At 40.8% G+C, this 144179-nt stretch overlaps 2 protein-coding genes and 1 pseudogene across 10 annotated transcripts; 1 reads left to right on the plus strand and 2 right to left on the minus strand.

The window, feature by feature from the left end:
* Window positions 1-14942: 14942 nt before the first annotated feature.
* Window positions 14943-91802, minus strand: LOC129558017 (adhesion G protein-coupled receptor E2). Of its 9 annotated transcripts, none has more exons than XM_055428762.2 (18): window positions 91621-91802; window positions 81048-81101; window positions 80613-80732; window positions 79925-80080; window positions 64739-64885; window positions 64606-64652; window positions 64415-64492; window positions 63822-63999; window positions 55800-55907; window positions 55398-55618; window positions 55029-55208; window positions 53222-53419; window positions 52703-52938; window positions 33156-33222; window positions 32791-32882; window positions 31736-31904; window positions 31545-31655; window positions 14943-21992 (listed from the first exon to the last, which is right to left on the minus strand). In XM_055428762.2, the coding sequence occupies exons 2-18, from the start codon at window positions 81073-81075 to the stop codon at window positions 21750-21752; spliced, it is 2379 nt and encodes a 792-aa protein (XP_055284737.2). In that variant the 5' UTR covers window positions 81076-81101; window positions 91621-91802; the 3' UTR covers window positions 14943-21749. The 9 variants fall into 9 exon arrangements, with proteins under 9 accessions (XP_055284737.2, XP_055284738.2, XP_055284735.2 ...); XM_055428763.2 differs by lacking the exon at window positions 91621-91802 and adding an exon at window positions 91455-91518 and having other exon boundaries at window positions 14943-19454; XM_055428760.2 differs by lacking the exon at window positions 91621-91802 and adding an exon at window positions 91455-91518.
* Window positions 91803-93083: 1281 nt separating this feature from the next.
* Window positions 93084-93930, minus strand: LOC129558175 (protein SET-like; annotated as a pseudogene).
* Window positions 93931-120732: 26802 nt separating this feature from the next.
* Window positions 120733-121671, plus strand: LOC129558174 (olfactory receptor 7A17-like). The gene has a single exon (XM_055429040.2). It carries the CDS (start codon window positions 120733-120735, stop codon window positions 121669-121671), a length of 939 nt encoding a protein of 312 aa, XP_055285015.1.
* Window positions 121672-144179: the final 22508 nt, after the last annotated feature.

Genomic DNA, 144179 nt, shown 5'->3' on the forward strand with positions numbered 1-144179 from the left:
TATTGTAGTGGTTTTTGCCATACATTGACATGAATCTGCCCCGGGTGTATGTACATGTGTTCCCCATCTTGAATCCCCCTCCCACTTCCCTCCTCATGCCATCGCTCTGGGTCATCCCAGTGCACCAGCCTCGAGCACCCTGTCTCATTCATGGAACCTGGACTGGCGATCTATTTCATATATGATAATATACATGTTTCAATGCCATTCTCCCAAATCATCCCACCCTCGCCCTCTCCCACAGAGTCCGAAAGACTGTTCGATACATCTGTGTCTGTTTTGCTCTCTTGCATACAGGGTTATTGTTACCATCTTTCTAAATTTCATATATATGCGTTAGTATACTGTATTGGTGTTTTTCTCTCTGGCTTACTTCACTCTGTATAATAGGCTCCAGTTTCATCCACCTCATTAGAACTGATTCAAATGCATTCTTTTTAATGGCTGAGTAATACTCCATTGTGTATATGTACCACAGCTTTCTTATCCATTCATCTGCTGATGGACATCTAGGTTGCTTCCATGTCCTGGCTATTATAAACAGTGCTGTGATGAACATTGGAGTACATGTGTCTCTTTCAATTCTGGTTTTCTTGGTGTGTATGCCCAGGAGTGGGATTGCTGGGTCATATGACAGTTCTATTTCCAGGTTTTTAAGGAATCTCCACACTGTTCTCCATAGTGGCTGTACTAGTTTGCATTCCCACCAACAGTATAAGAAGGTTCCCTTTTCTCCACACCCGCTCCAGCATTTATTGCTTGTAGACTTTTGGATAGCAGCCATTCTGACTGGTGTGAAATGGTGTCTCATTGTGGTTTTGATTTGCATTTCTCTGATAATGAGTTATGTTGAGCATCTTTTCATGTGTTTGTTAGCCATCTTAATGTCTTCTTTGGAGAAATGTCTCTTTAGTTCTTTGGCTCATGTTTTGATTGGGTCGTTTATTTTTCTAGAATTGAGCTGCAGGAGTTGCTTGTATATTTTTGAGATTAATCCTTTGTCAGTTGCTTCATTTGCTATTATTTTCTCCCATTCTGAAGGCTGTCTTTTCACCCGTGGTCATGTATGGATGTGAGAGTTGGACTGTGAAGAAAGCTGATCGCCGAAGAATTGATGCTTTTGAACTGTGGTGTTGGAGAAGACTCTTGAGAGTCCCTTGGACTGCAGGGAGATCCAACTAGTCCATTCTGAGGGAGATCGATCCTGGGTGTTCATTGGAAGGACTGATGCTAAAGCTGAAACTGCAATACTTTGGCCACCTCATGCGACGAGTTGACTCACTGGAAAAGACTCTGATGCTGGGAAAGGTTGGGGGCGGGAGGAGAAGGGGACGACCGAGAATGAGATGGCTGGATGGCATCACCGACTCTGTGGACATGAGTTTGAGTGAACTCCGGGATTTGGTGATGGACAGGAAGGCCTGGCGTGCTGTGATTCATGGGGTGGCGGAGAGTCGGACACGACTGAGCGACTGAACTGAACTGAACTGATAGTTTCCTTTGCTGTGCAGAAGCTTTCAATTTTAATTAAGTCCCATTTGTTTATTTTTACTTTTATTTCCAATATTCTGGGAGGTGGGTCATGGAGGATCCTGCTGTGATATATGTCAGAGAGTGTTTTGCCTACGTTCTCCTCTAGGAGTTTTATAGTTTCTGGTCTTAGGTTTAGATCTTTAATCCATTTTGAGTTTATTTTTGTGTATGGTGTTAGGGAGTGTTCTAGTTTCATTCTTTTGCAAATGGTTGACCAGTTTCCCCAGCACTACTTGTTAAAGAGATTGTCTTTTCTCCATTGAATATTCTTGCCTCCTTTGTCAAAGATAAGTTGTCCATAGGTGTGAGGATTTATCTCTGGGCTTTCTATTTTGGTCCACTGATGTATAATTCTGTCTTTGTGCCACTGCCATACTGTGTTGATGACTGTAGCTTTGTAATAGAGCCTGAAGTCAGGCAGGTTGATTCCACCAGTTCCATTCTTTTTTCTCAAGATTGCTTTGGTTATTCGAGGTTTTTTGTATTTCCATACAAATTGTGAAATTATTTGTTCTAGCTCTGTGAAAAATACTGTTGGTAGCTTGATAGGGATTGCATTGAACCTATAAATTACTTTGGGTAGTATACTCATTTTCACAATTTTATTCTTCCAATCCATGAACCCGGTATATTTCTCCATCTATTAGTGTCCTCTCTGATTTCTTTCACCAGTGTTTTATAGTTTTCTTTATATAGGTCTTTTGTTTCTTTAGGTAGATATATTCCTAAGTATTTTATTCTTTTCGTTGCAACGGTGAATGGAATTGTTTCCTTAATTTCTCTTTCTATTTTCTCATTATTAGTGTATAGGAATGCAAGGGATTTCTGTGTGTTGATTTTATATCCTGCAACTTTACTATATTCATTGATTAACTCTAGTAATTTTCTGGTAGAGTCTTTAAGATTTTCTGTGTAGAGGATCATGTCATTGCAAACAGTGAGAGTTTTACTTCTTCTTTTCCAATTTGGATTCCTTTTATGTCTTTTTCTGCTCTGATTGCTGTGGTCAAAACTTCCAAAACTATGTTGAATAGTAGTGGTGAGAGTGGGCACCCTTGTCTTGTTCCTGACTTTAGGGGAAATTCTTTCAATTTTTCACCACTGAGGATAATGTTTGCTGTGGGTTTGTTATATATAACTTTTATTATGTTGAGGAATGTTCCTTCTATTCCTCCTTCTGGAGGGTTTTGTGTCATAAATTGAGGTTGAATTTTGTCAAAGGCTTTCTCTGCATCTATTGAGATAATCATATGGTTTTTATTTTTCATTTTGTTAATGTGGTGTATTACATTGTTTGATTTGCAGATATTGAAGAATCCTTGCATCCGTGGGATAAAGCCCACTTGGTCATGATATATGATCTTTTTAATGTGCTGTTGGATTCTTATTGCTAGAATTTTGTCAAGGATTTTTGCATCTATGTTCATCAGTGATATTGGCCTGTAGTTCTCTTTTTTTTGTGGCATCTTTGTCAGGTTTTGGTGTTAGGGTGATGGTGGCCTCATAGAATGAGTTTGGAAGTTTACCTTCCTCTTCAATTTTCTGGAAGAGTTTGAGTAGGATAGGTGTTAGCTCTTCTCTAAATTTTTGGTAGAGTTCAGCTGTGAAGCCGTCTGGAAGATTGTTTGCTGGAAGATTTCTGATTACAGCTTCAATTTCCATGCTTGTGATGGGTCTATGAAGATTTTCTATTTCTTCCTGGTTCAGTTTTGAAAAGTTGTACTTTTCTAAGAATTCGTCCATTTCTTCCAAGTTGTCCATTTTATTGCCATATAATTGCTGATAGTATTCTCTAGTGATCCTTTGTATTTCTGTGTTGCCTGTTGTGATCTCTCCATTTTCATTTCTAATTTTATTGATTTGTTTTTTTCTCCCTTTGTTTCTTGATGAATCTGGTTAGTGGTTTGTCAGTTTTATTTACCCTCTCAAAGAACCAGCTTTTGGTTTTGCTGATTTTTGCTATGGTCTCTTTTGTTTCTTTTACATTTATTTCCGCCCTAATTTTTATGATTTCTTTCCTTCTACTAACCCCGGGGTTCTTTATTTCTTCCTTTTCTAGTTGCTTTAGGTGTAGAGTTAGGTTATTTAGTTGACTTTTTTCTTGTTTCTTGAGGTATGCCTGTATTACTATGAACCTTCCCCTTAGCACTGCTTTTACAGTGTCCCACAGGTTTTGGGTTGTTGTGTTTGCATTTTCATTCGTTTCTATGACTATTTTGATTTCTTTTTTGATGTCTTCTATGATTTGTTGGTTATTCAGCAGCGGTTGTTCAGCCTCCATATACTGTACTTTTTAATAGTTTTTCTCCTGTAATTGAGATCTAATCTTACTGCATTGTGGTCAGAAAAGATGCTTGGAATGATTTCAATTTTTTTGAATTTACTAAGGCTAGATATATGGCCCAGGATGTGATCTATCCTGGAGAAGGTTCCGTGTGCGCTTGAGAAGAAGGTGAAATTCATTGTTTTGGGGTGAAATGTCCTATAGATATCTATTAGGTCTAACTGGTCTATTGTATCGTTTAACGTTTGTGTTTCCTTGTTAATTTTCTGTTTAGTTGATCAATCCATAGGTGTGAGTGGGCAATTAAAGTCTCCCACTATTATTGTATTATTGTTAATTTCCCCTTTCATACTTGTTAGCATTTGTCTTACATATTGCTGTGCTCCTATGTTGTGTGCATATGTATTTATAATTGTTATATCTTCTTGGATTGATCCTTTGACCATTATGTAGTTTCCTTGTCTCTTTTCACAGCCTTTGTTTTAAAGTCTATTTTATCTGATATGAGTATTGCTAATCCTGCTTTCTTTTGGTCTCTATTTGCATGGAATATCTTTTTCCAGCCCTTTACTTTCAATCTGTATGTGTCCCTTGTTTTGAGGTGGGTCTCTTGTAGACAACATATATAGGGGTCTTGTTTTTGTATCCATTCAAGCCAATCTTTATCTTTTGGTTGGGGCATTCAACCCATTTACATTTAAGGTAATTATTGATAAGTATGATCCCGTTGCCATTTACTTTGTTGTTTTGGGTTCGAGTTTATACACCCTTTCTGTGTTTCCTGTCTAGAGAAGGTCCTTTAGCATTTGTTGGAGAGCTGGTTTGGTGATGCTGAATTCTCTCAGCTTTTGCTTATCTGTAACACTTTTGATTTCTCCTTCATATTTGAATGAGATCCTTGCTGGGTACAGTAATCTGGGCTGTAGGTTATTTTCTTTCATCACTTTAAGTATACCCTGCCATTCCCTCCTGGCCTGAAAAGTTTCTATTGAAAGATCAGCTGTTATCCTTATGGGAATCCCCTTGTGTGCTGTTTGTTTTTTTTTCCCTTTCTGCTTTTCATATTTGTTTTTTGTGTTTGATCTTTGTTAATTTGATTAATATGTGTCTTGGAGTATTTTGCCTTGGGTTTATCCTGTTTGGGACTCTCTGGGTTTCTTGGACTTGGGCGATTATTTCCTTCCCCATTTTAGGGAAGTTTTCAACTATTATCTCCTCAAGTATTTTCTCATGGTCTTTCCTTTTGTCTTCTTCTTCTGGGACTCCTATGATTCGGATGTTGGGGCGTTTAACATTTTCCCAGAGGTCTCTGAGATTGTCCTCATTTCTTTTAATTCATTTTTCTTTTTTCCTCTCTGTTTAATTTATTTCTACCATTCTATCTTCTAACTCACTTATCCTATCTTCTGCCTCCATTATTATACTCTTGGTTCCCTCCAGAATGCTTTGGACCTCATTTATTGCATTATTCATCATATATTGACTCTTTTTTATTTCTTCTAAGTCCTTGTTAAACCTTTCTTGCATCTTCTCAATCCTTGTATCCAGGCTATTTATTTGTAACTCCATTTTGTTTTCAAGATTTTGGATCATTTTCACTATCATTATTCAAAATTCTTTATCAGGTAGATTCCCTATCTCTTCCTCTTTTGGTTGGGTTGGTGAATATTTATCCTGTTCCTTTACCTGCTGGGTATTTCTCTGCCTCTTCATCTTGCGTATATTGCTGTGTTTGGGTTTGCCTTTCCTTCTTCTGGCAATTTGTGGAGTTCTCTTTATTGTGGAGTTTCCTCACTGTGGGTGGGGTAGGATGGATGTCTTGTCAAGTTTTCCTGGTTAGGGAAGCTTGTGTCGGTGTTTTGGTGGGTGGAACTGGATTTTTTTCTCTCTGGAGTACAATGAAGTGTCCAGTAATGAGTTATGAGATGTCAGTGGGTTAGGAGTGATTTTGGGTAGCCTGTATATTGAAGTTCAGGGTTATTTTCTTATGTTGCTGGAGAATTTCTGTGGTATGTCTTGCTCTGGAACTTGTTGGCCCTTGGGTGGTGCTTGGTTTTAGTGTAGGTATGGAGGTGTTTGATGAACTCCTATCGATTAATGTTCCCTGGAATCAGGAGTTCTCTGGTGTTCTCAGGATTTGGACTTAAGTCTCCTGCTCTGGTTTTCGGTCTTATTCATGAAATAGCCTCAAGACTTCTCCATCTGTCACTTCCAAGGTGGTTCCCTCTGTTTTAGCTTCTTCCGTTTGCTGGTCTCTTCAGGGTCTAATTTCCGCCCTGACACTAGGGGGCGGTGATGGACACTTTTTTAGGCTCACTTGTTCAGTCGTGCTGTGGGGAGGGAGGAACACTGCAAACAGATATCACTGGTGTCTGTGGGGAGTGCTCACAGTGTCTCAGCCACACCGGATTTGTCCCCGCTCACATCGTGTGTGCTTTTCCTGTCTACACTGCTCATGCTCTAGGTTACTCTGCTGGGAACTGTCTGAGGTGGGCCCTGGGTTGTATGCACATCCCAGATCAAAGGCGCCTACGTTCAGGTTCTCGGGTACTGCACAAACGTGCAGACTTTGTTGGGCCTGCATTTTGTTCCCGTCCCAGGTCTGAGCAGCTCAGGTATCCAGGTGTTTGGCAAGCGCGGAAGCTGCGACTTATTGCCTCCCCTGTCCCTGCTGCTCGGTTTTCTGGGTGTACAACCGGCGCACCTTCTCAGGCAGATGTTGACTGTCCATAAACCCAAGATGTCTTGGTTAGAAACGAAGCCTGCTTGCAGTTTGGTAGATGATGCCTCTCTGGGGCCGTGATTGCCCCCTTCTGGTTCTGGCTGCCCTCCCCTGCCTGTCTCGGCAGGAAATGTGCCATTCGCAGCTGGCTAGCTCTGCTCAGTCCTTTGTTATATGAACGGGCCTGGTGGTGTCTAAGATTAGGGCTTTTCGCGTAGCTCTAGTCAGTCCTTTGTTTTGTGAGAAGGCCTGGCAGTGTCTTATGTTAGGGCTTTTCGCCTTTTTGCGGGGTAGCTATCCCACAGTCTGGTTTGCTATCTCAAGTTAGCTCCCTCAGATTGCTCTGGGGCATTCAGACCCTGTCCTTACTCTAAGCAATGCAGCCCGTGCCTACCTGCCCAGCCCCTGCTTGCTAGTGGTGGATGCGGGCGTCTGCGCTGCTTCTCCACTGGGAGTTACCGTTGGGCACGTAATCTGTGGGTTTAAATTATTTATCCTCCCAGTTATGTTGCCCTCTGAGGTTCCAAGGCCTGCCACAGACTCGCCAGTGAGAGTGCTTTTTGGTGTTTGGAAACTTATCTCTTTTTTAAGACTCCCTTCTTGGGACGGATCTCTGTCCTTACCTCTTTTGTCTCTCTTTTTATCTTCTATATTTTTTCCTACCTACTTTTGAAGACAATGGCCTGCTTTTCTGTGTGCCTCATGTCCTCTGCCAGTATTCAGAAGTTGTTTTGTGGAGTTTACTCAGCGTTCCAATGTTCTTTTGATGAATTTGTGGGGGAGAAAGTGGTCTCCCTGTCCTATTCCTCCACCATCTTAGCCCAGTCTCCCCTCGAGAAAGATAGGTTTTAACTCTTCTCCAAATATTTGATAGAATTTTCCTGTGAAGTCATCTGGTCCTGGACTTTTGTTTGCTGGAATATTTTAAATCACAGTTTAAAGTTCAATACTTGTGATTAGTCTACTCATATTTTTTATTTCTTCCTGGCTCAGTCTTAGAAGGTTATTCCTTTCTAAGTATTTGTTAATTTCTCCTAGGTAGTCCATTTTATTGGTGTCTAGTTGCTTCAACTAGTCTCTTTTTAATTTTATTTTTTAATTGGAGGATAATTGCCTTACAGTATTGTGTTAGATTCTGCCGTACATCAACATGAATCAGCCATAGGTATACATACAGCTCCTCCATCTTGAACCTTTCTCCCACCTCGCACCCCATGCAACATCCCTAGGTTGTCACAGAGCACTGGGTTCCATTTCCCTGCATTACACAGCAAGTTCCCACGGGCTATCTATTTTACATATTGTAAAGTATATGTTTTGGGGCTTCACAGGTGGCACTAATGGTAAAGAACCTACCCACCAACACAGGAGACAAAAGAGATGTGGTTTCGATTCCTGGGTTGGGAAGGTCCCCTGTAGGAGGGCATCATAACCTACTCCAGTATTCTTGCCTGGAGAATCCCCATGGACAGAGGAGCCTGGGGGGTCTACAGTCCATATGGTCACACAGAGTCAAACGTAACTGAAGCGACTTAGTATGCACACATGCAAAGTTTACGTTTCAATGCTACCCTCCCAATTTGCCCCACCCTCTCCTTCTCCAACTGTATCCACACAGTTGGTTTTTATTCTTTTTTTATATTGAGTTCTATGAACTGTTTTTTATTTTGAAAATTAACTCCTTGTTTGTTGCATCATTTGCAAATATCTTCTCCCACTCTGTATGTTGTCTTCGTTTCATTTATAGTTTCCTTTGCTGTGCAAAAACTTTTGATTTTAATTAGGTCTCATTTGTTTATTTTTATTTCCATTACTCTAGGAGATGAACCCCAAAGGATACCGCTGTGATTTCTGTCAAAGGGTGTTGTGCCTTTGTTTTCCTGTAAGAGTTTTATAGTATCTAGTCTTACATTTAGGTCTTTAATCCATTTTGATTTTCTTTTTTTCGTATGGTGTTTAAAAGTGTTCTAATGTCAGTCTTTTATACGTAGCTGTCCAGCTCTCCTAGCACCACTTATTGAAGACAGTGTCTTTTCTCCATTGTATATTTTTCCTTCTTTTGTCATAGATTAGGTGACCATAGGTGCATGAATTTATCTCTGGAATTTCTATCCTATTCCATTGTTCGTATATCTGTTTTTTTTTTGTGTGTGTCAGTACCATGCAGTTTTGATAATTATAGTTTGTAGTGTAGTCTGAAATTAGAGAGCTTGATTCCTTTAGCTCTGTTTTTCTTTTTCAAGGTTGCTTTTGGAATGCCATACACATTTAAATTTTTTTGTTCTAGTTTTGTGGAAAAGACCATATAAAAAAACCCTACAATTAACATCACACTGAAAAGTGAAAAGCTGAAAGCATTTTCTCCGATTAAAAATTTAAATGAATTCCTCCTAATCATCTGTGACAGCTAGATCATTGTTTTTTGGGCTTTGCATATGTGTATCAGTGTTCCTTCCTGATGGTCTCTCCATGGATGATACTGTCTTTTCTTAGAGTTTAGGTTACTTTGCTGTATGTCAGCTCTCTTTGAGTTCAAGAAAATGAATGACTTTGTAGTTTATCTGGATATTTCTTATGAGTTTGCTGTTACTGGTTGCCATTTTCTATTTCCTAAGCAGAAGTGGAAATACCCTCTATTCCTTCTGTATTATAGTAATGTTATTTTTAATTTTTAGATTTTATATCATCACCATATAGCAATAAAAATCCATATATTTATAAGATATCTATTTACAAAGTTAGCTCTGTAAACCTAGAAATTCATTAGTATGCCCTGAAACCAGAACCGACTAAACTCCACCATAGAAACGGAGAGGGCGAGAGACGCCCGGCTCCCGGCGGCGCAGACGCGAGAGACGCCCGGCTCCCGGCGGCGCAGACGCGAGAGACGCCCGGCTCCCGGCGGCGCAGACGCGAGAGACGCCCGGCTCCCGGCGGCGCAGACGCGAGAGACGCCCGGCTCCCGGCGGCGCAGACGCGAGAGACGCCCAGCTCCCGGCGCAACCGACCACGTGCAGAATCGTGGCTGAGAGGAGCTGCCCCGCACCCAGGGTTAGGGCGGTGGCCGAGAGGAGCTGTACCACGTCCAGGAGGCGGTGGCTGCTTGGGCACCGGAGGGCCGAGAGGAGCTGATCCACATTCAAAGCAGGAGGGGCAGCCTTGAGGAGATACCCCTCGTCCGAGGTAAGGTACAGCGGCTGCGCCTTGCTGGAGCAGCTGGGAAGAGGTACTCCACGATCAAGTGGAATATAAGAATCCAGTGTTCTGGGGAGGAAGGAACAAGATGGCGGAGGGATAAGACGGCGAGACCACTTTCTTCCCTACAAATTCATCAAAAGAACATTTGAATGCGGAGTAAAGTCCACAAAACAACTTCTGAATACTGGCAGAGGACATCAGGCTCCCAGAAAAGCAGCCATTGTCTTCTAAAGGAAAGAGAAGAAATCAAGCTCCACCCACCAGAACACTGACACATGCCTCCCTAACCAGGGAACCCGGACAAGTCACCCCTCCAACCCCACACACAGCGAAGAAACTACATAATAAAGAGAACTCCACAAACTGCAAGAAGAGGGAAAGGCCACCCCAAGCAAAGCAATATAAGCAAGATGAAGAGGCAGAGAAATACCCAGCAAGTAAAGGAACAAGATAATTGCCCACCAACACAAACAAAAGAAGAAGATATAGGGAATCTACCTGATAAAGAATTTCAAATTTTGATGGTGAAAATGATTCAAAATCTTGAAAGCAAAATGGAGTTACAGATAAATAACCTGGAGAAAAGGATTGAGAAGATGGAAGAAAGATTTAATAAGGACTTAGAAGAAATAAAAAAGAGTCAATATACAATGAATAATGCAATAGATGAGATCAGAAACACTCTGGAGGGAACAAACAATAGAATAACAGAGGCAGAAGACAGGATTAGCGAACTAGAAGATAAAATTGTAGAAATAAATGAAACAGAGAGGAAAAAAGAAAAACGAATTAAAAGAAATGAGGACAATATTAGAGACCTCTGGGACAATGTTAAACGCTCTAACATTCGAATCATAGGAGTCCCAGAAGAAGAAGACAAAAAGAAAGACCATGAGAGAATACTTGAGGAGATAATAGTTGAAAACTTCCCTAAAATAGGGAAAGAAATAATCACCCAAGTCCAAGAAACCCAGAGAGTCCCCAACAGGATAAACCCAAGACGAAATACTCCAAGACACATATTAATCAAATTAACAAAGATCAAACACAAAGAACAAATATTAAAAGCAGCAAGGGAAAAGCAGCTAATAACACATAAGGGGATTCCCATAAGGATGACAGCTGATCTTTCAACAGAAACTCTTCAGGCCAGAAGGGAGTGGCAAGACATACTTAAAGTGATGAAAGAAAATACCCTACAGCCCAGATTACTATACCCAGCAAGGATCTCATTCAAATATGAAGGAGAAATCAAAAGCTTTACAGACAAGCAAAAGCTGAGGGAATTCAGCATCACCAAACCAGCTCTCCAACAAATACTAAAGGATCTTCTCTAGACAGGATACACAGAAAGAGTGTATAAACTTGAACCCAAAGTAATAAAGAAAATGGCTACGGGATCGTACTTATCAATAATTACCTTAAACGTAAATGGGTTGAAATTTTCAAAAAGGCTAGGAAACAATTCTCATAGCCATCAATAGTTCAGTGTTGAGTTCATGAATAGTTTTTAAAGTTTGGGACAAACTGTAGTATTTGCTATTTGAAGTGCTATTTGTAATTGGCATATTACGATGTAACATTGGTCTTCATTTCCAACTTAAAACGCCTAAAAATGCCTAACAGATTTTTAGATTTGTGAATTTTAGTTGAAATGTATTTTACGATGTTACTAAACCTGCAGAAATATTGAAATATTTCAGAGAACTTATTCACTGTACATTTAATTTATTTTATTTATAAAAGTTATGAACTGTAGAAAGTTTTACTTGTTGGGTCAAATGCTTGTTGCTTCAAATGCTTGTTGCATTTGAAGTGCTAGTTACAAGAAAATCAAATACCTTCAATGTATAAATGCTATTAAGTTTTTAAAGGACTCTGGAGTATAAGTCAGTTTGTTTAAAGAAATTTAGTCTATTCATCCTGAATCAGCTCTGTCAAACATTAATTAAAAGCCTCATTTTAAAAAATAAATAAATAAATCCGCAAATCAATCAACGTAATACACCACATTAACAAACTGAAAAATAAAAATCATATGATTATCTCAATAGATGCAGAGAAAGCCTTTGACAAAATACAACATCCATTTATGATAAAAACTCTCCAGAAAGTGGGAATAGAAGGGACATATCTCAACATAATAAAAGCTATATACGACAAACCCATAGCAAACATTATCCTCAATGGTGAAAAACTGAAAGCATTTCCCCTAAAGTCAGGAACAAGACAAGGGTGCCCACTCTCACCACTACTATTCAACATAGTTCTGGAAGTTTTGGCTACAGCAATCAGAGCAGAAAAAGACATAAAAGGAATACAAATTGGAAAAGAAGAAGTAAAACTTTCACTGTTCGCTGATGACATGATCCTCTACACAGAAAACCCTAAAGACTCTACCAGAAAACTACTAGAGCTAATCAATGAATACAGTAAAGTTGCAGGATATAAAATCAACACACAGAAATCCCTGCATTCCTATACACTAATAATGAGAAAATAGAAAGAGACATTAAAGAAACTATTCCATTCACTGTTGCAACGAAAAGAATTAAATACTTAGGAATATATCTACCTAAGGAAACAAAAGACTTGTACATAGAAAACTACAAAACACTAGTGAAAGTAATCAAAGAGGACACTAATAGATGGAGAAATATACCGTGTTCGTGGATTGGAAGAATAAATATTGTGAAAATGAGTATACTACCCAAAGTAATTTATACATTCAATGCAATCCCTATCAAGCTACCAACGATATTTTTCACAGAATTAGAACAAATAATCTCACAGTTTGTATGGAAATACAAAAAACCTCGAATAGCCAAAGCAATCTTGAAGAAGAAAAATGGAACTGGAGGAATTAACCTGCCAGACTTCAGGCTCTACTACAAAGCCACAGTCATCAAGACAGTATGGTACTGGCATAAAGACAGAAATATAGATCAATGGAACAAAATAGAAAGCCCAGAGATAAACCCACGCACCTATGGACACCTTATCTTTGACAAAGGAGGCAAGAATATAAAATGGACAAAAGACAGTCTCTTTAACAAGTGGTGCTGGGAAAACTGGTCAGCCACTTGTAAAAGAATGAAATTAGAACACTTCCTAACACCATACACAAAAATAAACTCAAAATGGATTAGAGAGCTAAATGTAAGGCCAGATACTATAAAACTCCTAGAGGAGAACGTAGGCAAAACACTCTCTGACATAAATCACAGCAGGATCCTCCAAGACCCACCTCCCAGAATATTGGAAATAAAAGCAAAAATAAACAAATGGGACCTAATTAAAATCAAAAGCTTCTGCACAGCAAAAGAAACTCTAAGCAAGGTGAAAAGACAGCCTTCAGAATGGGAGAAAATAATAGCAAATGAAGCAACTGATAAAGGATTAATCTCCAAAATATACAAGCAGCTCCTGCAGCTCAATTCCAGAAAACTAAGTGACCCAATCAAAAAATGGGCCAAAGAAATAAACAGACATTTCTCCAAAGAAGACATTAAGATGGCTAACAAACACATGAAAAAATGCTCAACATCCCTCATCATCAGAGAAATGCAAATCAAAACCACAATGAGATACCATTTCACACCAGTCAGAATGGCTGCTATCCAAAAGTCTACATGCAATAAATGCTGGAGAGGGTGTGGAGAGAAAGGAACCCTCTTACACTGTTGGTGGGAATGCAAACTAGTACAGCCACTTTGGAGAACAGTGTGGAGATTCCTCAAAAAACTGGAAATAGAACTGCCATATGATCCAGCAATTGCACTCCTGGGCATACACACCGAGGAAACCAGAATTGAAAGAGACACATGTACGCCAATGTTCATTGCAGCACTGTTTATAATAGCCAGGGCATGGAAGCAACCTAGATGTCCATCTGCAGATGAATGGATAAGAAAGCTTTGGTACATATACACAATGGAGTATTTTTCAGCCATCAAGAAAAATGCATTTGAATCAGTTTTAATGAGGTGGATGAAATTGGAGCCAATTATACAGAGTGAAGTAAGCCAGAAAGAAAAACATCAATATAGTATACTGACGCATATATATGGAATTTAGAAAGATGGAAACCTGAAACCTGTGTACGAGACTGCAAAAGAGACATAGACATATAGAACAGTCTTTGGGACTCTGTGGGAGAGGGTGAAGGTGGGATGATTGGGGAGAATGGCATTGTAGCATGTATATTGGCATATGTGACCAGTCCAGGTTCGACGCATGATGCAGGATGCCTGGGGCTGGTGCAGGGGAATGACATGGGGGGAGGATATGGGGAGGAGGGAGGTGGGAGGGGGGTTCGGGAGGGAGAGCACATGTACACCCGGGGCGGATTCATGTCAATGAATCGCAAAACCAACCAATATATTAATGAAGGGTAATTTGCCTCCAATAAAATAAATTAAAATTATAAAAAAAAAAATCAAAAAAAAAAATCATGACTTAACAAGAAAAAAAAAAAGCTAGATGCAGAAGGTGTTTAATAAAATCCTATTTTTTCCTAAAAAAAAAAAAAAAAAAAAATAAATAAATAAATAAATAATGGTGGTGGGAGGGAGGGTTGGGAAGCTGGCTGGAGGTGGAGGTGGTGAAGTTTATAAATCTAATTAAAAATGAAGTTGCATTTCCATTTTCCAAATCCACCCATCCATCAGCATACTGTGTCACTAGACATTATGTACGATTTTACTTTGCGACAGAAACCATTACATTTAAAAATTCATTACAGCAAGGTGAGTTAGACACATGATGGATGCAGCTTTAATTCTGCCATATATTATTACAGTTAAAATGTAAATGATGAAAAATATTTTGTGCTTATCAGCATTTATGTGAAAATGTGTTTTACAGTGATATATGATGTTATATTTCTATTATTGTGATGAAAAAAAAAAGCAATACAAAAAGACGAAGTGTTTATTAAAACATGAAAAAAAAAAAGAAATAAATGGTTTTGCAGCACTGAAGAGATTATAGAAAGTAAATAAGCTAGATCAGACCTGTTTTATGTAGTAATTTTATAGTTTATTTTAATTATTTCAGTTGTAAAATATTGTTATACTGTTAATTAGTTCTGATTGTTCATATTAAACTATTGTAATGCAAAAAAATAAATAAATAAAATTAAAAAAAAAAGAAATTCATTAGTATATATATTTTAGGAATTAATAATCAAGCATTTATTTTTATGATGATTTTATTTATAAGTTTAAACAGAATTTTGTGTAATGACACAATAAAATCTTATATATACTCTACTTTGAGACCACAGTTATTCACATAATGCCATATTAAAAATCTTTCACAATGTATTTACACATACATATATTTTCCTGCTAATACATGATTTTCAGGGAACATACTGTAACACTTTTTTCTTTAATATATGTTCATCAAATATTGAAGGATTTATAGAATATGCTCTACATAATTATAATACTATTATATCCAAGAAAGTAATTTCATGATAACTTTGAATATCTCATGCATATTCAATTTATCCCAATTGTTTCCAAAATATTTTTATAGCATATATCCAAATCAGAATCCTACTGAAAGGCTGTTGCTGAGCCATGAAAGACGCCATGATTCTTGGCCTCCAGAGGAGAGGAATTCAACTGGGGCCAGTGACAAGGCTTGATCGCTCAGAGCTATTGTGCAATGAAGTTTTATTAAAGTATAAAAGAGATAGAGAAAGTTTCTGGCATAGACATCAGAAGGGGGCAGAAAGAGTGCCCCCTGCTAGCCTTTAGCTGTATGCTACATACCTATCAGCAAGCTGTTAATTAGAGAAAGGACGTGTCTCAAAACTCAGAGTGGCACCAGGCCCCTCACCCACAGCATGCATTTTGAGATAACATTAGCACCAGATGAATCATCCCAGGCCATAAAACGATTGACATGAATCGTGAAGAAAGGCAGGTTTTCAAGCAAATATATAGATTCATTAATATAGATTAGGAGAACAATGTATGAGTAAAACATACAGGTTTGTTGAGCCCTCATTGGTTCTGAGTCTTAAGTGAACCAACTTGAAGAAAGACAGAGTCTAGGGTAAAAACATAGTTCATTAACATAGCTTAAGACAAACATTTCCATAAGAAAAATGCATTGGTTAACTCAAGGTTTGAGAAAAGTTAGGTTCAGGTGGAGCCAGGTGTCATCATGGCAACACAGAATTTTAAGAAAAAGCTCTTTTTAAAATTTGTATAGAGAAGGGGAAAAAAATCTAGCACTTGTTTCCAGAGCACTTTTATCTCTTGAAAGAGATAAAAAATGTCTGACACTTGCAATCTATTTCCTCCATTTGGAGACACCTGGCCTTCTTGCAGTTACCCTCTCACTACTAGAGTTGACAGTGAATATGATTGCCATGTCACTTTTGTCACTTTTATCTAGATGGCCTTATGCACCTTTTACAATGATACTGACATTAGAAAAATTTCCTATGTTCTGTATTTGCCTGACTGCTTCATCACGGTTATTTAACTTGTGTGCCTTTCCCCTGTGTTTCATGTGTACTGAAAGTCTGGTTGCAAAGAACAGGCACCAGAAGGATTTTTCTAGAAAGGGGCAGATGGTAAAAGTTTTTGGTTTTGTGGTCTTGCAGACTGTTTCACAAGCACTCAACTTCACATTGTAGCCTGAAAGCAACTATGGTCAATAAACCAGTGAATAGTGTGGTTATGAACAAGTAAGAGTTCATTTGCAAAAACAGGCAGCTTCCTGGATTTGCCTGCAGGTTATACTTTGCTAAGCTTTGGCCTAAAAGTTAGATTAGATTTAGGTTAAATTGATTGGGCTTCCCCGATGGCTTAGTGGGTAAAGACTCTGCCTGCAATGCAGGAGACACAGGCAGATGAAGGTTTGACCTGTCAATCAGAAATATGCCCTGTAAGAGATCAATACTAGAGGCAACCCACTCTTGTATTCTTGCCTGGAGAATGCCATGGGCAGAGGAGCCTGGAGGGCTGGACATAACTGAAGCGACAGCACACACACATGCATGCACACACTTATGATATGGACACAAACCTTTATTTAGCACAAATGGGATGTTTTCAGTTCATGTCTTATCAGGAAATATATAACATCAGACTGATATTATTGATGTTAAGATTGATCATCAAGTCCATTTGGTGCCTATCTGATCTAACATTATAAAAATACACTTTGGTCCTTGTAATAAATCAATAATCACTTAAGAGAATTCTTTAGCATTGTGAGAATGGCCAGTCTTTCAACAAGATTTCCCCCTGTGCTTTTAGTGGTGATTTACTGGATACTAAAAAATTGTCATTATCTACTTCTGTCATATCTTCTACACTTATTTTCAAATATGTTAAGTATCATTATGTACTCATGGATATTTTACATTTAACAGGTTATGATCATTTGAAGCCATTTTCCATTTGGTTTAAATTGATACAAATCTAGTCAGTGGATGTTCATGGGACATTTCTATATCCCTCTGGACTTGGATCTTGCCAAGATCACATTCTGAGAATGAAATAGTTTGTTATACATGTAAGTAAAAGATTAAAAATGTGCAGTAGCAATATACTCTTTCTAACCCAGCACATCTTACAATTGTAAGGATGTAGAGATTTTATTTATTTACAGGGTTCTGATTTTACTCTCAACAAAGCCTTTTCTTTAACATGTAAGCTCTGTGAAATTAGAAACTAGATCTCTTAATTTAGTGCAGTATATGGTGTGTACTGAGCTTCCATGCTGGCTCAGATGGTAAAGAATTTGCCTGCAATGAAGGACACATGACTTCAACCCGTGGGTCAGGAAGATCCCTTGAAGAAAGGAATAGCTATCCACTCCAGTATTCTTGCCTGAAGAATTCCATGGACAGAAATGACTGGTGGGTTATGTACTATGGGGTCACAAAGAGTCGGACACTACTGAGTGACTTACAAACACCTACACATTTGGTGAGTAAAGCCATGAAATTAAAAGATGCTTACTCCTTGGAAGGAAAGTTATGACCAACATTGATAGTATATTAAAAAGCAGAGACATTAGTTTGCCAACAAAGGTCCGTCTAGTCAGTTCAGTTCAGTCGCTCAGTCGTGTCTGACTCTTTGCGACCCCATGAATCACAGCACACCAGGCCTCCCTGTCCATCTGTCCATCACCAACTCCCGGAGTTCACTCAAACTCATGTCCACAGAGTGCCGTCTAGTCAAGGCTATGGTTTTTCCCGTGGTCATGTATGGATGTGAGAGTTGGACTGTGAAGAAAGCTGATTCCCGAAGAATTGATGCTTTTGAACTGTGGTGTTGGAGAAGACTCTTGAGAGTCCCTTGTACTGCAAGAAGATCCAACCAGTCCATTCTAAAGGAGATCAATCCTGGGTGTTCATTGGAAGGACTGATGCTAAAGCTGAAACTGCAATACTTTGGCCACCTCATGCGACGAGTTGACTCACTGGAAAAGACTCTGATGCTAGGAAAGGTTGGGGGCGGGAGGAGAAGGGGACGACAGAGAATGAGATGGCTGGATGGCATCACCGACTCTGTGGACATGAGTTTGAGTGAACTCCGGGAGTTGGTGATGGACAGGGAGGCCTGGCGTGCTGTGATTCATGGGGTCGCAGAGAGTCAGACACGACTGAGCGACTGAACTGAAAATATATTTTTCTAATGCATAAGTTAGTAATCTTTAGATGGAGGGTGAAGAAGTTGAAGCATGTATGTATTGAAACCAACTGTCCTGGTTGCTTGTAACTCAAGTGTTTTTATGACATAATCCAGGAAAAATTTGGGATATCATAGCAATTGTTTACCCTCTATGTAGGTATTTGAACCTTACTTTCCTGTCTTATGGTATTTTAAGACAGTTTTCTGAAGCTCATTTTCCCTATCATATACCTTCAAATATCTTCATATACCTACAGACTTCAGGAACTTTGTAGAAAAAGGTTGAAGCAGGTGGTTTAATCTAAGGCAACTGAGGAATTGCATCAGAGCCCTTTGACTATGCCCAGAGTGAGGTGAGCATACCATATGGAGTAGAAAAGTAAAATTCTCCCAGTAATCTAAATATCAAGAATTCCCATCATACTTCCTTACACAATAGTTCTGTGAAGAGTTCCTGTAACAAACATGAAAACATATTTTAAAAGTTTTGCCCAAAGATGACAGTTCAGAATTTTCCTTGCCAACCAGGATACAAGATCATCTGATTTAGTGGTTAATTTAAGTCTCCTGAGAAGAAATATGTAGAAATGACACTTTGTTAGAAGGTGCAAAACTTTTACACTGAAAACTAAAAACGATTGTCAAAAAAGTCACAGAAGACCCAAAGAAATGGATAAACATCCCACATTCATGAATCGGAAGACAATATTGTTAATATGGTAGCATTCCACAAAATTGACCTATGGATTCAATGCAATCCTTATCAACTCTCAGTAACCTTATGATGTTGAATAAATATCCCTAGTTTCAATCAGTTGATATTACTGTGGATGTTTTGTGCACATGGCTTTGTGCTGACCCTGTGCATTAAAAATAACACAGGCAAGATTTCTGATTTCACAAACCTTACCATCTCCTGGGAAAATAAATACAAATGGTCAATTATATTTGTGAAATTGGAGGTCCCTTTGCCTTGGTCCCTCCAATGATGTCCTTATCTTTTTCCTGTCCATGAAATGACCTAGAGCATTCTCTGTCCAGATGATTCTCTCTGTGAAAATGAAAAGAAAGCAATGAACCTCCCTGGCCTCTTAGAAGATGTGATAAGTGGATAATGAACCTGATTTCACCAGGTACAGTAGTGTGGATGAGGGTAGCGGGAAGTGCATGAATAAAGATATGGGCATGAATTGGTATGCTGGGTCCTGGGTCAGGTATGACATTTATCAGTAAAATGTCAAATAAATAACAAGCCCTCCAGATGATTTTTGATGCACTGTAAAACTTGAGAGTCTTTAGTTTCACCAATAGAATATCTAAAGAGTGTCCCCTAATCCATAAGAAAAGTACTACAAGCTAATAGAAAAATATACCAAGGATATGAACAAATTGTTTCCTGAGATTGAAATATTACTGACTCATAAAGAAAGATGTTCCCTTCCACTAATAGTAAAAAGGATACAAAGATACAAATCTTTCCCTAGATATGCTATTTACCTCTCAGATGGGTAAAAGTACAAAACTTGATAAGAACCTTTGTGGTGAGGCTGTAGGGAAATATGTGGCTCAGGATAAAAAAATCTTCCTGCCAATGCAAGAAATGCAAGAGATGTGAGTTTGACCCCTAGGTTGGCAAGATCCTGGAAGAGGAAATGGCAACCCACTCTAGTATTCTTGCCCAGAAAATCCCATGGATAGAGGAGCTTGCAGCCTACAGTACATGGAGTTGCAACAGAGTTCACCAAAACTGAGCACACACAACCACACATACCCTGGTGGCAGGGTCGATGGAGTAACCTCAAGATGCTGAAATATGGAAGTATCTACAAACATGCAGTTGTGAATTTGACGCAGCATCTAACCTTACTGCATAATCAAAAATGAGATCAATGAAGTAAGTGTAAACAGTTGCAACATTATTTGTATTAGCAAATGATCTAACAAAAACACTCACTATAAGAGCCTTGATATGTATTTATCCAACAGAAGGCCACATGGTCAAAAAATAATGGAGAATATCTTTGTAGACTCAAGAGGATAATCTATCAGATGTGTGAAAAAAGAAGGAACAAATAAGAAATACATAGATTATATTTACTGTGTAAAATATCTATTGACACATGCAGGAGAAACCAGCTTTGTTTTTTGGACCAAGAGGAACTCAGTGTCTGGGGTTCAAAGTGAGATGGAGATGGTTCCTTTCTTATTCTCTTGGCATTCAAAGCCCAAATATTTTAACTCTTCAATAAATGTAAAATGGTGTATAAAGTATGGACATTTTGACATCTAGTCACATGGCTGTAGGAAACATGGCCTTGAATTGTTCAAACTTCTGGGGGCTCCTGTGATTCTTAAGCATTTTATGCTACAGTCATTTCATGCTTACTTTCATGTGAGTGCCACTTTTATTTCAGTAAATTCCCCATTGCTTCAGGTTGCCAGAGAGTCTTGGTTTTGATGAACCAGAGAAAGTAAGCAGCTCACTTGATCAGGTGAAGAGGCAAAGATTTCTCCCACTCACCTGTACTCACTGGTTCCTCTGGTTCCCTCTGACCTCTGCCATTATTAAATCTTTCTTTCTACAGCCCATGTGCCCTCCATTCCAGAAGGCTCTCATGGTATTGAGAATTCTATTGACAACCATATCACTGTCCCCTGCAGTATACATAACCACTTCCAGGTTTGAAGACAAATGCAAATCTCGGTGGGCTTCCCAGGTGGCGATAAAGGATGCAGGAGACATAAGAGACACAGGTTTCATCCCTGGGTTGGGAAGATCCCATGGAGAAGAGAATGGCTACCCACTCCAGTATTCTTGCCTGGGAAAGTCCATGGAAAAGGAATCTGGGGGGCTACAACCTATTGGGTTGCAAGAGTTGGAGATAACTTAGAGACTAAACCACCTTGGCTAATTCACATTGTTTTATCACTGAAACCAACACAACATTGTAAAGCAATTATCCTCCAGTTTGAGAAACAAACAAACAAACAAACAAAAAAAACTTCTATAAAAAAAAAGCAAAAACACAAACTGAGCTTTTTTTTTTTTTTGGAGAAAAGTTTCAAAGTTTAGAGAGTTTTCATGTAAGGGAGCTTCTCCTGGTGGCCTCCAGGTAGAGACACTGTGAGAGAGTCCAGGAGAGGCCACCTGAGAAGGGACACATATAGGCCCTGAGAGCTATACCAGCTCCCTTGCTGACAGATAGGAAGACAACGAGACCTGTCAGACAACCACAAGGTACTGAACTTTGTCAGAAGTCAGAGGGTTGGATGAGGACTCCAAGCCTCAGAATGATTTCAGCATTGTAAAAATCTGAGCAGCCATTCCAGCTATATCATGCAAGATTTAATTTTTTCTGGTTTTGCATGGGTGGGAATTTGTTACCCGGAAGCACACATTGACTGTAGCCACTCTGAGGGTTCTCCTCTGCACATCATAGTGGGCCACGAGGACAGCAAAGCTCCTGAGGTGGTGCTGATGTCTGTGGTTCCCACCATCTTGCAGCCTCTGGTGGCCCGGTGGCCACTTACATTCTGGCCACGCTCCCAGAAGATGCAATACATTCTTCGTTGGCCCAAGAATCACTGACTATAGGCACAGGAAGTAAGTGTGAACTGGTGGGTCTATTGCTCAGAAAGGCTGACCCAAAGCTAGCTTATGCTGGGTTTTCCTGGGGATATGATGCACTCGTGGGGGAGCCCTCTGAAGCCTAAGGCTCTGCCCAGGACTCAGGACCCTTCCACATCCACAGCTCCATCCCAGAAAGACTCACATGTTGGAAGACCAAGGTGACAGGGGAGCTGAGGTTCTGGGTGTTATTGTCGCTGATAAAGGTGACTATGCCATCTGACATCAGGATGGGGGAGACTTCCCACAGCAACCCCCCGTGTGTCTCATGTGCAATTGCCTGTTCCTCAGTATCCAGGACCAGGGGGACTTTATCCAGCAACTTTCCCATCCCAGGTGTGGAGATAAGCCCTACCACTATAGGACCTGCATGACAAGGACGAAGTTGACATCTGGGAGTGCCCAACATGACTCCTCTTTTAGATGGACTCTTTCTTTGTAGCCCCATCATAACCCGGAATTCCATTTAAACTTTAATTTTGTTTCTTGGTTAGTGGCCACAAGAGGCTGCTCTGAGTGGGGCAAGGTTTCTCTAATTATCAGATACAGCAAAGTGACTCAGTTATGCACATATATACATTCTTTTTATATTATTTTCCATTATGATTTATCTTAGGTGTTTAAAGTTTTTTGAATGCACTGTTCAGTTCAGTTCAGTTGCTCAGTTGTGTATGACTTTTTGCGACCCCATGGACTGCAGCACGCCAGGCCTCCTTGTCCATCACCAACTCCCAGAATCCACCCAAACCCATGTCCATTGAGTCGATGATGCCATCCAAACATCTTATCCTCTGTTGTCCCCTTCTTCTCCCACCTGCAATCTTTCCCAGCATCAGGGACTTTTCAAATGAGTCAGCCCTTCGCATCAGGTGGCCAAAGTATTGGAATTTCAGCTTCAACGTCAATCCTTGGGACACAGTAAAATTCCAGATTTGCAGGAATTGAGTAACCAGTAAGTCCACCACCATGACTTCTTTCACACTGATGACATGATGAATTTCTTGAAACACACACAACTAAGTATCTTTTGTCCTCACTTAATGGCTCAAAGAGTAACACTTCAGGTTTTCCATGGGATAAGAAGATACAGTTCAATGATTTTTCTTCTGCCACTTTGTGCAGTTTGAGGGATCTTAGTTTCTTGAGCAGTGACTGAAGCTGGACACAGAGTAGTGAAAGTGTTGTCTTAATCACTGGACTGCCAGGGAATCCCTCCAAAGATCTTTTTAAAATTAATTCATTTTAATTGGAGGCTAATTACTTTACAGTATTGAGGTATCTTTTGCCATACATCAACATGAATTAGCCATGGGTGTACATGGGTCCTCCCATCCTGAACCCCCCTCCCATCTCCCTCCCTTCTCCATCCCTCTGGGTTGTCCCAGAGCACTAGTTCTGAGTGCCCTGTTTCATGCATCAAACTTGCACTGGTCATCTATTTTACATATGGTAATATACATGTTTCAATGCTATTCTCTCAAATCGTCCCACCTTCACCTTCTCCCACATAGTCCAAAAGTCTATTCTTTACATCTACCTCTCTTTAGCTGTCTTGCCTATAGGGTCATAATTACCATCTTTCTACATTCTATATATATGCATTAAAATACTGTATTGGTGTTTCTCTTTCTGACTTACTTCACTCTATATAGTAGGCTCCAGCTTCACTCACTTCATTAGAACTGACACAAATGCATTCTTTTTTTTTTTATAGCTGAGTAATGTCCCACTGTGGTCATGTATGGATGTGAGAGTTGGACTGTGAAGAAGGCTGATCGCCGAAGAATCGATGCTTTTGAACTGTGGTGTTGGAGAAAACTCTTGAGAGTCCCTTATACTGCAAGGAGATCCAACCAGTCCATTCTAGAGGAGATCAATCCTGGATGTTCATTGGAGGGACTGATGCTAAAGCTGAAACTGCAATACTTTGGCCACCTCATTCGACTAGTTGACTCACTGGAAAAGACTCTCATGCTGGGAAAGGTTGGGGGCTGGAGGAGAAGGGGACGACGGAGAATGAGATGGCTGGATGGCATCACCGACTCTGTGGACATGAGTTTGAGTGTACTCCGGGAGTTGGTGATGGACAGGGAGGCCTGGTGTGCTGTGATTCATGGGGTCGCGGAGAGTCGGACACGACTGAGCGACTGAACTGAACTGAACTGAACTGAATGTCCCACTCTGTATATGTACCACAACTTCCTTATCAATTCATCTGCCAATGGACATCTAGGTTGCTTTCATGTCCTGGCTATTATAAACAGAGCTGCAATGAACATTGGAGTACACATGTCTCTTTCAATTCTGGTTTCTTTGGTGTGTATGCCCTGCAGTGGGATTGCTGGGTCATATGGCAGTTCTATTTCCAGGTTTTTAAGGAATCTCCACACTGTTCTCCATAGTGGCTGTACTAGTTTGCATTCCCACCAACAGTATAAGAGGGTCCCCTTTTCTCCACACCCTCTCCAGCATTTATTGTTTGTAGACTTTTTGATGGCAGCCATGCTGAAAGGTGTGAGATGGTACCTCACAGTGGTTTTGATTAGCATTTTCTGATAATGAGCGATGTTGAGCATCTTTTCATGTGCTTGATAACCATCTATAGGTCTTCTTTGGAGAAATGTCTGTTTAGTTCTTTGGCCCATTTTTGAATTGGGTCATTTGTTTTTCTGGTATTGAGCTGCATGAGCTGTTTGTATATTTTGGAGTTTAATTCTTTGTTGTCAGTTGCTTTGTTTGCTTTATTTTCTCCCATTCTAAAGGCTGCCTTTTCACCTTGTTTATAGTTTCCTACATCGTGCGAAAGCTTTTAAGTTTAATTAGGCCCAATTTGTTTATTTTGTTTTTATTTCCTTTACTCTGGGAGGTGGGTCATAGAGGATCCTGCTGTGATTTATGTCAGAGATTGTTCTGCCTATGTTTTTCTCTAAGAGTTTTATAGTTTCTGGTCTTGTGTTTAGATATTTAATTCATTTTGAGTTTATTATTGTGTACAGTGTTAGAAAGTGCTCTAGTTTCATTCTTTTACAGGTGGTCAGCCAGTTTTCCCAGCACCACTTTTTAAAGAGATTGTCTTTTCTCCATTATATATTTTTGTCTCCTTTGTCAAAGATAAGGTGTCCATAGGTGAATGGATTTATCTCTGGGCTTTCTATTTTATTCCATTGATCTATATGTATGTCTTTGTGCCAGTACCATACTGTCTTGATGACTGTGGCTTTGTAGTATAGTCTGAAGTCAGGCAGGTTGATTCCTCCAGTTCCATTCTTCTTTCTCAAGATTATTTTGGCTACTTGAGGTTTTTTATGTTTCCATAAAAATTGTGAAATTATTTGTCCTAGTTCTGTGAAAAATAAAAGATCTTTTAAAGTAACTTGAAAAGGTAATATTTTAGAAATGATACATGAGACCTTAGAAACATAAATATTTCCTTTGAAAAAAAGAAAAGAAATTTAAGAAGCCTTTAGTAAAAAAAATCTCCTTGTCAGATGGACTTGTCAGGATAAGATCAAAATGCCTATTAGACAGGATGAAATTTGGTTGAGCCTGATCTTTCTCAGAAGTCCTATCTCCCTACGTTTCCTAACCCTGAAGTTATTGAATATAATAACAGTTAAATGTCCTACAAAAAACAAAACAAAACAAAACAAAAACCCAATCTATCTGTTTCTAAATGTATGTCTTGATTCCTCTGCTCAGAGTTTGGGAAATGTTTTCTTCATGGAGTCATAAAATAGTGCAGTTTGAAAATTGATAAAAGTCTAGAAATGTTATCTGTTGTTAATCACCTGAGATGTAAAAAAAAAACCCCTGAAGTCCTTTTGGACAATTCTTCCGTTCCGTTCTGTTGCTCAGTTGTGTCCGACTCTTTGCGACCCCGTGGACTGTAGCCTACCAGGCTTCTCCGTCCATGGGATTCTCCAGGCAAGAATACTGGAGTGGGTTACCGTTTCCTTCTCCAGGGGATCTTCCCGACCCAGGGATCGAACCCAGGTCTCCCGCATTGGAGGCAGACGCTTTAACCTCTGAGCCAATTCTTACCACCCCCAATATGAGTTATTTATTCCTAGGTCTATATAAAACTCAGGGAAAATTCTGGTGTTTGGGATGGGCAACTTCACATGACTATCTCTACTCAAGAAGGTTTCAAACATTGTGCTCCAGGAAATTATACACAATGGAACACAGATACATTACTTTCTTTTTCTTGAACAAGATGATAGGAAGCCATATAAGAGATTCCAGGATGAAAGAAATACATCCCTAACTTTTAAGCACAAGAGACACCAAATTTTAGGAGACAGTAGAAGAGGTAATTACATTAAGCCATGGATTTGTTTGGCCCTTTGCCCATAGATAATAGAAATAGCTGACCAGATTACTTGAAGTTTAGAATCCTTCAATGGCTATCTGATGCCATTACTGTGTTTCTCTATAGAGAAAGTATATTTCATTTCTTCACCATGTATATCATCTCTGAAGGAAGTAGGGGACAGTGGCAAATATTTTTTTAAGTATATATAATATGAAGAAGATTTCAGTGTTTCTACTATAAATCATGAAATTAAAAGATGCTTACTCCTTGGGAGAAAAATTATGACCAACCTAGACAGCATATGAAAAAGAAGAGACATTACTTTGCCAACAAAGGTCTGTCTAGTCAAAACTATGGTTTTTGTAGTAGTCATGTATGGATGTGAGAGTTGGACTATAAAGAAAGCTGAGCACCAAAGAATTGATGCTTTTGTACTGTGGTGTTGGAGAAGACTCTTGAGAGTCCCTTGGACCGCAAGGAGATCCAACCAGTCCATCCTAAAGGAAATCGGTCCTGAGTGTTCATTGGAGGGACTGATGTTGAAGCTGAAACTCCAATACTTTGGCCACTTGATGCAAAGAGATGTCTCATTGGAAAAGACCCTGATGCTGGGAAATATTGAAGGCAGGAGGAGAAGGGGATGACAAAGGATGAGTTGGTTGGATGGCGTCACCGACTCAATGGAGATGAGTTTGAGTAAACTCCAGGAGTTGGTGATGGACAGGGTGGCCTGGCATGCTGCAGTCCATGGGGTTGCAAAGAGTTGGACACGACTGAGCAACTGGATTGAACTGAACTGAACTGTAAATGAAACCCATGTACAATAGATGTGCTAGCAGAATGATGATCCCACAAAGATGTCATCATCTTAACTCTGGAATTTGCAAATATATTAGCTTACATGGAAAAATTAATTTTTATGATCTTGAGATGGAAAATTTATCCTGGATTACGCTGATGAACCAATGTAATGATCTGGGTCTTCATAAAGGAGAGAGGGAAGTAAGAGAGTAAGAGGCGGGGAAAGATATAATGATAGAGGTGAGGAAGAGAGAGATGAAGGAGGAGAAGAAGAAGGGGAAGAAGAAGGAGGAAGATAGAGGTGAGCTGATTGATCTGAAATGCTAAACAGACTGAAGACTGAGTGAATCACGAGGCCACTAACCATGGAATGCAGGCAGCACCAAGAAGTTAAAAAAAGGTGAAGAAATGCGTATTTCCCTAAAGTCTTCAGAAGGGATACAGACATTTTGATTTTAGTCCCATAAGATCCATTTTGAACTTTTGACTTCTAGATCTGTAGGATAACTTTGTTTGTTTTTAGCAGCAAGTGTGTGGTAACCTGTTAAGGCAACGATAGTGAACTATGGAAGTGCACGTTTTCTTGGATTCTGAAGTGAGGGGAGCTCAGATCCTGTTCTGGGTCTCCCAGGGACAGGGTTATGCCCTTGCTGAGGCTGAGTTGACTCAAGAACATGGAGTCACACATCGTTAGCTTTCCCTTAAGCAGACACTCATGAGTTATTTGTTCTGTTCTCTCTGAATGAGTGTAATCCATGAGTGAGACAGGGCTGTGGTAGAGCAAGGCATTGAAACTCTCAGATCTGTGGGGTCCTCCCTATGTGGACAGCATCAATTGTATGAGGGAAGCCACATTAACTCCAGCTAGGTTACACTCTGCAACCTTGGCTGAATCAGAATTTAGTGTGAGGAGAATGTTCAGCCCCTCCCACCAAGACTTGACCCACTTAGATTCTGCAAAGGGAAGCACGTGGTTAGTCCTGATTCAGTTAATATAAGAAAATGGTCTTAATTTGGAGGGAGGAGACAAATGAGGCAACTGAGGGTTTAAAATGTTTCGCACCTTGAAAAGCAATTTGACCAAGCTCACACAGCAAACGCTTGGTTGAGCTAATATTTCATTCCATATTTGTTTCAGCCTGGGAACTAAGATCTACACAATACTCTGGGATCATAAGGAAATACTTGGGTGTTAATTGGTAGACAGGATGGTTAATAATAAAAAAAATATAGTAGGGCAGAGAGTTATCTTGATATTTCCAAAGGAAAGAGGCACCATAAACTAATCAATAATTTTTTCTGATATTTTACCTCCTTAATGATCAGGGAGTTCATTCATTCATTCATCTTTATTTAGTAAATAATTGTTGATCATTTGGAAAATGTTAAACACTGGAGAGAGAGATTGATGAATAAGACAGTTTCTGCCCCTTCTTTCAGGTGCAGATTATTCACTCATTAAGTTAACCAATCATGTAGCAATTATGTGTCGAGTATTCCTACAAGTCTGGCACTGTGTGAAATGTTGAAGATGTAACAGACAGGAAAAGCAAAATGGTGCCTGCAGACGCTAAATCTAGAAGGAAACAGATATTAATCAAATAGAGAAAACCAAGAGCAAAGTGACTCTGACAAAACTCTCTAGGGGCTATTGGAGAGAAACATGGAAGAATCTGATCTAATCTGAGCAGGTACAGGCTTCATGGAGGAATTGACGTATAGAGACATGTCTGAAGGCATATATAGTTTTGAGTCAAGGAATAAAAAAGAGTGTTTTAAAGAGAAGGAATATGTACAAAGCCTTTGTCCCAAAGAGGCACATCGAATTTTCAAAACTGAAAGAAATTTGATGTGATTGGAATAATGGTGAGTACACGGTATATGAAGCTGGAGAGGAAAGCAGATGAATCAAACAAATTCTCACTGATGTATGGCTCTTAGTTTTGATCCTATATGTAATGTTTTTACCAAAGAGTGCAATGATTTTATTTGTATTTTGAAAAGATCTTTCTGATTTCTGGGTAAATGATGTATTGGGAGATGACAAGGATGGAAAGAATAGTCAGTTAGGTGAGCATAGCAGGTGTTTAGGCAAGCTGGCAGCCTGGCTAAGAAGGAGGTGATGGAAGCTGAGATAGCAGGAGAGATTGTGGACATATTGAAAAGATAAGAACAAAAAGATCAAAGGTGGTAGGTTGTGATGGTAATAAGATAACTGTTGAGAGTAACTTTCAGGATCGAAACTTGTGCCACAGGATGAATGTGGTATCATGAAGATTTAGAAGGACACTATGTGAAAGAACTGGATTAGGGTAAAGATTGCAAGCCTTAAATTGGAAAACTGAGTTGATGATGACTTTGAGATACCAAAAATGTCAAATACTCCAAACTCCTTTAGATTTCAGAGGAGAAGTCAGAGATAAAGAAACTACTGGTCATCATTTGCAGTTATTGTGATGGAATCTAAGGAATAAACATTGTTGTCTGGGAGAAAAGAATAAAACAGGAACTAAAGTTGTTCTGGAACCAGTCCCTTGTATGGAACTGCAAAGGAGACAGAGAATAGCAAGAGAGAACAGAAGAAAGACAAAGGAATGTATAAGTAAAATCTAGCGAGGATAAGGATGAATGTTTTATGAGAAAACAGTGGAGAATGATCAGAAATTCTGAAAGACTTTCTGGGAGATGGAGATCATTGTAAATGATATTTGTTTTGGTGAAATATAGGGGAAAGAAACTATAATTTGCATGGGCTGAAGGCATGAGTTTAAGGCAAGGAAATAAAGACAGAAATGTCAACTCTTGGCTGGTAGCTAGAAGATGGCCAAGTAGTACATGTTTGTAAGACAGAAGAAAACCAAACATGTATCCATGGCTATGGGGAAAATACTGTTGAAAATGAGAGGGAAGAGTGAGGGAGGTAGGGTAAGGGGAAGAGAGAATGAGAGAATATGTGTGAACAAGAATGTAAGGAAAATTGATAAGCATTAATGGGATTCAAAGCATAGGTGGAATCACTGTCTTCAGAGAGGAGAAGGAACATTGTCTCAATGATACAAGAGGATGCATGCTGATATTTGGTATGGCATAGAGTTTGCAAAGTATCATCACGACGATGTTGATTTTCTTTGTGAAATAAGTGCTGAGAACTTTTGTTGAGAAAGGACGAAGTGGTAGAAGATTCAATGGTGGAATCAGTGCTTATGGAAGTTGGGGGGACAGGTAATGTGAGAAATGCAGAAGGGCTTCCAGACATATAGTAGTTTCCTTTCAGTGAGATGGAGGATTGAAGGCATCAAATAGAAGATGGAAGAGGTCAGAAAATATAAGGAAAATAAGTGTGTAAGTCTAAACCAGTAAGTGTTACTTCTTGGTCATCACTGCCATGAATTATCCAGGGTCACTACTGCTTATCTTTTTTGGTTTTGTGGTGGGTAAAGAGTACCAAGGGGATTCCCCAGTGTCTCAGCAGTAAAGAGTCTACCTGCAGTGCAGGAGACCTGCATTCAATCCCTGGGTTGGGAAGATCCCCTGGAGGAGTGCATGGGAACCTACTCCAGTATTCTTGCTGGAAAATCCCATGGACAGAGGATCCTGGCATGCTCCGGTCCATAGGATAGCACGGAGTCAGACACAACTGAAGCAACTGAGCACAGCAAAGCACAGCACAGCACAGCACAGCAAGTGCCCAAAATATCAGACAGTCTTGTTAAGAAAGTCTAAAATTCCAGCTAACACCTTTCTCTTTGGTGCACAGATAAGTACACAATCTCCCCCGTTTTCTGCATTTTTGAGGGGTGCTGCTGAGTGTTACATAAAGACAGGTGTACAGCAAAATGGTAGGATAATGTGACTGAAAATAATGCTCCTCACCATTTCAGATCTTTGATAGTTGCTTATTTAGTTAACCATGCATGGCACATAGTAAGTGTTCAATAAGAATACTGATATGAGTCAAGATGGACACAGTTCCCTAAGGAATACACGTGAAATACATTTTGTAAACAAACTGAGAGCACTGCTAATGGTTAGTGTGTGTGTGTGTGTGTTTGTGTGTGTGTGTGTGTATGCGTGCATGCTCAGTGGTGTCCGATTGAGTCCAACCCAATGGTCTGTACCTGCCAGGCTCCTTTGTCCATGGAATTTTCCAGGCAAGAATACTGGAGTTCATTGTCATTTTCTACCTAGGGGATCTTCCTGACCCAGGGTTCGAATCCAGGTATCTGGCATCTCCGCATTGACAGGCGGATTCTTTACCGCCAATGCCACTTGAGAATGAGTCAAACAGTAAACTAAGGGTAAGCCATCCTAAGACATCAAAAACTCATACGCAGTGGTCCAGTGTGTAGGCAATGAATTGGTTAGTGAAGTGCTCTGGGGGCAGTGCATGATCTTACCTCACTGTGTTTGCAGCCATCAGACATGGTCCTGCTGGAAAGTGTGTACTTCTCAGATTTGGCTTTGGTTTTCTTGATCCTTTTCAACCACTTCCTGTATTGCTCACGGACCTGCAAAGCATGCTTTGAGTCAACTCACCTGAGAGGAGTGAGGATGGGACGAGTCATGAGAGGGAGTCAGACAGTGGTACCTGTTGGCTGAGGAGGCAGTACACCAGGAAGATGAAGACACCCTGCAGGCTGTTGATGATGGTGAAGAGGTAGGCCATGACGTGGGCAGCCGGTCCCACCTGCAGGATTCCTAGACACCACGTGCATCCCAAGATGAAGAGCTGAGCTGTGGCTTTAAATGTCAGCATCCTGGGTAAAAGGAGACAGCAAGTTCCTGATACAACCAGAACCATTCTCATCTTCACCCATGGATGCTCCTTCCTTTCCCTGTTGGTAATGACTTCTCAGACTGGGTTGTGATTAGTTTTATTCTTTGCTGTCAATGATGCTCCACAATAGAAATGCCACTGAGGTCTAGAATGACATTTTGATTTGGATGGAAATGGAAGCAACACTTCACAAGTTGCAAAAGCTTTATGATCCTCCGTGGAGATGCCTAATTTCATTCAACCAACGTTCCTGAGGAAGTACCATGCATCACGCTCTGTGTTGGGTTCTGGGCATTAAATATCACAAAGGTGAGATTTCTATCTTCATAAAGCTCATGATCTACTCAAATGACTAATACAACAAAACATTAAAATGCATAATTTGGAAAAGATAATAGTAGAAATGCAAAAGAAAGAGCATCAGATAGGCACAAGATTTCCTGGAAGAAAGGACTGACTAAACCTCCTAGAAGATTTAATGTTCAGTGGGATTTTTACCAGGAAGAGGAGTGGGAGAGAGGTGAGAATGAGCTTGAAATGTGGGGTGTGAAAGTGCACTAGACTGTGGAAGTGGCCACAGATTCCTCTAAGTGCTTCATGGGAACATAATTGTTTTCTACACATTTGTCATAGGACTGCTGACGAAGCCCAGAGAATGTTGCTGAGGGAGTCACAAGGTCACAAACTGGAATTAGAGATGGACAGAGAATACCACTGGGCCTGAACTTGCTGCCTTAGCACACCTCCTCCATTTTACTCTGGTTTCTTTAGAAAACCTGAGGAGGGACACAAGGAGCTGTTCAGGCACATGCCTTCACTCTTGCGACCGCACATCTGCAGGGCTGTCAGTCTTTTCTCCATCCTACCTCATGTTCTGGAGGGTGGACACCTCACTGTTGAGCGAACAGAGTTTGCTTTTCAAAATCCAAAGGGTCGTCAGAAAGAAAGCTAAATTCACCTTCAGGAAACCAGAAAAGATTTACTGAGTAAAATTTCAGTCCATTGTCCAGCCTGTCCAACATCATTTCCGCACTTAGGTAGCTTCTATTTTTAACTGTATTAATGTGTTAAGTTTTAAGAATGGTCTTAGAAAATGCAACCAAACACATGATAACCCAGGAACACTCCTGCTGTTGTCACCTCTGTCACCAACCCACGCCCTCCACTTTTAGTTCTCCTCTTTAAATGACACTTAGCTCAGTATTAATGATGCTTTGATGTCATCACTCACAGAGAAGATTGCACAGACTGGTCCAAGGAAACCCCATTTAAATCCCTTTTCTGAGTGGAGCCAGCAGCTGAGAAGGAAGAGAATAAAAAATGCATTTGTGATCAAAAAGATGTGGTACATATTTACAATGGAATATTACTCAGTCAGAAAGAACAAAATAATGCCATCTGCAGTGACATGGATGGACCTAGAGATTGTCATACTGAGTGAAGTGAGTCAGATAGAGAAAGACAAATATCTTATGACATTGCTTATATGCAGTATCTAAAAAAAGTATATAAATGAGCTTATTTACAAAACAGAAATAAAATCACAGATGTAGAAAACAAGCTTATAGTTACTAAGGGTGAAAGGGGGGAATAAATTGGGTGACTGAGATTGACATATACACACTACTATATTTAAAACAGGTAACTAATAAGGACCTACTATAGAGCTCAGTTTTAGCGTCAGTCCTTCCAATGAACACCCAGGATTGATCTCCCCTAGAATGGACTGGTTGGATCTCCTTGCAGTCCAAGGGACTCTCAAGAGTCTTCTCCAGCACCACAGTTCAAAAGCATCAATTGTTCGGCAATCAGCTTTCTTCACAGTCCAACTCTTACATCCATACATGACCACGGGAAAAACCATAGCCTTGACTAGACGGACCTTGGTTGGCAAAGTAATGTCTCTGCTTTTTAATATGCTATCTAGGTTGGTCATAACTTTCCTTCCAAGGAGCAAGCGTCTTTTAATTTCATGGCTGCAATCAGCATCTGCAGTGATTTTGGATCCCCAAAAAATAAAGTCTGATACTGCTTCCACTGTTTCCCCATCTATTTTCCCTGAAGTGATGGTACCAGATGCCATGATCTTTGACTCACTGGAAAAGACTCTGATGCTAGGAGGGATTGGGGGCTGGAGGAGATGGGGACGACAGAGAATGAGATGGATGGATGGCATCACCAACTCGATGAACATGAGTTTGAGTGAACTCCGGGAGTTGCTGATGGACAGGGAAGCCTGGTGTGCTGTGATTCATGGGGTCGCAAAGAGTCGGACATGACTGAGCGACTGAACTGAATTGAACTGATAGAGCTCAGGTTCCAAATAGGAAAAGGAGTATGTCAAGGTTGTATATTGTCACCCTGCTTATTTAAGTTATATGCAGAGTACATCATAAGGAACGCTGGGCTGGAAGAAGCACAAGCTAGAATCAAGATTGCCGGGAGAAATATCAATAACCTCAGATATGCAGATGACACCACCCTTATGGCATAAAGTGAAGAGGAACTAAAAAGCCTCTTGATGAAAGTGAAAGAGGAGAGTGAAAAGGTTGGCTTGAAGCTCAACATTCAGAAAACAAAGATCATGGCATCTGGGCCCATCACTTCATGGGAAATAGATGGAAAAACAGTGGAAACAGTGTCAGACTTTATTTTTTTGGGCTCCAAAATCACTGCGGATGCTGACTGCAGCCATGAAATTAAAAGACGCTTACTCCTTGGAAGGAAAGTTATGACCAACCTAGATAGCATATTAAAAAGCAGAGACATTACTTTGCCAACCAAGGTCCGCCTAGTCAAGGCTATGGTTTTTCCCGTGGTCATGTATGGATGTAAGAGTTGGACTGTGAAGAAAGCTGATCACCAAAGAATGGATGCTTTTGAACTGTGGTGCTGGAAAAGACTCTTGAGAGTCCCTTGGACTGCAGGGAGATCCAACCAGTCCATTCTAAAGGAGATCAATCCTGGGTGTTCATTGGAAGGACTGATGCTAAAGCTGAAACTCCAATACTTTGGCCACCTCATGCGAAGAGTTGACTCACTGGAAAAGACTCTGATGCTGGGAAGGATTGGGGGCAGGAGGAGAAGGGGATGACAGAGAATGAGATGGCTGGATGGCATCACCGACTGGATGGACATGAGTTTGAGTGAACTCCGGGAGTTGGTGATGGACAGGGAGGCCTGGTGTGCTGTGATTCATGGGGTTGTAAAGAGTCGGTCACGACTGAGCGACTGAACTGAACTGAACTGATAGAGCTCAGGGTACTGTACTCAATGCTTTGTGTATAGTATGACCTATATGAGAAAAGAATCTGAAAAGGGACTGAATATACATATATATATATATGTATATACATGGATAATTGATTTACTTTGTTGTAAAGCAAAAACTAACACAATATTGTAGATCAACTATATTCCAATGAAAATTAATTTTAAAATGAATTTGCATTGCATATTAGTGCATATATATGGAATCTAGAAAACTGGTACTGGTGAACTTTTTTATAGATCAGGAATAGAGACAGAGATATAGAGAACAGATTTGTGGACACAATGAGGGGAGAATGTGGGATGAATTGAGAGAGCAGCATTGAGACATATACATTACCATGTGTAAAATAGTGGGAAGTAGTTGCATAACACAGCGAGCTCAACCAAATGCCCTGTGACAACCTAGAGGTATGGGATGGGGGTGGGTGGAGGGAGTAACAAGAGGGGGAAATTTATGCATATTTACAGATGATTCACATTGTTGTATGGCAGAAACAAACAGGACACTGCAAGGCAATTATCCTCCAATTAAAAACAGGTACTTAAAAAGTGACTCCCTTAAAAAATGCATTTATCCTTCAGTTCAGTTCAGTTCAGTTGCTCAGTCATGTCCCACTCTTTGTGACCCCATGAATCACAGCACCCCAAGGCCTCCCTGTCCATCACCAACTCCCGGAGTTCACTCAAACTCATATCCATCGAGTCGGTGATGCCATCCATCCATCTCATTCTCTGTCGTCCCCGTCTCCTCCAGCCCCCAATCCCTCCTAGTGTCAGTCTTTTCCAGTAAGTCAACTTGTCACATGAGGTGGCCAAAGTATTGGAGTTTCAGCTTTAGCATCAGTCCTTCCAATGAACATCCAGGATTGATCTCCTCTAGAATGGACTGGTTGGATCTCCCTGCAGTCCAAGGGACTCTCAAGAGTCTTCTCCAGCACCACAGTTGAAAAGCATCAATTCTTTGGTGATCAGCTTTCTTCACAGTCCAACTCTCACATCCATACATGACCACTGGAAAAACCATAGCTTTATCCTTCAGTTCAGTTCAGTTCAGTTCAGTCGCTCAGTCGTGTCCGACTCTTTGCGACCCCATGAGTCACAGCACGCCAGGCCTCCCTGTCCATCACCAACTCCCGAAGTTCACTCAAACTCATGTCCACAGAGTCGGTGATGCCATCCAGCCATCTCATTCTCTGTCTTCCCCGTCTCCTCCCACCCCCAATCCCTCCTATCATCAGACTCTTTTCCAGTGCGTCAAAGTTTGGCTTGAAGCTCAACATTCAGAAAACAAAGATCATGGCATCTGGTCCCATCACTTCATGGGAAATAGATGGGGAAACAGTGGAAAAAGTTTCAGACTTTATTTTTTTGGGCTCCAAAATTACTGCAGATGCTGATTGCAGCCATGAAATTAAAAGACGCTTACTCCTTGGAAGGAAAGTTATGACCAACCTAGATAACATATTGCCAACCAAGGTCCGCCTAGTCAAGGCTATGGTTTTTTTCCGTGGTCATGCATGGATGTGAGAGTTGGACTGTGAAGAAAGCTGATCACCGAAGAATTGATGCTTTTGAACTGTGGTGCTGGAGAAGACTCTTGAGAGTCCCTGGGACTGCAGGGAGATCCAACCAGTCCATTCTAAAGGAGATCAATCCTGGGTATTCATTGGAAGGACTGATGCTAAAGCTTTATCCTTAGGGATCTATAATATTTATATAATTCTCTCATTACTCAAGAAGTGTTGAGTGTCTCTTTTTTGACAGGTTCTGTGATTGTCTCTGACAATACAGTGGTGAAGAGACTATACATGTAAATCCCATATTGGCAGGAGATACACAATTTAATGATTAAAAAAAGGGAGGTTATGACAATGTATCTTTGAATGTAATGCTCAGTTTTGGGTCTAAGGAAATAGAATGGTTAAGGAGGATTCCAAAAGAAATCATGTTTTAGTAGAAACAAGACCAATGAGTAGATGTTCCTGAGATAAACAGGGTTGAAGCAGGGAAGTTTGTAAATGTGTTAGGTTTTGAGAGTCCTCTGAACCTAACATAGTTTTAAGAGCCTTTCTTGCATTATTCAATTTAATTTTTTGTCTGCTGTAAAACTCATCCACTGTTTTTTTTAAAATATGGTTTTATTGAGATATGATTTCACATCCAATGAAATTTACCCATTAAAACTGTGCAGTTCAGTGATCTCTGGATAGTCACAGAGTTGTGTAACCATCACCACAGTCTAACTTCAGGACACTTTAAGCTCCTCAAAAAGAAACTGCATTCACATTAGCATGAGGAAATCCTCATTCCCACTTCCATGCATCCCAACCCTGATCCTAGCCCCAGGGTACCATTAATCAACTTTCTGTCACTATGGATCTGCCTGTTCAGGAAAATCACATAAATGGAATCATACAGTATGTGGTCTTCTGTGACTAGATTCTTTCATTTAATGTTTTCAAGGTTCATTCATGTTGCAACATGGTTTTATGGCTGAAAACTCATTTTTAGTCTTTATTCATAGCTGAATAATATTCTATTACGTGGCTATGCTACATTTTGGTATACCTTCATCAGCTGATGGACATTTACATTGTTCTCAGGCTTTGGGTATTCTGAATAATGCTGCAATGAACATTGATATAATTTTTTGTGTGGATTTTCACATGTTTTGGATATATACCTAAGACTGGAATTGCTGGGTCATGTGGTACCTACATATCAAAACTTTTGAGAAACTGTTTTCTACAAGCGGTTGCACTAATTTCATTTCAACAAGCAATGTATGAGGGTTCTAATTTTTCCATAACTTTTCATTTTTTTAAATTGTCAGTCTTTATTTCCTTTAATCATTTAAGTGAATGAGTATGAAGTGACGTGTCCTTTTGTGGGTTTTGATTTGTATTTTCCTAATGACTAATGATGTTGAACATATTTTCATGTACTTATTGTCATTTACTTATCTTTGGAGAAATCTTTATTCAAAATTAGTGTCCTTTTTTGGGGAATGGTGGTGAGTGGTAAAGAATCTGCTTTCCAATGCAGAAGATGCAAGAGACTCAGGTTTGACCCAGGGTCAGGCAGATTCCGTGGGTATGCCAACCCATTCCAGTATTCTTGCCTGGGAAATCCATGGACAGAGGAGCTTGGAAGGCTATAGTCCATGGGGCTGCAAAGAATTGGATACATCTTAATGACTAAGCAAGCAGGCAAGGAATCACTGTTGAACTTGGTATTAGAGACAAAAATTCTGTTTTCAGAACAATACTTGACATGAATACTTAACCATATTGAGGAGAGGGTCATAACTAGCAAACAGGCGAAAAATTGAAGAGATAGACCTAGAGTCAAACCGAAAGAGGACTTGGCATTTCTGAGTCACAACCAAGGAGAAACCTACAAGTGAAAGGGAGCATGTCCAGGGCTTCTTGTTCAAGATGGAGAAGTAGAAGGATTCTGCTCATCTCCTCCTTCAAAAGCACCAAAATCACAACTAGCTGTTGAACAACCATAGACAGGAGGAAGCTGGAACCTACCAAAGAAAGATACTCCATGCCAAAGACAAAGAAGAAATGGCAGGAGATGGTAAGAGGGGCACAATCATGATAAAATCAAATCCCATACCCACCGGGGGGGGGGTTTAACCCACAAACTGGAAAACAATAATACAAAAGAAGTTGTCCCACTGTTGTGATGGCTTGGGACTGCACATCAGGCTTCTAGCCTGGGGTCCCAACAAAGGAACTGGGAATCCTCAGGGAATATGCCTGGGAAGGCTAGTGGGATTTGATTACAAGACTTCCACAGAACTGGGGGAAACAGAGACTCTACTCTTGGAGGCACAAACAAAACCTTGCATGCACCAAGACTCAAAGGAAAAGAGCAGTGACTCCAAGGAAACTGAACCAAAGCTACCTGCTAGTGTTTGAGGGTATCCTGTGGAGGTGTGGGTCAGCAGGGGCTCATCACAGGGACAGAGGGGACTAGCAGCAGCTTTCTGGGAATGTCTCCTTTGGTGTAAACCCTCTTGGAGATTAACCTAACCATAGAGCCCATAGACCTGAGGGTTGGGTCACTTTAGCCAAAAAAACTACCAGAGAGGAAGTGCAACCCCACCCATCAGCAGATAATTAGATTAAAGCTTTGTTGAGTAAGGCCCTGCCCACCAGAGCATGACCCAGGTTTTTCCACCACCATTAGGAAGCTTACACAAGCCTCTTAGCCTCCTCCATCAGGGGACAGACAGAAGAAACAAGAAGAACTACAATCCCACAGCAACCAAAACAAAGCCACACTACAGAAAGCTAATCAGCATGAAAAAGCAGAAAGTTACATCCCAGATGAAGGGACACGATGAAACCCCAGAAAACCAGCTAAATGATACGGATGTAGGCAACATTCCACAAAAAGTGTTCAGAATAATGATAGTGAATATGATTCAAGATCTCAGGAAAAGAATGGAGGCAAAGACTGAGAAGATACAAGAAGTGTTTACCAAAGACCTACAAGAACTGAAGAACAAAGAAGCAGAGATGAATAACGCCTCAGAAGGAATCTATAAGAGAATAGCCGAGGCAGAAGCACGGACAAATGACCCGGAGGACAGAACGGTAGGAATCACTGCCACAGAACAGAATACAGAAGAAAGAATGAAAAGAAAGGCAGGCAGCCTAAGAGACCTCTGGGACATTAAATGCATGAACATTCTCATTATAGGGGTCCCAGAAGGAGAAGAGAGAGACAAATGACCTGAGAAAATATTTGAAAAGATAATAGCTGAAAACTTTCCTAACATGGGAAATAAAATAGTCAACCAAGTCCAAGAAGAACATTGAATCCCAGGCAGGATAAACCCAAGGAGGAACACACTGAGACACGTGGTAATCAAATTGGCCAAAATTAAAGACAGAGATAAAATATGAAAAGCAACAAGGGAAAAATAGAAAATAACATACAAGGGAACTCCCATCAGGTTGTCAGCTGATTTCTCAACAGAAACTCTACAAGCCAGAAGGAAATGGTATGATGTATTTAGAGTGATGAAAGAGAAGAATCTATAACAAAGAATACTCTACCCAGCAGGACTCTCCTTCAGATTTGATGAAGTCAAATGCTTTCCAGACAACCAAAGTTAAGAGAATTCAGCACCACCAAACCAGCTATACAACAAATGGTAGAGAAACTTCTCTAGGCAGGAAACAGAAAAGGGAAAGCCCTATCTAGAGAAAGTGCACCCAAAACAATTATGAAAATGGTAATAGGATCATATATATTGATAATTATCTCAAGTGTAAATGGATTAAGTGCACCAACCAAAAGACATAGACTGGCTGAGCAGATGAAAACATGTCCAAGTATATACTTCCACTTACCACATCACTCTGCTAGACCCCCCCAAATTGTATGTAATTATTTTATATCTTTAGATTAACCATGTTTCCATTATGGTTTGCAATTGTAATCATCTTATATTTTTGTCCGGCTATCAATTGTGAAAATTGACGAGCATCTATTACTTCTGTGATTCTGTAACTATTAAATTGTCAACACCTGTTGGATCATAGAAAAAGGAAGAGAATTCCAGAGAAACATCTACTTCTGTTTCATTAACTACGCTAAAGCCTTTGACTATGTGGATCAACACAAACTGTGGAAAATTCTTAAAGGGAGGGGAATATCAGACCACCTTACCTGCTTCCTGAAAAATCTTTATGCAGGTCAAGAAGCAACAGTTAGAACAAGACATGGTACAACTGACTGACTCCAAGTTGGGAAAGGAGTATTTTAAGGCTGTGTATTGTCACCTTAAGCCACTCCAGTACTCTTGTCTAGAAAATCCCATGGACAGAGGAGCCTGGTGGGCTACAGTCCATGGGGTCGCTACTAGTTGGACACGACTGAGCTACTTCACTTTCACGCATTGGAGAAGGAAATGGCAACCCACTCCAGTGTTTCTGCCTGGAGAATCCCAGGAACGGGGGAGCCTGGTGGACTGCCGTCTATGGGGTCTCACAGAGTTGGACACGACTGAAGCGACTTAGCAGCAGCAGCAACAGCATTGTCACCTTGCTTATTTAACTTATATGCAGAGTACATCTAGTGAAATACCAGAAAGGATGAAGCACAAGCTGGATTTAAGACTGCAGGGAAAATTATCAATAACCTCAGATATGCAGGTGACACCACCCTTAGGGCAGAAGGCAAGGGGGAGCTAAAAAGCCTCTTGATGAAAGTGAAAGAAGAGAGAGAAAAGCTGACTTAAAACTCAACATTCAAAAACTAAGATCATGGCATCTGGTCCCATCAATTCATGGAAAATAGATGGAGAAACAGTGGAAATAGTGTTAGACTTTAACTTTTGGGCTCCAAAATCACTGCCGAATGTTACTGCACCCATGAAATTAAAAGACACTTGCTCCTTGGAAGAAAAGCTATGACCAACCTAGACAGCATATTAAAAAGCAGAGACATTACTTTGCCAACATAGGTCCATCTAGTCAAAGCTATGCTTTTTCCAGTAGTCGTGTATAGATGTGAGAGTTGGACCATAAAGAAAGCTGAGCACCAAAGAACTGATGCTTTTGTACTATGGTGTTGGAGAAGACTCTTGAGAGTCCCTTGGACAGCAAGGAGATCCAACCAGTCCATCCTAAAGGAAATCAGTTCTGAATATTCATTGGAAGGACTGATGCTGAAGCTGAAACTCCAATACTTTGGCCACCTAATGCAAAGAACTGACTCACTGGAAAAGACCCTGATACTGGGAAAGATTGAAGGCAGGAGGGGAAGGAATGAAACAGTTGAATGGCATCACTGACTCAATGGACATGAGTTTGAGCAAGCTCCAGGAGTTGATGATGGACAGGAAGCCTGGAGTTGTGCAGTCCATGGAGTCACAGAGTCAGTCATGACTGAACGACTGAACTGAACTGAACTGTTACTCAGTATTATTGTATCATGACTGGTCAACAGAAAAATTATAGAATTCTATATCACCAAAACTATCATTTATTAGAAAATCTGTAATCACTTTTTAAAGGCCATATATATATATCAGAATTATCTTGGAATATTTGGAAAATACAAATACCCAGGTATTGCATTTATTTATTTATTTATTTTTGCCAGAGCTCCAGATATGTTTCTAATGAGCAGCCACATTTAAAAACAACTGGACCTTTTACTTTTATCTAGTTTGTTTCACTTTTTCTATTTCATATTCACAGCTCCCATTTCATTTAGTTTATGTTTTCCAATTTCTTCACCTCTTCTTTTTTTTGACATTCTTTCTCTAGCTTTTATCAAGTGTAAGTACAAAACCTTTTGTATACATACATAAAAATAACATGTGTAATATATATTTTCAAAAATATTAATTTTTGCCTAATTAAAACATTTATGACATTTTGATTCCACTTACTTGACTTAGTATGAATAGAATGCTAAATTTCTAATTTAAAAAATTGGATATGCAACAAGCAACAAAGGTTTACTGCATAGCACAGGGAACTGTAGTCATTATCTTGTATAATGACCTATAATGGAAAATAATTTCAAAAATATTATATGTGTACATGTATAACTGAATCACACAAACATAAAAGAATTCTACTTTTGAAATTTAGTAATGTCTATCTTTTTGCCAGTTTTTCTATGGACATCTAAGAACAACGTATAAGATTCAAACTTTTAAATATATGTGTGTAACATATAATTTATATAAATGAATTAAATATGAAGGTTGACACCGAAATCAGATTGATTATATTCTTTGCAACCAAAGATAGAGAAGGTCTATACAGTCAGCAAAAATGAGACTGGGAACAGACTGTGGCTTGGATCATGAACTCCTTATTGCCAAATTCAGACTGAAATTGAAGAAAGTGGAGAAAGCCACTAGACCATTCAGGTATGACCTAAATCAAATCCCTTATGACTATACAGTGGAAGTGAGAAATAGATTTAAGGGACTAGATCTGATAGATAGAGTGCCTGATGAACTATGGAAGGAGATTCGTGACATTGTACAGGAGACAGGAATCAAGGCCATCCCCAAGAAAAAGAAATGCAAAAAAGCAAAATGTCAGCCTGAGGAGGCCTTACAAATAGCTGTGAAAAGAAGGGAAGCAAAGAGCAAAGGAGAAAAGGAAAGATACCCATTTGAATACAGAGTTCCAAAGAATAGCAAGGAGAGATAAGAAAGCCTTCCTCAGTGATCAAAGCAAAGAAATCGAGGAAAACAATAGAATGGGAAAGACTAGAGATCTCTTCAAGAAAATTAGAGACACCAAGGGAACATTTCATGCAAAGATGGGCTCAATAAAGGACAGAAGTGGTCGGGACCTAACAGAAGCAGAAGATATTAAGAAGAGGTGGCAAGAATACACAGAAGAACTGTACAAAAAAGATCTTCAGGACCAAGATAATCATGATGGCATGATCACTCACCTAGAGCCAGACATCTTGGAATGTGAAGTCAAGTGGGCCTTAGAAAGCATCACTATGAACAAAGCTAGTGGAGGTGATGGAATTAGCTCCAGTTGAGCTAATTCAAATCCTGAAAGATGATGCTGTGAAAGTGCTGCACTCAATATGCCAGCAAATATGGAAAACTCAGCAGTGGCCACAGGACTGGAAATTGTCAATCTTCATTCCAATCCCAAAGAAAGGCAATGCCAAAGAATGCTCAAACTACTGCACAATTGCACTCATCTCACACACTAGTAAAGTCATGCTCAAAATTCTCCAAACCAGGCTTCAGCAATACATGAACCATGAACTTTCAGATGTTCAAGCTGGTTTTAGAAAGTGCAGAGGAACCAGAGATCAAATTGCCAACATTCGATGGAACATTCGATGGAACTCAAGAGAGTTACAGAAAAACATTTATTTCTGCTTTATTGGCTACACCAAAGTCTTTGACTGTATGGATCACAGGAAACTATGGAAAATTCTGAAAGAGATGGGATACCAGACCACCTGACCTGCTTCTTGAGAAAACTGTATGCAGGTCAAGAAGCAACAGTTAGTACTGGACATGGAACAACAGACTGGTTCCAAATAGGAAAAGGAGTACATCAAGGCTGTATATTGTCACCCTGCTTATTTAACTTATATGCAGTGTACAACATGAGAAACGCTGGGCTGGAAGAAGCACAAACTGGAATCAAGATTTCTGGGAGAAATATCAATAATCTCAAATATGCAGATGACCACCCTTATGGCAGAAAGTGAAGAAGAACTAAAGAGCCTCTTGATGAAAGTGAAAGAGGAGAGTGAAAATGCTGGCTTAAAGCTCAACATTCAGAAAACTAAGATCATGGCATCCGGTCCCATCACTTCATGGCAGATAGATGGGGAAACAGTGGAAGCAGTGTCAGACTTTATTTTTTTGGGATCCAAAATCACTGCAGATGCTGATTGCAGCCATGAAATTAAAAGACAAGCTTACTCCTTGGAAGGAAAGTTATGACCAACCTTGATAGTATATTAAAAAGCAGAGACATTACTTTGCCAACCAAGGTCCGTCTAGTCAAGGCTATGGTTTTTCCAGTGGTCATGCATGGATGCGAGAGTTGGACTATAAAGAAAGCTGAGTGCCGAAGAATTGATGGTTTTGAACTGTGGTGTTGGAGAAGACTCTTGAGAGCCCCTTGGACTGCAAGGAGATCCAACCAGTCCATCCTAAAGGAGATCAGTCCTGGGTGTTCATTGGAAGGACTGATGTTGAAACTGAAACTCCAATACTTTGGCCACCTCATGCGATGAGTTGACTCACTGGAAAAGACTCTGATGCTGGGAAAGACTGAAGGCAGGAGGAGAAGGGGATGACAGAGGATGAAATGGTTGGATGGCATCATCGACTCGATGGACATGGGTTTGGTTGGACTCCGGGAGTTGGTGATGGACAGGGAGGCCTGGTGTGCTGCGGTTCAAGGGGTTGCAAAGAGTCGGACATGACTGAGCGACTGAACTGAACTGAACTATTTAAATTATTAAGACATCATTCAAGATGCTCCTCTATTATTTTTTTCTGCAATTGATTAAATATTCTCAGATAAATATTAATGTCTCACTATAATTATATATTTTTTCTTTTTCCTTATATTTCTTTTGATTTTTGCTTTATGTGTCTTTCTTTGTCGATAATGTGTTTAATGGTTTATGATGCCTACTGTCTTTGTGAATTGTAGCTTTTATCATTAAAAATATTAATCTTTGTTTCATTTGAAATAAATAAGTTTTAAAAAATGAGCATGTCCACAGAGACTGATGGGTTAGTTTGTCTCAGGTTCCAGTACTGTCAAGTCTGAAGTGAGAGGCTATTCCAACTATGAGCCTGGAGAGTGAACCCATTCTGGGATAGTTTGTGTGGAGAGTCACGACTTGGCAGGGGAAGTTCTTATGAGGTCCTAGGACTTTCTCCTCTCCCAACTCGCAAAGGCTGTGTCCATTGTTAAATTGAGTTATTTGTCTTTTCTTGTTGAGTTATTCAATTTAACAACAGTGAAAAGCAGAAGTTCTCTTATCGAGTAACTGATTAGAAACTGAAGCATAGAGAACTTAAGTCTATTTCTCAAGGTTTTACAGATAGAAATCACTCTTGGTGTTACATTGCGGTAAACTAGAGAGTGAGACATTCTAGAACAACAGAGAGCATGGTGGGACATTTCAGGAAAATATAGTAGCCACTGAGAAGAATGAAGTACACATCATTGCATTAAGCATGAAAAAACTGAAGTGTTCAAGGATTCTGGGAGAGAGCTCAGTTGACACAGATAAACATCAACTTTAGCAGCATGGTATGGTTAAACATGCACGTTCTGGGAGAATGACTTCCTGAACAGGAGACTGACGACCTTGGTAAACTTGAATTCCTCCTGAAACAACCAAAATACAAGCAAAACAACTAAAACGAACCATTTCAAAACTCTGGTAGTTATCCAAGGCCACAGAACAAACTGAAAATCGTTGATCCAAGAGAAACTGTGGAACCTCAATAAGATGGTGGAAAAAAGTCTGTAATATTTCCCCTTGAACTATTTCCATTCCATCTCTCCCCAGCTAAATGGTGCAGCAGCCAAAAGCTAATAGCATTGCAGGCAGGAAAGATGTGTGACTGCTTTTGGAGCTTCAATAAAAGCATCATCATTATACCCAGAGCACAGTCAATATCTTTTTCTGACCCTTTAGCTCCCTGGGAACTCTTTTTTTAAATAACTAAATTTATTTTTAATTGAAGGATAACTGCTTTACAATATTGTTTTAGTTTTTGTCATATATCAACCTGAATCAGCTGTCGACTAGAAAAAAAGAAGTTTAACTTGAGAGTTGCGAGTTTAGTTTTATTTGGGGCAAAATGAGGACTGTAGCCCGGGCAGGGCGACAGCATCTCAGATAGCTCTGAGAGACTGCTCCAAAGCGGCAGTGGGGGAAAGACAATATATAAGGTTTTGGTGAAGGGGGAGTTCAATGCCATGAAGCACTCATTTTACAAAAAGCTTTTGTTAGTCATGAGGATGTCACCATGAAGGGATTTAGTGCTTCTTTAGATGTAGTTGTAGTTGTAGTAGTAGTTAAGCCGCTAAGTCGAGTCCGACTCTTGTGACCCATGGACTGTAGCCTACCAGGCTCCTCCGTCCATGGGATTCTCCAGGCAAGAATACTGGAGTGGGTTGCCATTTCCTTCTCCAGGGCTTCTCTATATGAGAAGCACTAAATGAGGAGATGCAAGGATTGAGATCATAAAATCTGTTCCTAAAAACATCCAACTATCTAAAAACCTGTCCCACCAGATTCCCTGGAGCACAGAGTGCCTCACTCCACCCTAAACTCCCTCAGGGATTGTTGAATGTCAACAGCTAGAGCAGCATGGGGTTCCATCTCCATGGAGGCAGATGGCAAATGCCTTTGTTGTTTAGTCATTAGCGGATGGCATCACCGACTCTGTGGACATGAGTTTGAGTGAGCTCCGGGAGTTGGTAATGGACAGGGAGGCCTGGCGTGCTGTGATTCATGGGGTCGCGGAGAGTCGGACACGACTGAGTGACTGAACTGAACTGAACTGAATGCTCTTGGTAAGTGCCAATTTGTAGTTGACACAGCCACAGGTATACCTATGACCCTTCCCTCTTGAACCTCTCTCCCATCCCAACACACCCCTCTAGGTTGTTACAGAGCCCCGATTTGAGATCCCTGAGTCACACAGCCAATTCCCACTGAGTATTTATTTTACATGTGGTAATATATTTGTTTCCATGTTGCACTCTCCATACATTCCACCCTCGCCTCCTTCCCCCCAACCCCATCCATAAGTCTGTTCTCTGCATCTGTGTCCCCATTGCTGTTTAGTCACTCAGTCATGCCTGACTGCTTGTGATGCCCTGGACTGTTGCCTGCCAGGCTCCTCTGTGCATGCGATTTAGAAGGCAAGAATACTGGAGAGGGTTGCAGTTTCCTTCTCTGGGGGATCTTCCTGACTCAGGGATAGAACCCGTGTCTCCTTCACTGGTAGGAGGATTCTGGGAAGCCATTGTGTGTGTGTGTAGTCGCTCAGTTGTGTCTGACTCTTTGCGACCCTGTGGACTGTAGCCCACCAGTCTCCTCTGTCCATGGGATTCTCCAGGCAAGAATGCTGGAGTGGATTGCCATTTCCTTCTCCAGAGGATCTTCCCGACCCAGGGATCGAACCTGGGTCTCCTGCATCACAGGAAGATGCTTTACCTTCTGAGCCACCAGGGAAGCCATTGGTGCCCTGCAAATAGGTTCATCGGCACCATATTTCTAGATTCCATGTATTTGTGTTACTATATGATTTTTGTTTTCTCTTTCTGACTTACTTCACTCTGTATACTAGGTTCTAGGTTCATCCACCTCACTAGCACTGACTCAAATACATTCGTTATCATGACTGAGTAATATTTCACTGTGTATATGTACCACAGCTTCTTTATCCATTCATCTGTCAATGGATATCTAGATTGCTTCCATATTCTAGCTATTGTAAATAGTGCTGCGATGAACATTGGGGTACCTGTATTTTTTTCAACTTTGGCTCCCTGGGAATTCTTTGGTCTCCAAATTTGGTGGTTTTTTGATTTGGGTGACAGCTTATCTTAGTGAGAGACATAACAAAAGCCCACCTCTAGGACAGTACCAAAATAATACAAATTACTGTCACATCTCCAGCTTCCCAAAGATATGATCTCAGGTGAAGTCAACTAGATTGTGAATTTAAAAGGAAGTACTGGAGAAAATCAGGGACATGAGGAATTTTGAAAAGCTCTAAAATGTTCCCATAAGTCCATGGATGCACAAGGATAGGCCCATTCTCAGTGAAGACCTGAGAAAGAAGACACCAGTCTCTTGTCTCTGGCTGATCTTGAGGCTTGTGCAGTCAGGAAGTGAAAGCCCAGACTATTAAGTAATCTTCCTGAAGTCTGAAGGTGTGGCTTTTCACTCAGATGCCTTTGTGGAAGTGTGCAAAACATATAGGCAAGGCATTTAAGGAAATCTTATGGCCAAACACTGGTTGGCCACTAGATTATACTGAACCAGATATGAGCTCCTAGGCACCTAGAACTAAAAAATAAAAACAAGGACCTAAACTAGAACTCAAAGGCCATACACTGCAGGCAATTTTCAATACATAGAATTAGTCTAGGAATGTCATTAAACTATTAAAGAAACAGCAGCAAACTAAAAAGCAAGAAACCTTGGAAGGCAGAGGAATCTGATAATTGGAGTGTTACAATGTATTATCTAAAACATCAGTTTTAAACAACAATTATAATATCCCTGGTGGCTCAGTTGGTAAAGAATCTGCCTGCAATGCAGGAAACCTGGGTTCGATCCCTGGGTTGGGGAGATCCCCTGGAGAAGTGAACCGCTACCCACCCCAGTATTCTGGCATGGAGAATTCCACGGATTCTATAGTCCACGAGGTTGCAAAGAGATGGACACGACTGAGACTTACTTCTAAGCAACATACAAAGAAATAGGAAAATATGCTACATACAGAGGGGGATAAAAAAGGGGAAGTGTCTCTGAGAGGCAAAGATAAAGAGGATGTGGTACATATACACAATGGAATAATATTCTGCTACAAATATAATGAAACTGTGCCATTTGCAGCAACATGACTACAACTAGCAATTATCACACTAGAGAAGTCAGACAGAGAAAGATAAATACCATATGATTCACTTATCTATGGAATCTGAAGTATGACACAAATGAACCTACCTATGAAACGGATACAGACTCGTGGACGTAGTGGCCAGACTTGTGGTTGCCAAGGGGGAGGGGTTTGGGAGAGGGATGCAGTGGGAAGTCCAGGTTAGCAGATGTAAGTGATTACATGTGGAATGGATAGACAGCAAGGCCCTGTTGCGTAGCACAGAGAACTCTGTTCAGTATCCTATTGAATAAAGCAGATGGCTGATAAACACATGAAAAAATGCTCAACATCACTCATTATTAGAGAAATGCAAATCAAAAGTACAATGAGATATCAATTCACACTGGCCAGAATAGCCATCATCAAAAAATCTACAAAAAATAAATGCTGGAGAGGGTGTGGGGAAAAGAGAACCTTCTTGCACTGTTGGTGGGAATGTAAACTGATACAGACACTATGGAGAATGGTATGGAGATTCCTTAAAAATCTAGGATTAAAACAAACATATGACCCAGCAATCTCACTACTGTGCAGTTACCCTGAGAAAACCATAATTTAAAAAGACACATGTACTCCAATGTTCACTGCAGTGCTATTTACAATAGCCAGGACATGGAAGCAACCTAGATATCCACTGACAGATGAATAGATAGAGAAGTTGTGGTATATATACACAATAGAATCTTACTCAGCTGTAAAAGAGAATGAGTTAGTTGTAGTGAGGTGGATGAACCTAGAGACTGTTACCCAGAGTGAAGTAACTAAAAAAGAGAAAACCAGTATCATATAGTAATGCGATTATATGAAATCTAGAAAAATAGTACTGATGGAGCTATTTGCAGAGAAGGAATGGAGATGCAGACGTGGAGAATGGAATTGTGGATACAGTGAGGGAAGAACAAGGTAGGATGAACTGAGAAAATTGCATTGACATATATACACCACCATGTGTACAACAAATAGCTGATGAGAAGTTGTTGTATAACACAGGGAGCCCAGCCTGGTGCTCTGTGATGACCCAGAGGGGTGGGATGGGGGAAAGGGAGGGAGACTCAAGCTGGGTGGTATATATGTATGTAATTATGGCTGATTCACAACTGTGGTACGGCGTAAACCAACACAACACTGTAAAGCAGTTATCCTCCAATTTTAAAAAATGCATAATTGAAAAGAATATTAAAAAGAATATATATGCATATGTTCATATATAATTGAATCAGTCTGTTACACAGAAGAAATTAACACGACATTGTAAATCAACTATATTTCAGTTTAAAAATAAGCCAAAGAAATTATGAAATACTTGATATAGGCCAGTAATTAATATAATACCCTTTGGGGGGATGTGACTTTTTATTCTGAGAAGAGTGAAAATAATTTTCATTGAAGATGGATGACTGCATCTCATAAGTAGAAACTAAACGTATATTGCTGTTGTAGATGGATTTGTGGATATCTTCTTCAAATATGTGTAGAAATATGTACATAGTTCTAAGGAACCCAGGGAGTGGATTCTAGAGGTTACTAACTTTTTGCCTGTTGACTGCAATAACATCCTACTTTGTAGTATCATCTTGACCCTAGAGACATTTCTTCCTTGAGAGTTGGATTCATGTCATGACTTTATGATAATTCAACACCATTTTTTCTGAAAAGGCATTACCTGGTATTTTCAATGCCAATATTAATAAAATAAAAAGTTTCAAAAAAAGGTAAAATATTTGAATATGTGTTTCTCTAAAGAAAACATGCAAATGGTCAACAAGCAGGTGAAAAGATGCGCAACATCAATAGTCATTGGAGAAATCGCAAATTGAAACCACAATGAAATTTGACTCCATTCCCATTAGGATAGTTAAATTTTTAAACATAGACTATAACTATTGATAATGACATGGAGAAACTGAAACCCTCATATATTGTTAGTTGGAATGTAAAATGGTCCAGAAGCTTTGGAAAACAAGTGGTGGTCTGTCAGAAGGCTAACCAGATCTTCCATTTGACCCCAGGATTCTACTTGTAGAGTAGATATATAACCAGGAAAAATGAAACTTGTACATATATGTTTGTAGTGATCTCATTCATAATAGCATTACAAAAATGTAAATAATCTAAATGTCTATCAGCTGATGGATAGATAAACAAAATGTGGCATATCCATATAATGGAATATTATTTGCAAAATGATAGCAACAAAAACAACAACAAAAAGTGAGGTCATGATATACACTACGATATGAATGAACCTGGAAAACTTCAGGCTAAGTAAAAACATCCACAAAAGATCACATGCATAATTGCATTTATGTGAAATATCCAATAGAGACAGAAAGTAGATAAGCATTTGTCAGGGGTTGGGGCAGAGGAGTGGGTAGAAGGAATGAGAAGTGAATTTTATTGTGTACGAGGTTTCTTTGGGGAGTTGAAAAATGTTGTAAAATTAGACTGTGATGACAGCTGCACTACTCTGTGACTAGTCTAAAAACCACTGACTTGTACACTTTTAAAGGGTGAATTTTGCAGTGAATGAGTGAAAGTTGCTCAGTCATGTCTGACTCTTTGTGACCCTCTGGATTATTGAATACATGTAATTCTCCTGGCCAGAAGCCTTTGCCTTCTCCAGGGTTTCTTTCCAAACCAGGGATCAAACCCACGTCTCCCACATCTCAGGCAGATTCTTTACCAGCTGAGCCACAAGGGAAGCCCTACAGTATATGCAGTATATGTCAGTAAAAACGCAAAAACATTGTCTAGTATTAAAAGCTGAAAATAAAAGTGTAAACTAAGAAGCTTGACTCTGAATTTGAATTAAGCTTAGCTACCTAGTAAAATGAATTAAGCTGTGCACGTTTAAACTCTTTGTGCCTCAGTTTTCTTATCTGTAGAGTGGGGTGAATTACAGTGTCTACCTCATAGTATTGATATGAGGATTAATTGAATTAACATACATTAAAATGGTTAGAAAAATGCATTGACACAAAGTAAGCACCTTGTAAATGCTAAATTATGGTACAGTCTATTATTTTAATTATTTACACCAGCTCTACTATTACAAATGAAAGATTGAAACATCCTATAGAATTAGGATAAAAAAGCAGGTTATATTTTTCTAATTGATGCCCTAAACACTTCCTTTGATTTCCTCTTTGTTATTTCACTAACAGAGGTTGAAGGCATTCTCCTTAATTATTATCATCCTCCACCAAAGATGACCTGGGATTATTACTTAGTGTCTATATATTATGACCTGTCATAATCAAATACTACATTTGTTCTGCAACACATGATTGTGCTGGAGAGATAAGAACAGTTGAAATTTATTTTACCTGGTGGGTGTCCCATAAAGATGAGGCCTGGATGCTGCAGAAATGGCCACAATCACAGCTGGGACTCCGTAGCCAACAGGGAACATGGCCTTCTTCATGAACTTGTTGACACTGGAGTAGTTGACCACTGCCAAGTTGCGTGCAGAGAGGAAGAGGTGCAGGCCCTCCAGCAGCATCCAGGTGAAGGAGGCTAGGTAGAGATAGTGCAAGGCACCCGCAATGATGGCGCACAGCACCTGGGGGAGAGGAAGGTGGCTTATCAAATGTTACCAGGAGGGTTGGTCAGGGTGGAGCATGCCCCAGTACTTCTATAACTTGCCACTAGGGAGAATTTTGATGTATATGAAGGAGTTGTCAACAGAGTGTTTTTCTTCTAGTTGTGGCAGTCAATGTGAAACAGGTTATTTACCAATTTAACCTTACCTGGTACCAAGTCATTTTATTAAAGTGTCCAAAGCAGTGTGGCTCCATGAACTCAGAATCCCCAGGGGCAGGAGTATTTTGGAAAAGTATACGTACCTTGTTCTCAGTTCTGTCAAAGGCTGTGAGGAAGAGCAGATGGGCCAGGAAGAGGCAGAGTGAGAGCTGCAGGTGGAGCGAGGTGCTGATGTTCTGGATGGCTTTGCACAGCAGGAAAGTGAGGGCCGCCAGGAGGAGGCACAGCAGAGAGAGGATCAGCCCCACATAGGTGATCACAGTCAGTGCGGGATCCTCCTCCTGGGACCCAGCAGAGAGGGGACCACAGTCATGCTTTCCTGCTCTGGGTAATAACCCTTCCACCATTTTTATTTTCAGACATAGAAAAATCAGCAATAGAAGACCCAGATAAAGTTGGTATATTTATGGATAGCTTCCTCCAGTTTCTGAATGTTATAATTTTGTGGGATCTGAATGATTAATTCAGTCCCTGGAAGGACAGAGGAACAGCAGAATCTTTAGTCAAGAACAAACTCTGGAACTCACAAGGGTTTATTTTCCTGTAGACTCCTGAGCATGACTCAGCCTCCCAGTTACCACAATAGGTACACAGGGGCATGAAACTTCACGCTGAGCACCACCCTCCACCCCCATCATATGGTGGTGTGTGACAGAGTCTGTACCTGAGGCTCTCTGTCCAGGTATTAACCACCTGCCTTGGATGCAACTCACCCATCCCTGAAATATCCATTCTTGGAAGGGAACTAATGACTACAGATTAGAACTGAACCCTTGATGGAGGAAATCTACTGTACTTTGGCAATGGTGGTAGCATAAAATTCTTATTTTCTGCAGCCCATGAGCACCCTGTTGTGAAGACCCCTGGGGTACACAGAATTTTAATTTGGAAACCACACCCTCATCTCCATCTTCTGCCAGATGTTCAGTCAAGAGCCAACCCAGGTGCTGCTGTGAAGAGAGTGTTGCAGGTGAAATTCAAGTCCTCCATCAACTGACTTAGAGAGTTTATCCTGGTTGGACCTGTGTAACCAGAAGAGCCCTCAAAAGAGGTAGGGTCTTCTTGGAGAAAATAGTTCAGAGTTCGAGAGAGTTCTAACACGAGGGAGTTTCTCCTGCTGATCTCCAGACAGATTCACTGGTGCACTGTGAGAGGTCCCAGAGGAGAATTAGGACCAGAAAGAAGGCTGAACGCTGAAGAATTGATGCTTTTGAATTGTGGTGCTGTAGAAGACCTCTGAGAGTCCCTTGGACAGCAAAGAGATCAAGCCAGTCAGTCCTAAAGGAAATCAACCCTGAATATTCATTGGAAGGACTGAGCTGAAGTTCCAATACTTTGGCTCCTGATGCGCAGAGTCCACTCATTGGAGAAGACCCTGATGCTGGGAAAGAATGAAGGCAAAAGGAGAATGGGACAGCAGAGGATGAGATGGTTGGGTGGCATAATTGCCTCAGTGGATATGAATCTGAGCAAAATCTGGGAGATACTGAAGGACAGGGGAGCCTGTCATGCTATAGTATATAGGGTTGCAAGGTATGAGACATGACTTAGCAACTGAACAACACAAACAGATGAGAAGGAATGCAGGCAACCATTGGAACTGAACCTGGTTCTCTGCTGCCAGAGAAAAATAAAACACTACCTCAGTCCTACTGACACCAGAAACTGAAATCTGCCAGAAATCAGGGAGTTGGGGGACAACTCCAATTTACTGGTGAAAGGTTTATAAGACTTGTAGGAACCTCAACAGAAAGCTCATCTGAACCATGACTCTGCTAACTTGAAGAAACTATGAGATAATAATAAATTTATGTTTCTAAAGCTGCTGTGTGTGGGGGAATTTGTTACACAGCAGTAGCCCTTGAATGCTGCTTCTCTGAGGGTTCTCACCTGAACACTGTCGTGGGCCATGAGGACGGCAAAGATGCTGAGGTGGGTGCAGTGGCAGGTGGCGCTGTTGTCTCTGGTGCTGGTCACCCAGCAGCCTCTGGTGTCCCAATGACCACTTCCATTCTGGCCATGCTCCCAATAAACACAGTGCACCTTCTCTCTTGGCCCAGGGGTCACTGACTGTGTTAACAGGAAGAGGAAGTAGGTGTGAGTTCAGGGTTCTGTTGCTCAGAAATGCTGATCCAAAGCTGGCTTGTGAAGAGCTTTCCTAAACAGCTTATGCACCAATGGCGGAGCCCCCGAAGCCCAAGGCTGGGCCCAGGACTCAGGCCTGTTCCACACCCACCACTCCATCCCACCTGGACTCACATGTTGGAAGACAAAGGTGACTGGGGACCTGAGGTTCTCAGTGTCCTTGTTGGTGATAAAGGCAGATATGACATCTGACAGCAGGATGTGGGAGGTTTCCTGCAGCAAACCTCTGTGTGTCTCATGTAGAGTTGTTGATTCCTCAGCATCCAGGACCAGAGGAGCCTCAGCCAGGAATCTGTCCATCCCTGGAATGGACAGGAGGCCCACCACAGCAGGACCTGCAGGACAAGGCTAAGGTTGACATTTTGCAGTGCCCAAAAGGATCTCTTCTTCTACAGATGGACTGTTTCCTTTTGACCCACCATACCCCACAATTCCTTTTAAACTTCATATCCCATTTGTCATATCCTTGGGCATTTTGACACACAGTGAAGACTTACCCACTGTCTCAGCCATTACCTGAGTCACCAGAATCATGCACTGTATCACAGGTCAGCATCATCTGTGTCCGATTCTGAATCAAGGTGATATTCCTGTAGCTTGGCGCCTGCACCTCCAGTGACAGTTCTATGAATTGTGGGAGTTAGACTAGTAATTGTGATTGTTTCAATGGCTTTAACACCATGCTGTTCAGTTGTGTCCAACTCTTTGCAACCCCATGGACTGTTTCATGTCAGGCTTCCCAGTGCTTCACTAACCCATGGAGTTTGATCAAATTCATGTCCATTAAGTCAGTGATTTCTATCTAACCATCTCATACTCTGCTGCCTCTTTCTCCTTTTGCTTTCAATCTATCCCAGCAACAGGGTCTTTTTCAATGAGACACAGATATACTATATAAATGTATGTATAGTATACATACATTTATATAGTATATCTGTCTAATTATTATGGATGAAAAATGTTGACTGCTATATCAGCAAACAAAGGATTCTAGGGTAATCAAGCCATCAACCATTACCAACACTCCTGATTGTGAGACTGAGGGAGCTCAGGAGGGAGCTAATCAGCCATCCACAGCCAAGCCCTCACACTGCAGCCACGCACAAAAGTGCACCTGAGGGGACTCAGGATGGGAAGGAGAAGCTACCGGCCCTGGGGACCTAAGGTGCATGGAAAAGGAGTGATTTCAATAAGTCCCAATGCTTGCACCTTGCCATCTGTAGAAAAAGTGTTAAATTCACTAACTTGAGACATCTGCTTTTCTTTAATTAATGGTAATTCTTAGATGTTCCAACTATCTGGTTTTTGTTGTGAAACTTCTATAGATCCTGGCCCATCCTCTGTCTCTGAGGCTTGAAGTCCTCAGAAAGTCCACTGAATAAAGCAAAATACTCAACTTTCAGGCTGTGCATTTTTTCAGACATTATATTGTGATCATTATTGGACATGAGTTTGGGCAGATTCCTGGAGATAGTGGAGGACAAGCTAGCCCAGCATGCTGTAGTCCATGGGGTCACAAAGAATTGGAAATGACCGAGTGGCTGAACAACAGTTATTGCAATGTCTACCTCAATAATTTCATTCAGGTAATTTAAAATGATGGCATAACAACAGCTAAAGTTGGTACAATCTCAATTTTACAAGCTTATTTAGCAAGAGTGAAAATAAAAGTCTATTAAAAGTGGCTACAAAGATAGGTGGTTCACAGTGGTTAATGTTTCTGTAACTGCTGGTAAGGCTTACATAAGATAACTATATATTAGGCTTTATTATATATACTCTATACCATATTATCAGAGAAGGCAATGGCAAGCCACTCCAGTACTCTTGCCTAGAAAATCCCATGGATGGAGGAGCCTGGTAGGCTGCAGTCCGTGGGGTCGCTAAGGGTCGGACACGACTGAGCGACTTCACTTTCACTTTTCACTTTCACACATTGGAGAAGGAAATGGCAACCCACTACAGTGTTCTTGCCTGGAGAATCCCAGGGACGGGGGAAGCCTGGTGGGCTTCTGTCTATGGGGTCGCACAGAGTCGGACACGACTGAAGTGACTTAGCAGCAGCAGCAGCATACCATATTATATATAGTATATATCAGATATACATTATGTGAAATGTTATTATGTGTACCAAATAGTGGTATTATTTTATATGACATAACATTACATAACGTAACAGATGAGAAATTAAAAGATGCTTGCTCCTTGGAAGAACATCTATGCCCAACCTGGATAGCATATTATAAAGCAGAGCCATTACTTTGCCTACAAAGGTCCCTCTAGTCAAAACTATAGTTTTTCTAGTAGTCATGTATGAATGTGAGAGTTGAACTATAAAGAAAGCTGAGCACTGAAGAATTGATGTTTTTGAACTGTGGTGTTGGAGAAGACTCTTGAGAGTCCCTTGGACTGCAAGGAGATCCAACCTGTAAATCCTAAAGGAAATCAATCCTGAATATTCATTGGAAAGACTGATGCTGAAGCTGAAACTCCAATACTTTGGCCACCTGATGTGAAGAACTAATTCATTGGAAAAGACCCTGATGCTGGGAAAGACTGAAGACAGGAGGAGAAGGAGATGACAAGGGATGAGATGGTTGAATGACATCACCAACTCAATGGACATGAATTTGAGCTAGCTCCAGGAGTTGGTGATGGACGGGGAAGCCTGGTGTGCTGCAGTCCACAGGGTTGCAAAGAGTTGGACATAACTGAGCGACTGAACTGAACTGAAGTATAACACTACACATAATATTTGTTATACATTATAATGGAGCTTCCCTGTTGGCTCAGTGGTAAAAAAAAATGGCTTGTAATGCAGGAGATGCAGGAGATGTGGGTTTGATCCTTGGGTCAGGAAGATCCCCTGGAGGAAGCCATGGAAACTCACTGCAATATTTTTGCCTGGAGAATCTCATGAATAGAGGAGCCTGGAGGGCTACAGTCCACGGGGTCACAAAGAGTCAGAGAAGACAAAAGCAACTTCCCACGCACATACATGCATGATAATGGTACATATAGATATGAAAGCAAGCAGAACCCCAAACCCTGCCCCCCAAGAACAGTGATTCTTCCATTTTCCCTGCCTCTTGTAGGAAAGCTGAAGTTTCCCAAGCCTCTCTGAGATATAGATGATCAGACTGAAGCAGTTAATGATTAGAACAATAGAGTCACAGAATCTTTCTGTGTCTGATGCATATTCCTGAGCTGTTTTGCAAATACTATAACTGCTACCAGAGGGAAAATGCTAACTGCATGATGACCAGACTGTAGCTATGACATAAGCTGTTCCATCTATGGCTAGTAATATTCCAAGAACTGACCTCAAGAGAATAGGATTAACAGTATTGCTCTTCATAGTCTACATTTTTGGGGGCCTCAAAATAATTGTAGCTTTCTCTGCTCATGTTTGTAAGTGAGCAACTAGATTTATCTTCAAAGTGATGCTACAGACCCCCGCTGACATATTCTGGTCAAACATGTCCCTATGTCAGCATGAAACAATTGCAGAAGATTAACCTTCACCTCTTGTCCCATAGAAATGGAATGATGTCTAACGATAGAAATTAGTAAGCAGCTCTTTAGCCCTTTCCTCTCTGCCAGTTTCTATTCGCTTTAAAACTGACTTTATGAGGTTACATAAAGTAATCCTTATGAAATTACACAATGAGATTCATTATGTAACACTGAACTAACTCCTGACTTGTGCTTTAGTGAATACACACAATACCTTGCCTAACCCATTTTGATTCTTTCCTCAGATTAAAAGAAGTAGGAATGAAGAATTAGGTTAAAGTATGATTAGCTCTCTACCCCCAGGAATGCCCTGAACAATTCTCCAAGCAGACCACATGGATGAGATATTTAATACCATCTGAAGAAAGATCATGAGGAGTCAGCCAGCTTGCATGTAATGGAAAATGATGCAGAGCTTAACTTCCTGCCTTGATGATTCACTGAGATTCTTTTCCTTTTTGTCCTTTAAAAACTACCATTGGTTTAAGTTGCTAAGCTGTGTCCAACTCTTGTGACCCTGTGGACTGTAGCATGCTAGGCTCCTCTGTCCATAGGATTTTCCAGGCGAGAATACTGGAGTGGGTTGTCATTTCCTTCTCCAGGGGATCTTTCTGATCCAGGGATTGAACCTGGGTCTCCTGCATTGCAGGCAGATTCTTTACCAACTGCTACAGACCCTGCATAAAAAAAATACCAAGGCTGACATTAAAAAAAAAATGATACAATGCCATTTGCAGCATCCAGGATGGATCTAAAGATTGTCATACTGAGTGAAGTAAGTCTGAAGGAGAAGGAGAAATATGACATCTCTTATATGTGGAATCTAAAAAAAATGATACAAATGAACTTATTTACAAATCATATACAGACTCATAGCCTTAGAAAATTAATTTATGATTGCTAGAGGGGAAGGATGAGGGGAAAGGATAGTTAGGGAGTTTGGGATGGACTTGTGCACACTGCTATGTTTTAAATAGGTAACCAACAAGGACCCACTGTGTAGCACAGGGAACTCTGCTCAATGTTATGTGGCAGCCTGGATGGGAGAGGGGTCGGGGAGAATGGACATGTATACGTATGGCTGAGTTTCTTTGTTGTTCACTCAAAACTTTTACAAGACTGTTAGCTGGCTATGTCTCTGTGTGTTAGTCGCTCAGTCATGTCCGATTCTTTGTGACCACATGGACTGTAGCCTGCCATGCTCCTCTTTCCATGGAATTCTGTACACAAGAATACTAGAGTGGGTTGCCATTTCCTTCTCCGGGGTATCTTCCTGATCCAGGGATTGAACCAAGGTCTCCTACTTTACAGGCATATTCTTTACCATCTGAGCCACCAGGGAAGTCTGTTAAGTGGCTATAGTCCAATATAAAATAAAAAGGTAATTAAACAAACTAATAAAAGAAACAAACTGTCATGGCTGAACAGAATCTTGGAAGCAGGTTGTGGGGATGCAAGGACACATCTTCTCCCAAGATTGCCAATCTGATTAAATTCCTTTCTATAAGCAGTTGCCTCTGGAGTATTGGTTTTTGAGCAGTGAACACAGAACTTGAGTTTGGTAACATGTACACCATCTGCATTTAGAGGATTATTAGAAACTATGAGCAAATTACTTAACTGTAGTATAATCTCTGACATATATATATAATGCTAGTGCCTGACTTGGGCTTCCCTTGTGATTCAGCTGGCAAAGAATTGGCCTGCAATGCGGGAGACCTGGATTCGGAAGATCCCCTGGAGAAGGGAAAGGCTACCCACTCCAGTGTTCTGGCCTAGAGAATTCGACGGACTGAATTGTCCAGGGGAAGCAAAGAGTCGGACATGACTGAGCCACTGTCACTTTCAGTGCCTGACTTAAGCTTTAATTGTCCAAGCTTTCATTTCAAAGAGGCACCCACTTCAAATACAATTAACACATTGCTGGTCAGGGGAGAAGGGGACTAGAAAAAGAGGCCACCTCCCCTTTCTGAGGCTCCTTTGTTTTAGCAATCTTCATTGATTTCAATAACTGACCACTTATGTTGCTTGCTCTTCTCTTCCCATACTTTAAATTCTGGGTCTTCTGTTTTAAATTCACCAAAAAGAAGTGATCACGCCCAAATCCTAGGCCCCCACCCTCCACCCTCCATGGCAATAAAAACATAACTCCAGGCCCCCCTCTGTCTCCCCCTTGTAATTTCACTGTGTGGCTTCAAGCATGCTATGCCATTTAGGTGCTTTGAGTATTAGCTGCCCTGGACTCCTTGTATGGTACCCTAAAATAAACACTGCATTTTCCTTCACCACAATCCAGTTTCAGTAGGTTGGCTTTACTGCAAGAGGGGGAGGGGACTCAAGTCTGGTTAGGTAACAGAACCACGAGGACCAGTCCAACCACAACAGTGATTATGAATAGGGTGAGACCAGCACAAGTAACAATCTAGATGAAATGGACATTCCTACATTGGAAGGACTGATTCTAAAGCTGAAACTCCAATACTTTGGCCACCTCATGTGAAGAGTTGACTCACTGGAAAAGACTCTGATGTTGGGAAAGGTTGGGGGCGGGAAGAGAAGGGGACGACAGAGAATGAGATGGCTGGATGGCATCACCGACTCGATGGACATGAGTTTGAGTGACCTCCAGGAGTTGGTGATGGACAGGGAGGCCTGGTATACTGTGATTCATGGGGTTGCAAAGAGTCGGACACGACTGAGTGACTGAACTGACTGACTGACTGACAGTCACACAAGCTAAAGAGTAACTGAAGAAGCAGAAAATCTGAACAGACCTACAACTAGTAAGGAGACTGAATAAGAAATCAAAACATCTCCAAATGCGAAGCCCAGATTAGTATTCTGCCAACCATTTAAGGAAGACTTAACATGAATTTTTGTAAACTCTTACAAAAAATACAAGAGGAAAAAACACAACTGAAATAATCCCATGAGACCACCATTACCCAGAAAACAAAACCAGATAAAGACATCACAAGAGCATAAAACTATAGATCAGTATCTCTTATGAACATAAATGCAAAAATCTTTAACAAAATATTAAGAACAAATTTACTCAAGGAGGTTCAAAACTTGTATACAGAAAACTACAAATGATTGTTTAAAGAAATTGAAAGCCCACGATAAGTGGAAAGACATCCAGTGTTTATGGATGGGAAGATAATATTTGAAGATTGAAATATTCCCCAAAGTGATCTGCAGACTCAATGAAATGCTAATAATGCTATAACAGCATTTAATTAGTTTTTGCAGAAATGGAAAATTTCTCCCCAAATTTGTCTGGTATTGAAGAAACACAATTACTCAAACAATCTTGAAAATGAAAAGCAAAGTTGTAGTATTCATCTTCCTGATATCAAAACTGACTACTAACCTACAGTATTCAAAACAGTATGATATGTCATAAAGATAGACATATAGACCACCACAATAGAATTGAGAGTCCAGGAATAAACACATATGTCTATGGTTAACTGATTTTCAACAGTGGGTGCCAAAGCCATTCAGTGGGAGAAAGAACAGTCTCTTCCATAATATCTGGCTATATACCAAGAAAAAAAGGCTATTATTGGACCCCTACCTCACACAATACACAGAAATGAGTTCAAAATGGGTCAAAATGTATATTTAAAAGCTAAAACTAGAATGGAAGAAAACATAAGGGTAAATCTGCTTGATCTTTGATTTGGAAATGGATTATTACATATGACAACAATGCACAAGCAACAACAGAAACAATAAATAAAGTGGACTCTATCAGAATTTAAAGCATATTTAAGCATATGTCCATCAAAGTGAAAAGATTATGAAGAAAGTGAAAAGATGATCTACAGATTGGGAGATCATATTTGCAATTCACACATCTCACAGAGCCTACTAGTAGAATATATGAAATATATTATATATATAAAGAACTCTTACACACACACACACACACACACACACACACACACACACACACATATATATAAAGAACTCTTACAGCTCAATAGTCAAACGCCAAATAACTAAATTTAAAAATAGGTAAATGATGGAGATTCTTGGCTGCTTAGTGGTTAGAACTTGTGCTTTCACTGTGGTAACCTGGGTTCAATCTCTGGTCAGGGAATTAAGATCCTGCATGCTGCATGCCATGGCCAAAAGAAAAAAAAATAGGCAAAAGGACTTAGTAGATAGACATATTTCCAAGAAAGATACAAAAATACTCAACAATGACATAAAAAATTATTAAACATCCTTAGGTACTAGAGAAATGCAGATTAAACCAAGATGCAATCTCTCCTGACAGCTACTAGAATGGCTATAATGAAAGAAAAAAAAAAAGGAAGCAACAGGTGTCACTGACAATAAAGAGACTGGAACCCTTGTACATTGCTGTTGACAATGGAAAATGGCGGTCTTGTTTTGAAGCCATTTATATTTTATCATAAATTCTTCAGTATAATTATTTCCTTTTCTGATACTTCATTTTACAATGAAAGTTTAGTTTTTCATTTGTTTTTAACATTTTTTTCTCTCTGTTTTTCACTGAAGTACAATTAAACTAGAATATTATAATAGTTTCAGGTGTACAATACAATGATTTAATATTATCATACATTACAAAATGATCACCACACTAACTCTAGTTACCATTCATTTCCATATATTGACTACATTCCCTATGCTGAACATTGTTGGTGGTGGTTTAGTCACTACGTTGTGTCTGACTCTTGCGATCCCCTGGACTGTAGCCCTCCAGGCTCCTCTGTCCACAGAATTTCCCACACAAGAATACTGGGGTGGGTTGCCATTTCCTTCTCCAGATTCTATACCTTACATGCTCTTATTTATTTTACAACTACACGTTTGTACCTATTAATCCCTCTCAACTATTTTGCCCTTAACCTTTTATTTTAATTTGTTTATGAGATTAACTGGGAGATATAAGCATGGTCACTTTGCTCTAGTGGGATTGGAAGAGCAAGGAGGCAGGGAACAAGCAAAGCAGGAACCTGCGGTCAGACTCAGGTACTGACTTACCTATGCCTGTGGATGAATTGAAGGTCAATGGCCCTTTAGGCAGTGCCTTGCTCACCACTCTCAGGACATTTTCCAGGCCAAAGAGTAGGTCAGTGACCACAAAGCGCTGCTCTGAGAAGGGCAGGGTTTTCAGGTCCCCGGGGGTCTTGAGCAGATCACCCATCTCCTGTATGAGGCCCTGGGGGAATGGGGACACAAAGCCAGTAGCCCTTGTATCTGAGAGGCTGTATGAAGGTATGAACCAGTCACAGAGAACAGACTAAAGAGACTGTCTGGGTGATACAGGTGGTACTGGTTGGGATTCCCTGGGTGATTTTTGCCCCTGCAATCCAGCCACTCAGAGGTCAAGCTTTTTCATTAGTGTCAAGGATGATGTAAACCCAATATCCAGAAACAGGGAAAGGAAAGGGCATTTGTAGGTGCGCCGTGGTGTTCAATAGTCACTACACGTGTCCACTATTCCCACCTACCCTGTGGGAGAGGCAGAGCCTTGGAAAGCTCGCCTTTGTTATTGGGGTCTCCCCTTCCAGACCAAAGTTTCCCAAGGCTTCTATGGGATGCTTCCACCTGCCTCCCTTGGGTCCTGCCCTTACCTGAACAGTGTTCAGGACAGAGGCCGACCTGAAGTTTCTGTCCAGATCCTGGATTCTGTTAAAGAAGTGAGAGAGCGCCTGGGGGAGAAGACAAGGTGGTCAGAGAGCCTCATGTGAGTGTGGGAGCTTGGGGGAAATGAACGGGCTTTGCAGAGAGATTTCCTGCTGCCTGTCCCTTTGGGGCCACTCACCTGGCTCTTGATTCCAGGGGGAGCAGTCCAGGTGGGGAAGGAGATCTCTGCAGGGGACAGGTGAGCGACTCATTAGGTGAGGCAGTGTCTGTGTTTGCTGTGGGCAGGTCTTAGATCAGGGCAGCACAGGTACCTTCGCAGATGGTGGTCATCTGCTTATCCTGGGATCCGGCCTTGGGCACCCAGCCTTGGCGGCAGTGGCACGTGTATGAACCCACAGTGTTGACACAGACGGTGGAGTTGTGACACCGATGCCGCCCGGAGCTGCACTCATCCACATCTGGGGACAAGACGGAGGAGGTCAGGCTCTGCCTCAGCCCTGTGAGGCCCCTGTCCTCCCTGTGCCCCTCTTTTATTTCCCATTTAAGTTCTCCAGGAGGTAATGCCACCTCCTAGAATCAAGGACAGCACATCCTTGAGTAGTGGATGCTGTGAATATATATAGGAAGTGTGTAGAGTTCTGACAGACAGCAGATGAGACAAGAACAGCTTGTGAAAATACTGAAATATCCTCTTTCCTGTTGGTAATTAGCCGTTGCCTGGGGTCCCTGGGAGCCTTCTGCTTGGCACTCCAGCTCCTTCTCTAGGATCCCCCCGACCCCTCCAAGATCTTTTCACATTTAGACTCAAAATACTTAACACCTTACACAGCAAGGGACCCCCAGGGATCTTTCTGTTTGGTTTGTGTGGGTACCAATGAGTATGTGATTAGATGTTTTGTGTGTGGGTCTCCAAGAGTATAGCATCTGAGCTCCAGGCCTTTACAGACTGTGCTGTTTGGGTCACTGGGGGACCCAGGGATAGGCTTCCAGCCAGTGCGACAGCAGCACTCAAAGCTGCCCATGAAGTTGAGGCAGTGGGCGGAGCTGTGGCATGGGTTTCTCCCAGAGGTGCATTCATTCACATCTGAGGAAAAAGCCAGAAGATCAGAACTACACCGCTTCACTCACTGCACCCATTCTTCAAGCCCCTTCTCAGATTTCTTAGTGTTGTGCTCTGAGGACACCCTCTCTCTGCAAGTTACCTGGCCTGCTGGGTTACAAATGTGTGATAGCATTTTCTAATGTAAAAGTTCCATAATCTCAGATCCTCCCTGCAGGGTGGACAGGGACAACTTTGTGTGTGCAGATGAAATCCCAGACCAAGCTGAATCCCTTCACGTCTGGTGCAGGAGACTCTGTGGGGGCACCTGTGATGCACTTCTAACCAGGGAGGCTGTAGCACTGATCATGACCCACGTGTGATGTGGGGGGGTGAGGGGGAGGCACCACTGCCATCTGGAGCTGTATCCCTGCCTTTATTAGAACAGAACTCAGAGGATCAGTCTTGTCCAGCCCAGGTCTCGCAGCTCCTCACTGTCTTCACTGAGAACACACCTCTCCTCATAATACTGCTGCCTCTTCATTGCCAAAGCTTGTCACGGCAGCTTCCCTTAAGATGACTCCAGCTGGGACATTGTCCCTATTTTTAAGAAGAAAAATGAGGCAAAGATAGAAACTGAGTCATGAAAGCTCGACTCCCCCATCAAGGCTTTTACTCACATTCTCTTTAGCCCTGGACTGAGGTTCCCCCTCTGAAAGCCAGAGGTGATATCTCCCTCTGATCCTTTGTGACAGATGAGGAAGGGATGAGGTCTGGGGATGTTCATGGGGGTGGGGAACTTCACAAAGAAACCCCAGGCTCAGAAGTTTCTGCTGTCTCTCTTGCCTGTGGTGGGACCATTCAACGAGGTGATCCTTGGGCAGGCAAGCCCTTGATGTCACAGGAACCTGAGTCTTGTCTCCCTCCTTCTTGGGGTCCCTGAACCATCTCAGCTCTTTCCCCAACTTCAGGCCCACCTCACACTGTCTTCCGAGGGTCTACCTGTGCTATGCCTTGGGTCCTTTGGGTTGAACTCCAAGCTGGGTGGGCACTGGCAGGTGTAGCTGCCCTGAGTGTTGATTCAGACGCTGCAGCCTTTACAACCTCTGGTCTGTGCTGACATTTGTCCATGTCTGCAAGGGAAAGGAGAGCCCCGTGGATGCCTGCGGCTGTGGACAACATTCCAGCCTGGGTGTCAGCCATGTTTCTCAGCATAGAAGCATCTAGAAGGGCCCGCTCTCTCTTCCTTGGTGAGTGGGGGCCTCTCCTCATTCATATGGAGTTATCCTATGGATGAGCATGATGACCCAGAAGTTCTGTTGTCCAGAAGTGGCCCAAGTTACCCAGTCTGCCATCTCTGACTCTGTGAGCCTCCCTGGGAAGCTCCCAGCTGGGATGAGGGCATCACAGCTGCCTGTGTTCCAGGCTAAAGATTTGGACAAAGGCCTGGGTGGGTCTTCTTGGTAACCGAGTACAGCTGTGTTCCTTGAGCAGGGCCCATCTTGGCTCCCAGTGATGCACTTTGTCCTGACTTCCCCAGGGTGAATGCTGCCAGCTGAGTTCTCCTTGGATCCTGCTGACCCTGGCTGGACAGCACTCTTCTGTCCATGCTAACTCTGAGACTCCAGCTCCGTGGACATGGATGAAGACCTGCCCCTGAGTCATGCAGCTCAAGGATGAGGCTTGTGGGCAGTTGCACAGAAAATGAGGATGATGATAAAAAGGCCAGGGCCACCCAAGCAGTGGGCACCAGGCTATGCTGGACAGTGGGTTTGATGTCTGGCTAGTCAGCTTAAGGGCTGTGAAGGTGCCTTTATCTGATTCCCATGAAGGCATCCACCAGACTGGCAGGAAGTGATGAGAATCCACAGCTGAGCAAGGCTCATGATGGGCAAGGGCGGGGTGGCTGGAGCAGGGAGCAGGTGCTTATGGGTGAAGGGTGGCAGATGTTTCTGCCATTTTGACATTGGCCTCCCACTAGAGATGTGGACATGTGCAAACTGCTGGGTGGGGCTCAGCCTCCACCTTCCATCCTCACATGGTCTGGGTCACTATGCAGCCTGTGTTGACCTCTTAAGTAGAGGGTCAGACCAGAGGAAATGGTCCCTGGTGACAACTTATCATTGAGACCAGATGGAAACCTCTTCACTTACCTGATACTTCCAGTGGGTTGGGGGTTGATGTCACCTCGCCACACCTCTGACACAACATCCTCCCAGGCCCCAGTCATCAGAGATACCTCAGGTCCATGAACTGATATTATGGGAGAGGGTCAGATGGAGCCTTGGGTGGGGAAATAAATGGAAGCTGAGCAGTTGAGATGTTGCGTCAGGGTGCCAGGAGGCATCTTCTCTAGGCAGTTTGCTGGCAGGGTCAGTGATGGCTGGGGACAGTGGAGCATTCCTTGAGTCTTCCTCTTCTCACATTTCTGGATGGGGCCCCAGAGTCCACCACAACCCAGGGTCTCAGAGGCCCCAGTGGGGGCAGGTCTTCTCCCAGATAGCACCAACAATGGCAATGAGGACAGAGAGTGTTCTGGAACACACGGTTCTGTGACCACACTGAGTATCTTGAATGTTACTTCCTCTTTTGTTTTAAGAAGATAAGATGCCATGTGACAGTGGGATGTTCTGAACATCCAGAAGAGGCCCTCTGCAGAGGTTCTGAGTCTTGGGGTTCAGAGAGGGTTGGGAGACTAGATAGGCACACAGGACAGCCGTCTAATGCCTGGAAAAGTTGAACAAGGAGCCCAGGGACCCAGCCCAGGTTTTCTTCTCATAGCAGACCTCATGGCCTGGACATGGATGGACATGTACTTGGGTGCAGCGAGGGCTGGAATGCTGAGGTGGGGAGTGTAATACAATCCAGCTGAACCTGTCACAGATCTAGGTCTTCAGGCAGAAGGTTTTGATCCAAACCAGCAGGTGGCTCTCTACCTGTCATCCACCTTGAGGTCTGTTGAGGTCCCCTCCCACTTCAGTCTTCTACATCTATGTCTCTGGAGGGTCTCACAACAATGGGTGAGCAGCCTGCTTAGTGCAGAAACACTGAGCGGAATCAATGATCACCACGTACAGCGGTGCAGGTTGCTCACTGCACAAGAGTATCTGGCCAATGAGGCAAATTGGGGGAGGAAAGTCAACTCAATCTCCATTCTCCAAACACACAGTAGGCCTGGAGATGATGACCTTTACTAATTTACCAAAGGCTCTGTCTTCTGACCAGGTCACAAGTTCAAGCACAACAGCCACCCACCGAGGCTGCTATGGGCTGGCAGAGACTCCACACAGATGCACGTTCCCTCTTCCCTCCCACCAGGGAGGCTCTGCTGCCCTCTGTCTTCAAGGCAGGAGGGAAGGGACTGGGCCCAAGGTTACTGGCTTTCTGCAGTGGGGTGGGTCAAAGAACCCTCTTCAGAGTCCTCTGAACCCTGAGCTCAGCATCCTTCTCACCTCCCACCTTCACTCTCCTCCCCTCCCCATCCTCAGTATTCAGGTCTATCCCTCTTCATGGACCCCTCTCTGGAGTCTTGTCTGGCCTGCTTCTGACCCCCTGCCCCTTTCCCTACCTGCCTGCTCCCCCTGGAAGTGGTACAAAGCCTGGTGATGTGTGGAGGCCATGCTCCTCCTGATCCTGGTGAGAGAGGGGATGGACCAGGAGAGCTGCTCCTGAGCACCCACCCTGGGCAGAGCCCCCAGGGATGCCCATGCTGGAGAGGGTACGTTAGATCATGATGACCATATTTTAAAAACCCAACAGCCATCAGTGTTTTGTGCTTTGTGACCTCATATACCTTTCCAGCAATTCTATGAGGTAAATACCATAATCCACCCCCGCTTTTTATAGTTAAGTAAGCTGACTCACTGGAAAAGACTCTGATGTTGGGAAAGGTTGGGGGCGGGAGGAGAAGGGGACGACAGAGAATGAGATGGCTGGATGGCATGACCGACTCTGTGGACATGAGTTTGAGTGAACTCTGGGAGTTGGTGATAGACAGGGAGGCCTGGCGTGCTGTGATTCATGGGGTCGCGGAGAGTTGGACACGACTGAGTGACTGAACTGAACTGAACTGAAGCTGGGGCACAGAGAAAGGTGAGGTAACTTGTCCAAGCTCATGTAGATCTTGGCAAGGTTGCTTTTGTTTTTATTTGTGCAAGATAGGGGTACTTAGGGAGGGAGGAAGATGGTGGAGGAATAGGGTGGGGAGACCACTTTCTCCCCCACAAATTCACCAAAAGAACATTTGAACGCTGAGCAAATGCCACAAAACAACTTCTGAATGCTGGCAGAGGACATCAGGCACTCAGAAAAGCAGCCCATTGTCTTCGAAAGGAGGTAGGAAATAATATAAAAGATAAAAAGAGAGGCAAAAGAGGAAGGGATGGAGATCCGTCTCGGGAAGGGAGGCTTAAAAAAGAGAGAAGTTTCCAAACACCAGGAAACACTCTCACTGGCGAGTCTGTGGCAAGCCTCAGAGGGCAACATAACTGGGAGGAAAAATAAATAAATAATTAAATCCCACAGATTACGTGCCCAACGGTAACTCCCAGCGGAGAAGCAGCGCAGACGCCCACATCTGCCACTAGCAAGCGGGGACTGGGCAGGAAGGCTTGGGCTGCATTGCTTAGAATGAGGACTGGGCCTGAATGCCCCAAAAGCAATCTGAGGGAGCTAACTTGAGATAGCAAAGTAGACTGTGGGAAACCTACCCCATGAAAAGGCGAAAAGCCCTAACCTAAGATGCTGCCAGATGCGCTCACAGAAGAAAGGACTGTCTAGAACTCCCGGCTGTGGATGGCCCATCCCCTATCCCCTGCAGAGACAGGCAGGGGAGGGCTGCCAGAGCCAAAAGGGGGCAATCGCTGCGCCAGAGAGGTATCCTCCACCAAACTGCAAATAGGCTTCCTTGCTAACAAAGACTTCTTGGGATTCTGGCCTGTCGACATCTGCCTGAGAAGGTGCACTGGTTGTACATCCAGAAAACCGAGTGGCAGGGACCAGGGAGGTGATAAGTCACAGCGACAGTGCTCGCCAAACACCTGGTCACCTGAGCTGCTCCAACTGGGGAAGGGTACAAAACGCAGGCCCAACCAAGTCTGTGGCTTTGTGGAATACCCAAGTACCTGAACCTGAGCGGCTTAGACAGGGGATGTGCATGCAACTCAGCGCCAGCCTCAGACAGTTCCTGGCAGAGCAACCTAGAGCCTGTGCAGGGTAGACTTGGATAGCACACACACCGTGAGTGGGGGCAAACCCAGTGTGGCCGAGACACTGCGAGCACTTCCCACAGACACCAGTGATATTTGTCTGCAGCGTTCCTCCCTCCCCACAGCACGACTGAACAAATGAGTCTTAAAAATTGTCCACCACCGCCCCCTAATGTCAGGGTGGAAATTAGACACTGAAGAGACCAGCAAACAGAAGAAGCTAAAACACAGGGAACCACCTTAGAAGTGACAGATGGAGAAATCTTGAGGCTACTGCAAGAATAAGACTGAAAACCTGAAGCAGGAGGCTTAAGCCCAAATCCTGAGAACACCAGAGAACTCCTGACTCCAGGGAACATTAATCGATAGGAGCTCATCAAATGCCTCCATACCTACACTGAAACCAAGCACCACCCAAGGGTCAACAAGTTCCAGAGCAAGACATACCACTCAAATTCTCCAGAAATACAGGAAAATAGCCCTGAGCTTCAATATACAGGCTGCCAAAAGTCACTCCAAACCCACTGACATCTCATAACTCATTATTGGACACTTCATTGCACTCCAGAGAGAAGAAATCCAGCTCCACCCACCAGAACACCGACACAAGCTTCCCAAACCAGGGAACCTTGACAAGCCACCCGTCCAATCTCACCCACAGCGAGGAAACTCCACAATAAAGAGAACTCCACAATAAAGAGAACTCCACAAACTGCCAGAAGACGGAAAGGCCACCCCAAACGCAGTAATATAAGCAAGATGAAGAGGCAGAGAAATACCCAGCAAATAATGGAACAGGATAAATGCCCACCAACCCAAACAAAAGAGGAAGAGATAGGGAACCTACCCGATTAAGAATTCCAAATAATGATAGTGAAAATGATCCAAAATCTTGAAAACAATTGGAGTTACAGATAAATAGCCTGGAGACAAGGATCGAGAAGATGCAAGAAAGATTTAACAAGGATCTAGAAAAAATAAAAAAGAGTCAATATACAATTAACAATGCAATAGATGAGATAAAAAACACTCTGGAGGGAACCAACAGTAGAATAATGGAGGCAGAAGATAGAATAAGTGAGTTAGAAGATAGAATGGTAGAAATAAATGAAACAGAGAGGAAAAAAGTAAAACAAAAAAAAAAATGAAGACAATCTCAGAGACCTCTGGGACAATGTTAAACAACCCAACATTCGAGTCATAGGAGTCCCAGAAGAAGAAGACAAAAGAAAGACCATGAGAAAATACTTGAGATAATAGTTGAAAACTTCCCTAAAATGGGGAAGGAAATAATCACCCAAGTACAAGAATCTCAGAGAGTCCCAAACAAGAAAAAAACAAGGGGAAATACCCCAAGAAACATATTGATCAAATTAACAAAGATCAGACACAAAGAACAAATATTAAAAGCAGCAAGGGAAAAGCAACAAATAACACACAAGGGGATCCCCATAAGGATAACAGCTGATCTTTCAATAGAAACTCTTCAGGTCAGGCGGGAATGGCAGGGCATACTTAAAGTGTTGAAAGAAAATAACCTACAGCACAGATTACCGTACCCAGCAAGGATCTCATTCAAATATGAAGGAGAAATCAAAAGCTTTACAGACAAGCCAAAGCACCACCAAAGAATTCAGCACCACCAAACCAATTCTCCAACAAATGCTAAGGACCTTCTCTAGACAGGAAACATAGAAAGAGTGTATAAACTTGAACCCCAAACAATAAAGTAAATGGCAACAGGATCATACTTATCAATAATTACCTTAAATGTAAATGGGTTGAATGCCCCAACCAAAACACAAAGATTGGATGAATGGATACAAAAACAAGACCCTTATATATGTTATCTACAAGAGACCCACCTCAAAACAAGGGACACATACAGATTAAAAGTGAAGGGCTGGAAAAAGATATTCCACGCAAATAGAGACCAAAAGAAAGCAGGAGTAGCAATACTCATATCAGATAAAATAGACTTTAAAACAAAGGCTGTGAAAAGAGACAAAGAAGGACACTACATAATGATCAAAGGATCAATCCAAGAAGAAGATATAGCAATTATAAATGTATATGCACCCAACATAGGAGCACTGCAATATGTAAGACAAATGTTAACAAGTATGAAATGGAAAATTAACAATAACACAATAATAGTGGGAGACTTTAATACCCCACTCACACCTATGGATAGATCAACTAAACAGAAAATTAACAAGGAAACACAAACGTTAAATGATACAATAGACCAGTTAGACCTAAGTGATATCTGTAAGACATTTCACCCTAAAACAATGAATTTCACCTTCTTCTCAAGTGAACAAGGAACCTTCTTCAGGATAGATCACATCCCGGGCCATAAATCTAGCCTTGGTAAATCCAAAAAAATTGAAATCATTCCAAGCATCTTTTCTGACCACAATGCAGTAAGACTAGATCTCAGTTACAGGAGAAAAACTATTAAAAACTCCAACACATGGAGGCTGAACAACACGCTGCTGAATAACGAACAAATCATAGAAGACATCAAAGAAGAAATCAAAATATGCATAGAAGCGAATGAAAAAGAAAACACAACAACCCAAAACCTTTGGATACTGTAAAAGCAGTGCTAAGGGGAAGGTTCATAGCAATACAGGCATACCTCAAGAAACAAGAAAAAAGTCAACTAAATAACCTAACTCTACACGTAAAGCAGGTAGAAAAGGAAGAAATGAACCCCAGGGTTAGTAAAAGAAAAGAAATCTTAAAAATTAGGGCAGAAGTAAATGACAAAGAAACAAACGAGACCATGGCAAAAATCAACAAAGCCAAAAGCTGGTTCTTTGAGAGGGTAAATAAAATGGACAAACCACTAGCCAGACTCATCAAGAAACAAAGGGAGAAAAACCAAATCAATAAAATTAGAAATGAAAATGGAGAGATCACAACCGACAACACAGAAATACAAAGGATCATAAAAGACTACTATCAGCAATTATATGCCAATAAAATGGACAACTTGGAGGAAATGGACAAATTCTTAGACAAGTACAACTTTCCAAAAGTGAACCAGGAAGAAATAGAAAATCTTAATAGACCCATCACAAGCACGGAAATTGAAGCTGTAATCAGAAATCGTCCAGCAAACAAAAGCCCAGGTCCAGACGGCTTCACAGCTGAATTCTACCAAAAATTTAGAGAAGAACTAACACCTATTATATTCAAACTCTTCCAGAAAATTGCTGAGGAAGGGAAACTTCCAAACTCATTCTATGAGGCTAGCATCACGCTAATACCAAAACCTGACAAAGATGCCACACACACACACACAAAAACTACAGGCCAATCTCACTGATGAACATAGATGCAAAAATCCTTAACAAAATTCTAGCAATCAGAATCCAACAACACATTAAAGAGATCATACATCATGACCAAGTGGGCTTTATCCCAGGGATGCGAGGATTCTTCAATATCTGCAAATCATTCAATGTAATACACTATATTAACAAATTGAAAGATAAAAACCATATGATTATCTCAACAGATGCAGAGAAAGCCTTTGACAAAATTCAACATCAATTTATGATAAAAACCCTCCAGAAGGCGGGAAAAGAAGGAACATTCCTCAACATAATAAAATCTATATATGACAAACCCACAGCAAACATTATCCTCAATGGTGAAAAATTGAAAGCGTTTCCCCTAAAGTCAGGAACAAGACAAGGGTGTCCACTCTCACCACTACTATTCAACATAGTTTTGGAAGTTTTGGCCACACATTCAGAGCAGAAAAAGACATAAAAGTAATTCAAATCAGAAAAGAAGAAGTAAAACTCTCACTGTTTGCAGATGACATGATCCTCCACACAGAAAACCCTAAAGACTCTACCAGAAAATTACTAGAGCTAATCAATGAATATAGTAAAGTTGCAGGATATAAAATCAGCATGCAGAAATCTCTTGCATTCCTACACACTAACAATGAGAAAATAGAAAGAGAAACTAGGGAAAAAATTCCATTCACTGTTGCAACGAAAAGAATAAAATACTTAGGAATATGTCTACCTAAAGAAACAAAAGACCTGTATATAGAAAACTATAAAACGCTGATGAAAGAAATCAGAGAGGAAACTAATAGATGGAGAAATATACCGTGTTCGTGGATTGGAAGAATAAATATTGTGAAAATGAGTATACTACCCAAAGTAATTTATAGGTTCAATGCAATCCTTTTCAAGCTACGAACGGTATTTTTCACAGAGCTAGAAGAAGTAGTTTCACAATTTATATGGAAATACAAAAAACCTCGAATAGCCAAAGCAATCTTGAGAAAGAAGAATGGAACTGGGGGAATCAATCTGCTGGACTTTAAGCTCTACTACAAAGCCACAGTCATCAAGACAGTATGGTACTGGCATAAAGACAGAAATATAGATCAATGGACCAAAATAGAAAGCCCAGAGATAAGTCAACACCCCTATGGACACCTTATCTTTGACAAAGGAGGCAAGAATATTCAATGGAGAAAAGACAGTCTCTTTAACAAGTGGTGCTGGGAAAACTGGTCAACCACTTTTAAAAGAATGAAACTAGAACACTCCCTAACACCATACACAAAAATAAACTCAAAATGGATTAAAGATCTAAATGTGAGACCAGAAACTATAAAACTCCTAGAGGAGAACATAGGCAAAACACTCTCAGACATAAAGCACAGCAGGATCCTCCATGACCCATCTCCCAGAATATTGGAAATAAAAGCAAAAATAAACAGATGGGACCTAATTAAAATTAAAAGCTTCTGCACATCAAAGGAAACTATAAGCAGGGTGAAAAGACAGCCTTCAGAATGAGAGAAAATAATAGCAAACCAAGGAACTGACAAATAATTGTTCTAAAAAGTATACAAGCAACTCCTGCAGCTCAATTCCAGAAAAATAAACGACCCAATCAAAAACTGGACCAAAGAACTAATCAGACATTTCCCCAAAGAAGACATATAGATGGCTAACAAACACATGAAAATGTGCTCAACATCACTCATAATCAGAGAAATGCAAATCAAAACCACAATGAGGTACCATTTCACACCAGTCAGAATGGCTGCTATCCAAAAGTCTACAAGCAATAAATGCTGGAGAGGATGCGGAGAAAAGGGAACCCTCTTATACTGTTGGTGGGAATGTAAACTAGTACAGCCACTATGGAGAACAATGTCAGTTCAGTTCAGTTACTCAGTCGTGTCTGACTCTCCGCGACCCCATGAATCACAGCACGCCAGGCCTCCCTGTCCATCACCAACTCCCGGAGTTCACTCAAACTCATGTCCACAGAGTCGGTGATGCCATCCAGCCATCTCATTCTCTGTCGTCCCCTTCTCCTCCCACCCCCAACCTTTCCCAGCATCAGAGTCTTTTCCAGTGAGTCAGCTCGTCGCATGAGGTGGCCAAAGTATTGGAGTTTCAGCTTTAGCATAAGTCCTTTCAATGAACACCCAGGATTGATCTCCTTTAGAATGGACTGGTTGGATCTCCCTGCAGTCCAAGGGACTCTCAAGAGTCTTCTCCAGCACCACAGTTCAAAAGTATCAATTCTTTGGTGATCAGCTTCCTTCACAGTCCAACTCTCACATCCATCCATGACCACGGGAAAAACCATAGCCTTGACTAGACGGACCTTGGTTGGCAAAGTAATGTCTCTGCTTTTTAATATACTATCAAGATTGGTCATAACTTTCCTTCCAAGGAGTAAGCGTCTTTTAATTTCATGGCTGCAATCAGCATCTGCAGTGATTTTGGAGCCCCAAAAAATAAAGTCTGACACTGTTTCCACTGTTTTTCCATCTGTTTCCCATGAAGTGATGGGACCAGATACCATGATCTTTGTTTTCTGAATGTTGAACTTCAAGCCAACCTTTTTGCTTTCCTCTTTCACTTTCATCAAGAGGCTTTTGAGTTCCTCTTCACTTTCTGCCATAAGGGTAGTGTCATCTGCATATCTGAGGTTATTGATATTTCTCCCAGCAATCTTGATTCCAGCTTGTGCTTCTTCCAGCGCAGTGTTCCTCATGATGTACTCTGCATATAAGTTAAATAAGCAAGGTGACAATATACAGCCTTGGCGTACTCCTTTTCCTATTTGGAACCAGTCTGTTGTTCCATGTCCAGTTCTAACTGTTGCTTCCTGACCTGCATACAGGTTTCTCAAGAGGCAGGTCAGGTGGTCTGGTATTCCCATCTCTTTCAGAATGTTCCACAGTTTATTGTGATCCACACAGTCAAAGGCTTTGGCATAGTCAATGAAGCAGAAATAGATGTTTTCCTGGAACTCTCTTGCTTTCTCCATGATCCAGCGGATGTTGGCAATTTGATCTCTGGTGCCTCTGCCTTTTCTAAAACCTGCTTGAACATCTGGGAGTTCATGGCTCACATATTGCTGAAGCCTGGCTTGGAGAATTTTGAGCATGACTTTACTAGCGTGTGAGATGAGTGCAATTGTGCAGTAGTTTGAGCATTCTTTGGCATTGCCTTTCTTTGGGATTGGAATGATGACTGACCTTTTCCAGTCCTGTGGCCACTGCTGAGTTTTCCAAATTTGCTGGCATATTGAGTGCAGCACTTTCACAGCATCATCTTTCAAGATTTGAAATAGCTCAACTGGAATTCCATCACCTCCACTAGCTTTGTTTGTAGTGATGCTTTCTAAGGCCTGCTTGAGTTCACATTCCAAGATGTGTGGCTATAGGTCAGTGATCACGTTATTGTGACTATCTTGATCGTGAAGATCTTTTTTTGTACAGTTCTTTTGTGTATTCTTGCCACCTCTTCTTAATATCTTCTGCTTCTGTTAGGTCCATACCATTTCTGTCCTTTATTGAGCCCATCTTTGCATGAAATGTTCCTTTGGTATCTCTAATTTTCTTGAAGCATTTTCTTGTCTTTCCTATTCTGTTGTTTTCCTCTATTTCTTTGCTTGATCACTGAGGAAGGCTTTCTTATCTCTCCTTGAAATTCTTTGGAACGCTGCATTCAGATGCTTATATCTTTCTTTTTCTCCTTTGCTTTTCGCTTTTCTTCTTTTCACAGCTATTTGTAAGGCCTCCTCAGGCAGACATTTTGCTTTTTTGCATTTCTTTTCCATGGGGATGGTCATGGTCCCTGTCTCCTGTACAATGTCATGAACCTCTGTCCAGAGTTCTTCAGGCACTCTGTCTATCAGATCTAGTCCCTTAAATCTATTTCTCACTTCCACTGTATAATCATAAGGGATTTGATTTAGGTCATATCTGAATGGTCTAGTGGTTTTCCCTACTTTCTTCAATTTAAGTCTGAATTTGGCAATAAGGAGTTCATGATCTGAGCCACAGTCAGCTCCTGGTCTTGTTTTTGCTAACTGTATAGAGCTTCTCCACCTTTGGCTGCAAAGAATATAATCAATCTGATTTCGGTGTTGACCGTCTGGCGATGTCCATGTGTAGAGTCTTTTCTTGTGTTGTTGGAAGAGGGTGTTTGCTATGACCAGTGCGTTCTCTTGACAAAACTCTGTTAACCTTTGCCCTGCTTCATTCCATGCTCCAAGGCCAAATTTGCCTGTTACTCCAGGTGTTTCTTGACTTCCTACTTTTGCATTCCAGTCCCCTATAATGAAAAGGACATCTTTTTGGGGTGTTAGTTCTAAAAGGTCTTGTAGGTCTTCATAGAACTGTTAAACTTCGGCTTCTTCAGCATTGCTGGTTGGGCCATAGGCCTGGATTATTGTAATATTGAATGGTTTGCCTTGGAAATGAACAGAAATCATTCTGTCATTTTTAAGATTGCATCCAAGTACTGCATTTTGGACTCTTTTGTTGACCATGATGGCTACTCCATTTCTTCTAAGGGATTCCTGCCCACAGTAGTAGATATACTGGTCATCTGAGTTAAATTCACCCATTCCAGTCCATTTAAATTCACTGATTCCTAGAATGTCTATGTTCACTCTTGCCATCTCCTGTTTGACCACTTTCAATTTGCCTTGATTCATGGACCTAACATTCCAGGTTCCTATGCAATATTGCTCTTTACAGCACCGGACATTGCTTCTATCACCAGTCACACCCACAACTGGGTATTGGTTTTGCTTTTGCTCCATCACTTTATTCCTTCTAGAGTTATTTCTCCACTGATCTCCAGTAGCATACTGGGCACCTACCGACCTGGGTAATTTCCTCATTCAGTATCCTATCATTTTGCCCTTTGATACTGTGTGGAGAGTCCTTAAAAACCTGGAAATAGAACTGTCATACGACCCAGCAATCCCACTCCTGGGCATACACACCGAGGAAACCAGAATTGAAAGAGACACATGTACTCCAGTGTTCATCGCAGCACTGTTTATAATAGCCAGGACATGGAAGCAACCTAGATGTCCATCAGCAGATGAATGGATAAGAAAGCTGTGGTACATATACACAATGGAGTATCACTCAGCCATTTAAAGAATGCATTTGAATCAGTTCTAATGAGGTGGATGAAACTGGACCCTATTATAGAGAGTGAAGTAAGCCTGAAAGAAAAATACCAATACAGTACATTAACGCACATATATCGAATTTAGAAAGATGGTAACGATAACCCTGTATACGAGACAGCAAAAGAGACACAGATGTATAGAACAGTCTTTTGGACTCTGTGGGAGAGGGCGAGGGTGGGATGATTTGGGAGAATGGCACTGAAACATGTATATCATATGTGAAATGAATCGCCAGTCCAGGTTCTACGCATGATACAGGATGCTTGGGGCTGGTGCACTGGGATGAACCAGAGGGATGGGATGGGGAGGGAGGTGGGAGGGGGGTTCAAGATGGGACACACATGTACACCCGCGATGGATTCATGTCAATGTATGGCAAAACCAATACAACATTGTAAAGTAATTAGCCTCCAATTAAAATAAATAAATTAAAAAAAGATGGGGGTACTTAAAAAAGGAAAAAGAAAATCACAATAGTATCACATCTCCCATGTGAGTAGTGATTTCTGTTTAAGTATTTTGGCCAGTGGTGTCACACATGCAGCTCTCCGGTGGCAAAGCCAGGACCTGGGTCCCCGGCTCGTACTATCTACCTCTCTGTGCAGGTGGGACAGGTACCTGTAAACTGTCCCAACTCAGACCTGGGTGCTACACCTGTAGCCAAGGTCCTGTCCCCTGGATGCTTCAGAAATGACTCAGCATTTCGGCCCTGAAACCTCAAGAATGAGAGGAGGAAAATTCAGCACCACTCTTACCTCGACATGTGTTCTCACTCTCATTCTGGAAGATCCCTGTCCCAGAAAGAGGCTCATATCCTGGGCTGCATGTGCAGTGGTAGCCCCCTTCTGTGTTCTGGCAGTCTGCAGCTTCTCCACAGTCCACTAGTGAGGGTGGTCCACACTCATTGATGTCTGGAACACAACAAGGCAAAGGGTCACCTCCTGAAGATGTGTGTCCCCTCAAGACTCTGTCCCCTACCTGACTCTGCAGTACTGGGCCTGATATGTAATCCATGTCTTTTTGGAATGATTTAAATTCTTGGTCAATACTGCTGAGTCTAGGATGCAGCTGGAACAAGCCATCCCTGAAGCTTGTGCAGTCAGCTCTGATCTTCCTAGCCCTCTGATTGGCACCCCAGATTGGGACACAGCGGGCAGTGCTGAAGTGGGGAGTGGGTAGAAGTTCTGCATCTCCCTCCTCAGTCCTGAAAGGACAAACTGAGGCTCGGACTCCAGACTCCTGAAAACCTAGCTCCTCTCCAGGAAGCCAGGATTATTCATGTCTCATCTCTCCACCTTTGTATCTTTTTGTTTTTCTTTTTTCTGTGCTTGACAGTTCTGAGGACAAAGCCTGAGGCACCCATCGAATACCCATGTCTCCCATGGGTACTGGGCTGTACCCCACATTCTCTGCATGTCCTGCCACCACCCCAAGTCTCCGTACCGTCACAGCTCTCCAAGGGGTCCGTGAAGATCTCCCCAGAAAAAGAAATGAATCCTGGAGCACAGCGGCAGGCGGTGCCATTGACACATGAGGAGTGCGGAGGGCACCACAGAGCACAGGCTGTGGGGGGCAGAAGTGGGGATGGAGACCATCATCAGAAGTTCCAGAGAATGAAAGAAAGCTATCATCTGGGGGTCCATGGGCAGAAAAAGGGAAGGAAGCTTGAATTGGGGGAAGGGAGGGAGGAAGTGGGAGAGATGATGCTATCCAAAGGGGAAGAGCCCAGAAAACTCTGGGCACTTAGGGAGAAGAAACAACTTCTCTTTTTCCCAGAGAACCATTTCTGAACCTCACTTGAAAAATAAGTCTCCTTTCCCCTTGTTGGTGAGAGAACCCAGACCCTGGCATGCATTCTCCACCTTCCGCCAGACTCACCTTTACTGTTTTGGGCTGTAGGTCCCATTGGAAACAGCAGCAGAACCAGGAGTCCTGGGGCAGAAAGACAGAGGTGACAAAGATAGGAAAATGGAGCTTCAATTTCAACACTTTCCATGTGGCCGTTGCCTTCTGGGGAGATGGTGGTGTCCTTGCTGCCCACCACTTTCCAGCAGCCTCCTCAAGGTTCCTGTGCTTTGCACAGAACCGAGGACTCTGCCTTTCCCCTGCATCTCCTGGGACTCCCCAAGGAATCAGTTACTGACAGGCACAGCCCTCATGGAACCTAAGATGCTAGATCTAAAGGGACAGAGTATACACAGAAAGCTGATGATAAGGACACATCTTAGAATCTCCAACCTCTCCCAAATGAGGGGGCATATTTGAAGGAGGAAGAAAGTCCTCAGATTGGGGTGCCTTTGCTCATACTCAGGTTCTTTGTCCTCTGGCAATGGCCGAGATCTCTCTGATTTCTCCCCAGGATGGTTTCTCCTGTTGAAGTTACATGTTTCAGGACACATAGGAAGAGCATGGATATTGCAGTTAGACAGCCCAAGTTTGCAGTTAGACAATCCAAGCCCTACCTCACGATGATGTCAGCAGGACAGGGAACCCTGGAATCAGGAGAGGGTGAGGACTAAGGTATCTGCAGGTAGATCCAGTCTGCCCTGGATAAATGGCCTCTCTAGGTTCAGCAGCCGTGGCTGCTATGGTTCCCTGCAGATGAGCTCCTGGCCTTTCTATAGTGCACTGAGGTCACAGCTCCTCTCCTTGATCTCAGTCCAGCCCAGAAATGAATCACTGACAGAAGTAGGCTTTGTGATATGAAACCATTGTGGGTGTAAAGGGATGAAGTCTACCCTACAGTCAGTACCTAGTCTGTCATCCCATCCAAGTGAGCAGATGAACCCTAAGAAAATCTTTTCAGAGCTGTGTGCCTTACATGATCTTTCTTCTTAGGCAAAGATAAAAAAGAACTCCTCTTCCAGACTGTACTGCCATTTCAACACTGTTAAGTGACAGAGGATCCTGGTGGAGAATGGATTTTAAGGCCCAAGTCTGCATATAAACTTTCACTTGGTGGCCACGTGTCTTTGGAAATGCCACCCGTCTTTGAAGCACAATTTCCCCAATGCAAAATGTGTTGTTGTTCTTCAGTTGCTAAGTCGTGTCCAACTCTTTGTGGCCCCATAGACTGCAGCACATCAGGCTCCTCTATCCTCCACTAATCCCAGTGTTTGCTCAAACTCATGTCCATTGAGTCGATGATGCTATCCTCTTCTATTGCCCCCTTCTCTTCATGCCCTCAATTTTCCCCAGCATCAGAGTTTTTTCCAGTGCGTCAGGTAGCCTAAATATTAGAGCTTCAGCTTCAGCATCAGTTCTTTCAATGAATATTCAGAGTTGATTTTCTTTAGAATTGACTGGTTTGAACAATTGAGTGCAATAGTAGTAATAGCATAAAAGCACGAACTTTATATCAGTTGTAGGTGACTGAAGACTAATAAGGTTTAGTTGATACTATGGTTAATTTTATGTAGCAATGTGGCTGGGCCGCTGTACCCACATATTTGGTCCCACACTAGTCTAGATATTGCTGTGAAGGTTTTACATGAACTAGCATTGTTTGGTCGGAGAAGGCAATGGCACCCCACTCCAGTACTCTTGCCTGGAAAATCCCATGGATAGAGGAGCCTGGTAGGCTGCAGTCCATGAGGTCACTAAGAGTCGGACATGACTGAACGACTTCACTTTCACTGCTCACTTTCATGCATTGGAGAAGGAAATGGCAACCCATTCCAGTGTTCTTGCCTGGAGAATCCCAGAGACAGAGGAGCCTGGTGTGCTCGTATAGATGTATGGCTGAGTCCCTTTGCTGCCCACCTGAAACTATCATAACATTGTTAATCGGCTATGAAAAGTAAAAGTGAAAGTCACTCAGTTGTGTCCGACTCTTTGGACTCCATGGACTATGTAGTCCATGGAATTCTCCAGGCCAGAATAGTAGAGTGGGAAGCCTTTCCCTTCTCCGGGGAATCTTCCCAACCCAGGGATCAAACCTAGATCTCCCACATTGCTTGCAATTCTTTATCAAATGAACCACCGTGGAAGCCCAAGAATACTGGAGTGGCTAGCCTATCACTTAATCAGCTATATGCCAATATGAAATACAAAGTTTTTTAAAAGAGAGAGTTGGGGGCGGTCCTAAGATGGCAGAGGAATAGGATGGAGAGATCACTTTCTTCCCCACAAATTCATGGAAAGAACACTTGAATGCTGAGCAAATTCCACAAAACAACTTCTGAATGCTGGTAGAGGACATCAGGAGCCCAGAAAGGCAGCCCACCGTCTTTGAAAGGAGGTAGGACCAAATATAAAAGATAAAAAGAGAGACAAAAGAGGTAGGGACAGAGATCTGTCTGGGAAGGGAGTCTTAAAAAAAAAGAGGTTTCCAAACACCAGGAAACACTCTCACTGGAGGGTCTGTGGCAAGTCTTGGAATCTCAGAGGGCAACAAAACTGGGAGGAAAAATAAATAAATAAATAATTAAACCCCACAGATTATGTGCCTAAGGGCAACTCCCAGTGGAGAAGCAGCACAGACGCTTGCATCTGCCACCAGCAAGCGGGGGCTGAACAAGGAGGTGCGGGCTTCATTGCTTAGGGTAATGATCGAGCCTGAATGCCCTAAGGGCAATCTGAGGGAACTAACGTGAGATAGCAACCCAGACTGGGGGATAGCAACAGAGAGAGAGAGAGATTGAGAGAGAGATAGAGATAGAACTATCCCGTGAAAATCCCTAACCTAAGACACTGCCAGGCACTCTCACAGAACAAAGGACTGAGCAGAGCTAGCTGCGGGCCGGCCCATCCCAAATCTGGAGACAGGCAGGCGGGGGCAGCCAGAGCTGGAAGGGGGCAATCGTGGCTCCAGAGAGGCATCCTCTACCAAACTGCAAGCAGGCTTCGTTGCTAACTGAGACTTCTTGGGATTTTGGACAGTTGACATCCGCCGGGAGGGTCGCAGCCAAAGATCAGCTCCCCAGAGGAGACACACGGCACACCTGAAAAGATGCGCCCATTGTACACCCAGAAAACCGAGTGGCTGGGACAGGGGAGGTGATAAGACACACCCCTCTACCTGGGGGTGACTGTGCTCGCCAAGCACCTGGTCACCTGAGCTGCTTGGACCTGGGAAGGGCACCAAATACAGACCTAACCGAGTTTGCACGTTTGTGGAGTACCCGAGAACCTGAAACTGAGCGACATAGGCCTGGGAAGTGCATACAACCCACTGCCCACCTCAGACAGTTCCCAGCAGAGCAACCTAGAGCTTGAGAAGTGTAGAAAATGAAAGCACACACGCTGTGAGCGGGGCAAACCCAGTGTGGCCGAGACACTGCGAGCACTCCCCACACACACCAGTGATATTTGCAGTGTTCCTCCCTTCCCACAGCACTACTGATCAAGTGAGCCTAAAAAAGTGACCACCACCTCACCTTGTGTCAGCGTGGAAATTAGACACTGAAGAGACCAGCAGACAGAAGAAGCTAAAAGAAACAGAGGGAACCGCTTTGGAAGTGACAGGTGCAACAGATTAAAACCCTGAGTTAGCACCGACTACATAGGAAGGGGCCTATAGATCTTGAGAAGTATAAGCCAGATCAAGGAACTATCTGAAATGAACTGACCCCACACTGTCTGTAACAGCTCCAGAGAAATTCCTAGATATATTTTTACTATTATCACTTTTTTAAATTAAAAAAATTAAGAAAAATTTAAGTCCTCTATTACTCCTTTAATTTTCATTTTTATAGCCTACTATTACCTTGCCAAAAAAAACACCCTATTTTTAAAGCAAACTTCATACATATATTTTATAACTTTTGTGACTTTGTTCTGTTTTTTTAATATCGTATTTTTGAGAATCTAACCTCTACCCTAGATTTTTAATCTTTGCTTTTTTGTATTTGTTATCAATTTTGTACCTTTAAGAACCCAATATTCAGTACCCATTTTTACTTGGGAGCGAGATTACTGGCTTGACTGCTCTCTCCCCCTTTGGACTCTCCTTTTTCTCCACCAGGTCGCCTCTATCTCCTCCCTCCCCCTTCTCTGTGAATCTCTCTGTGTGTTCCAGGCTGTGGAGAACACATAGGGAACTGATTACTGGCTGGATCTGTCTCTCTCCTTCTGGTTCCCCCTCTTTTCCTCCTAGTCACCTCTGTCTCCCTTCTCCCTCTTCTCTTCTCTGTGTAACTCCGTGAACATCTCTGAGGGGTCCAAACTGTGGAGAGCTCAAAGGAACTGATTACTGGCTAGCTTGCTCTCTTCTCTTTTGATTCTCCCTCTTCTCCTTCTGGCCACCTCTATCTCCCTTCTCCCTCTTCTCTTCTCCATGTAACTCTGTGTACCTCTCTGGGTGTCCCTCACTGTGGAGAAACTTTTCATCATTAATCTAGATGCTTTATCATCGGTGTTGTATGGATGGACAAGTCTTGAGGCTACTGTAAGAATCAGACAGAAAACCAGAGGCAGGAAGCTTAAGTCCAAAACCTGAGAACACCAGAGAACTCCTGAATCCAGGGAACATTAATAGATAAGAGCTCATCAAAAGCCTCCATACGTACACTGAAACCAAACACCACACAATAGGCAACAAGTTCCAGAGAAAGACATACCACACAAATTCTCCAGCAACACAGGAACATGGCCTTGAACTTCAATATACAGGCTGACAAAAGTCACACCAAACCCACTGACATCTCAAAACTCATTTCTGGACACTTCATTGCACTCCAGAGAGAAGAAATCCAGCTACACACACCAGAACACCGATACAAGCTTTCCTAACCAAGAAACCATGACAAGCCACCCGTCCAACCCCACCCACAGTGAGGAACCTCCACAATAAAGAGGAACCACAGACTGCCAGAATACATGAAGGCCACCCCAAACACAGCAATCTAAACAAAACGAAAAGGCAGAGAAATACTCAGCAGGCAAAGGAACATGATAAATGCCCACCAAGCCAAACAAAAAAGGAAGAGATAGGGAATCTACCTGATAAAGAATTCAGAATAATGATAGTGAAAATGATGCAAAATCTTGAAAAAAAAAATGGAATTACGGATAAACAGCCTGGAGACAAGGCTTGAGAAGATGCAAGAAATGTTTAATAAGGGCCTAGAAGAAATAAAAAAGAGTCAATATATAATGAATAATGCAATAAATTAGATAAAAAACACTCGGGATGGAACCAACAGTAGAATAATGGAGGCAGAAGATAGGATAAGTGAGATAGAAGATAGAATGGTAGAAATAAATGAAGCAGAAGGAAAAAAGAAAAAAGAATTAAAAGAATTGAGGACAACCTCAGAGACTTCTGGGACAATGTTAAACACCCTAACATTCGAATCATAGTAGTCCCAGAAGAAAAGGATAAAAAGAAAGACCATGAGAAAATACTTGAGGGTATAATAGTTGTAAACTTCCCTAAAATGGGGAAGGAAATAGCCACCGAAGTCCAAGAAACCCAGAGAGTCTCAAACAGGATAAATTCAAGGTAAAACACCCCAAGACACATATTAATCAAATTAACAAAGATTAAACACAAAGAGCAAATATTAAAATCAGTAAGGGAAAAACAACAAATTACACACAAGGGGATTCCCATAAGGATAACAGCTGATCTTTCAATAGAAACTCTTTAGGCCAGAAGGGAATGACAGGACAAACTTAAAGTGATGAAAGAAAAAAACATACAGCCCAGATTACTGTACCTAGCAAGGATCTCATTCAAATATGAAGGATAAATCAAAAGCTTTACAGACAAGCCAAAGCACCACCGAAGAATTCAGCACCACCAAACCAGCTCTTCAACAAATGCTAAAGGATCTTCTCTAGACAGGAAACACAGAAAGAGTGGATAAACTTGAACCCAAAACAATAAAGTAAATGGCAATGGGATCATACTTATCAATAATTATCTTAAATGAAAATGTGTTGAGTGCTCCAACCAAAAGACAAAGACTGGCTATGGATATATAAATAAGACCCCTATATATGTTGCCTACAAGAGACCCAGCTCAAAACAAGGGACACATACAGACTGAAAGTGAAGGGCTGGAAAAAGATATTTCACACAAATAGAGACCAAAAGAAAGCAGGAGTAGCAATACTCATATCAGATAAAGTAGACTTTAAAATAAAGGCCATGAAAAGAGACAAAGAAGGACACTACATAATGATCAAAGGCTCAGTCCAAGAAGAAGATATAACAATTATATATACACCCAACATAGGAGCATCGCAATATGTAAGGCAAGTGCTAACAAGTATGAAAGGGGAAATTAACAATAACACAATAATGGTGGGAGACTTTAATACCCCACTCACACCTATGGATAGATCAGCTAAACAGAAAATTAGCAAGGAAACACAAACGTTAAACGATACAATAGACCAGTTAGACCTAATTGATATCTATAGGACATTTCACCTCAAAACAATGAATTTCATATTTTTCTCAAGTGCACATGGAACCTTCTCCAGGATAGATGACATCCTGGGCCACAAATCTAGCCTTGGTAAATTCAAAACAATTGAAAGCATTCCAAGCATCTTTTCTGACCACAATGCGGTGGTCAGAAAAGATTAGATCTCAATTACGGGAGAAAAACTATTAAAAATGCCAACATCTGGAGGCTGAACAACACGCTGGTGAATAATGAACAAATCACAGAAGAAATCAAAATATGCATAGAAACTAATGAAACTGAAAATACAACAACCCAAAACCTATGGGACACTGTAAAAGCACTGCTAAGGGGAAGGTTCATAGCAATACAGGCATACCTCAAGAAACAAGAAAAAAGTCAACTAAATAACCCAACTCTACACCTAAAGCAACTAGAAAAGGAAGACATGAAGAACCCCAGGGTTAGTGGAAGGAAAGAAGTCTTAAAAATTAGGGCAGAAATAAATGCAAAACAAACTAAAGAAACCATAGCAAAAATCAACAATCAAAAGTTGGTTCTTTAAGATAATAAATAAAATTGACAAACCATTAGCCAGACTCATCACGAAACAAAGGGAGAAGAATCAAATCAACAAAATTAGAAATGAAAATGGAGAGATTACAGCAGACAACACAGAAATACAAAGGATCATAAGAGAATACTATCAGCAACTATATGCCAATAAAATGGACAACTTGGAAGAAATGGACAAATTCTTAGAAAAGTACAACTTTACAAAACTGAACCAGGAAGAAATAGAAAATCTCAACAGGCTCATCACAAGCACGGAAATTGAAACTGTAATCAGAAATCTTCCAGCAAACAAAAGCCCAAGACCAGAAGGCTTCACAGCTGAATTCTACCAAAAATTTAGAGAAGAGCCAACACATATCTATCCTGCTCAAACTCTTCCAGAAAATTGCTGAGGAAGGTAAACTTCCAAACTCATTCTATGAGGCCACAATCACCCTAATGCCAAAACGTGACAAAGATGCCACAAAAAAAGAAAACTACAGGCCAATATCACTGATGAACATAGATGCAAAATCCTCAACATAATTCTAGCAAACAGAATCCAACAGCATATGAAAAAGATCATACATCATGACCTAGTGGGTTTCATCCCAGGGATGCAAGGATTCTTCAATATCCACAAATCAACCAACGTTGTACACCACATTAACAAATTGAAAGATAAAAACCATATGATTATCTCAACAGATGCAGAGAAAGCCTTTGACAAAATTCAACATCCATTTATGACAAAAAACCCTCAAAAAAGCAGGAATAAAAGGAACATTCCTCAACATAATAAAAGCTGTATATGACAAACCTACAGCAAACATTATCCTCAATGGTGAAAAATTGAAAGCGTTTCCCCTAAAGGCAGGAACAAGACAAGGGTGTCCACTCTCACCACTACTATTCAACATAGTTTTGGAAGTTTTGGCCACAGCAATCAGAGCAGAAAAAGACATAAAAGGAATCCAAATCAGAAAAGAAGAAATAAAACTCTCACTGTTTGCCGACGACATGATCCTCTATACAGAAAGCCCTAAAGACTTTACAAGAAAATTACTAGAGCTAATCAATGAATATAGTAAAGTGGCAGGATATAAAATCAACACACAGAAATCCAGTGCATTTGTATACACTAATAATGAGAAAATAGAGAAATTAAGGAAACAATCCCATTCACTGTTGCAACATAAAGAATATAATACTTAGGAATGTATCTACCTAAAGAAACAAAAGATCTATATATAGAAAACTATAAAACACTGGTGAAAGAAATCAGAGAGGACACTAATAGATGGAGAAATATACCGTTTTCATGGATTGGAAGAATAAATATTGTGAAAATGAATATATTACCCAAAGTAATTCATAAGTTCAATGCAATCTCTATCAAGCTACCAATGGTGTTTTTCACAGAGCTAGAACAAATAATTTCACAATGTGTATGGAAATACAAAAAACCTCGAATAGCCAAAGCAATCTTGAGAAAGAAGAATGGAACTGGGGGAATCAACCTGCCGTACTTCAGGCTCTACTACAAAGCCACAGTCATCAAGACAGTATGGTACTGGCATAAAGACAGAAATATAGATCAATGGACCAAAATAGAAAGCCCAGAGATAAATCCACGCACCTATGGACACCTTATCTTGGACAAGGGAGGGAAGAATATTCAATGGAGAAAAAACAATCTCTTTAACAAGTGGTGCTGGGAAAACTGGTCAGACACTTGTAAAAGAATGAAGCTAGAACACTCCCTAACACCATACACAAAAATAAACTCAAAATGGATTAAAGATCTAAATGTAAGACCAGAAACTATAAAACTCCTAGAGGAGAACATAGGCAAAACACTCTCCAATATCAATCACAGCAGGATCCTCCATGACCCATCTCCCAGAATATTGGAAATAAAAGCAAAAATAAACAAATGGGACCTAATTAAAATTAAAAGCTTCTGCATAGCAAAGGAAACGGTAAGCAAGGTGAAAATACAGCCTTCAGAATGGGAGAAAATAATAGAAAATGAAGCAACTGACAAAGAATTAATCTCAAAAATATACAAGCAACTCCTGCTCAATTCCAGAAAGATAAACTACCCAATCAAAAAATGGGCCAAAGAACTAAACAGACATTTCTCCAAAGAAGACATACAGATGGCTAACAAACACATGAAAAGATGCTCAACATCACTCATCATCAGAGAAATGCAAATCAAAACCACAATGAGGTACCATTTCACGCCATTCAGAATGGCTACTATCCAAACGTCTACAAGCAATAAATGCTGGAGAGAGTGTGGAGAAAAGGGAACCCTCTTACACTGTTGGTGGGAATGCAAACTAGTACAACCACTATGGAGAACAGTGTGGAGATTCCTTAAAAACCTGGGAGTAGAACTCCCATATGATCCAGCAATCACATTCCTGGGCATACACACCAAGGAAACCAGAATTGAAAGAGACACATGTATTCGAATGTTCATTGCAGCACTGTTTACAATAGCCAGGACATGGAAGCAACCTAGATGTCCATCTGCAGATGAATGGATAAGAAAGCTGTGGTACATTTACACAACGGAGTATTACTCAGCAATTAAAAAGAATACATTTGAATCAGTTCTAATGAGGTGGATGAAACTGGAGCCTATTATACAGAGTGAAGTAAGCCAGAAAGGAAAACACCAATACAGTATATTAACGCATATATATGGAATATAGAAAGATGATAACGATAACCCTGTATATGAGACAGCAAAAGAGACACAGAGGTATAGAACAGTCTTTTGGACTCTGTGGGAGAGGACAAGGGTGGGATGATTTGGGAGAATGGCATTGAAACATGTATACTATCACATGTGAAATGAATCGCCAGTCCAAGTTCAAAAAAGAAAAAAAAATTGAAAAGAAAAAAATAAAGCCAAAAAAAAAAAAATAGGAGGGCAGGGAACAAGAGCACCTGCCAGTCATTTTCAGCAAAGTATTTTGAATATAAAAAAAGATAAATTTATATTAAAAAAATAAAAGGGAGAGTTGTCACAAAAATGAGAAGCCCGTTCTGTGCAACCAAGAGGAGCCCTCATGCATGGCAAACAGAGGAAGCCCACATACAACAGCAAGGACTCAGCACAACTGAAAATATAAATTAATTAACTAAAAGTTACACCAACTTTCTCCTTTGAGAACTTAACGTAATTGAGTTAATACCCTTCTTAAATTTCCTTCCCTGCTTTCCTTTGTAAAGATAGTGGGAAAACCAGGAATAAAGCAAAAGCTTTTAAAAGTAAAGAACAAAGAAGATTCTCAAACTGGATAAAGAGTCTCAGACAGCTTTAGTTGTCTAACTCCATTGTTATAATTCTACTTACCTGGAAGAAAACTTAGATATCTGTTTCTCATGGTGCAAAGACCAGAAAGCCCAGCCACAGAAGATGTTTTATCTTCCTCTGTGTGTGTGGGAGGGACTTCTGGCTTTCAGTATGACTTCTGCTTTTCATAGGGCCCTCTGGGTTGCACTAGTGGTAAAGAACCTACCTGCCAATGCAGGAGACTGAAGAGACACGGGGTCGATAGCTGTGTTGGGAAGATCCCCTGGAGGAGGGCATGGCGATCCACTCCAGTATTCTTGCCTGGAGAATCCTGTGGACAGAGGAGCCTGGCGGGCTGTGGCCCATAGGGTCACAAAGAGTCAGACATGACTGAAGCGACTTGGCACATACGCATGTTGCTTTTTATTACCTAACAGGAAATCACTGGTCTGGATGTTTCTTCTTCCTGTTTTGCCTGATGTTTACTTCTCTGAAATTTGTACCGCAAGACTCTCCAAAAGTGGTTTTTATATCGTTTTGATATGTGAAGACCTCCTATAACAAACATGAAGACTCATTTTATTGGTCTGTTTGCATGTATGAGGACCTTGGTTCAGAGTGAATAGAATTATTTATTTGCTTTATATTAACAGATAAAATTTTTTTTGTGTGTGCACATTTAGTTTTATTGTAACCAAGCAACTTGTACATTTTTAACGTTTAAAACTGAACATCATCTTTTCTTTCCAGTGAAACAAAAAGAAAAGTTTAAGAATAAACAGGAGCGAAATTACAATAGAGAATTTCGATTGCAAATAAGATCCTACAGGTTCTGCTGATTCTCCCATCAAGTGGCAGGGTTCAAGTTATCATTAGGAGAGAATTTTATTTTAAAAGTGTCATCTTAAACTGCAAGGATTTCCATTAAACATCACAATTAAACATACCAAAGGAGAAACCATGTTGTCAAAATGCCCACTTAACCCACCCAAACATCTGAAACCCACCCTTTGCTAACTTTCTATAAACCCCATTTTAAAAGTACTTTTTCTTTTTTTAAACAAGAGAAAGTAGACAGATACTTGTTGGTAAATGCTAACTGTCCATATTCATACAGAGGCACAGTGTAATCTCTGAGCCCAATATACAGTTCAGTTCAGTTCAGTTCAGTCGCTCAGTCGTGTCCGACTCTCCGCGAACCCATGAATCACAGCACGCCAGTCCTCCCTGTCCATCACCAACTCCCGGAGTTCACTCAAACTCATGTCCACAGACAAGGGAGGAAAAAAGCTAGAATTCTATGCACAACTACACAGGGTCCTAGCACCCTCCAGTTTCCAGTAGCGCTGAGGGATCAGAAAGTTTTTCTTTTTTTCCACAGAGCATGGTGATATTTATTCCATAAAGTTTTTGTTGAGACAGGAAAGGATAAAAATGAATTTGGAACAGAAATGAGTAGAGATCCTTTACTGAAAAATTTAGTATTCTTTTAGTATCACTGAATTCTGCTTAAGGTATTCCCCCCCTCCAAATAAGTTGTGAACCATGGTATAAAGAGAAAAGAGACTTCAAAAACAGGGCGACTGAGCTCAAGAGGAGAAAAAAAAAAAAAAAAAAAGACTGCTGCTTGCTCCCAGGGACTGGAGAAAGTCGAAAAAGGTTGGACTCCATCATCATTCCTTTCATTAGTCATCTATCTTCTTCTCCATCTTCCTCTCCTTCCTCCTCCTCATCTTCTTCACCTTCTTCCTCATCCCCTTCTTCATCAGTATCTTCCAATCCTTCTTCCTTTTCATCATTGTCTTCTTCTCCTTCCCTTTCCTCATCATCCATGTCAGGAACCAAGTAGTACTGTAATGGATTTGGCAAATATCATCTTTGATGACCTCTCCTAACTTATCTGCACCTGCATCAGAATGATGAGTAAACCAGGTGAAGAAGCTTTCTGGTTCCTGATGCTGTCTCTTCCTGCTGGCTTTATTCTGTGTTTGACCTGATCGTTTCATCAAATCCTGTTCAGATTTCCATTCGATTTCAGTGGACTTTAAAGATCTCTCATTCAGATGAAATTCTTTGGAGAAAAATTTTATTTTCAAAGTAAGGGTTTTCATCAAAGTAAAAATCTATTCTGTAACCTGATTTAATGTTTTCAAATTCTGTCACTTCGACTCTTGTGAAATAATGTAGGGACTCTTCATCTTCCTCCCCAAGCAGTGCAGACACTTGTGGATGGTTATCAAATGCTGTTACCCCAAAGTTTGGGATTTTTGCCATCAATTCTGACCTCTTCCCTAAAAATGGTTGGTGGAGTTGGTTATATTTCTATTCTACTTTCAAAATCTCCTCACTGGCTTGTTCATTAAGTATATCTCATTTTGCACTTCATCAATATGTTAAATTGTTTCTTGCTGTTCTTTTTCTTCCTTCAGCAAATTTGAAGAAGCCTGGAGGCAGGAGTCAGCCTGGAGGCAGGAGTCGGCGCCTTCTTTGGTTTCTTCGCTTGGGGTGGAAGTGAAGACTGGTGTTTGGGGGCCATGCTGGGAAAATAAAAAGCCAAGTATCCTCCCAGAGGAGGAGAGAGGTATTTCAAGCTCAGAGAACTCAGACTTTTTTATTTTTAAGTTTTATTTTGAAATATAGATTAAGAGGAAGTTGCAAAACAGTACCAAGCAGTCCTGTGTAATCTTCAGTCATTTTCCCACAAAGATTACATTTTTATATAATGATGGCTCAATATTTAAATGAAGAAACTGACATTGGCACGATGTGTGTGTGTAATTCCATGTTGTTTCATCACATATGTCGATTCCTGCAACTGTCATTGCAATCAAGATACATCAACACTCCATCACCACAAAGATTTCCCTCATGCCACCCCAGCATCCCTAATCCTTAGCAGGTCTAAAACTAAGGATTTTGTTCTTCAACAAAGCTCGACATAGTCTGAGATTCATATTTGATGATGAAAGAAAATACTCCTGATATGTTTTTAAAGATAAGAAAAATATATCCCTCGAAATTTCTGGAAGTCTGTGTGATGGAATTATGATAATTTCCTTTGCTTGCAGTTTTTAACTTTTACAGTTTTCTATGTGGCCATGATTATCAGTTCTGCTAGAGCTGCCACAACAAAATATAGACTGAGTGTCTCAAAGAGCTGAAATTTATTTTCTCACAGTTCTGGGGCTGGATGTCCAAGATCAAGTGCTGGCAGGGTTGGTTTCTGATGGAAGCCCTCTCTGGGCTTGTACCTGGCCCCATTCTCACTGTGTCCTCATATGACCCTTCCCCTCTATGTGGAAAGAAAGTGATCACTGGTGTCCTCTAGTTCTAAAGGTGAAGCTATTCATCCATCTCTTGGACATGACAACACCAGTGTCCTATTCCCTTGGCCTCCATTCCCCTGATGAAGTGCTTCTGTGCTGCTCCTTAGTGCCACTGACACCCCAAAATCTTCATACTGTTTTCCATAGTGGCTGTACCAGTTTACATTCCCACCAACATGTAGGAGGGTTCCCTTTTCTCCACGTCCTCTCCAGCACTTTCTGTTTGTAGAATTTTTGGTGATGGAAATCCTGACCAGTGTGAAGTGATACTTCTTTATAGTTTTGATTTGCATGTCTCTAATAATTTGTTGACTCACTGGAAAAGACTCTGATGCTAGGAAAGGTTGGGGGCGGGAGGAGAAGGGGATGACAGAGAATGAGATGGCTGGATGGCATCACTGACTCTGTGGACATGAGTTTGAGTGAACTCCGGGAGTTGGTGATGGACAGGGAGGCCTGGCATGCTGTGATTCATGAGGTCGCGGAGAGTCGGACACGACTGAGTGACTGAACTGAATAATTAGTGATGTTGAGCATCATTCATGTCCTTTTTGGCCATCTCTATGTGGGGTATGTGGGGTAGGCTTCCCAGGTGGCTCAGTGGGTAAAAAATGCACCTGCAATGCAGGAGACCCACGTTCACTCCCTGATTTGGGAAGATTCCCTGGAGGAGGGCATTCCATTCCAGTATTCTTGCCTGGAGAATTCCATGGATAGAGGAGAGCATGGTGGGCTGCAGTCCATGGGGGTGCAAAAAGTCCCACATGACTGAAGTGCTGAGCACACACCTACACATATCTTCTTTGGAGAACTATCTATGTAGATCTTCTGCCCATTTTTGTTTTTCTTTTATTTTAGTATTGAGCTGCATGAGCTGTTTGAATATTTTGGAGATTAATGCTTTGTTGATAGCTTCTTTGGAAAATATTGTCTCCTTTTCTGAAATGGTCTTTCTTTTGAAAAATATTTATTTGTCTGTTTATTTGGCTATGTGAGATCCTATAAATTGTGGTTGGATGTGGGATCTTTATTGCATCATGTGGGATATTTCATTGCAACATGGGCTCAGTAGTTGCACCTGGGCTCAGTTGTTCCCAGCATGTGATATCATAGTTCCCCGACCAGGGATTGAACCCACTTCTCCAGCATTAACCACTGGACCACCAGGGATCAAAAAAGATATTGCTGCAATTTATGTCAAGGAGTGTTCTGTGTATATTTTTCTCTAAGAGTCTTACACTATTTGGCCTTACACTTAGGTGTTTAAACCATTTGAGTTTATTTTTCCACATGGTGTTTTTTTCATGTGGCTGTCCAGTTTCTCAGCACAACTTACTGAAGAGACTGCCTCTTCTCCATATAAAAATATACAAATATTTTTGCCTCCTTTGTCATAGAGTACGCAACCACATGTGTGTGTATTTATCTCTGGACTTTATATCCTGTTGCATTGGTGTATATTTCTGTTTTTGTGTTAGTTCAGTTCAGTTCAGTTGGTTAGTAGCATACTGCTTTTAATAACTGTAGATTTTTAGTATAGTCTGATTTCAGGGACCATCATCCCTCTAGTTCTGTTTTCTTTCTCAAGATTGCTTTTGCTATTTCATACAAATTAAATTTTTTCTGTTTTAGTTTTGTGAAAAAGGCCATATAAGACAAACCCACAGTTAGCATCATACTCAACAGTGAAAAGCTGAGAGCACTTTCTTTAATTAAGAAAAATTTGATGAATCCTCTTAATCATTTCTGTAACAGTCATATCATTTGTGTGTGTTTGTGTATGTGTGCACTGTATGTGTGAACCAGTGTTCCTGATGGGATCTTTGTGGATGATCTTTTCTTAGAGTTTAGGTTTCTTTGTTGTATATCAGCTCTCTCTGGGTCCAAGGAAAGGCATGACTTTGTAGTTTCTATGACTATTTCTCATTACTAGTTTGGTATTACCTGTTTCCATTTTCTGTTTTCTAGCCAGAAATCTAAGTATTCTCTATTTTCTTCTATATTTTAATAATTTTGTTTTATTTCTAAGTTTTAAACTTTAAATCATCAGCACATAGCCATACCAATTCATATATTTATAGGGTATCTATTTACTATTTACTAAGTAACTTATATGCAGAGTACATCATGAGGAACACTGGGCTGGAAGAAGCACAAGCTGGAATCAAGATTGCTGGGAGAAATATCAATAACCTCAGATATGCAGATGACACTACCCTTATGGCAGAAAGTGAAGAGGAACTCAAAAGCCTCTTGATGAAAGTGAAAGAGGAGAGTGAAAAGGTTGGCTTGAAGCTCAACATTCAGAAAACAAAGATCATGGCATCTGGTCCCATCACTTCATGGGAAATAGATGGAAAAACAGTGGAAACAGTGTCAGACTTTGTTTTTTTGGGCTCCAAAATCATTGCAGATGCTGATTGCAGCCATGAAATTAAAAGACGCTTGCTCCTTGGAAGGAAAGTTATGACCAACCTTGATAGTATATTAAAAAGCAGAGACATTACTTTGCCAACCAAGGTCCGTCTAGTCAAGGCTATGGTTTTTCCCGTGGTCATGTATGGATGTGAGAGTTGGACTGTGAAGAAGGCTGATCGCCGAAGAATCGATGCTTTTGAACTGTGGTGTTGGAGAAGACTCTTGAGAGTCCCTTGGACTGCGAGGAGATCCAACCAGTCCATTCTAAAGGAGATCAATCCTGGATGTTCATTGGAAGGACTGATGCTAAAGCTGAAACTGCAATACTTTGGCCACCTCATGCGATGAGTTGACTCCCTGGAAAAGACTATGATGCTGGGAAAGGTTGGGGGAGGGAGGAGAAGGGGACGACGGAGAATGAGATGGCTGGATGGCATCACCGACTCTGTGGACATGAGTTTGAGTGTACTCCGGGAGTTGGTGATGGACAGGGAGGCCTGGCGTGCTGTGATTCATGGGGTCGCGGAGAGTCGGACACGACTGAGCGACTGAACTGAACTGAACTGAAGTTAGTTTTCTATTAAAAAAGACATTTTTTGTCTATCTAAAAATTCATGAGTATGTATGATTTTAAGGAATTAATAACTGATTATAAATTTGTTTATTTTTATGATTGATCTTATTTATAATTTTAAACAGAGAGAATTTGGTACAGTGACACACTAAAATCTTGTATAGGCTATACCTTGAAACCACAGTTTTTAACATAGTGCCACATTATAAAATATTTCACAATACCTATACAAATATGTATATTTTCCTGAGATACTTGATTTTCAGTGGAGACATTGCAACAGTTTATTCTTTAATACATCTTCATCAAATATTGAAGAATTTATAGAATATGCTCTACATAATTAAAATACTATTATTTAACCCAAGAAAATAAATAGTTTCATAAGTAACTTTGAATATCTGATGCATACTCAAATTATCCCAACTGTCTCCGAAATATTTTTATAGCATATATCCAAACCAGAGTCCTACTAAAATTGACATTGAATTTGATTGTCATGTCACTTTTGTCACTTTGATCTAGAATAGCCTTATGAACTTTTTACAAGGATACTGACATTAGAAGAGTTTTCTATGTTCTGTAATTGCCTGATTGTTTCCTCATGATGTCATTTAACTTGTGTGCTTTACCCCTGTATTTCAAGTGTACTGAAAACCTGGTCTCAAAGAACAGGTTCCTATAAGCTTTTTCTAGAATGGGCCAGAAGGTAAATATTTTTGGCTTTGTGGTCTTACATTCTCTTTCACAAGCACTCAACTTGATATTGTAACCTGAAAGCAGCTATGGGCAATGAACCAGTGAATGGTGTGGTTAGGATCCAATAAGGGTTTATTTACAAAAACAGGCAGCTTCCCAGATTTTTCCTTAAAGTTGTAGTTTGCCAAACCTTGGGGTAAAGGCTGGATTAGCTTTAGGACAGATGTATTTGTCACAATCCTTTATTTATGACAAATGAGATGCTTTAAATTCATGTCTTATCAGGAAATATTCAGTGTCACACTGATACTTTTAATGTTGAGATTGATCATTAGTTCATTTGGTGGCTGTCTGATCTAACATTATTTTAAAAAAACCACCTTGTTCCTTGTAATTAATCAGTAATCTCTTGGGGCATTTTGTGGGATTGACCTGTCTTTCAACAAAATTTCCCCCAGTGCATTTAGTGGCTATTTAATAAATACTGAAAAGTTATCATGATCTATTTCTGTCACATCTTCTATACTTATTGGCTGGTATTTTACTAATATCTATCCTCCAAGCTAGGCTTGAGCATTACATGAACCGAGAATTTCCATATGTTCGAGTTGGATTTAGAAAAGTCAGAGTGACCAGAGATCAAATTACCAACATTTGCTGGATCATAGAGAAAGCAAGGAAATTCCTGAAAAACATCTACCTCTATTTCATTGACTATGCCTCTGACTGTGTGGATTGTAACAAACTGGAAAACACTTCAAGAGGTGAGAATACCGGACCACCTTACCTGTCTCCTGAGAAACCTGAATACAGATCAAGAAGCAACTGTTAGAACCCTGTATGGAACAATTGATTGGTTCCGGATTGAGAAAGGATTGCAACACTTTATAAGGCTGCTTATTGTCACTCTGTTTACTTAACTTATATACAGAGCACATAATGCTATATGCCAGGCTGGATAAGTTAAAAGCTAGAATTAAGTTCTTGGGGAGAAATAGCAACAGCCTCAGATAGGTGGATGTTACCCACTCTAATGACAGAAAGGAAAGAGGAACTAAAGAGTTTCTTGATGAGGTTGAATGAGGAGAGTGAAAAAGCTGGCTTAAAATTTAATACTAAAAAACTAAGATCATGGCATCTGGTCCCATCCCTTCATGGCAAATGTAAGGGGAAAAGGTGGAAGCAGTGACATATTTCCTCTTTTTAGGCTCTAAAATCACTGTGGATAGTGACTGTAGCCATGAAATTAGAAGACGACTGCTACTTGGCAGGAAATCTATGACAAACCTAGACAATGTGTTGAAAGCAAAGACATCACTTTGCCATCAAAGGCGTGTATAATCAAGGCTATTGTCTTTCCAGAAACATTTACCGATGTGAGAACTGGACAACAAAGAAGGTAGAGTGCCAAAGAATTGATGCTTTCAAACCATAGTGCTGGAAGAGACTCTTGATAGTCTCTTGGAAAGCAAGGAGATCAAACCAGTCAGTCCTAAAGGAAATCAACCCTGAATGCTGATGGTGAAGGGACTGATGCTGAAGCTGAAGCTCCAACACTTTGGTCACCTGATGTGAAGAGCTGACTCATTGGAAAAGATCCTGATGCTGGGAAATATTGATGGCAGACAAAGCAGAGGAAGACAGAGGATGAGATGGTTGGATGGCATCACTGATTCAATGGATATGAACTTGGGCAAACTCCAGGAGATGGTGAGGGACAGGATGGTGAGGGACATCTTCTGACTCCAGGAGATGGTGTGGTGTGCTGCAGTCAATGGTCGTAAATAGTCAGACATGACATATCAACTGAACAACATATACCCATTGATGAGGCTTCCCAGATAACTCAGTGTTAAAGAATCTGCCTGCCAGTGCAAGAGATATGGGATGGGAAGATCCCCCAGAGAACAAAATGGCAACCCACTCCAGTATTCTTGCTTGGGAAATCCCATGGACAGAAGAACCTGGTGGGCTGCAGTCCACAGAGTTGAACATGACTTAGTGACAAACAATAGCAACTGAAGGGCATTTTAAATTTAGTATATTATGATAATATACATGTTTCAATGCCATTCTCCCAAATCATGCTTGGGGCTGGTGCACTGGGATGAACCAGAGGGATGGGATGGGGAGGGAGGTGGATGGGGGTTCAAGATGGGGAACACATGTGCACCTGGGGCAGATTCATGTCAATGTATGGCAAAACCAACGCAATAATGTAAAGTAATTAGCCTCCAATTAAAATAAATAAATTAAAAAATATTAAAAAAATTTAGTATATTATGATCATTTCTAGTCATTTTCCATTTGGTTTAAAGAGATACAAAGGGGTCAGTGGGTGTTTGTAGGACATTTATTGTAGGTGAAATCTTTTGGTTTAGATCTTGCTTAGGTAACATTCTGAGAAAGAAATAATTTGTTATATATGTAATAATATATACGTAAAAAAACAAAACTGTGCAGTAACAATATATATTTTTTATACAGTTCAGCTTATAAGATGTAAGAATCACAGGGTTCCAATTTTACTCTGATAAAGCATTTCATTTATCATTTAAATTCTGTGAAATTAGAATCTTAATCTCTCTTAATTTAGTGCAGCGCATGGTGAGTAGTAAAATATATTTTTATAATGAAATGTTAGTAATCTTTAGAAATGGAAAGTGAAGTTGAAGCATGCATGTATGGAGACCAACTGCTCTAGGTTGCCTGTGACTCAAGTTTTTTTTTTTTAAGGACATAATCCAGAAAAATCTTGGGAAACCATACTAGTTGTTTACCCTCCATGTATGGTTTGACCTTATTTCCCCTCTTGCTGCAATTTAAGATTGACTTCTGAAGCTCAATTTCCTTGTCATATATCTTCAATTAGAGGAACTTTATAGGAAAAAATATTGAAGCAGGTGATTAATCCAAGGAAACTGGGGAATTGGGTCATGACTCCTTGACTATGCTGGGAGTGAAGTGAGCATACCATGTGGAGCAGAAACTAAAATTCTCCAATAATCTGAATATCAGACATTCCCTTCATGTTTTTTTTTTCACAATGGTTCCATGAAGAGTTACTTGTAAAAAACATGAAAAAGTGTCTTTTTTTCCCCACAAAGATGACAGGTCGGAATTTTCCTCATCATTCAAGACAGCAAATTATGTGGTTTACTGGTTAATCCAATTCTGAGAAGGAATGTGTGAAAAATAATACCTTGTTAGAAAGTAGTAGACTTTTACACTAAAAACTATGAAAGATCATCAGAAGAAGTCAGGGAAGACTCAAAGCAATAGATAAATATCCCAAGTTCATGGATCAGAAGATAATACAGTTAATATGGCAGCATTCCACCAAATTAACCTGTAGATTCAATACAGTCCTTATCAATATCTCAGTTATTTTTTCTCAGAAATTGACAGGCATATCTTTGAATTTACATGGGACTTCATGGGATCCAAAATAGCTGAAAAAATCTTGACAAGAACAGATTGGTAGAGTCAATTCTCCAAAGTCAAATTTACTACAAAACAACATGAATCAAGATAGATGAGTGGAAGAGCCAAGAATGCAGGCATAAAAACTTATTGATGGTAACTTATTTTAACAAGGATGTCAGTACAAGTCCCTGGGGAAAGAATAATCTTTTCAATAAGTGATGAAGGGACAACTGTATATCCATATGCCAAAGGCGGAATTCACAAAAATTTATGAAACTCATACCATTAAAAAGTTAATTCCAAATGGATATACCTATATGCAGTTACTAAAACTACTAAAGTCTTGGAAGAAACATAAGTGTAAATTTTTGTGGTCATTGTTTTTAAGATAAGACAGCCAAAGGAGAAGTGAACAAAAAGTGGAGAAATTGGACTTCTTAAAAATTAAAACTCCTGTGCATCAATGGACACCATCAAGGGAGTAACAATATTGGGAAGAAGGATGGGCTAAAGTCCTTGCACAATTTATATAGACCCCATGGTCTCAGTTTTTTCACCTACCAAAGGGAAACATAATAATACTTACCTTACCTTCAAGTGGTGATATGAAGAATATATAAACAAAAAAATGACAACTGGTTTTGTAAACACAAAAATAAAATTGCTTGGTAAGATTCACCTTACCAGGATCTCTCCTATGCACCCTGTGATTATCATCCTGTTTTGCACTGTTTGTGTGTGTTGCAAATCCCAGGAATGACTACATAATTTGAAGGAAATTCTCCAGTCTAACGTAATGCTTATGTCACCTTACTTTTATGACTATATAAACCACGTGTTTACTGTTTTCTATAAAGAAGTGGTGTTAGCGGTAAAGAACCCACCTACCAATGCAGGCAGATGCCAGAGACAAGCATTTGGTATCTGGGTCAGGAAGATTCCCTGGAGGAGGACATGGCAACCCACTCCAGTATACATGACTGGAGAATCCCATGGAAAGAGAAGCCTGATGGGTTATGGTCCATAGGGTTGCAGAGTCAGACACAACTGAAGGGATTTGGCAGGTACACATACATATAGAGGGGTACCGTGGTTAACATGAGTGCCTCTGGATTGCTTGTGCATCTCTGCTTCTGATCAAGAGTTACTGTTTAAGTTGAGCCTAACATAGGACCATTCTCTGTTTTTTTACACATTTTGTGCATGAAAAAGTCCATGTAGCATGTTACAGAAAATGGGTGCTCAACCCAGGTGGAGAATAAGAAGATGGTTATGTATAAGAGTTAAGATGAGCATAGAAACACAATGTGCAGAAATAGAGGAAGACCTTCTTCCATGACAGAGAAATGTCCTGAGTGAGCCTAGATATAAACCAGTGTGAGTATAGCCTTCTTTATACCCAAATGTCTAGTGTGATAGGCATGTGCTACTCAATGGATCAGTGAGTGAAGTGCTCTGGGGGACAATGCATGATCTTACCTCACTGTGTTTAGAGGGTTCCAATGTAGCCCTGCTGGAGAGTGTGTACTTCTCAGATTCAGCTTTGGTTTTCTTGATCCCTTTGAACCATATCTTGTATTGCTCTTGCACCTGTAGAGGCAAAGCATGCTCTGGATCAGCTCACAGAGAGGAGTGAGGATTGGACGAGTCCTGGGGTGGAGTCAGATAGTGGTACCTGCTGGCTGAAGAGGCAGTGCATCAGGAAGATGAAGACACCCTGCAGACCACTGATGATGGTGAAGAGGTAGGCCATGACGTGGGCAACCAGTCCCACCTGCAGGATTTCCAGCCACCACGTGCATCCCAAGATGAAAACTCAACTGTAACTTTAAATGTCAGCGTCCATAGGAGGAGAAAAGAGGCTCACAATGCACCCTGAGCAACACAATCAAGGCCTTTTCTTCTCTACTGCTGGATGTCTCTGACTCGGTTGTGGACACTCTGATCTTTACTGTGAACGATTCTCTAAAAGAAATGTTTTTTTGGGTTCAGAATGGCATCTATCTTGGACTGAAGTTGATAGTGACACTTCATAATGAGTTTCAGTAATATGATGCTGTATGAATATTCTGTTTCAATCAACTGATATTACTGTAGATGTTTTGTGCTGGCCCTGTGCGTTAACAACAAAGGCAAGATTTCTGATTTCACAAACCTTGCCATCTAGTGGGAAGACAAATACAAAGGTGTTTTATATTTGTTAATTATATCTGACAATGGCCAATTATATTTGTTAAATGGGAGGTCCCTCTGCCCTTGCCCCTTCAATGATGTCCCTATACTTTTCCTCTCCATGAATTGACCTGGACCATTCTTTGTTCAGATGATTCACTCTATGTAAATGAAAAGAAAGCAAAGGACACACCTAGCCTCTTAGAAGGTGTGATATGTGGATAATCAACTTGGTTTTACCAGGTAGAGCAGTGCAGATGAAGGTAGTGGGAGGAACATGAATAAAGATGTGGGCATGAAAGGGCATGCTGAGACCTGGGTCAGGTATGTAATTTCCTAAGTAGTTTATAAGGATATAATGTTATCAGGACCTTTCTCATAGGGTCACGGTGGTAATCCCTGTTTATCAGAACAAAATCAGTTGTCTCTGTGGCTATGATAGTTTCATTCTTGGGTTATAGATGAATGGAATGATTTTGACCCAAGAATGAAACTATCATAGCAACAGTGTCAGCAGTACAACACAGTATTTGAGCTGCCAAGAAGGGTGGCTGAACTTCTCCTCTCAAGTCCCCTTAAAATCCTGTGAGGAAGCAAGTATGGCCTTGCTCCTGGACCATGCTTTTAATGGTGGGGGAACAGGAGATGTGTACCTCTGATCCGTCTCACCTAATGTTCTGGAGAGTGCACACATCTCTGTTGAGTGAGGAGACCTTCTTTTGCACAACCCAGAATGTTATCAGGAAGAAAACTATATTAATCTGCAGAAACATCATAAGGCCATTCACATCTATTAATTTTTCCTCATGGCTCATCCAACACCTAAATCAGCAGGTAAGAAGGTCTTGTATTTCATAACAGTCTTATAAAACCTGACCAGCAGAGGGTCCTAAGATGGTGGAGGAATAGGATGTAGAGACCATTTTCTCCCCCACAAATTCATTGAAAGATCATTTGAACACTGAGAAAATTCCACCAGACAACTTCTGAACTCTGGCAGAGGACACCAAGCACCCAGAAAGGCAACCCATTGTCTTTGAAAGTGGGTAGGACAAAATATAAAAGATAAAAAGAGAGACAAAAGAGTTAGGGATGGAGACCCATCCCGGGTCAGGGAGTCGTGAAGGAGAAGTTTCCAAACACCAGGAAACCCTCTCACGGGTGGGTCTGTGGGGAGTTTTGGGATCCCAGAGGGCAACATAACCGGGAGGAAAAATAAATAAATAAAATGCACAGATTACACACCTGACCACATAGCCCAGATGCTTGCGTCTGCCACCAGCAAGCGGGGCTGAACAGGGAAGAGCAGGCTGCAGTGCTTAGGGTAAGGACCAGGCCTGAGTGCCCCGAGGACAATCTGAGGGAGCTAATGTGAAATAGCAACCCAAACTGTGGGATAGCCAGAGAGAAAAAAAAAAAAGAGAGAGAAAGAGAAAACTTTCCTGTGAAAAGCTCTAACCTAAGGCACTTCAAGGCTGCTCACAGAACAAAGGACTGAGCGAATACCAGAGGAGAGCTAGCTGGCTGTGGACTGGCCCCTCCCCACCTGAGGCAGAAAGGCAGGCGGGAAACAGCCAGAGCTGGAGGGAGGGGGCAATCTCGGCTTCAGAGATGGTATCCTCCACCAAAATGTGAGTAGGCCCCTAGTTGCTAACCAAGTCTTCCTGGGAACATGGATGGTTGACAGGTGGTTGACATCCACCAGGAGGGTCACAGCCAGAGATCACCTCCCCAGAGGAGACACACTGCACACCTGAGATGGCACTCCCGCTGTGCACCCAGGAAACCGAGGGGCTGGAACTGGGGAGGTGATAAGACACACCGTCCCATCTGGGGAGAGTGCGCTTACCAAGCACCTGGTCTCCCGAGCTGCTCGGACCTGAGAAGGACACAAAACACAGGCCCAACTGAGTCTATGCCTTTGTGGAGTACCCGAGAACCTGAACCTGAGCAGCTTCGACCTGGGAAATGCATGCAACCCGGGGCCGCTTTAGAGAGTTTCCCTGCAGAACAACCTGGAGTCTGAGCAGTGTAGACCGGGAAAGCACACATGTTGTGAGTGGGAGCAAACACAGAGTGGCCCAGACACTGCGACCACTCCACACACATGCCAGTGATATTTGTTTTCTGTGTTCCTCCCAATCCACAGCACAACTGAAAAAGTGAGCCTAAATAAGTGACCACCTCTGCCCCCTTGTGTCAGGGTGGAAGTTAGACACTGAAGAGACTTGCAAACAAGCCAAAATAAACAGAGGTAACCACTTTGGAAGTGACAGGTGCAACAGATTAAAACACTGAAGTTAGCACTGACTACATTGGAAGGGGCCTATAGATCTTGAGAAGAAGTATAAGCTAGAACAAGGAACTATTTGAAACTGAACTGACCCCACACAGCCTGGAAAGGCTCCAGAGAAATTCCTAGATATATTTTACTATTATCATTTTTTAAATTAAAAAAAAATTTAAATCCTTTATTACTCCTTTAATTTTTATTTTTATAACCTACTATTACCTTGCAAAAAAAATGACCCTATTTTTAAAGCAAATTTCATATGTATTTAAAAATTTTTTGTGATTTTTTTTAAACACTGTATTGTTGAGAGTCTAAGCTGTACTCCAGATTTTTAATTTTTACTTTTTGGTATTTGTTATCCATTTTGTACCTTTAAGATTCCAATCTTCAGTACCCATTTTTACTTAGGAGTGTGATTACTGGCTTGATTGCCCTTTCCCCCTTTGGACTCTCCCTTTTCTCCCCCAGGTCACTTCTATCTCCTTCCTCCCTCTTCTCTTCTACATGTAACTCTGCAAACCTCTCTGGGTGTCCCTCAGTGTGGAGAATCTTTTCTCCATTAACCTAGATGTTTTATCATTGGTGTGGTATGGATGGAGAAGCCTTGAGGGTACAATACGAATAAGACAGAAAACCAAAGGCAGGAGGCCTAAATCCAAAACTTGAGAACACCAGAAAACTCCTGACTCCAGGAAACATTAATTGAAAAGAGCTCATCCAAAAGCCTCTATACCTACACTGAAACCAAGCTCCACCCTAGAGCCAACAAGTTCCAGAGCAAGACACACCATGTTAACAGTCTAGCAACACAGGAACATAACCCTGAGTATTGATATACAGGGTGCCCAAAGTCACACCACACCCACAGACACCTCAAAACTCACTAATGGACACTTCATCTCACTCCAGAGAGAGGAGATTCAACTCCACCCACCAGAACACTGACTCAAGCTTCGCTAACCAGGAAACCTTGACAAGCCACTCGTCCAACCCCACCCACAGGGAGCAGGCTCCACAATAAAGAGGAACCACAAACTTCCAGAATACAGAAAGGTTACCCCAAACACAGTGATCTAAACAAGATGAAAAGGCAGAGAAATATTCAACAGGTTAAGAAACGTGCCCACCAAACCAAATAAAAAGGAGATAGGGAGTCTACCTGAAAAAGAATTCAGAATAATGATAGTAAAACTGATCCAAAATCTTGAAAACAAAATGGAGTTACAGATAAATAGTCCTGGGACAAAGATTGAGAAGATGCAATAAATATTAAAGAAATAAAAAAGAGTCAATCAATAATGATTAAAGCAATAACTGAGATAAAAAACACTCTGGAGGGAACCAACAGTAGAATAATGGAGGCAGAAGATAGGATAAGTGAGGTGGAAGATAGAATGGTGGAAATAAATGAAGCAGAGAGGAAAAAAAGATAAAAAAATTAAAAGAAATGAGGACAACCTCAGAGACCTCTGGGACAATGTTAAATGCCCCAACATTCAAATCATAGGTGTCCCATAAGAAGTAGACAAAAATAAAGGCCATGAGAAAATACTTGAGGAGATAATAGTTGAAAACCTCCCTAAAATGGGGAAGGAAATAGTCACCCAAGTCCAAGAAACCCAGAGAGTCCCAAACAGGATAAACCCAAGGCAAAACACCCCAAGACACATACTAATCAAATTAACAAAGATCAAACACAGAGAAGAAATATTAAAAGCAGCAAGGGAAAAACAATAAATAATATACAAGGGATTCCTATAAGGATAACAGCTGATCTTTCCATGGAAACTCTTCAGGCCAGAAGGGAATGGCAGGACATGCTTAAAGTGATGAAACAGAAAAACCTACAACCCAGATTACTGTACCCAGCAAGGATCTCATTCAAATATGAAGGAGAAATCAAAAGCTTTACAGACAAGCAAAAGCTGAGAGAATTCAGTACCACCAAACGAGCTCTCCAACAAATGCTAAAGGACCTTCTCTAGACAGGAAACACAGAAAGAGTGGATAAACTCGAACCCAAAACAATAAAGGAAATGGCAATGGGATCATACTTATCAATAATTACCTTAAATGTAAATGGGTTGAATGCCCCAACCAAAAGGCAAAGACTGGCTGAATGGATACAAAACCAAGACCCCTATATATGTTGTCTACAAGAGACCCACCTCAAAACGAGGGACACACACATACTGAAAGTCAAGGGCTGGAAAAAGATATTTCATGGGCATGGAGACCAAAAGAAAGCAGGAGTAGCAATATTCATATCAGATAAAATAGGCTTTAAAATAAAGGCCATGTTATCACCTTTCTAAATTCCATATATATGCATTAGTATACTGTATTGGTGTTTTTCTTTCTGGCTGACTTCACTCTGTATAATAGGCTCCAGTTTCATCCACCTCATTAGAACTGATTCAAATATGTTCTTTTTAATTGCTGAGTAATACTCCATTGTGTAAATATACCACGGCTTTCTTATCCATTCGTCTGCAGATGGACATCTAGGTTGCTTCCATGTCCTGGCTATTATAAACAGTTCTGCGATGAACATTGGAGTACATGTGTCTCTTTCAATTCTGGTTTCCTCAGTGTTTATGCCCAGGTGTGCGGTTGCTGGGTCGTATGGCAGTTCTATTTCCAGTTTTTAAAGGAATCTCCACACTGTTCTCCATAGTGGTTGTACTAGTTTGCATTCCCACCAACAATGTAAGAGGGTTCCCTGTATATGAGACAGCAAAAGAGACACAGATGTATAGAACAGTCTTTTGGACTCTGTGGGAGAGGGAGAGGGTGGGATGATATGGGAGACTGACATTGAAACATGTACATTATCATCTGTGAAACGAATTGCCAGTCCAAGTTCGATGCATGATACAGGATGCTCGGGGCTGGTGTACTGGGATGAACCAGAGGGATGGGATGGGGAGGGAGGTGGGAGGGGGGTTCAAGATGGGGACATATGTACACCCGAGGCAGATTCATGTCAATGTGTGGCAAAACCAATACAATAATGTAAAGTAATTAGCCTCCAAATAAAATAAATAAATAAAAAATAAATAAAATAAAGGCTATGAAAAAAGACAAAGAAGGATACTACATAATGATCAAAGGGTCAGTCCAAGAAAAAGATATAACAATTATAAATATATATGCACCCAACATAGGAGCACTACAATATGTAAGACAAAAGCTAACAAGTATGAAAGGGGAAATTAACAGTAATACAATAATAATGGCAGACTTTAATACCCCACTCACACTTGTGGAGAGATCAAATAAATAGAAAACTAGCGAGGAAACACAAACTTTAAATGATACAATGGACCAGTTAGACCTAATTGATATCTATAGGACATTTCACCCCAAAACAATGAATTTCACCTCTTTCTCTGTGTGCATGGAACCTTCTTCAGGATAGAACACATCCTGGGCCATAAATCTGGCTTTAGTAAATTAAAAAAAGTTGAAATCATTCCAAGCATCTTTTCTGACCACAATGCGGTAAGATGAGATGTCAACTACAGGAAAAAAAACTATTAAAAATACAAACATATGAAAGCTAAAAAGCACACTTCTGAATAACCAACAAATCACAGAAGAAATAAAAAAGAAATCAAAATACGAATAGAAACAAATGAAAATGAAAACACAACTCAAAACCTATGGGACTCAGTAAAAGCAGTGTTAAGGGGAAGGTTCATAGCAATACAAGCTTACCTCAAGAAAAAAGAGAAAAGTCAAATGAATAACCTAACTCTACACCTAAAGCAACTAGAAAATGAAGAAATGAAGAATGCCAGGGTTAGTAGAAAGAAAGAAATCACAAAAATTAGGGCAGAAATAAATGAAAAAGAAATAAAGGAGACCATAGGAAAAATCAACAAAGCTAAAAGCTGGTTCTTTGAGAAGATAAGTAAAGTAGACATACCATTAGCCAGACTCATCAAGAAAAAAAGGAGAAGAATCAAATCAACAAAATTAGAAATGAAAATGGAGAAATCACAAAAGACAACAGAAAAATACAAAGGATCCTAAGAGACTACTATCGGCAACGATATTCCAATAAAATGGACAATTTGGAAGAAATGGACAAATTCTTAGGAAAGTGTAACTTTCTAAAACTGAACCAGGAAGAAATAGAAAATCTTAACAGACCCATCACAAGCACGGAAATAGAAACTGTAATCAGAAATCTTCCAGCAAACAAAAGTCCAGATGGCTTCACAGCTGAATTCTACCAAAAATTTAGAGAAGAGCCAACACCTATCTCTCCTACTCAAACTCTTCCAGATAATTGCAGAGGAAGGTAAACTTCCAAACTCATTTTATGAGGCCATCATCACCCTAATACCAAAACCTGACAAAGATGCTACAAAAAAGAAAACTACAGCCCCAATGTCATTGATGAACATAGATACAAAAATCTTTAACACAATTCTAGCAAACAGTATCCAACAACATATTAAAGAGATCATACATCATGACCCAGTGGGCTTTATCAGAGATGCAAGGATATTTTAATACCCGCAAATCAATGTGATACACCACATTAACAAATTGAGAGATAAATACCATATGATTATCTCAATAGATGCAGAGAAAGCCTTTGACAAAATTCAACATCGCTTTATGATAAAAACCCTCCAGAAAGCAGGAATAGAAAGAACATATCTCAACATAATAAAAGCTATATATGACAAACCCACAGCAAACATTATCCTCAATGGTGGAAAATTGAAAGCATTTCTCCTAAAGTCAGGAACAAGACAAGGGTGCCCACTCTCACCACTACTATTCAACATTGTTTTAGCTACAGCAATCAGATAAGAAAAAGAAATAAAAAGAATCTAGATTGGAAAAGAAGAAATAAAACTCTCACTGTTTGCAGATGACATGATCTTCTACACAGAAAACCCTGAAGACTCTACCAGAAAATTACTAGAGCTAATCAATGAATATAGAAAAGTTGCAGGACATAGAATTAATACACAGAAATCCCTTGCATTCCTATACACTAAGAATGAGAAAATAGAGAAATTAAGGAAAAAATTCCATTCACCATTGCAATGAAAAGAATAATATGCTTAGGAATAAATCTACCTAAAGAAGCAAAAGACCTATATATAGAAAACTATCAAACACTGATGAAAGAAATCAAAGATGACACAAACAGATGGAGAAATATATCATGTTCATGGATCGGAAGAATCAATATAATGAAAATGAGTATACTATCCAAAGCAATCTTTAGATTCAGTGCAATCCCTATCAAGCTACCAAAGGTATTTTTCACAGAACTAGAACAAATAATTTCGCAATTTGTATGGAAATACAAAAAATCTCGAATAGCCAAAGCAATTTTGAGAAAGAAGAATGGAACTGGAGGAATCAACCTGCCTGAATTCAGGCTCTACTACAAAGCCACAGTCATCAAGACAGTATGGTACTGGCACAAAGACAGAAATATAGATCAATGGAACAAAATAGAAATCCCAGAGATAAATCCATGCACCTATGGACATCTTATCTTTGACAAAGGAGGCAAGATTATACAATGGAGAAACGACAATCTCTGTAACAAGTGGTGCTGGGAAACTGGTCAGCCACTGGTAAAAGAATGAAACTAGAATACTTTCTAACACAATACAAAAAAATAAACTCAAAATGGATTAAAGACCTAAACGTATAAGACCAGAAACTATAAAACTCCTAGAGGAAAACAAAGGCAAAACACTCTCCGACATAAATCACAGCAGGATCCTCTATGACCCACCTCCCAGAGTATTGGAAATAAAAGGAAAAATAAACAAATTGGACCTAATTAAACTTAAAAGCTGTTGCACAACAAAGGGAACTATAAGCAAGGTGAAAAGACAGTCTTCAGAATGGGAGAAAATAGGAGCAAATGAAGCAACTGACAAAGAATTAATCTCAAAAACATACAAGCAACTTCTGCAGCTCAATTCCAGAAAAGTAAATGACCCAATAAAAAAAAATGGGCCAAAGAAGTAAACAGATATTTCTCCAAAGAAGGCATACAGATGGCTAACAAACACATGAAAAGATGCTCAACATCACTCATTATCAGAGAAATGCAAATCAAAACCACAATGAGGTACCATTTCACACCAGTCAGAATGGCTACTATCCAAAAGTCTCCAAGCAATAAATGTTGAAGAGGGTGTGGAGAAAAGGAACCCTCTTACACGGTTGGTGGGAATGCAAACTAGTATAGCCACTGTGGAGAAATGATTTCTCCTGAAATCATGAGACAGTTGGTTCCATAGAGACTAAGAGAGAAAAAAAATGCGTAAATTGTTTTTGCCAATTTTGACTCTTGGGGAGAAGTTATGAATTTCCATATATTTCCTCTATCTCATTGGACTCTTTTTTATCCCACGAAGAGCCCATCTCTTTTTAGATATGATCTCTAAAGTGCAAAGTATCTGTGATGAACTGTCATATCCATTTCTGGGATGCATCTCCTTTTACAAAGAATTAAAGAAAATAATTGAACATCATTAACTGAAGTTTCAGGATATTGCTGAAATGCTTCCAAGCATTTGTGTACACACACACACACACACACACACACACACACCCAACACAGGCATTCAAGTATGTGTCTTTATGTATCATGACTTATATGTCAACGAATTGTTGGTGGATTTTTTGAAAGGGAAGTTATTCAGTAAGAAGGAATAAAAATAATAGCATTTTGATTTTGAAATGGAGGGATCCTGGAACATCGAAAAGGAAGAAAGAGCAACAGAAAGAATACAAATATGATTCTAACTGTTTCTGAGGGAGCATCCACTTCTTTACTTTGCCTATGTGTTCCTGCTTAATTGCTCAGTCGTGCCTGACTCTTTGTGAACCCACGGACTGTAGCCAAGCAAGCTCCTCTGTCCGTGGGATTTTTCAGGCAAGAAAACTGGAGGGGTTGTCATTTCCTCCTCCAGGGGATCTTACTGACTGAGGGTTCGAATCTGGGTCTCCTGCATCCCCTGCTTTGTGGGTGGATTCTTTACCAATGTGTCATTTGAGAAGCCACATCCTTTGCTAATTTGGCCTTTCCAGAGAAAACAGTTCCCTGGTGGCTCGGTGGTAAAGAATTTGCCTGCCAATGCAGGAGACGCAGGAGACTAGGGTTTGATCCATGGGTGGAGGAAGTGGCAACCCACTCCAGTATTCTTGCCTGGAAAATCTCATGAACAGAGGAGCCTAAGGGATTGTAGTCAGTGGGGTCACAAAGAGTCAGAGGACTTAGTAACTAAACAACAATAAAAACAGTCTAACTGCAGATCCTGCTATTCTAACTCTGATGAAATTATTACCCCTAGGCTTGGCTACACTATATTTTTGGACTTTATTCTACCAGTGAGTAACTCTTGTCAACTTTAAAGATAAAGTTAAGTTAAAGTTAAGACTGCTCCTACGTCTCTTTGATAAATCCCCATTATGGTGGAATTTTTTCTTTAATACTTCCTTAAAGATAAAGTTAAGACAGCCAAGTTTCATCACCTCTTTGCTTCTTTCTAGTAGTCCAGTGTCTTCAGATTAAAAAGAAAATGAAAACCTCAATCTACTGGAGGTACATTTAAATAATTCTGATTCTGCTAAAAATGACGTCTTATTTTAGTGGCAATTAAATAGCGTTTTCCACACAAGATGTAAATCACTAAATCACTTGACCTCTATGTTCTGTTCTAATTTTTAAACAACCAAAAGCCCACTTAGAGAGTCTGATTCCAATAATCCATCAATGTTCTTTTAGAGAATGTTACCAAATGTGGGGGGTGGGAGGTGGGGGGTGGCAGTGGGCTCAGTTTGACCCATGGACTGCAGTGTTCCAACCTATGATCTACAGTTAACTCTAAAAATATAGATTCATCTTGAAAGTGAGTGAAAAGCAAAACAATTTTCTGAATCATATATACAGAGTGATGCCATTTATTTCACAAAACATAAAATTAAGCATTTAAAAGTATACAATCCAGTGACAGTACATTCATAGTGTTCAACCTCATGTCTATCTAATTCCAAAACATTTTTTTCACCCTCAAGAAAACTCAGTACACACTAGCTTTCCTTTTTCATTTTCACATTCTCCCAGTCTCTGAAGAAAACTAATTTTCTTTTTGTTACTATGGTTTGCCTCTTTGGGGTATTTCATATAAGTATAATCACACAATATTATGTTCATTTCTGGCTTTTTTCACTTAACATGATGTATTTGAGATTGGCCCATGTTGTGGCACATATGGTTTTTCCAATAGTCACGTATGGATGTGAGAGTTGGACCATAAAGAAGCCTGAGCACAGAAGAATTGATGCTTTCAGACTCTGATGCTGGAAAAGACTCTTACGAGTCCCTTGGACAGCAAGGAGATCAAAGCAGTCAATGGTAAAGGAAATAAACGGTGAATATTCATTGCAAGGACTGATGCGGAAGCTGAAGCTCCAATACTTTGGCCACCTGATGTGAAGAGGCGACTCACTGGAAAAGACTCTGGTGCTGGGAAAGATTGGAAGCAAAAACAGAAGGGGATGTCAGAGGATGAGATGGTTAGATAGCATCATTAATTTAATGGACATGAATGTGACTAAAACTCCAGGAGATAATGAAGGACAGGGAAGCCTGACATGCTGCAGTCCATGAGGTCACAGAGTCAGACACAACTTAGCAACTGAAGAACAGAATGTTATAAGCACTTTATTTTTTACTGTTGATAATATTTCATCATATGGATATACCAAATTTTCTTTAATGATGTATTAGCTGGTAGATATTTGGCTAGACATTTGGATGGACATTCTTTTGTCAGTGGATATTTTCCACAACATTCAGATGTTCAACATTATTGTTTAGATCTTTGGAGAAGGAACTGCACCTCAGAGATGGACTGGGCAATCATGGAGTACTCTGCATATTGGAGATCACACCTAAAGAAAGTAAATTCCTCCTGGGAAGGAAAAGTCCAATGGGATAAGAAATGCACATGAGTTCCAAAGATAAATACCAAGGTTCAAAACTGTCACTAGTATGTATTCTATAGTTATTTCCTCCAGAGAACCAGGTCTCTCAGGGAGTAGAAGATAAAAAAAAAATAAAAAATAACACCTCATTATGGAAACTCTTGAGAATTCATCCCCTAAAGCTACAGAAACTAAATATTTCTGCTACATTCCCTTAGGACTACTCTACTAGTATCAGATGGTGAGAAAACTCAACAGTGTCTTCCAGGAGCTTATGAGTGGGTCCATCTTGCTGCCCTTGCTGAGTGTAGAGCCACCAACCCCAGCCATCATCCAAGAGAGAAACTGGATCACTGAATTCAGGCTTTTACCTGATAATTTCTGGATGAGGTACAGAATTTTCACAGGTGTTGGGGGTGTGGCATAGCACAAGGGACTCCTTTTCTTGGTAGTAACCTCGGGGGTAATCCACAGAGACAAGTAAAACCTTGATGATACAAAGCCCTGTGGCGCTACTGGCCCTGACTCTGGATAGAGATTCCATATGCACTAAAATAACTTTTGTCTTCAATCTGTCTCCTCAGGTTGCTGGCTTTCCCTGAGAGCATTTCCTCTGGCTTCACTGCTTCTTCTTCTCCCTCACTGATGGAAATATACATCTAATCTCATTCCACTACTTGTCCTTTCAGATGTTCAACAAAGTTTTATTTAGTAATTACTCTATATTAGGCACCAAGTTGTATTCTAGAGTTGAAGGAAACAATGAAAACACTGTTTCTTCTCTTAAGGAGCTTACAGCTTAAACACGGGTAAGAGACATGAAAAGGAAAGTTATGCCCTAAGCCAGTGTGCAATCCTGGTGAAGTGGATGTGGAAGTGTTTGACTTTTTCTGAGGAGATTAGTGAAGGCTTCACAAGCAAGCACATAATTTTATTGAACTTTAAAGTAGGACTTGAATTCTTCCAGTGGGGAAAGGGTGTGAGGTAGCAGGGGAAAAATGTGGAGATTAATTAAATTGCAAAGTGTTTTAGGAACCTTCTTAGTTCTTAATATTGGACCAATAATGAGGGCCGGGGATGAAAGCTGAAAGCATGAGTTGGGCCAGCAAAGCAGAAGACTGATAATAGAGACCTTATATTTTCATTATTGAATCGATACTTAATTCTTTTTTTAATTAAAAAAATATTTTTTTTGACTGGATGGCATGTGAGATCTTAGGTCCCTGGCCAGGAATGGAACCCCATGCCCCTGCAGTGGAAGCCCAGAATCTTAACTACTGGATCACCAGGGCATGCTAAGTTGCTTTAATCATGTCTGACACTTTGTCAGCTTTCTCTGTCCATGTGATTTCTCAGCAAGAATACTGGAGTGCGTTGTCATGCCCTTCTCCAGGGGAATCTTCCTGACTCAGAGATTGAACCTATATCTCTTAATGTCTCCTGCATTTGTAGGTGGGTTCTTTACCACTAGAGTCACCTGGGAAGCCAGTCCTGATAATTCTGAAGTTAGGGGAGTCAGGGGAAGATTCATTTATAGTGGATGGTGCTCATGATCAGCTCACTCTGTGTAAAGATCACTCAGGTCAATGTGAGCAACAGAGTATTGAAGCTGTCAAAGTCATATATGGATGATGAGTGGAAATAGAAAAATGGAGGTAGGATTGTGAAGTGGGACACAGATCTGTGAGTGATTGAAACAGTATGTCTGAAAATTCACTGACTGATAGTAGTCATACAAAGGCATTTATATTAGTTGTTTTATTTATATCTTGCAGTGCTCAGTTACTTCAGTCGTGTCCAACTCTTTGCAGCTCTATGGACTGTAGCCCATCGGGTTTCTATATTCATGGTATTCTCTAGGCAAGCATACTGGAGTGGGTTGCCATGCCCTCCTCTAGAGAGTCTTCTTGACCAAGGGATGGAACCCGTGTTTCCTGCATCTCCTGCATTGGCAGGCAAATTCTTTACCCGCTGAACCACCCGGGAAGTCCTTTTATTGCAATAACATTATACAATTGGATGTCATTGTTCCAATTTTATGGGTAAAGAATGTGAGACTCACTGCAGTGATATTGCTTGGTATTAGACTCTGGAGTTGAATTCAGAGCCTGCTGTTTCCAAGGTGCTTACATTTCACTAAAATTTAAATTTTAAAATAAACATTGTTTGTTAAACAGCTTTAGACTTAAAAAAATTGTAAAGACAGTGCACAGAGTTTTCATAAACTCCTTACCCAATTTCCCTTATTTATAGCCTCTGTCTAGTATACCGCATTACATTTAGACATTTCTTTCTTCTTGATTCTTCTTGGCAGTGACAGTTTCTCAGATTTCCCTTGTTTTCAATGAACTTACATTTTGAGGAGTACTGATCAGGTATTGGGTGTTCATTGGAAGGACTGATGCTGAAGCTGAAACTCCAATACTTTGGCCACCTCATGCGAAAAGTTGACTCATTGGAAAAGACCCTGATGCTGGGAGGGATTGAGGACAGGAGTAGAAGGGGACAGAGGATGAGATGGCTGGATGGCATCACTGACTTGATGGACGTGAGTTTGGGTAAACTCCAGGAGTTGATGATGGACAGGGAGGCCTGGCGTGCTGTGATTCATGGGGTCGCAAAGAGTCGGTCACGACTGAGCGACTGAACTGAACTGAACTGATCAGGTATTTTATAAAACATTCCTTGAGTGGAAGTAGTCTGGTGTTTTCTCATGTTTGGAGTGGTTTATGGTTATGAAGAGGAAGACTACATAAGTGAAATGCTTTATTCATCATACCATATCAAGGGTATATATAATATCAGCACAAGTAATTACTGTTCACCGTGACATTGACTACCTGGCTGACTGTCAGGTTTCTTCGCTGTAAATTTACTCTTTTTCCTCCTCTCAAACTGTATTCTTTGTAAGAGGGTTATTGCATATACCTTCCATTTCAAGAATGACAATTTATATTCCACCTCTTTGACAGTACAGTGTCTACATAATTTATTGGATTTCTTTTGCATTAGGGATTTGTCTCTATTAATATTATTTATTTACTTTATCAGGGTGAACTTAAGGATATTTATTTTAAATGTTTAATTATAATCCAATACCACTTTATTTAGCTTGTTGCTCATTTCTAGCTTTGGGTATTGGGAGTTCTTTCAGATGGCATCTTTGTCCCTTTGACATAATATATACCCATTATAGTAGAGTTTTTTTTTTTTTAAATACTCCCTTACTTTATGGAACCATCAGATGCTCCTGGCTCATCTCGTCTTTCCACCTCCAGGTCTAGAAATAGTTACTCCTCCAAGGAGCCCTGGTTCCTTCTATTGGAAAATGGTATTAGAAATCAATATCTGGGTTGTCCCTGGTGGTTTAGTGGTTGAGACTCTGAGCTTCCTATGCAGAGGGCACAGGTTTGATCATTGGTTGAGGAGCTAAGACTCTGGTTAGGGAACTAAGATCCCACATCTTACACAACATGGGCAAAACACAAACAAAACAAGATCTGGATTCCAGTTGTCTGTACAAGAGTCCTTAGCCCTCTCAGCTGATAAGGAGATAAATGTATGTATGTTTGGCTTCCCTGGTGGCTCAGTGGTAAAGAATCTGCCTGCAATGTAGGTAATGCAAGTTTGATCCCTAGGCAGAGAAGATCCCCTGGAAAAGGAAATGGCAACCCACTCCTGTATTCTTTCCTGGAGAATCCTATGACCAGAGGAGCCTGGTGGGCTATAGTCCATGGAGTCACAAAAGATTTGGACATAACTTAGTGACTAAGCAACAACAACAACACGTGTGTGTATACTAATCTGTGTGCATGCATATATAGTTAGTCATTCAGTTGTGTCCAACTCTGGGTCCGCATGGACTGTAGCCTGCCTGGTTTCTTTTCCATGGGATTCTTCAGGCAAGAATACTGGAGCAGGTCGCCATGCCCTCCTCCAGGGTACTTTCCTGACCCAGGGGTTAAACCCAGGTCTCCTGCATTGGCAGGCAGATCCTTTACCTCTACTGCAGGTTTATTATTATTACGAACGTATTTTGGGTTTTGTCAACTGCTCTTTCTACATCAATTGATATGATTTCTTTTCATTAGCTTGTTGACATAGTAGATTAAATTAATTTTCTTTTTAGTATTTTAAAAATTAACGTGAGGTTATTAACAAAATTTAAAGTAATATACTTTTGTTAACTGAAGGAAGGAATAGATTACATTTATTTTTGGACTTGAGTCCTACATCTATGATCTTTTCAGTACTACTGTGCTATTTTTGAATAATAGACTTTATATGAAGCTTATTCTATGCTTTTCTGTTTTTAATTTAGAAAATATTTTTGAGAAAATGACCAAATAAAGTTTCTGAAAAATTAAAACAAAACAAAACAAAATTTGAACCTATCCTGCATACCTGGAATAAATTCTCCTTGGTTTTGTTATAAAATTCCCTCTATTGTTTGTTTTGATTTGCTAATATTTTGTTGAGGACTTTTGTACCTATATTTGTGAGTTATATGATCTGCAGTTTTCTTTTCCTGTAATATGTCTACCTAGTTTTCTGTTAGTTAAGGCTGACTTTACAGAATGAATTAGGAAGTATCCTAACTGCTTCTACTTTCTGGAAACATTGTGGGGAATTGAAGCAATTTCTTTCTGAAATTATCACTAGAATTCACTATCATTTCAGCAATATTTTAAAAATAACTGTTTCACCTATCAAAACATTTTCCCAGGTCCATAGATTTTGAAAAAAAAAAAGCTTTATTTAGTTTTGCTTTAATTCTGTCAATTTTACTATATGTATTTAAAATTATTTATTGACCTTTATTTAAAGAGATAAATAGTAATGTGTGGATAAATGGTAGTGTGAGGCTATGAATCATTTTAGGTCATAAAGATTGAAAATATTTATCTAGTTGGGTATTCATATTATTATTATTGGGGGCATTCAGGGAGCTATAAGATAGATGTATAATACTGCTATCACCCAAAGAAGGTTATTCCCCATAGCTTCTTCTTTCAGTGGAATACAGTCGTTTGCTTCTTTTCCTCCCTTTTTGTCTATTTCATTTCTCTCTCCTTCTCTGTATTTTCTATCTCTTTTCAGATACATAGAAGAAGACTTGTAAAGTTCCCTGCTTCACGTCTGGCTCATTCTTGAGATCCCAGTAGACACGGCTACCCCACTAGGATACTTGAACTAAAAACCGGAATTCTCAGAGGAAAGCAAACTAATAGATTTATCCTACGGAAGACTTCCGCTGGCCCTATCAACTCTGCTTCAGATGCAGGAGGACTCAGTGACACCACAGTGCATTGTTTAGATGTGCCTAAGTTTACTTATCCATTCACCTACTGAAGAACATTTTGCTTCTTTCTCTGTTAATTTCTTGGTGTCTTCTTTTAGCTAAATTTTCACTGTTCCTGTTTCTATTTCTGCAGTTTCACTGACTGAATGGAACCAGGAAACCAAACCCGTATTTCAGAGTTTATCCTCCTGGGACTCTCAGAAGAGGTATTATTGCAGCCTCTCCTCTTTTGGCTCTTCCTGTTCATGTACCTGGTCACCTTCATTGGGAACTTCCTCATCATCCTGGCCATTATCACTGACTTCCACCTCCACACACCCATGTATTTCTTTCTCTTCAACCTATCTTTTTCAGACATCTGTTTCACCTCTACCACCATCCCAAAGATGCTGTGGAACATCCAGACTCAGAGTCAAGTTATCACCTATGAAGGTTGCATCATACAGATGTATTTTTTCATGCTTTTTGGGATATTAGACAACATCCTCTTGACTGTGATGGCTTATGACCGGTTTGCAGCCATCTGTCATCCATTGCAGTACATGATCATCATGAACCCTAAGTTTTGTGACCTCCTGCTTCTGACATCCTGGTTAGTGAGTGTCCTCGACTCTTTGTTACATGGCTTAATGATTTTGCGACTCTCCTTTTGCACAAAATTGGAAATTCACCATTTTTTTTGCGAACTTTATGAGGTGGTTCAGCTTGCTTGTTCTGATACTTTTCTCAATGACCTGATGATATATTTTGCAAGTGGAGTTCTGGTTATTGTTCCACTCACTGGTATCCTTTTCTCTTACTCTAAGATTGTATCCTCCATTTTGAAAATTTCATCTACAAGGGGCAAGTATAAAGCATTTTCCACATGTGTGTCTCACCTCTCAGCTGTCCTCTTGTTCTATGGTACAAGCCTTGGGGTGTATCTTAGCTCTGCTAGCACACAAAACTCCAGGGCAACTGCAAAAGCCTCAGTGATGTACACTGTGGTCACACCGATGCTGAATCCTTTTATCTACAGTCTTAAAAACAAAGACATAAAGCAAGCCCTTAAAACACTCTTCAGCAGAGAAACATTCTTGACATAAGGGAAATATTTGTCTGAAGATAGAGACTTTTTCATGAGTAATAGTTCTCAAAACCCTAAAAGATCCTAATCATGATTAATATTATCAGTAACCAGAAAGACAATTTGAAATTTAAGTTATCTACAGAGTTCAGTTTCTTTCATTTCCCATATTTTATAAGCAATGGTTTCTTCCCGTATTTTTTTTTAAATTTTGATCTCTTAATATATTTTCTGTGTTTAGCATGGGAAATAGAACCTACTGCATAAGTTTTCAGAAATATAATATGTAATACAGGAAACATAATGCTTAAAATAATACAGGATTACTGAAGAAATTGTGTAATGCTTTCTCTACCAGGTGAAAGTAACTGTACTTCATATGATCTTCTGTTGACATATCATTTGACATATTGGAGTCTGTACACTAATGGCTAGGGTTTGGGTTAATCCAGTTTGTAACTAGATCACATCCACAATAGGAGAAGCAACTGGAGTCACAAACTGATGTAGTTTACAATAATTTGCATCTGCTCTCCTACAATGACTGACAGGTAGATTGTACCCTTGTGAGAGACCAGGCCTCAGAGAACCCAGCTTAGTCATACCCAGAGTCCTGAATCACAGAAACTTTAAGATAATTGATATGTGTATATTCTCTAAGTTTTGTGGCAGAATATATTACACAAAAATATGGATAAGTAATACAGGTGTCTTTTTTTCTTTTTATTTATTTACTTTTTGGTATTTATTATTATTTTTTAATTTATTTATTTTAATTGGAGGCTAATTACTTTACATTATTGTATTGGTTTTGCCATACATTGACATGAATCTGCCCCGGGTGTATGTGTGTTCCCCATCTTGAAGCCCCCTCCCACCTCCCTCCCATCTCATCCCTCTGGTATTTTAAAATTTTAATTGGAGGCTAATTACTTTACAATATTATATTGAAAACTAGTATAATTCTTATATATTTACATAGGATGACAAAATGACCCAACACTTTGAAAAAACTTGATTATCTCTTGTAAAAGTATACATATTTACAGGGTATGTGTGCCTGCTTAGTCATTCAGCTATATCTCACTCATCGTAACCCCAAGGATGTTAGTCCTCCATGCTCTCCTTTCCATGGAATTTTCCAGGCAAGAATACTGGAGCAGGTTGCCATTTTCTTCTCCAGGGAATCTTCTTGACCTAGGGATTGGATTCAAGTCTGCTTCATCTCAACCAGTGGCAGGTGAATTCTTTACCACTGAGCCACCCGGGAAGCCAACATATTTACAGTAGGACTAAGCAATTCTGCTCCTTGGCTTTTTTGAAGAAAATGAAAGTATATGTCCACACAAAGACTTAGTCGCAAACATTTATATCAAGTTTATTCATAGTAGACAAAATGGAGGAAAAACTGAAATATCCTCTGATACATAGTTATAAAAAAGTTGTAGTATATTCATAGAATGAAATCTACTAAGCAATAAAAAGAAACCAACTACAAATACAAATGACAATTTAAATGAATTCCAAAAATCTATTATGAATGAATAATGCCAGAAATTTCCCATAATAGAAGCAATTTCTATGCTTTTTATACCATAGTCAAAACCAATGCTAAGGTGATTCGAATTAGATCAGTGGTGCCTATGCCAAAGAAGGGACTTAGGATATATTGAATATGAAGCATGAGGGACTTTTCAGAGGAGATAGAGATATCGTACATCTTTTATGCAGATATTTGTGAGGACATTGCTTTAAAAATAGTTTTGAAAGACTATGTTTGAAGGGGGACAAGTGAAAACAATGGACATCCTGAAAGGTCTTCTCTGAGTGGCCAGTCTACCTGTGTCTTAAACCATTTTCACTAGAGTAGCTTTTGTTTCCTCTTGATATCAATTTCTAGCACATAATGGAAGACATCAAATCTGTTAAGGATTGGCTTAAAGTCTGGAGGAAGCGTAAACTTGGACTCTAGGTAAAACCAACTCTGTACACATGCCTTCAGCTCCCCTGACTGGCTGGGGAGACTTGATTTACTTGGATGACATTCTACTATAGGAGACAATTCTTCCTGAAGCATAACTCTGAGAAAACAAAGAAACTTCTCCCAGGGTCAGAACCAGAATCAGGGCACACAGGATATTATTGCCTTATATAATATATGATCTTCTCATCTAAGGGCAGAAACTAATATGGAAATATACATTGCTCAGGAATTGAAGAACACCTGGGGAATTTGTCTAAGGGATGTTGCTCAGTCATTCGTCAAGTGGGTGCTACACACTGGGATGCTGTAACATTCAATACAATGCTGTAACAAGGGAAATACAAGAGATTGGGCAGCTTAAATAACAGAAGTTTCTTTCTCACATTTCTGGAGGATGGAAGCCTGAGATCAGGTGCCAAAACAGTTGGGTTTTGGTGAGAGCACTCTTTCTGGCTTTCACGTGGTTACTTTTTCACCGTGTCTTCAAATGGCCTTTTCATGAGAGTGGAAACAGAGAGAGAGAGAGAGAGAGGGAGAGAGAGAGAAGCAAAGAGAAAGAGGAAGCTCTTTCTGTTCTTATAAGGCTACCAAGTGTATTAAATTATGACATCACAGTTGTGACTTCATTTAGACTGTTGTTTTGCTGAAAGTTTTACTTTTGTTTTAGGTTCAAAGGGTTTGATAGCAAAATAAACCACTCATTACACACAAGCAATTTCAATTTTTAAAGAAGATCATTTGATTTCAATATGCAGTCATTTAAAGAAAAGAAATAGAAACATTAGAGATAAGTAACAGCATGGTGCTGCTGCTGCTGCTGCTGAGTTGCTTCAGTCGTGTCCGACTTCGTGTGACCCCATAGATGACAGCCCACCAGGCTCCCCTGTCTCTGGGATTCTCCAGGCAAGAACACTGGAGTGGGCTGCCAGTTCCTTTTCCAATGCATAAAACTGAGAGTGAAAATGAAGTCTCTCAGTTGTGTCCAACTCTTTGTGACCCCATGGACTGCAGCCTACCAGGCTCCTCCATCCATGGGATTTTCCAGGCAAGAGTACTGGAGTGGGTTGCCATTGACTTCTCCGAAGTAACAGCATATACATCTCCAAATTGGGCTAACTGATGTCCAGAACTAAATGGTGCTGAAAAGTCCCTTGGGCTTCCCTTGTGGCTCAGCTGGTAAAGAAAAGCCCCTCATTAAAAGAAATCTGGAGCCCCAGTGGGGAAAGGGTCCTGGGTGGTTGGTCCACTCCATCATGAGTATTATGATTGTAGTTTTGAAAGTTCTTATTTATAATCCCAGGATGAAAACTGACACTATCATCAATTTGTGCACAAAATGCAGCTCTGGTTTTACTTTAACCATTTTGAAATTTTGTTTTCTTGTGAGTCATAAGATTTCATTAAACCCTGAATATTTGATATGACCTCCAGGAACTCAAAAATTTTACATCCCACTCTCTTTCTTATCTAAAGTGCTGACTGACCACCTGTGCTTGTGGGCAGACATGGAATCCGAGCAGTGTCCAAGGAGGTCAGAAGCAAGGTTAGAGACCTGCTCTCCTGATTCTGAAGCCTGAATAAGACTTCCTCTATTTTAATTTAGAAGCTCTATCTCCAAATATACGTCACATTGGGGACTTTAATTTGAACACTTGAGTTTTGAGGGGACACAATTCAGTCTGTAGAACATATCTCAAGTGTGACAGGCACTGTGTTAGGAATGGAGGAATAAAAGCTGTGCACTTTTGGTTGAGTGAGGGTATATAGAATTTACAATAATCACACTATAATTATTGATTATACCATTTGACTCTCAGATAACAATCTATTTCCCTCACTTAAAAGTTCATAGACACCAGATCACTCTGATTTAGAATCTTTACAATATACCTTGACTTTTATTAACATAAAAAGGAAAGGAAATAATCAGTTCTTTATCAAGGTAGACTGGGTTTTCGTTGTTTAGTTGCTAAACTGTGTTAGACTCTTTTCTGACCCCATGGACTATAGCCTGCAAGACTCCTGTGTCCATGGGATTTCCTGGGCAAGAATACTGGAATAGGTTGCCATTTTCTTCTCCAGTGGACCTTCCAAACCCACAGATTGAACCTGTGTCTCCGGTATTGGCAGGTGGATTCTTTACCACTGAGCCACCTGGGAATCCCAGCCTGGGTTAGGGAATGGCTTTTAATACTATAGATCAATCACAGTCACTTATCTCTATCCAAACATTTTGGATTCTTCCCTTTTGCATCAAGGGAATTTTGTAATCAAGTATGTCAGACTGACAAGTTTCTACCTTGTCATTTTTAGCTGTGCTGAAGAAAATAGGAGAAGAAACAGAAAAAGGATCCAGCAGAGCTTCTTCCCAATGTGCACATCTTCCCTCTTCCCTTTCAACTAGCTATCACCCTATATTATCACTTTTGTTCTCTAATATATCATAAACCATCCCTCCTTAGAAAGGTTTTTCCTCCTCTTTTGTTATCCCCAACTGAATTCCATCCCTCTGTGATATGTTTTTGCACTGATCACTTATTTTCCACCATAGTGTAGAAAAACAGCACAGTGATTTGGGTGGGTGGGTGGGGGTTGTTGGCAGTATTCTACCAAATGAACACCTTTGATTGACTTCGAACTTGGACTTTGTCATTGACTTAGATTTTTATGTTATTATTATTAAAAATACTACTATAATTCCTTGAAAGTCATATGATTAACTGTGAGCCTCATGGATGACTCTGGCATCAGTTCAGTTCAGTCACTCAGTCTTGTCCGACTTTTTGTGACCTCATGGACTGCAGCATGCCAGGCCTCCCTGTCTATCACCAACTCCTGGAGTTTACTAAAACTCATGTCTGTTGAGTAGGTGTTGTCATCTAACCATCTCATCCTCTGTTGTCCCCTTCTCCTCCCGCTTTCAATCTTTCTTGGTGGCATAATAGATTGCTAATGTTCACTTGCTCTCATCTTACTGAAATTACCAGATTTACCTGTGATGACCCCATGAGACTTTCCATGGCAAACATCCAATGACTGTTACACCATGGGCCTACTAAGTGGATGGTGTTTCCTTTTACTAGTGTGCATTGTCAGTTAGTTAAAAGGGTCCTCATGATAAATACACCCAGTAATTCTCTCTTGGATCAGGTGAGATCAAGGACTTTTCTCATATGTTTGGGTGAGGCTCCTATAGTGTCAACTCAAGGTGTTCAATTGTATCCTTCAATTCTTAGAAGAAGAAATTGCATGTCATAGCCACATAAATCAACTTTTAATGATATCCTGCATCTTGGAAGCTACTCTGAGAAGTCCAGTGAGATAGGAGACATGACTTGAGCTCCCATGTACACCCTAAAGGGGAAAATCTGGCACAAGCATTTGCCTTCTTTTAATATCTTAGCAAGTAAGAATCACATCCATCAAAGGAAAAAAACCAAAGAATATTTCATTCAATGAGACCCTATGGGAATTCACTTTCATAAGTTACAAAAAGTTACAAATGTTTTTCCTTGATATATTCAAGTCTGTCTCATCAAAGGGAATGAGAAAACACAATCATCTCGCAGAGGCTTCATGAGTGGTTCCATCTCCTTGCTCTTTTAGGGGCAGCTTCCAATTTTGTCCTCCATTCAAGGAAGTAATTGGATGGGAGAAGGCAGATGTTTCCATGACATTATTTGGGTGAGCCACCACATCTTTATAGGTGCTGGGGGATATGGAAGAGCACAATGGGTTATTTATATTTGTGAATTTTAGGGGAATTGGTGGGGAAAACAATATAAGAAAAGTTTAATGATCAAGAGACTTTCTAAGACAGATTCTTGATTTTTTGGAGGAAAGAATTTTTGGAGGAAAGACAGTTTAGGGAAAAGGATAAAATTAGGTACAATGCTGACACACAATTGGCTGTACCCAGGAGAAGGTGGGTTAGTTACATTCTTCTGAACATGTATGTTGATTGCTCAGTCATGTCCTACTTTTTGCAATCCATGGACTATAGCCCGGCCAGGCTCCTCTGTCCATAGGATTCTCCAGGAAAGAATACTGGGTAGCCATTACCATCTCCAGGGGATCTTCCCTATCCAGGGATTAAACCCAGGTGTCCCGCATCACAGGCAGATTCTTTACCATCTGAGTCACTGGAAATCTCATGAGCAACATGGAACCAGGAAACCACACGCAGGTTGCAGAATTTTTTTCTGCTTGGATTCTCAGAAGAGACAGAGCTGCAGCCTCTCCTTTTTGGGCTGTTCCTGTTCTTGTACCTGATCACATTCTTTGGGAACCTTCTCATTATCCTGACCATTGTCGCTGACTCTCACCTCCACACAACCATGTATTTCTTCCTCTCCAAACTATTCTTTGGAGACATCTGTTTCATCTCCACATCCATCCCAAAGATGCTGCGGAACGTCCAGATAAAGAGCAAAACCAAACCTATGAAGGCTGCCTCTGCCAGTTACACATTTTTGTGCTCTTTATAGCTTTGGATTACTTTCTCCTGAATGCAATGACCCATGACTGGTTTTTAGCCATCTGTCAGCCCTTGGATTACACAGTCATCATGATCCCCCAGCTCTGTGGCCTCCTGCTTCTGGTATGCTGGTTATTAAGTGTTCTGGACTCTTCGTTAAATGGTTACTTGTGTTGCAGCTCTCCTTCTATGCTGACATGGTAATCCCCCACTTTTTCAGAGAAAGCAACCAGGTGCTTCAACATACCTGTTCTGACAATTTTTAAAATCGCCTAGAAAATCCCATGGATGGAGGAGCCTGGTAGGCTGCAGTCTGTGGAGTCGCTAAGGGTCGGACACGACTGAGTGACTTCACTTTCACTTTTCACTTTCACACATTGGAGAAGGAAATGGCAACCCACTCCAGTGTTCTTGCCTGGAGAATCCCAGGGACGGAGGAGCCTGGTGGGCTTCCGTCTATGGTGTCACACAGAGTCGGACACGACTGAAATGACTTAGCAGCAGCAGCAGCAGCAATGCTGTATTTTGCATCTGGTCTGGTGAGTTTTATTTCGTTCACTAGTATCCTTTTCTCTTAATCTAAGATTCTTTTCTCTATTCTGAGAATTTCATCAGTTAGGGGCAAGTATAAGGCATTTTCCACCTGTGGATCTCACATTTCTATAATTTCCTTGTTCTATGGTACAAGACTTGAGATGTAGATAAGTTCTGGAATAACCCTAAGTACCAAGGTCAGTAAAATAGCTTCAGTTATGTATACAGTGGTTACACCCTGCTTAACCCTTTTATCTATAGTCTGAGAAATAAGGACATAAAATGCCCTTTGATAAATCTTGCCACTTCTATCACTTTCAAAGAGCAACAGAGATGTTTGTCTTAGGGCTGGAGAAGTGCCCATGAATAACATAAAATTTAAAAATATATATTAAAATCCAGAAATCCAGATGCTTCATGACTGTTTCTGTTTGTTCATGAAATTTACAAATTTTTGAAACATCATTTCATGTATTTTTTTGGATAATGACCTAGATATCTCTAAACTCTTTTCATCATTTTCTTGTTTTCTTTTCCTGGATTTCATCCCCAATTTTAGAAACAAAGGAATTTAGTTGTAATCATTTTAATTAAGTGAATTTTATTTTTTGAGTAACCTATATTTAAAATATTCATTAATTTAAAATATATAGTTGATGTTTCATTTTACTTGTCAGATTAGTAATGAATGTTAAAATTTCTATAGATATATAAGAGATTGAACCTGATTTTTCATTTAGAATTGTACCATTGATTACAATGATGACATCTCATTGCATCAACTTTTTCTTTCAATATACCTATCTTTATGCTAATTGTCTATTAATTTAGACAAGGAGTCTCTAACTTCTGTAAAGAAGAAGAGAGTGTGTAAACATTTTTGGCTCTCAAGTCACATAGCATCTATGACAACCACTCAATTCTGCCATTGTAACGGAAGTCAGCCAACAAAGCAGAAATAGAAAACATGAAAACAAAGGAGCATGGTTTTATTCAAATAAAACCTGACTGGTAGAAAAAAGTTGTGGGTCAGGTTTGGAATGCAATCCTCTTGGTTACTACCAGCTACATGTTTGTGCTGAGTTGTTCTGTATCAACTTGATTAAAAAGATTTCTAGAATCACTGTACCTCTTGTCAAAAGAGAAATTGTATGTGATTTAACAGGTGGAAGTGAAATAACAATAATTGCTCTCTTAAGGTCTTGACATTCGATGAGTTGACAGATAGATGCAAATGTGTGATGAATTTTAGCTTGACTTCACTATATTCTGCTCTGGTCAGCACTTCTTCCCAACTAATGTTCCTGATGATCAAAAGTGACCTCAAGTGTATCAGCAGACATTTGGCTGCAGAGCCAGAGATATGACCGATCTGCAAAAACTTCATCACAAACTCAAACTTTGAAGTCTATCTTTGGCAGTTAGCTATTCTTTGAATAACTGGTTGGTGGTTATTTTGAAAACCACAACCCCTTTCAAATTTTCCACTCCAAGCTGTTCTCTCAATGTGTAAGGTCTAATTTCTATAATAAATTCATAATCCTTAAATCATAGTAGTCCTGGTTCTATGACTGAATGCTCACTTCTGCAATTACTGGTTTCAGAGGTGGTTTCAAAGGAATAGAACCCTAGAGCTGGACACCTGAAATTTGTTCTGTGTTCTGATTAAAGGCATTAATGACTCATTGTGCATGTGTGGGGGTAGTAGCTAAAAGAGACAGCAATATTTCACAGCATGCTGTGGCAAATCTACAATTAAATTAAACTTAAATTATTACTTTTAGATAACTATAGCTACACGCCTTTAGAAAGCAAATTCTCAGTACTGAAGTATTTGATACCTTACAACTTTATACAGAAGTATAATGTTTTGGTGGGTTACTTCTAAGGGCACAGGAGAACTTGGAGAAGGAAATATTGAACTCAGTACTTGAACTGCTTTAATTCCCAGTTCAATTTCCAGGCAAGGAAACAGAAAGCAGAAATCCCTTAAAGGAGTGCTCTGTTACTGGAAGGATTTCAGAAATTAGCTCTACTATCAAGTACTTTGTGATGCCAAGGTATTGATTCTCATATGTACTGTGCTAATTCAGAAAATAGATAAGATGGAGAGTGATGTCAGCAACATGGTGGAGTGCAAAGCTGCCTTTGCTCTCCTTGTCAATCTACAACCAGTAAAACATACCCAGTGCAACACAAGTGTCTCTGTCCATCACATAAAGATGGTAGATAATTCACAAATTTGTACATCTAAAAGTGGGAAAACTGAAATGCATTGAAGAGATGAAACTGAGAGAACAATGGAGGCAGTGTTTGCAATTCAAGAATCTGCCTGTGATAGCTGAGCCTTCAGACCCAGAGAACCTGGCGGGGTTAGGGGAGGTGGAAGACTCTGGCCTCCCAATCACAGAGACACCAGTGGCTACTGGCAACTGGGTAACTTTAGTAATAGGGCCTGGGACACTGTTCCTCCAACTTCTGAGGTGCCTATGACTGCGAATCTGCATCTGATCCTTGCAGTAGTAGGGCCTGTGAATCTTACAACAGAACATAGGAGAGACACCTGCATGAACCCAACTCCCCCAGGGCAGTGGTACCTGTAAATCATGCCATCCTGAATGCAAGGGAGGAACCCACCATCCTGGTGCTCCAGACAGCAATGTCTGTTGATGCCAACAACAAGGCACCAACAACCTCAGAGACACAAGAAGTGATAATGAAGGCACAGAGCCACACCTGACAAGCAGGGTAGGGTAAAAAGTGCCGTTTTTTCAAATATAACCACAGAGAGCTCAGGTAAGAGAAACAAACAAACAAAATGCGGTATCTCCACTTAGTTGAAAATAAAAGAAAGTCCTCTAATTTCTAATCTGTTGAATTATTAGAATCAAGCAGAAAGGTGGTTCATGCCTGAACTGTACAGAAGTACAACACATCATGAAGAACCAGAATAACACTATCACAGAAAGAAAATGACAATTCTTCAGAAACCAAACTTAAAGTCACAGAATACAGTGATCTAACTGATAGAGAATTCAAACCCTTGTCAAGAAGAAACTCAACTAGCTACAAGAAAACTCAGAGGTAGTTTAATCTGTTCAGGAATAAAATTAGTGAACAGAAAAAATACTTAGAAAAAGATCGAGTCTCTAAAAAAGAATCAAACAGAAATTTTGGACCTTAGGAATTCGATAAACAAGATGAAGAATGCACTAAAAAGCATTGTAAATTGAGCAAGATGATAAATATAAACAGGATTGGGGAATTGCAACCCTATATTATAATAGGCTTCTAAAAATTTATTGTAACATAAAGGTGAAAGGGGGAAATAAAGCAGAAAAATATCTATGAGCACCACATTTAAGTAATGAACTCACCAGATAACACACAGATAATTGAAGACAAGAACACAAAATGAAAAAGATGAAATTCACATAGGTAATTGTAGATAAAGTGTTATCAACAGAATAAACTATTTTCTGTGAGATACACAAATTATATAATAATCACAAAACATAAATCTAAAATGGAGGAACAAAACATAAAATAGAGAAAACTGAGAAGAATATCTAAGAGAACCAACAAACCAAAAATGGCAGATAGAAATATGAGGAAAAAAGGACAATGCACGTATAGAACAACCAGAAAGTGAAAGATAAAGTGGCACTATTAAGTCTTCATTTACCAGTAATCTTCCTAAATGTAAATGGATTGAATTCACCCAGAAAACAGAGTGGCTAGATGGGTTAAAGACAAGACCTAGCTATATGCTCCTGCAAGAGACTCACCTCAGCTCTAAAGGGCAACATAGGCTCAAACTGAAGACATAGAAGATGATACTTAAAGTCAATGACAGCCAAGAAAATGTGGGTGTAGCCATACTTATATCAGACAAAATATACTTCAAGCCAAAAAATTAATAAGAGACACATGTGGACAGTACATAATGATAAAAAGGACAATTCATCAAGAAGACATAGATATTAATATTCATGCACCTAATATAAGAGCATTAAAATATATAAAACAATTATTAAGAGACCCAAAGGGAGAATTGACAGCAACACAACAGTAGTAAGAAATTTTAACACCCTACTTTCATTAATGGATAGATTATCCAGATAGAAAGTCAACAAGGAAACAGTGGCCTTAAATGGAGCATTAGGCAGGACGAACATGAAAGATTTATACAGAACATTCCATTCAAATGCAGCACAATATACATTCTGTTCAAGTGCACATGAAACTTTTTCAGGGATTAAGCATATGCTGGGACACAAAGCAAATCTGAATAAATTTAATAAGATTTAAAGCATATCAAGCATCTTCCTGATTACAATGATAAAAAACTAGAAGTCAACTATGGGAAGAAAGCTGGAAAATTGCAAATATGTGGAGAGTGAACAACATGCCCACTGAACAAAGAAATCAGCGGGGAATCAAAAATTAACTAAAAGCAAATGAAAATGAAAATACAATGCACTCAAATCTTTGGGGGTACAGCAGAAATGGTACTAAAAACCACACTTATAGCAATAAAGGCCTAACAAAGAAACAAAATAACTCAAAGAAATAATCTAAGTTTACACTTAAATGAGCTAAAAAAGAAGAATACACAGACCAAGGTCTGTATAAAGAAGGGAGCAATGAAGAACAGAGCAGAAATAAATGAAACAGAGACTAAAAAGACAATAGAAAAGATCAGTGAACTAAGAGCTGGTCTTGGAAATGAAAACCTTTAACTATATAAAGAGACAGAAAGCTCTGAAAAATAAAATTAAAGGTGTAAAAGGAGCACTAATAATAGATACCACATAAATACAAAGGATCATCAGTGAATATTATGAACAGCTAAATACCAAGTTGGACAAAGTTTTGGAGGAATATTTCTGGAGGAAATGGATGAAATTTTAGAATCATGCAAACTTCCAAGACTGAATCATGAAACAATAGAAAAGCTGAAGAGATTTATTACTTGCACAGAGATTGCAAGGGATTCCCTTGTAGCTCAGTTGGTAAAGAATCTGCCTGCAATGCAGGAGACCTGGCCTTGATTTCTGGGTTGGGAAGATCCGCTAGAGAAGGAAATGGCAACCCACTCCAGTGTGCTTGCCTGGGAAATCCCATGGACAGAGGAGCCTTGTAGGCTACAGTCCATGAGGTCATAAGAGTTGGACATGACTTAGCAACTAAAACCACCACCACAGAAAACCATTATCAAAATTCTGTTCCCAAACAAAAGCCCAGGACCACTTGGCATCACTGGTTAATTCTCCCAAACATTCAGTGATTTAATACCTATTCAATCTTCTCCAATAAATCGAAGTGGAGGAAAAACTTTCTAAGTCAGTTTATGAGGCCAACATTACCTTGATACCAAAACCAGAAAGAGCATCACACAAAAATTAAACAAAAGACCAATATCTCTCGTGAACATACATCCAAAAATCATGAACAAAATAGTAGAAAGCTAAATACAGAATTCCAACAAGGGAATCATATGCCAGGATGAAGTAGGATTTAATTTGGAGATGCAAGAATTTTTCTTATATCTGAAAATCGATCAATGTGGTGCACTACATTAATAAAATGAAGGATAAAGAATGATAATCTAAATAGATGCAAAAAAGCATTTGATAAGAACCAGTGCCCATTTACGATAAAAAAAATTCTTAGTCAAGTGGGTATAGAAGGGGCATATTTCAACATAATAAAGGCTATATATGACAAATCCAGAGCTGACATCATACTCAGTGGTGAAAAACTGAAAGATATCCCTCTAATATCAGGAACAAGACAAGAATGCCCTGTTTCAACATCTTATACAACATAGCTTGAAACTCTTGCCAGAGGAATTAGGCAAGAAAATTTAAAAAGCCATCCAAACTGGAAAAGAACTAAAACTGTCACTGTGAATGATATGATTCTGTACATATAGAAAACCCTGAAGACACCACCAACATTTTATTAGAAAAAAAAAAAGTAAAGTTGCAGGACACAAAATCAACATACAAAAATCTGTTGCATATCTATACACTAACAATAAGCTAGCAGAAAGAGTAATTAAGAAAACAATTCCATTTCAACTGCTAAAAAAGAATAAAGTACTTGGAAATAAATTAAACCTAGAATGTGAAAGACCTGTATATTGAAACCGATAAGGCATTGTTAAAAAAACTTGTCATACAAAAATGGAAATATATCATGTGCTCATGATTGGAAGAATTACCATTGTTAAAATGTCCATGTTTTGTAAAGCAATCTACAGATTCAAAGCAATTTCCATCAAAATCCCAAGGATTTTTTTTCCCACGGAAATAGAACAAAAAATTCTAAACTTTATATGGAAGCACAAAAGACCTCTAATAGCTAAAGCAATCCTGGGAAAACCCATCTGAGCTTTCTATTTTCTTCCATTGATATGTGTATCAATTTTTATGAAAATATCATGTTATCTTGATTACTAGAGCCTTGTGATACACTTTGAAGTCAATAAGTGGCATATGTCCTGGGCTTCCCTGGTGGTGCTAGTGGTAAAGAATCTGCCTGCCAATCCAGGAGACATAGGTTTGATCCCTGGGTTGGGAAGATCCCCTGGAGTAAGAAACAGCAACCCACTCTAGTATTCTTGCCTGGAAAATTCTAAGGGCAGAGAAGCCTGGCAGGCTACATTCCATGGGATTGAAAAAGAGTCTGACATGATTGAGAATGCATAGATGAATATGGTGATGGTGGTGGTTTAGTTGCTAAGTCATGTCTGACTCTTGTGACCCCATGGACTGTAGTCTGCCAGGCTTCTCTGTCCACGGGGATCCTTCAGGCAAGAATACTGAAGAGGGTTGCCATTTCCTTCTCCAGATAGATGGATACACACATAATTAATTGGTGACATATATGTATATGTATGATATGTGTGTGTATTAGTTTATGACAAAGGAGCAAATTAATTAACTTATGACAAAGGAGCAATTAAAAGACAATTCATTTGTATTGTTGTTCAGTCGCTAAGTTGTGCTCAGCTCTTTGAGACACCATGAGCTGAAGCATCCGGGCCTCCTTGTCCTTCACTTCATGTCTGCAGTGAATTTAGAACTCAAGAAAAGAAAATCTGTTAGTGTTTCCACTTCCCCTTCTATTTGCTGTGAACTGATGGGACTGGATGCCAAGATCTTAGATTTTAATGTTGAGTTTTAAGCCAGCTTTATCATGCTCCTCTTTCACCTTCATCAAGAGGCTCTTTAGTTCCTCTTCACCTTCTGCCATTAGAGTGGTATCTGCATATCTGAGGTTGTTGATATTTCTCCTGGCAATCTTGATTCCAGCTTGTGATTCATCCAAACCGGCATTTTGCATAATGTACTCTGCATATAAGCTTAATGAGCAGGATGACAATATACAGCCTTGATATATTCCTTTCCCAATTCTGAAACAGTTTTTACATGTTTGGTTCTAACTTGCTTCTTGACCCACATACAGGTTTCTCGGGAGACAGGTAAGGTGGTCTGCTACTCCTAACTCTTTAAGAATTTTCCACATTTGTTGTGATCCACACAAAAGCTCTAGTGTAGCCAATGAAGCAGAAGTTGATGTTTTTCTGGAACTCCCTTGCTTTCTCTATGATCCAACAAATTTTGGCAAATTGATCTCTGGTTCCTCTGCCTCTGCGAAACCCAGCTTGTGCATCTGAAAACTCTCAGTTCACAAACAGCTGAAGCCTAAACTGAAGGATTTTGAGCATAACCTTACTAGCATGTGAAATGAGCACAATTGTACAGTAGCTTGAACATTCTTTGGCAGTGCTCTTCTTTAGTATTGGAATGAAAACTGATCTTTTCCAGTCCTGTGGCCATTGCTGAGTTTTCCATATTTGCTGACTTATTGACTGCAGCACTTTAACAGCATTAACTTTTAGAATTTAAATAGCTCAGTTGAAATACCATCACCTCCACTAGTTGTGTTCATAGCATTGCTTCCTAAAGCCCACTGGACTATTAGGGAAATGCAAATCAAAAACTCAGTAAGCAATCTCATCATGCCCAATAGGATCACTATTATCAAAATAACAAGAAATAATGAGTGTTGGATTGGATTTGGAGAAAAGAGAAACCTCACACACTTTAGTGCAGCCACTATGGGGAACAGAATGGAGAGTCCTTAAAAATTAAGAATAAAGTTATCATATGATCCACCTATCTGATTTGGGGGTATTTATCCAAAGAAGGAAATGGCAATTCACTCCAGTATTCTTATCTGGAAAATCCCATGAATGGAGGAGACTGGTGGGCTACAGTCCATGGGGTTGCAAAGAGTAGGGCACGACTGAGCAACTAACACTAACACTATCCAAAGAATATTAAAATACTTTACCAGAAAGATAGATATATGCTTCCCTATATTAATCTTGACATTATTTACAATAGCCAAAACATGGAAATACCTAACTACCCATCAGTGATTTGATAGGTAAAGAAGATATGATATATATTTATATATATATACACACATACATATATATATGTATATATATAGACACACAGTGGAATACTGCTAAGCCTTATAAAGATGATATCTTAACATTTGTGACAACAGAGATTAGCCTTGAAGATATTATGTAAAGGGAAATAACTCATATGTGTAATATAAAAAACAAATGTATGGCAAAACCAATACAATAATGTAAAATAATTAGCCTCCAATTAAAATAAATAAATAAATAAAAAACCCTGGAATTCCGGTATGGAAAAAAAAAAAACCAAATGAGCAAAATAAATGAACAATCCAAACCAAAGAAAAAAACATGTGGATACATGGAACAGAATAGTGATTGCAAGAGGGAAAGGAGTTGGGTAAAATGAGAAATGAATAAACGAGATCAACAGTATGATGATGAATAAAACAAAATTTTTGGTCATGCTCATGCTCTAGGGTATATAAAAGTAGAAATGTAAAATCGATTACAAATCTTGTTGTGTGGTTTTGAGCATGCTGTGTAAACTCTAGAACATGTCAGTATTAAATCTTGTTTCTCAAAATCTCCCTTATGGTTTTTTCTGAAATGAGTTCTGTGATCTTATTTAGAACCACATGGGCTGATCCAGCCACAACCTTGACCCCAGTGAAGAAAATGTTTTGGGGGCTTGCTATAAATAATATGAAACAGGTGAGTGCCTGAGGCACTCCTAGCTGATAGCATCACTACCAATAGGCTGGGTACAACAGTAGGAGGCTATCTAATAGGCTAGGTAATTCAGTTTTTAAATTTCTCCATCTCCATGAACTCTCCTGCCTTCTAGAGCTCAGAACTCCCATCACCTTATCCCAACCCTAATTTAAAGTTTCATCCAAGGCAGACTTAGGATGGTATCTTGATTAGTCTCTTCGGATCTTCAAAGCTTTGACTTGTGGTGTGGACAGAACCTTGGTATCTCCTAGGCTGTGTTATTATCATGCCTTTGTCGTCTCCAGGTACACTGAGCAGAGTAGGAGTGGATACAGCTCAAGCTAGCAAGATCAGTAGTGTTTCCTCTAAGTAATGTAGAAATGGTGCCTGGGAATTCCTTTTTCTTTTTTTTTAATGAAGATGATTTCATTCTCATTTGACCCGAGACTGAGAAAATATCACATGAGCACGTTAAAGAAGTTTTGGCCACTGGCGGGTATAGCTGCCCTGGGTGTTGATGCAGACACTGTGGCCTTTACGGACTCTGGGTCTGTGCAGACATTCGTCCACATCTGCAAGGGTAAGGAGAGTGTGATGGATACCTCCGGCTGTGGACAGCCTTCTGGGCTGGGGGTTGGCCAAGTTTCCTGGTATAGAAGCATCCAGAAGGGCCTGCTCTCTCTTCTCCAGTTTGTGGGGGACTTTTCTCACTCACATGGAGGCTTCCTATGGTGTGTATGGTGGCCCAGATGTTCTGTTGTCCCAATGTGGCCAGAAGTGACCCAGGTCCACCCCATCTGCCAGTTCTAGCTCCCTCAGCCTCTCTGGGAAGCTCCCAGCTGGGGTGGGGACATCACAGCTGCATGTGTCACAGGCTAAGGATTTGGACAAAGGCCTGAGTGGGCCTTCCTGGGAACTGAGTGCAGAGAAAATGCTGTGGTCCCTGAACAGGCCCATATTGGCTCCCGGTGATGGACTTTGTCTGACTTCCCCAGGGCAAGTGCTTCCAACTGAGTTCTCCCTGGATCCTGCTGACCCTGGCAGGACAGCACTCTCCCATCCATGCTAACTCTGATACTCCAGTTCCATGGAGATGGACCAAGACCCACCCCTGAGCTGGGATTATCAAGAATGAGGCTTGTGGGCAGTGGCACAGAAAATGAGCATGATGGTAAAAAGGCCATGGCCAGCTGGGCAGTGGGTACCAGGCTGTGCTGGACACTGGAGCTGATGTCTGATCACACAGGCTTGGGGCTGTGAAAGTGCCTTTTTCTGATTCCCATGAAGGCTTCCCCCAGGCTGGCAGAAAGTGGTGAGAATCCACAGCTGATCAAGGCTTGCAATGGATAAGGACTGGGTGGCTGGAGCAGGGAGCAGATGCCCTTGTGTGAAGGGTGGCAGGTGTTTCAGCCATCTGGCAGTTGGCCTCCCACCAGGGACGTAGACCTGTGCACCCTGCTGAGTGGGACTCAGCCTCTTCCTTCTGTCTCCTTGTGGTCTGGTCCATCATGGGATCTGAGTTGATCTCTTCAGTAGGGGGTCAGGCAAAGGGCAGTGGTCCTTGATGACCTCTCTTGTCATCTTGTCCAGATGGAAGCCTCTTCATTTACCTGATTCTTCCAGTGGGTTGGGCATTGATGTTACCCTGATACAACATCCTCCCAGGCCCCAGTCATCAGAGCTGCCTCAGGTCCATGAACTAAAATTACTGGGGAGGGTCAGGGTGGATCCTTGGGCAGGAAATAGATGAAGGCTGAGCAACTGATATGTGGGTTAGGATGATAGTAGTTGTCTTTGCCGGGTGGGTTTTTCACCGGGGAGAGGGCCAACTGGAAATAGTGGGCCTTTCCTTGATACTTTCTGCTCCCACATTTCTGAACATGTCAACCGAGTCCACCATGACCCAGGGGTTCTGAGAAGGCCCCAGTGAGGGCAGGTGTCCTCCCAGCAGTCACTATCGATGGTGAAGAGGACAAATATTGTTCTGGAACCCATGATGCTGTGACCTCATTGAGTATCTTGAATGTCATGCCCTCCTTTTTTTACACAAATAAGATACCAGGTGGTGGGGGGATGTTCTGAACATCCAGAAGGTACTCTCTGCAGAGGTTCTGAGCCTTAGGGTTCAGAGAGGGTTGGGAGACCATGTAGGTACACAGGATGGTCCTCTAATGCCTGAAGAAAGTGGGACAAGAAGCCCAAAGAGCAGCCCAGTTTTCCTGCCTATAGCAGACCCCACACCAGGACATGGGTAGACACATCCTTAGGTGCAGCAAAGGCTGGAATGCTGAAGTGGTGGTGCACAGACAGTCCAGCTGAGCCTGTCACAGGGCTAAGTCTTCAAGTGACAGGCTTTGTTCCAAAGCCACAGGTTGCTCTCTCAGTGAACCAGCTTGAGGTCTGCTAGGGTCCCATCCCACCTCAGTCTTGTTCGTCCATGTCTCTGTAGGGGTTGGCAACAGTGGGTGGGAGACACTCACAGTCCAGAAACACCAAATGGAATCCATGACCACCATGTGCAATTATGCAGGTTGTTCACTGTACAATGGTTTCCAGCGACGGAGTCAAATGGGAAGAGGAAAACCAACTCAATCTACATTCCCCAAACATGCAACATTCATCTGGAGATGAAGGACCTTTGTTTAATTCACATGACAGCTTTGAATTCTGCCCTGGTCACATGTTTAAAGCACAACATCCACCCACAGAGGACCATGTGAACAAGCAGAGCCTTCACCCAGATGCAGGTCCCCTCATTTTTCCCACCAGGGAGACTATGCCACCCTCCATCTTCAGGGAAGGAGTGAAGGGGCTGAGACCAACGTTGTGGGCTCTTCTCTCTGCATCACGGTGGGTCAGAGGACCCTTTTCAGAGTCCTCTGGATTCTGGGCTTAGCCACTTCCTCATCTCCTACCTTCACTTTCCTCCCTTCCCTATCCTCAGTATTCAAGTCTAACCCTCTTCATGGACACCTCTTGGAGTCCTGTCTGCCCAACTTCTGGGCTTCTCTGCCCCTTCCCCTGCCTGTTCCCCATGGAAAGGGGACAAAGCATGCTGATATGTGGAGGCCAGGCTCCTCCTGTGTCTATGGTGAGGGGCTGGGCAAACACAGCTGCTCTTGAACACCCACCCTGGACACAGCCCCCAGGGATGATCATCCAGGCAAGGGTGTGTTAGATCATCATGAACATAATTTAAAAGCCCAATAGCCATCACTGTTTTGTGCTTTGTGATCTCATACACCTTCCCAGCAATTCTATGCAGTAAGCACCATGGTAACTCCCTCACTGTGCATCCCCATTTTATAGTTAGGTAAGCTGGGGCACAGAGAGGTGAAGTAATTTGTCCAAGATTACACAGTTAACAAAAGGAAAAGTTGCTTTTGATTTTCTCTGTAATAGATAGGGACTCTTAAAAAAGAAAACATTAAATCACAATAATATTATCACATCTCAAAAGTTAAGAAAGATTTCTGAATCAGTATCCTGGCCACTGTCAAACTCACAGCTATCAGGTAGCAAAGCCAGGATTTGGGTCCCTGGCTCATTATGCCACCCTGCCTCTCTGTGCAGGTGAGACAGGAACAGTTGCACTTGTCCCAACTCAGATCTGAGTACTGCACCTGTAACCAGGCCCTGCCCCTGGATGCTGCAGGAATGACTCAGCATTTGGTTGACCCCATACCTCATGGATGGAGAGGTGGAGGACACAGGGTCATTCTTACGTCGACATGTGTTCCCACTCTCATTCCTGAACATTGTTGCCCCAGAAATAAGCTCTTATCCTAGGCTGAACATGTAGTAGAAGCCCCCTGCCATGTTCCAGCAGTCTGCTAATTTCCCACAGGACACTGTCAAGTGTCCACACTAATTGATGTCTGAACACAGCAAGAAAAATCATCACTTCCCTAAAGTCTGTGATCCCTCAAGGCTGAGATCCCCACCCTGTATCTGACTCCCCAGCTCTGGGCCTGATGCTTACTCCACGTCTTTTTGGAAAGAATCAGACTCTTGGGCAATACTGCTGAGTCTAGGCTGCAGCAGGAGCAAACCATTCCTGAAGCTTGTGCAGCTCAGCTCTGCTTTTCTTGGTTCTCTGGCTGGCACCCCAGATGGGACACAGTGGAAAGTACTGATGTGGGGAGTGGGTGGAAACTCTGCATGCCCCTGAAAGGATACACTGAGGCACAGACTCTAGAGTCCTGGAGACACTCTCCTCCCCAGGAAGCCAAGTTTACTCACTTCTTTCCTTTTTTTTCAGTCCTTGATGACAGTTCTGAGGAGGAAGACTGGGGCCCCCAACCAACACTCATGTCTTCCACAAGCACTGGGGTATACCCCACAATCTCTGCATGTCCCTCCACCACCCCAAGCCTCTGTACCATCACAACTCTCCAAAGGGTTGGTGAAGATCTTCCCAGATGAAGAAATGAATCCTGGAGCACAGCGGCAGACGGTGTCATTGACGCATGAGGAGTTTGGAGGGCACCATGGAGCACAGGCTGTGGGGATGGAGACTTTTGTCAGAGGCCCAAGGAATGAAGGAAACCAGCTATCAGCTAGTGGTCCAAGGGCCGAAGGAGGGAAGGATGAATGGGGGAAAGGGAGGGAGAGGGGAGGGAGGGAAGAAGGGAGAGACATGACGCCATCAAAAGAGAAAGAGCTCAGAACACTCTGGGCAGGAAAAAAAAAACTCCTTTTATTCCCAGAGAACCACTCAGTTCAGATCAGTTGCTCAGTCGTGTCTGACTCTTTGTAACCCCATGAATCACAGCACGCCAGGCCTCCCTGTCCATCACCAACTCCCGGAGTTCACTCAAACTCATGTCCATCAAGCCGGTGATGCCATCCAGCCATCTCATTCTCTGTCGTCCCCTTCTCCTCCTGCCCCCAATCCCTCCTAGCATCAGAGTCTTTTCCAGTGAGTCAACTCTTCGCATGAGGTGGCCAAAGTATTGGGGCTTCAGCTTTAGCATCAGTCCTTCCAATGAACACCCAGGACTGATCTTTATTTTTTTTTAAAAAATTTTATTTTATTTTATTCACTTTTTTTTAAATTGAAGGCTAATTACTTTACAATATTATATTGGTTGGTTTTGCCATACATTGACATACATCCGCCCCGTGTGTACATGTGTTCCCCATCTTGAACCCCCCTCCCACCTCCCTCCCCATCCCATCCCTCTGGGTCATCCCAGTGCACCAGCCCCGAGCATCCTGTCTCATGCATTGAACCTGGATTGGCGATTCATTTCACATATGATAATATACATGTTTCAATGCTATTCTCCCAAATCATCCCACCCTCGCCCTCTCCCACAGAGTCCAAAAGACTGTTCTATACATCTGTGTCTCTTTTGCTGTCTCGTATACAGGGTTATTGTTATCATCTTTCTAAATTCCATATATATGCGTTAGTATATTGTATTGATGTTTTTCTTTCTGGCTTACTTCACTCTGTATAATAGGCTCCAGTTTCATCCACCTCATTAGAACTGATTCAAAAGTATTCTTTTTAATGGCTGAATAATACTCCATTTTGTATATGTACCAAAGCTTTCTTATCCATTCGTCTGCAGATGGACATCTAGGTTGCTTCCATGTCCTCACTATTATAAACAGTGCTGCAATGAACATTGGAGTACATGTGTTTCTTTCGATTCTGGTTTCTTCAGTATGTATGCCCAGGAGTGCAATTGCTGGGTTGTATGGAAGTTCTATTTCCAGTTTTTTAAGGAATCTCCACAATGTTCTCCACAGTGGCTGTACTAGTTTGCATTCCCACCAACAGTGTAATAGGGTTCCCTTTTCTCCACACCCTTTCCAGCATTTATTGCATGTAGACTTTTGGATAGCAGCCATTCTGACTGGTGTGTAATGGTATCTCATTGTGGTTTTGATTTGCATTTCTCTGATTATGAGGGATGTTGAGCATTTTTTCATGTGATTGTTAGCCATCTTTATGTCTTCTTTGGAGAAATGTCTGTTTAGTTCTTTGGCCCATTTTTTGATTGGGTCATTTATTTTTCTGGAATTGAGTTGCAGGAGCTGCTTGTATATTTTGGACAATGTTAAATGCCCCAACATTCGAATTATAGGAGTCCCAGAAGAAGAAGACAAAAAGAAAGACCATGAGAGAATACTTGAGAAGATAATAGTTGAAAACTTCCCTAAAATGGGGAAGGAAATAATCACCCAAGTCCAAGAAACCCAGAGAGTCCCTAACAGGATAAACACAAGGTGAAATACTCCAAGACACATATTAATCAAATTAACAAAGATCAAACACAAAGAACAAATATTAAAAGCACCAAGGGAAAAGCAACAAATAACACACAAGAGGATGCCCATAAGGATAACAGCTGATCTCTC

The sequence above is a fragment of the Moschus berezovskii genome, chromosome 8 (genome assembly GCF_049115385.1).
Source record: "Moschus berezovskii isolate FMDL1 chromosome 8, NW_MosBer_1.0, whole genome shotgun sequence".
In the NCBI taxonomy this organism is placed as follows: domain Eukaryota; kingdom Metazoa; phylum Chordata; class Mammalia; order Artiodactyla; family Moschidae; genus Moschus; species Moschus berezovskii.

What these genes read in the sequence shown, in the direction of transcription:
- LOC129558017 (XM_055428760.2), bottom strand. Translation starts at nt 91,485, where the DNA reads ATGAGAAACAGATATCTAAGTTTTCTTCCAG. An exon ending in GCATGATTCTGGTGACTCAG is followed by an intron (nt 55,619 to 55,799) that starts GTAATGGCTGAG and finishes CTTGTCCTGCAG; the next exon opens with GTCCTGCTGTGGTGGGCCTC. An exon ending in TCCACCCTCCAGAACATGAG is followed by an intron (nt 31,905 to 32,790) that starts GTAGGATGGAGA and finishes CCTTTTACCCAG; the next exon opens with GATGCTGACATTTAAAGCCA.
- LOC129558174 (XM_055429040.2), top strand. Translation starts at nt 120,733, where the DNA reads ATGGAACCAGGAAACCAAACCCGTATTTCAGAGTTTATCCTCCTGGGA.